The sequence below is a fragment of the Phyllobates terribilis genome, unplaced genomic scaffold (genome assembly GCF_046119375.1).
Source record: "Phyllobates terribilis strain yellow unplaced genomic scaffold, ASM4611937v1 Scaffold_576__1_contigs__length_1038135, whole genome shotgun sequence".
NCBI classification, from domain to species: Eukaryota; Metazoa; Chordata; class Amphibia; order Anura; family Dendrobatidae; genus Phyllobates; species Phyllobates terribilis.
Window position 1 is genome coordinate 263,356 of NW_027363336.1, and position 144,179 is coordinate 407,534.

Here is a 144,179-nt window from a genome sequence, read left to right on the forward strand (position 1 = left end):
AAACGACTAAATATCAAGGACTCATTGGTCGAATCGCTCTGGAACTAAAATCGTAAAGCTCACTGACATTTCCCTTATCTGAAAGTCTGATAAACGCCGGAAAAATGACTAAGTCCAAAATAAATAATTTTTCAACTTTTTTTAATTTTACCCCCGTGGGATATATATTCTACCCAAACACATTTGGAACTCCCCTGGGGTACCCTCACACATATTATTCCCTCATTTAGTGGATATTTTCACAAAAAAGTGAAATTTTAAAAAATCCAGAAAATTGGCTGAAAACGACTAAATATCAAGGACTCATTGGGCGAATCGCTCTGGAATTTAAATCGGAACGCTCACTGACATTTCCCTTATCTGAAAGTCTGATAAACGCCAGAAAAATGACTAAGTCCCAAAAAAAAAATTTTTCAACTTTTTTCAATTTTACCCCTGTGGGATATATATTCTACCCACACACATTTGGAACTCTCCTGGGGTACCCTCACACATATTATTCCCTCATTTAGTGAATAATTTCACAAAAAAGTGAAATTTTCAAAAATCCAGAAAATTGGCTGAAAACGACTAAATATCAAGGACTCATTGGACGAATCGCTCTGGAATTGAAATCGCAACGCTCACTAACATTTCCCTTATCTGAAAGTCTGATAAACGCCGGAAAAATGACTAAGTCCAAAAATAAAATGTTTTAAACATTTTTCAATTTTACCCCTGTGGGATATATATTCTACCCAAACACATTTGGAACTCTCCTGGGGTACCCTCACACATATTATTCCCTCATTTAGTGGATATTTTCACAAAAAAGTGAAATTTTCAAAAATCCAGAAAATTGGCTGAAAACGACAAAATATCCAGGACTCATTGGGCGAATCGCTCTGGAACTAAAATCGTAACGCTCACTGATATTTCCCTTATCTGAAAGTCTGATAAACGCCGGAAAAATGACTAAGTCCAAAAAAAAATTTTTTCAACTTTTTTCAATTTTACCCCTGTGGGATATATATTCTACCCACACACATTTGGAACTCTCCTGGGGTACCCTCACACATATTATTCCCTCATTTAGTGGATATTTTCACAAAAAAGTGAAATTTTCAAAAATCCAGAAAATTGGCTGAAAACGACAAAATATCCAGAACTCATTGGGCGAATCGCTCTGGAACTAAAATTGTAACGCTCACTGATACTTCCCTTATCTGAAAGTCTGATAAACGCTGGAAAAATGACTAAGTCCAAAAAAAAATTTTTTCAACTTTTTTCAATTTTACCCCTGTGGGATATATATTCTACCCACACACATTTGGAACTCTCCTGGGGTACCCTCACACATATTATTCCCTCATTTAGTGGATATTTTCACAAAAAAGTGAAATTTTCAAAAATCCAGAAAATTGGCTGAAAACGACTAAATATCCAGGACTCATTGGGCGAATCGCTCTGGAACTAAAATCGTAACGCTCATTGATATTTCCCTTATCTGAAAGTCTGATAAACGCCGGAAAAATGACTAAGTCCAAAAAAAAATTTTTTCAACTTTTTTCAATTTTACACCTTTGGGATATATATTCTACCCACACACATTTGGAACTCTCCTGGGGTACCCTCACACATATTATTCCCTCATTTAGTGGATATTTTCACAAAAAAGTGAAATTTTCAAAAATCCAGAAAATTGGCTGAAAACGACTAAATATCCAGGACTCATTGGGCGAATCGCTCTGGAACTAAAATCATAACGCTCACTGACATTTCCCTTATCTGAAAGTCTGATAAACGCCGGAAAAATGACTAAGTCAAAAAAAAAATTTTTTCAACTTTTTTCAATTTTACCCCTGTGGGATATATATTCTACCCACACACAGTTGGAACTCTCCTGGGGTACCCTCACACATATTATTCCCTCATTTAGTGGATAATTTCACAAAAAAGTGAAATTTTCAAAAATCCAGAAAATTGGCTGAAAACGACTAAATATCCAGGACTCATTGGGCGAATCGCTCTGGAACTAAAATCGTAACCCTCACTGACATTTCCCTTATCTGAAAGTCTGATAACGCCGGAAAAATGACTAAGTCCAAAATAAATAATTTTTCAACTTTTTTTAATTTTACCCCCGTGGGATATATATTCTACCTAAACACATTTGGAACTCTCCTGGGGTACCCTCACACATATTATTCCCTCATTTAGTGTATATTTTCACAAAAAAGTGAAATTTTCAAAAATCCAGAAAATTGGCTGAAAACGACTAAATATCAAGGACTCATTGGTCGAATCGCTCTGGAACTAAAATCGTAAAGCTCACTGACATTTCCCTTATCTGAAAGTCTGATAAACGCCGGAAAAATGACTAAGTCCAAAATAAATAATTTTTCAACTTTTTTTAATTTTACCCCCGTGGGATATATATTCTACCCAAACACATTTGGAACTCCCCTGGGGTACCCTCACACATATTATTCCCTCATTTAGTGGATATTTTCACAAAAAAGTGAAATTTTCAAAAATCCAGAAAATTGGCTGAAAACGACTAAATATCAAGGACTCATTGGGCGAATCGCTCTGGAATTTAAATCGGAACGCTCACTGACATTTCCCTTATCTGAAAGTCTGATAAACGCCAGAAAAATGACTAAGTCCCAAAAAAAAAATTTTTCAACTTTTTTCAATTTTACCCCTGTGGGATATATATTCTACCCACACACATTTTTAACTCTCCTGGGGTACCCTCACACATATTATTCCCTCATTTAGTGGATATTTTCACAAAAAAGTGAAATTTTCAAAAATCCAGAAAATTGGCTGAAAACAACTAAATATCCAGGACTCATTGGGCGAATCGCTCTGGAACTAAAATCGTAACGCTCACTGACATTTCCCTTATCTGAAAGTCTGATAAATGCCGGAAAAATGACTAAGTCCAAAAAAAAATTTTTTCAACTTTTTTCAATTTTACCCCTGTGGGATATATATTCTACCCACAAACATTTGGAACTCTCCTGGGGTACCCTCACACATATTATTCCCTCATTTAGTGGATATTTTCACAATAAAGTGAAATTTTCAAAAATCCAGAAAATTGGCTGAAAACGACTAAATATCAAGGACTCATTGGGCGAATCGCTCTGGAACTAAAATCGTAACGCTCACTGACATTTCCCTTATCTGAAAGTCTGATAAACGCCGGAAAAATGACTAAGTCCAAAAAAAAATTTTTTCAACTTTTTTCAATTTTACCCCTGTGGGATATATATTCTACCCACACACATTTGGAACTCTCCTGGGGTACCCTCACACATATTATTCCCTCATTTAGTGGATATTTTCACAAAAAAGTGAAATTTTCAAAAATCCAGAAAATTGGCTGAAAACGACTAAATATCCAGGACTCATTGGGCGAATCGCTCTGGAACTAAAATCGTAACGCTCACTGACATTTCCCTTATCTGAAAGTCTGATAAACGCCGGAAAAATGACTAAGTCCAAAATATATAATTTTTCAACTTTTTTTAATTTTACCCCCGTGGGATATATATTCTACCCAAACACATTTGGAACTCTCCTGGGGTACCCTCACACATATTATTCCCTCATTTAGTGGATATTTTCACAAAAAAGTGAAATTTTCAAAAATCCAGAAAATTGGCTGAAAACGACAAAATATCCAGGACTCATTGGGCGAATCGCTCTGGAACTAAAATCGTAACGCTCACTGATATTTCCCTTATCTGAAAGTCTGATAAACGCCGGAAAAATGACTAAGTCCAAAAAAAAATTTTTTCAACTTTTTTCAATTTTACCCCTGTGGGATATATATTCTACCCACAAACATTTGGAACTCTCCTGGGGTACCCTCACACATATTATTCCCTCATTTAGTGGATATTTTCACAATAAAGTGAAATTTTCAAAAATCCAGAAAATTGGCTAAAAACGACTAAATATCAAGGACTCATTGGGCGAATCGCTCTGGAACTAAAATCGTAACGCTCACTGACATTTCCCTTATCTGAAAATCTGATAAACGCCGGAAAAATGACTAAGTCCAAAAAAAAATTTTTTCAACTTTTTTCAATTTTACCCCTGTGGGATATATATTCTACCCACACACATTTGGAACTCTCCTGGGGTACCCTCACACATATTATTCCCTCATTTAGTGGATATTTTCACAAAAAAGTGAAATTTTCAAAAATCCAGAAAATTGGCTGAAAACGACTAAATATCCAGGAATCATTGGGCGAATCGCTCTGGAACTAAAATCGTAACGCTCACTGACATTTCCCTTATCTGAAAGTCTGATAAACGCCGGAAAAATGACTAAGTCCAAAAAAAAATTTTTTCAACTTTTTTCAATTTTACCCCTGTGGGATATATATTCTACCCACACACATTTGGAACTCTCCTGGGGTACCCTCACACATATTATTCCCTCATTTAGTGTACATTTTCACAAAAAAGTGAAATTTTCAAAAATCCAGAAAATTGGCTGAAAACGACTAAATATCCAGGACTCATTGGGCGAATCGCTCTGGAACTAAAATCGTAACGCTCACTGACATTTCCCTTATCTGAAAGTCTGATAAACGCCGGAAAAATGACTAAGTCCAAAATATATAATTTTTCAACTTTTTTTAATTTTACCCCCGTGGGATATATATTCTACCCAAACACATTTGGAACTCTCCTGGGGTACCCTCACACATATTATTCCCTCATTTAGTGGATATTTTCACAAAAAAGTGAAATTTTCAAAAATCCAGAAAATTGGCTGAAAACGACAAAATATCCAGGACTCATTGGGCGAATCGCTCTGGAACTAAAATCGTAACGCTCACTGATATTTCCCTTATCTGAAAGTCTGATAAACGCCGGAAAAATGATAAGTCCAAAAAAAAATTTTTTCAACTTTTTTCAATTTTACCCCTGTGGGATATATATTCTACCCACAAACATTTGGAACTCTCCTGGGGTACCCTCACACATATTATTCCCTCATTTAGTGGATATTTTCACAATAAAGTGAAATTTTCAAAAATCCAGAAAATTGGCTAAAAACGACTAAATATCAAGGACTCATTGGGCGAATCGCTCTGGAACTAAAATCGTAACGCTCACTGACATTTCCCTTATCTGAAAGTCTGATAAACGCCGGAAAAATGACTAAGTCCAAAAAAAAATTTTTTCAACTTTTTTCAATTTTACCCCTGTGGGATATATATTCTACCCACACACATTTGGAACTCTCCTGGGGTACCCTCACACATATTATTCCCTCATTTAGTGGATATTTTCACAAAAAAGTGAAATTTTCAAAAATCCAGAAAATTGGCTGAAAACGATTAAATATCCAGGAATCATTGGGCGAATCGCTCTGGAACTAAAATCGTAATGCTCACTGACATTTCCCTTATCTGAAAGTCTGATAAACGCCGGAAAAATGACTAAGTCCAAAATAAATAATTTTTCAACTTTTTTTAATTTTAACCCCGTGGGATATATATTCTACCCAAACACATTTGGAACTCCCCTGGGGTACCCTCACACATATTATTCCCTCATTTAGTGGATATTTTCACAAAAAAGTGAAATTTTCAAAAATCCAGAAAATTGGCTGAAAACGACTAAATATCAAGGACTCATTGGTCGAATCGCTCTGGAATTTAAATCGGAACACTCACTGACATTTCCCTTATCTGAAAGTCTGATAAACGCCGGAAAAATGACTAAGTCCCAAAAAAAAAAATTTTTCAACTTTTTTCAATTTTACCCCTGTGGGATATATATTCTACCCACACACATTTGGAACTCTCCTGGGGTACCCTCACACATATTATTCCCTCATTTAGTGGATATTTTCACAAAAAAGTGAAATTTTCAAAAATCCAGAAAATTGGCTGAAAACGACTAAATATCCAGGACTCATTGGGCGAATCGCTCTGGAACTAAAATCGTAACGCTCACTGATATTTCCCTTATCTGAAAGTCTGATAAACGCCGGAAAAATGACTAAGTCCAAAAAAAAATTTTTTCAACTTTTTTCAATTTTACACCTTTGGGATATATATTCTACCCACACACATTTGGAACTCTCCTGGGGTACCCTCACACATATTATTCCCTCATTTAGTGGATAATTTCACAAAAAAGTGAAATTTTTAAAAATCCAGAAAATTGGCTGAAAACGACTAAATATCAAGGACTCATTGGACGAATCGCTCTGGAATTGAAATCGGAACGCTCACTAACATTTCCCTTATCTGAAAGTCTGATAAACGCCGGAAAAATGACTAAGTCCAAAAATAAAATGTTTTAAACTTTTTTCAATTTTACCCCTGTGGGATATATATTCTACCCACACACATTTGGAACTCTCCTGGGGTACCCTCACACATATTATTCCCTCATTTAGTGGATATTTTCACAAAAAAGTGAAATTTTCAAAAATCCAGAAAATTGGCTGAAAACAACTAAATATCCAGGACTCATTGGGCGAATCGCTCTGGAACTAAAATCGTAACGCTCACTGACATTTCCCTTATCTGAAAGTCTGATAAATGCCGGAAAAATGACTAAGTCCAAAAAAAAATTTTTTCAACTTTTTTCAATTTTACCCCTGTGGGATATATATTCTACCCACAAACATTTGGAACTCTCCTGGGGTACCCTCACACATATTATTCCCTCATTTAGTGGATATTTTCACAATAAAGTGAAATTTTCAAAAATCCAGAAAATTGGCTAAAAATGACTAAATATCAAGGACTCATTGGGCGAATCGCTCTGGAACTAAAATCGTAACGCTCACTGACATTTCCCTTATCTGAAAGTCTGATAAACGCCGGAAAAATGACTAAGTCCAAAAAAAAATTTTTTCAACTTTTTTCAATTTTACCCCTGTGGGATATATATTCTACCCACACACATTTGGAACTCTCCTGGGGTACCCTCACACATATTATTCCCTCATTTAGTGGATAATTTCACAAAAAAGTGAAATTTTTAAAAATCCAGAAAATTGGCTGAAAACGACTAAATATCAAGGACTCATTGGACGAATCGCTCTGGAATTGAAATCGGAACGCTCACTAACATTTCCCTTATCTGAAAGTCTGATAAACGCCGGAAAAATGACTAAGTCCAAAAATAAAATGTTTTAAACTTTTTTCAATTTTACCCCTGTGGGATATATATTCTACCCACACACATTTGGAACGCTCCTGGGGTACCCTCACACATATTATTCCCTCATTTAGTGGATATTTTCACAAAAAAGTGAAATTTTCAAAAATCCAGAAAATTGGCTGAAAACGACTAAATATCAAGGACTCATTGGGCGAATCGCTCTGGAATTTAAATCGGAACACTCACTGACATTTCCCTTATCTGAAAGTCTGATAAACGCCGGAAAAATGACTAAGTCCAAAAAAAAATTTTTTCAACTTTTTTCAATTTTACCCCTGTGGGATATATATTCTACCCACACACATTTGGAACTCTCCTGGGGTACCCTCACACATATTATTCCCTCATTTAGTGTATATTTTTACAAAAAAGTGAAATTTTCAAAAATCCAGAAAATTGGCTGAAAACGACTAAATATCAAGGACTCATTGGACGAATCGCTCTGGAACTAAAATCGTAATGCTCACTGACATTTCCCTTATCTGAAAGTCTGATAAACGCCGGAAAAATGACTAAGTCCAAAATAAATAATTTTTCAACTTTTTTTAATTTTAACCCCGTGGGATATATATTCTACCCAAACACATTTGGAACTCCCCTGGGGTACCCTCACACATATTATTCCCTCATTTAGTGGATATTTTCACAAAAAAGTGAAATTTTCAAAAATCCAGAAAATTGGCTGAAAACGACTAAATATCAAGGACTCATTGGGCGAATCGCTCTGGAATTTAAATCGGAACACTCACTGACATTTCCCTTATCTGAAAGTCTGATAAACGCCGGAAAAATGACTAAGTCCCAAAAAAAAAAATTTTTCAACTTTTTTCAATTTTACCCCTGTGGGATATATATTCTACCCACACACATTTGGAACTCTCCTGGGGTACCCTCACACATATTATTCCCTCATTTAGTGGATAATTTCACAAAAAAGTGAAATTTTTAAAAATCCAGAAAATTGGCTGAAAACGACTAAATATCAAGGACTCATTGGACGAATCGCTCTGGAATTGAAATCGGAACGCTCACTAACATTTCCCTTATCTGAAAGTCTGATAAACGCCGGAAAAATGACTAAGTCCAAAAATAAAATGTTTTAAACTTTTTTCAATTTTACCCCTGTGGGATATATATTCTACCCACACACATTTGGAACTCTCCTGGGGTACCCTCACACATATTATTCCCTCATTTAGTGGATATTTTCACAAAAAAGTGAAATTTTCAAAAATCCAGAAAATTGGCTGAAAACGACTAAATATCAAGGACTCATTGGGCGAATCGCTCTGGAATTTAAATCGGAACACTCACTGACATTTCCCTTATCTGAAAGTCTGATAAACGCCGGAAAAATGACTAAGTCCAAAAAAAAATTTTTTCAACTTTTTTCAATTTTACCCCTGTGGGATATATATTCTACCCACACACATTTGGAACTCTCCTGGGGTACCCTCACACATATTATTCCCTCATTTAGTGTATATTTTTACAAAAAAGTGAAATTTTCAAAAATCCAGAAAATTGGCTGAAAACGACTAAATATCAAGGACTCATTGGACGAATCGCTCTGGAACTAAAATCGTAATGCTCACTGACATTTCCCTTATCTGAAAGTCTGATAAACGCCGGAAAAATGACTAAGTCCAAAATAAATAATTTTTCAACTTTTTTTAATTTTAACCCCGTGGGATATATATTCTACCCAAACACATTTGGAACTCCCCTGGGGTACCCTCACACATATTATTCCCTCATTTAGTGGATATTTTCACAAAAAAGTGAAATTTTCAAAAATCCAGAAAATTGGCTGAAAACGACAAAATATCCAGGACTCATTGGGCGAATCGCTCTGAAACTAAAATCGTAACGCTCACTGACATTTCCCTTATCTGAAAGTCTGATAAACGCCGGAAAAATGACTAAGTCCAAAAAAAAATTTTTTCAACTTTTTTCAATTTTACCCCTGTGGGATATATATTCTACCCACACACATTTGGAACTCTCCTGGGGTACCCTCACACATAATATTCCCTCATTTAGTGGATATTTTCACAAAAAAGTGAAATTTTCAAAAATCCAGAAAATTGGCTGAAAACGACAAAATATCCAGGACTCATTGGGCGAATCGCTCTGGAACTAAAATCGTAACGCTCACTGACATTTCCCTTATCTGAAAGTCTGATAAACGCCGGAAAAATGACTAAGTCCAAAAAAAAATTTTTTCAACTTTTTTCAATTTTACCCCTGTGGGATATATATTCTACCCACACACATTTGGAACTCTCCTGGGGTACCCTCACACATATTATTCCCTCATTTAGTGGATATTTTCACAAAAAAGTGAAATTTTCAAAAATCCAGAAAATTGGCTGAAAACGACAAAATATCCAGGACTCATTGAGCGAATCGCTCTGGAACTAAAATCGTAACGCTCACTGACATTTCCCTAATCTGAAAGTCTGATAAACGCCGGAAAAATGACTAAGTCCCAAAAAAAAAAATTTTTCAACTTTTTTCAATTTTACCCCTGTGGGATATATATTCTACCCACACACATTTGGAACTCTCCTGGGGTACCCTCACACATATTATTCCCTCATTTAGTGGATAATTTCACAAAAAAGTGAAACTTTTAAAAATCCAGAAAATTGGCTGAAAACGACTAAATATCAAGGACTCATTGGACGAATCGCTCTGGAATTGAAATCGGAACGCTCACTAACATTTCCCTTATCTGAAAGTCTGATAAACGCCGGAAAAATGACTAAGTCCCCAAAAAAAAATTTTTCAACTTTTTTCAATTTTACCCCTGTGGGATATATATTCTACCCACACACATTTGGAACTCTCCTGGGGTACCCTCACACATATTATTCCCTCATTTAGTGGATAATTTCACAAAAAAGTGAAATTTTTAAAAATCCAGAAAATTGGCTGAAAACGACTAAATATCAAGGACTCATTGGACGAATCGCTCTGGAATTGAAATCGGAACGCTCACTAACATTTCCCTTATCTGAAAGTCTGATAAACGCCGGAAAAATGACAAAGTCCAAAAATAAAATGTTTTAAACTTTTTTCAATTTTACCCCTGTGGGATATATATTCTACCCACACACATTTGGAACTCTCCTGGGGTACCCTCACACATATTATTCCCTCATTTAGTGGATATTTTCACAAAAAAGTGAAATTTTCAAAAATCCAGAAAATTGGCTGAAAACGACTAAATATCCAGGACTCATTGGGCGAATCGCTCTGGAACTAAAATCGTAACGCTCACTGACATTTCCCTTATCTGAAAGTCTGATAAACGCCGGAAAAATGACTAAGTCCAAAATATATAATTTTTCAACTTTTTTTAATTTTACCCCCGTGGGATATATATTCTACCCAAACACATTTGGAACTCTCCTGGGGTACCCTCACACATATTATTCCCTCATTTAGTGGATATTTTCACAAAAAAGTGAAATTTTCAAAAATCCAGAAAATTGGCTGAAAACGACAAAATATCCAGGACTCATTGGGCGAATCGCTCTGGAACTAAAATCGTAACGCTCACTGATATTTCCCTTATCTGAAAGTCTGATAAACGCCGGAAAAATGACTAAGTCCAAAAAAAAATTTTTTCAACTTTTTTCAATTTTACCCCTGTGGGATATATATTCTACCCACAAACATTTGGAACTCTCCTGGGGTACCCTCACACATATTATTCCCTCATTTAGTGGATATTTTCACAATAAAGTGAAATTTTCAAAAATCCAGAAAATTGGCTAAAAACGACTAAATATCAAGGACTCATTGGGCGAATCGCTCTGGAACTAAAATCGTAACGCTCACTGACATTTCCCTTATCTGAAAGTCTGATAAACGCCGGAAAAATGACTAAGTCCAAAAAAAAATTTTTTCAACTTTTTTCAATTTTACCCCTGTGGGATATATATTCTACCCACACACATTTGGAACTCTCCTGGGGTACCCTCACACATATTATTCCCTCATTTAGTGGATATTTTCACAAAAAAGTGAAATTTTCAAAAATCCAGAAAATTGGCTGAAAACGACTAAATATCCAGGAATCATTGGGCGAATCGCTCTGGAACTAAAATCGTAACGCTCACTGACATTTCCCTTATCTGAAAGTCTGATAAACGCCGGAAAAATGACTAAGTCCAAAAAAAAATTTTTTCAACTTTTTTCAATTTTACCCCTGTGGGATATATATTCTACCCACACACATTTGGAACTCTCCTGGGGTACCCTCACACATATTATTCCCTCATTTAGTGTATATTTTCACAAAAAAGTGAAATTTTCAAAAATCCAGAAAATTGGCTGAAAACGACTAAATATCAAGGACTCATTGGACGAATCGCTCTGGAACTAAAATCGTAATGCTCACTGACATTTCCCTTATCTGAAAGTCTGATAAACGCCGGAAAAATGACTAAGTCCAAAATAAATAATTTTTCAACTTTTTTTAATTTTAACCCCGTGGGATATATATTCTACCCAAACACATTTGGAACTCCCCTGGGGTACCCTCACACATATTATTCCCTCATTTAGTGGATATTTTCACAAAAAAGTGAAATTTTCAAAAATCCAGAAAATTGGCTGAAAACGACTAAATATCAAGGACTCATTGGTCGAATCGCTCTGGAATTTAAATCGGAACACTCACTGACATTTCCCTTATCTGAAAGTCTGATAAACGCCGGAAAAATGACTAAGTCCCAAAAAAAAAAATTTTTCAACTTTTTTCAATTTTACCCCTGTGGGATATATATTCTACCCACACACATTTGGAACTCTCCTGGGGTACCCTCACACATATTATTCCCTCATTTAGTGGATAATTTCACAAAAAAGTGAAATTTTTAAAAATCCAGAAAATTGGCTGAAAACGACTAAATATCAAGGACTCATTGGACGAATCGCTCTGGACTTGAAATCGGAACGCTCACTAACATTTCCCTTATCTGAAAGTCTGATAAACGCCGGAAAAATGACTAAGTCCCAAAAAAAAAATTTTTCAACTTTTTTCAATTTTACCCCTGTGGGATATATATTCTACCCACACACATTTGGAACTCTCCTGGGGTACCCTCACACATATTATTCCCTCATTTAGTGGATATTTTCACAAAAAAGTGAAATTTTCAAAAATCCAGAAAATTGGCTGAAAACAACTAAATATCCAGGACTCATTGGGCGAATCGCTCTGGAACTAAAATCGTAACGCTCACTGACATTTCCCTTATCTGAAAGTCTGATAAATGCCGGAAAAATGACTAAGTCCAAAAAAAAATTTTTTCAACTTTTTTCAATTTTACCCCTGTGGGATATATATTCTACCCACAAACATTTGGAACTCTCCTGGGGTACCCTCACACATATTATTCCCTCATTTAGTGGATATTTTCACAATAAAGTGAAATTTTCAAAAATCCAGAAAATTGGCTAAAAATGACTAAATATCAAGGACTCATTGGGCGAATCGCTCTGGAACTAAAATCGTAACGCTCACTGACATTTCCCTTATCTGAAAGTCTGATAAACGCCGGAAAAATGACTAAGTCCAAAAAAAAATTTTTTCAACTTTTTTCAATTTTACCCCTGTGGGATATATATTCTACCCACACACATTTGGAACTCTCCTGGGGTACCCTCACACATATTATTCCCTCATTTAGTGTATATTTTCACAAAAAAGTGAAATTTTCAAAAATCCAGAAAATTGGCTGAAAACGACTAAATATCAAGGACTCATTGGACGAATCGCTCTGGAACTAAAATCGTAATGCTCACTGACATTTCCCTTATCTGAAAGTCTGATAAACGCCGGAAAAATGACTAAGTCCAAAATAAATAATTTTTCAACTTTTTTTAATTTTAACCCCGTGGGATATATATTCTACCCAAACACATTTGGAACTCCCCTGGGGTACCCTCACACATATTATTCCCTCATTTAGTGGATATTTTCACAAAAAAGTGAAATTTTCAAAAATCCAGAAAATTGGCTGAAAACGACTAAATATCAAGGACTCATTGGGCGAATCGCTCTGGAATTTAAATCGGAACACTCACTGACATTTCCCTTATCTGAAAGTCTGATAAACGCCGGAAAAATGACTAAGTCCCAAAAAAAAAAATTTTTCAACTTTTTTCAATTTTACCCCTGTGGGATATATATTCTACCCACACACATTTGGAACTCTCCTGGGGTACCCTCACACATATTATTCCCTCATTTAGTGGATAATTTCACAAAAAAGTGAAATTTTTAAAAATCCAGAAAATTGGCTGAAAACGACTAAATATCAAGGACTCATTGGACGAATCGCTCTGGAATTGAAATCGGAACGCTCACTAACATTTCCCTTATCTGAAAGTCTGATAAACGCCGGAAAAATGACTAAGTCCAAAAATAAAATGTTTTAAACTTTTTTCAATTTTACCCCTGTGGGATATATATTCTACCCACACACATTTGGAACGCTCCTGGGGTACCCTCACACATATTATTCCCTCATTTAGTGGATATTTTCACAAAAAAGTGAAATTTTCAAAAATCCAGAAAATTGGCTGAAAACGACTAAATATCAAGGACTCATTGGGCGAATCGCTCTGGAATTTAAATCGGAACACTCACTGACATTTCCCTTATCTGAAAGTCTGATAAACGCCGGAAAAATGACTAAGTCCAAAAAAAAATTTTTTCAACTTTTTTCAATTTTACCCCTGTGGGATATATATTCTACCCACACACATTTGGAACTCTCCTGGGGTACCCTCACACATATTATTCCCTCATTTAGTGTATATTTTTACAAAAAAGTGAAATTTTCAAAAATCCAGAAAATTGGCTGAAAACGACTAAATATCAAGGACTCATTGGACGAATCGCTCTGGAACTAAAATCGTAATGCTCACTGACATTTCCCTTATCTGAAAGTCTGATAAACGCCGGAAAAATGACTAAGTCCAAAATAAATAATTTTTCAACTTTTTTTAATTTTAACCCCGTGGGATATATATTCTACCCAAACACATTTGGAACTCCCCTGGGGTACCCTCACACATATTATTCCCTCATTTAGTGGATATTTTCACAAAAAAGTGAAATTTTCAAAAATCCAGAAAATTGGCTGAAAACGACTAAATATCAAGGACTCATTGGGCAAATCGCTCTGGAATTTAAATCGGAACACTCACTGACATTTCCCTTATCTGAAAGTCTGATAAACGCCGGAAAAATGACTAAGTCCCAAAAAAAAAAATTTTTCAACTTTTTTCAATTTTACCCCTGTGGGATATATATTCTACCCACACACATTTGGAACTCTCCTGGGGTACCCTCACACATATTATTCCCTCATTTAGTGGATAATTTCACAAAAAAGTGAAATTTTTAAAAATCCAGAAAATTGGCTGAAAACGACTAAATATCAAGGACTCATTGGACGAATCGCTCTGGAATTGAAATCGGAACGCTCACTAACATTTCCCTTATCTGAAAGTCTGATAAACGCCGGAAAAATGACTAAGTCCCAAAAAAAAAATTTTTCAACTTTTTTCAATTTTACCCCTGTGGGATATATATTCTACCCACACACATTTGGAACTCTCCTGGGGTACCCTCACACATATTATTCCCTCATTTAGTGGATAATTTCACAAAAAAGTGAAATTTTTAAAAATCCAGAAAATTGGCTGAAAACGACTAAATATCAAGGACTCATTGGACGAATCGCTCTGGAATTGAAATCGGAACGCTCACTAACATTTCCCTTATCTGAAAGTCTGATAAACGCCGGAAAAATGACTAAGTCCAAAAATAAAATGTTTTAAACTTTTTTCAATTTTACCCCTGTGGGATATATATTCTACCCACACACATTTGGAACTCTCCTGGGGTACCCTCACACATATTATTCCCTCATTTAGTGGATATTTTCACAAAAAAGTGAAATTTTCAAAAATCCAGAAAATTGGCTGAAAACGACTAAATATCAAGGACTCATTGGGCGAATCGCTCTGGAATTTAAATCGGAACACTCACTGACATTTCCCTTATCTGAAAGTCTGATAAACGCCGGAAAAATGACTAAGTCCAAAAAAAAATTTTTTCAACTTTTTTTAATTTTAACCCCGTGGGATATATATTCTACCCAAACACATTTGGAACTCTCCTGGGGTACCCTCACACATATTATTCCCTCATTTAGTGTATATTTTCACAAAAAAGTGAAATTTTCAAAAATCCAGAAAATTGGCTGAAAACGACTAAATATCAAGGACTCATTGGACGAATCGCTCTGGAACTAAAATCGTAATGCTCACTGACATTTCCCTTATCTGAAAGTCTGATAAACGCCGGAAAAATGACTAAGTCCAAAATAAATAATTTTTCAACTTTTTTTAATTTTAACGTCGTGGGATATATATTCTACCCAAACACATTTGGAACTCCCCTGGGGTACCCTCACACATATTATTCCCTCATTTAGTGGATATTTTCACAAAAAAGTGAAATTTTCAAAAATCCAGAAAATTGGCTGAAAACGACTAAATATCAAGGACTCATTGGGCGAATCGCTCTGGAATTTAAATCGGAACACTCACTGACATTTCCCTTATCTGAAAGTCTGATAAACGCCGGAAAAATGACTAAGTCCAAAAATAAAATGTTTTAAACTTTTTTCAATTTTACCCCTGTGGGATATATATTCTACCCACACACATTTGGAACTCTCCTGGGGTACCCTCACACATATTATTCCCTCATTTAGTGGATATTTTCACAAAAAAGTGAAATTTTCAAAAATCCAGAAAATTGGCTGAAAACGACTAAATATCAAGGACTCATTGGGCGAATCGCTCTGGAATTTAAATCGGAACACTCACTGACATTTCCCTTATCTGAAAGTCTGATAAACGCCGGAAAAATGACTAAGTCCCAAAAAAAAAAATTTTTCAACTTTTTTCAATTTTACCCCTGTGGGATATATATTCTACCCACACACATTTGGAACTCTCCTGGGGTACCCTCACACATATTATTCCCTCATTTAGTGGATAATTTCACAAAAAAGTGAAATTTTTAAAAATCCAGAAAATTGGCTGAAAACGACTAAATATCAAGGACTCATTGGACGAATCGCTCTGGAATTGAAATCGGAACGCTCACTAACATTTCCCTTATCTGAAAGTCTGATAAACGCCGGAAAAATGACTAAGTCCCAAAAAAAAAATTTTTCAACTTTTTTCAATTTTACCCCTGTGGGATATATATTCTACCCACACACATTTGGAACTCTCCTGGGGTACCCTCACACATATTATTCCCTCATTTAGTGGATAATTTCACAAAAAAGTGAAATTTTTAAAAATCCAGAAAATTGGCTGAAAACGACTAAATATCAAGGACTCATTGGACGAATCGCTCTGGAATTGAAATCGGAACGCTCACTAACATTTCCCTTATCTGAAAGTCTGATAAACGCCGGAAAAATGACTAAGTCCAAAAATAAAATGTTTTAAACTTTTTTCAATTTTACCCCTGTGGGATATATATTCTACCCACACACATTTGGAACTCTCCTGGGGTACCCTCACACATATTATTCCCTCATTTAGTGGATATTTTCACAAAAAAGTGAAATTTTCAAAAATCCAGAAAATTGGCTGAAAACGACTAAATATCAAGGACTCATTGGGCGAATCGCTCTGGAATTTAAATCGGAACACTCACTGACATTTCCCTTATCTGAAAGTCTGATAAACGCCGGAAAAATGACTAAGTCCAAAAAAAAATTTTTTCAACTTTTTTCAATTTTACCCCTGTGGGATATATATTCTACCCACAAACATTTGGAACTCTCCTGGGGTACCCTCACACATATTATTCCCTCATTTAGTGGATATTTTCACAATAAAGTGAAATTTTCAAAAATCCAGAAAATTGGCTGAAAACGACTAAATATCAACTACTCATTGGGCGAATCGCTCTGGAACTAAAATCGTAACGCTCACTGACATTTCCCTTATCTGAAAGTCTGATAAACGCCGGAAAAATGACTAAGTCCAAAAAAAAATTTTTTCAACTTTTTTCAATTTTACCCCTGTGGGATATATATTCTACCCACACACATTTGGAACTCTCCTGGGGTACCCTCACACATATTATTCCCTCATTTAGTGGATATTTTCACAAAAAAGTGAAATTTTCAAAAATCCAGAAAATTGGCTGAAAACGACAAAATATCCAGGACTCATTGGGCGAATCGCTCTGGAACTAAAATCGTAACGCTCACTGACATTTCCCTTATCTGAAAGTCTGATAAACGCCGGAAAAATGACTAAGTCCAAAATAAATAATTTTTCAACTTTTTTTAATTTTAACCCCGTGGGATATATATTCTACCCAAACACATTTGGAACTCCCCTGGGGTACCCTCACACATATTATTCCCTCATTTAGTGGATATTTTCACAAAAAAGTGAAATTTTCAAAAATCCAGAAAATTGGCTGAAAACGACTAAATATCAAGGACTCATTGGGCGAATCGCTCTGGAATTTAAATCGGAACACTCACTGACATTTCCCTTATCTGAAAGTCTGATAAACGCCGGAAAAATGACTAAGTCCCAAAAAAAAAAATTTTTCAACTTTTTTCAATTTTACCCCTGTGGGATATATATTCTACCCACACACATTTGGAACTCTCCTGGGGTACCCTCACACATATTATTCCCTCATTTAGTGGATAATTTCACAAAAAAGTGAAATTTTTAAAAATCCAGAAAATTGGCTGAAAACGACTAAATATCAAGGACTCATTGGACGAATCGCTCTGGAATTGAAATCGGAACGCTCACTAACATTTCCCTTATCTGAAAGTCTGATAAACGCCGGAAAAATGACTAAGTCCAAAAATAAAATGTTTTAAACTTTTTTCAATTTTACCCCTGTGGGATATATATTCTACCCACACACATTTGGAACGCTCCTGGGGTACCCTCACACATATTATTCCCTCATTTAGTGGATATTTTCACAAAAAAGTGAAATTTTCAAAAATCCAGAAAATTGGCTGAAAACGACTAAATATCAAGGACTCATGGGGCGAATCGCTCTGGAATTTAAATCGGAACACTCACTGACATTTCCCTTATCTGAAAGTCTGATAAACGCCGGAAAAATGACTAAGTCCAAAAAAAAATTTTTTCAACTTTTTTCAATTTTACCCCTGTGGGATATATATTCTACCCACACACATTTGGAACTCTCCTGGGGTACCCTCACACATATTATTCCCTCATTTAGTGTATATTTTTACAAAAAAGTGAAATTTTCAAAAATCCAGAAAATTGGCTGAAAACGACTAAATATCAAGGACTCATTGGACGAATCGCTCTGGAACTAAAATCGTAATGCTCACTGACATTTCCCTTATCTGAAAGTCTGATAAACGCCGGAAAAATGACTAAGTCCAAAATAAATAATTTTTCAACTTTTTTTAATTTTAACCCCGTGGGATATATATTCTACCCAAACACATTTGGAACTCCCCTGGGGTACCCTCACACATATTATTCCCTCATTTAGTGGATATTTTCACAAAAAAGTGAAATTTTCAAAAATCCAGAAAATTGGCTGAAAACGACTAAATATCAAGGACTCATTGGGCGAATCGCTCTGGAATTTAAATCGGAACACTCACTGACATTTCCCTTATCTGAAAGTCTGATAAACGCCGGAAAAATGACTAAGTCCCAAAAAAAAAAATTTTTCAACTTTTTTCAATTTTACCCCTGTGGGATATATATTCTACCCACACACATTTGGAACTCTCCTGGGGTACCCTCACACATATTATTCCCTCATTTAGTGGATAATTTCACAAAAAAGTGAAATTTTTAAAAATCCAGAAAATTGGCTGAAAACGACTAAATATCAAGGACTCATTGGACGAATCGCTCTGGAATTGAAATCGGAACGCTCACTAACATTTCCCTTATCTGAAAGTCTGATAAACGCCGGAAAAATGACTAAGTCCCAAAAAAAAAATTTTTCAACTTTTTTCAATTTTACCCCTGTGGGATATATATTCTACCCACACACATTTGGAACTCTCCTGGGGTACCCTCACACATATTATTCCCTCATTTAGTGGATAATTTCACAAAAAAGTGAAATTTTTAAAAATCCAGAAAATTGGCTGAAAACGACTAAATATCAAGGACTCATTGGACGAATCGCTCTGGAATTGAAATCGGAACGCTCACTAACATTTCCCTTATCTGAAAGTCTGATAAACGCCGGAAAAATGACTAAGTCCAAAAATAAAATGTTTTAAACTTTTTTCAATTTTACCCCTGTGGGATATATATTCTACCCACACACATTTGGAACTCTCCTGGGGTACCCTCACACATATTATTCCCTCATTTAGTGGATATTTTCACAAAAAAGTGAAATTTTCAAAAATCCAGAAAATTGGCTGAAAACGACTAAATATCAAGGACTCATTGGGCGAATCGCTCTGGAATTTAAATCGGAACACTCACTGACATTTCCCTTATCTGAAAGTCTGATAAACGCCGGAAAAATGACTAAGTCCAAAAAAAAATTTTTTCAACTTTTTTTAATTTTAACCCCGTGGGATATATATTCTACCCAAACACATTTGGAACTCTCCTGGGGTACCCTCACACATATTATTCCCTCATTTAGTGTATATTTTCACAAAAAAGTGAAATTTTCAAAAATCCAGAAAATTGGCTGAAAACGACTAAATATCAAGGACTCATTGGACGAATCGCTCTGGAACTAAAATCGTAATGCTCACTGACATTTCCCTTATCTGAAAGTCTGATAAACGCCGGAAAAATGACTAAGTCCAAAATAAATAATTTTTCAACTTTTTTTAATTTTAACGTCGTGGGATATATATTCTACCCAAACACATTTGGAACTCCCCTGGGGTACCCTCACACATATTATTCCCTCATTTAGTGGATATTTTCACAAAAAAGTGAAATTTTCAAAAATCCAGAAAATTGGCTGAAAACGACTAAATATCAAGGACTCATTGGGCGAATCGCTCTGGAATTTAAATCGGAACACTCACTGACATTTCCCTTATCTGAAAGTCTGATAAACGCCGGAAAAATGACTAAGTCCCAAAAAAAAAAATTTTTCAACTTTTTTCAATTTTACCCCTGTGGGATATATATTCTACCCACACACATTTGGAACTCTCCTGGGGTACCCTCACACATATTATTCCCTCATTTAGTGGATAATTTCACAAAAAAGTGAAATTTTTAAAAATCCAGAAAATTGGCTGAAAACGACTAAATATCAAGGACTCATTGGACGAATCGCTCTGGAATTGAAATCGGAACGCTCACTAACATTTCCCTTATCTGAAAGTCTGATAAACGCCGGAAAAATGACTAAGTCCAAAAATAAAATGTTTTAAACTTTTTTCAATTTTACCCCTGTGGGATATATATTCTACCCACACACATTTGGAACTCTCCTGGGGTACCCTCACACATATTATTCCCTCATTTAGTGGATATTTTCACAAAAAAGTGAAATTTTCAAAAATCCAGAAAATTGGCTGAAAACGACTAAATATCAAGGACTCATTGGGCGAATCGCTCTGGAATTTAAATCGGAACACTCACTGACATTTCCCTTATCTGAAAGTCTGATAAACGCCGGAAAAATGACTAAGTCCAAAAAAAAATTTTTTCAACTTTTTTCAATTTTACCCCTGTGGGATATATATTCTACCCACAAACATTTGGAACTCTCCTGGGGTACCCTCACACATATTATTCCCTCATTTAGTGGATATTTTCACAATAAAGTGAAATTTTCAAAAATCCAGAAAATTGGCTGAAAACGACTAAATATCAACTACTCATTGGGCGAATCGCTCTGGAACTAAAATCGTAACGCTCACTGACATTTCCCTTATCTGAAAGTCTGATAAACGCCGGAAAAATGACTAAGTCCAAAAAAAAATTTTTTCAACTTTTTTCAATTTTACCCCTGTGGGATATATATTCTACCCACACACATTTGGAACTCTCCTGGGGTACCCTCACACATATTATTCCCTCATTTAGTGGATATTTTCACAAAAAAGTGAAATTTTCAAAAATCCAGAAAATTGGCTGAAAACGACAAAATATCCAGGACTCATTGGGCGAATCGCTCTGGAACTAAAATCGTAACGCTCACTGACATTTCCCTTATCTGAAAGTCTGATAAACGCCGGAAAAATGACTAAGTCCAAAATAAATAATTTTTCAACTTTTTTTAATTTTAACCCCGTGGGATATATATTCTACCCAAACACATTTGGAACTCCCCTGGGGTACCCTCACACATATTATTCCCTCATTTAGTGGATATTTTCACAAAAAAGTGAAATTTTCAAAAATCCAGAAAATTGGCTGAAAACGACTAAATATCAAGGACTCATTGGGCGAATCGCTCTGGAATTTAAATCGGAACACTCACTGACATTTCCCTTATCTGAAAGTCTGATAAACGCCGGAAAAATGACTAAGTCCCAAAAAAAAAAATTTTTCAACTTTTTTCAATTTTACCCCTGTGGGATATATATTCTACCCACACACATTTGGAACTCTCCTGGGGTACCCTCACACATATTATTCCCTCATTTAGTGGATAATTTCACAAAAAAGTGAAATTTTTAAAAATCCAGAAAATTGGCTGAAAACGACTAAATATCAAGGACTCATTGGACGAATCGCTCTGGAATTGAAATCGGAACGCTCACTAACATTTCCCTTATCTGAAAGTCTGATAAACGCCGGAAAAATGACTAAGTCCAAAAATAAAATGTTTTAAACTTTTTTCAATTTTACCCCTGTGGGATATATATTCTACCCACACACATTTGGAACGCTCCTGGGGTACCCTCACACATATTATTCCCTCATTTAGTGGATATTTTCACAAAAAAGTGAAATTTTCAAAAATCCAGAAAATTGGCTGAAAACGACTAAATATCAAGGACTCATGGGGCGAATCGCTCTGGAATTTAAATCGGAACACTCACTGACATTTCCCTTATCTGAAAGTCTGATAAACGCCGGAAAAATGACTAAGTCCAAAAAAAAATTTTTTCAACTTTTTTTAATTTTAACCCCGTGGGATATATATTCTACCCAAACACATTTGGAACTCTCCTGGGGTACCCTCACACATATTATTCCCTCATTTAGTGTATATTTTCACAAAAAAGTGAAATTTTCAAAAATCCAGAAAATTGGCTGAAAACGACTAAATATCAAGGACTCATTGGACGAATCGCTCTGGAACTAAAATCGTAATGCTCACTGACATTTCCCTTATCTGAAAGTCTGATAAACGCCGGAAAAATGACTAAGTCCAAAATAAATAATTTTTCAACTTTTTTTAATTTTAACGTCGTGGGATATATATTCTACCCAAACACATTTGGAACTCCCCTGGGGTACCCTCACACATATTATTCCCTCATTTAGTGGATATTTTCACAAAAAAGTGAAATTTTCAAAAATCCAGAAAATTGGCTGAAAACGACTAAATATCAAGGACTCATTGGGCGAATCGCTCTGGAATTTAAATCGGAACACTCACTGACATTTCCCTTATCTGAAAGTCTGATAAACGCCGGAAAAATGACTAAGTCCAAAAATAAAATGTTTTAAACTTTTTTCAATTTTACCCCTGTGGGATATATATTCTACCCACACACATTTGGAACTCTCCTGGGGTACCCTCACACATATTATTCCCTCATTTAGTGGATATTTTCACAAAAAAGTGAAATTTTCAAAAATCCAGAAAATTGGCTGAAAACGACTAAATATCAAGGACTCATTGGGCGAATCGCTCTGGAATTTAAATCGGAACACTCACTGACATTTCCCTTATCTGAAAGTCTGATAAACGCCGGAAAAATGACTAAGTCCCAAAAAAAAAAATTTTTCAACTTTTTTCAATTTTACCCCTGTGGGATATATATTCTACCCACACACATTTGGAACTCTCCTGGGGTACCCTCACACATATTATTCCCTCATTTAGTGGATAATTTCACAAAAAAGTGAAATTTTTAAAAATCCAGAAAATTGGCTGAAAACGACTAAATATCAAGGACTCATTGGACGAATCGCTCTGGAATTGAAATCGGAACGCTCACTAACATTTCCCTTATCTGAAAGTCTGATAAACGCCGGAAAAATGACTAAGTCCCAAAAAAAAAATTTTTCAACTTTTTTCAATTTTACCCCTGTGGGATATATATTCTACCCACACACATTTGGAACTCTCCTGGGGTACCCTCACACATATTATTCCCTCATTTAGTGGATAATTTCACAAAAAAGTGAAATTTTTAAAAATCCAGAAAATTGGCTGAAAACGACTAAATATCAAGGACTCATTGGACGAATCGCTCTGGAATTGAAATCGGAACGCTCACTAACATTTCCCTTATCTGAAAGTCTGATAAACGCCGGAAAAATGACTAAGTCCAAAAATAAAATGTTTTAAACTTTTTTCAATTTTACCCCTGTGGGATATATATTCTACCCACACACATTTGGAACTCTCCTGGGGTACCCTCACACATATTATTCCCTCATTTAGTGGATATTTTCACAAAAAAGTGAAATTTTCAAAAATCCAGAAAATTGGCTGAAAACGACTAAATATCAAGGACTCATTGGGCGAATCGCTCTGGAATTTAAATCGGAACACTCACTGACATTTCCCTTATCTGAAAGTCTGATAAACGCCGGAAAAATGACTAAGTCCAAAAAAAAATTTTTTCAACTTTTTTCAATTTTACCCCTGTGGGATATATATTCTACCCACAAACATTTGGAACTCTCCTGGGGTACCCTCACACATATTATTCCCTCATTTAGTGGATATTTTCACAATAAAGTGAAATTTTCAAAAATCCAGAAAATTGGCTGAAAACGACTAAATATCAACTACTCATTGGGCGAATCGCTCTGGAACTAAAATCGTAACGCTCACTGACATTTCCCTTATCTGAAAGTCTGATAAACGCCGGAAAAATGACTAAGTCCAAAAAAAAATTTTTTCAACTTTTTTCAATTTTACCCCTGTGGGATATATATTCTACCCACACACATTTGGAACTCTCCTGGGGTACCCTCACACATATTATTCCCTCATTTAGTGGATATTTTCACAAAAAAGTGAAATTTTCAAAAATCCAGAAAATTGGCTGAAAACGACAAAATATCCAGGACTCATTGGGCGAATCGCTCTGGAACTAAAATCGTAACGCTCACTGACATTTCCCTTATCTGAAAGTCTGATAAACGCCGGAAAAATGACTAAGTCCAAAATAAATAATTTTTCAACTTTTTTTAATTTTAACCCCGTGGGATATATATTCTACCCAAACACATTTGGAACTCCCCTGGGGTACCCTCACACATATTATTCCCTCATTTAGTGGATATTTTCACAAAAAAGTGAAATTTTCAAAAATCCAGAAAATTGGCTGAAAACGACTAAATATCAAGGACTCATTGGGCGAATCGCTCTGGAATTTAAATCGGAACACTCACTGACATTTCCCTTATCTGAAAGTCTGATAAACGCCGGAAAAATGACTAAGTCCCAAAAAAAAAAATTTTTCAACTTTTTTCAATTTTACCCCTGTGGGATATATATTCTACCCACACACATTTGGAACTCTCCTGGGGTACCCTCACACATATTATTCCCTCATTTAGTGGATAATTTCACAAAAAAGTGAAATTTTTAAAAATCCAGAAAATTGGCTGAAAACGACTAAATATCAAGGACTCATTGGACGAATCGCTCTGGAATTGAAATCGGAACGCTCACTAACATTTCCCTTATCTGAAAGTCTGATAAACGCCGGAAAAATGACTAAGTCCAAAAATAAAATGTTTTAAACTTTTTTCAATTTTACCCCTGTGGGATATATATTCTACCCACACACATTTGGAACGCTCCTGGGGTACCCTCACACATATTATTCCCTCATTTAGTGGATATTTTCACAAAAAAGTGAAATTTTCAAAAATCCAGAAAATTGGCTGAAAACGACTAAATATCAAGGACTCATGGGGCGAATCGCTCTGGAATTTAAATCGGAACACTCACTGACATTTCCCTTATCTGAAAGTCTGATAAACGCCGGAAAAATGACTAAGTCCAAAAAAAAATTTTTTCAACTTTTTTCAATTTTACCCCTGTGGGATATATATTCTACCCACACACATTTGGAACTCTCCTGGGGTACCCTCACACATATTATTCCCTCATTTAGTGTATATTTTTACAAAAAAGTGAAATTTTCAAAAATCCAGAAAATTGGCTGAAAACGACTAAATATCAAGGACTCATTGGACGAATCGCTCTGGAACTAAAATCGTAATGCTCACTGACATTTCCCTTATCTGAAAGTCTGATAAACGCCGGAAAAATGACTAAGTCCAAAATAAATAATTTTTCAACTTTTTTTAATTTTAACCCCGTGGGATATATATTCTACCCAAACACATTTGGAACTCCCCTGGGGTACCCTCACACATATTATTCCCTCATTTAGTGGATATTTTCACAAAAAAGTGAAATTTTCAAAAATCCAGAAAATTGGCTGAAAACGACTAAATATCAAGGACTCATTGGGCGAATCGCTCTGGAATTTAAATCGGAACACTCACTGACATTTCCCTTATCTGAAAGTCTGATAAACGCCGGAAAAATGACTAAGTCCCAAAAAAAAAAATTTTTCAACTTTTTTCAATTTTACCCCTGTGGGATATATATTCTACCCACACACATTTGGAACTCTCCTGGGGTACCCTCACACATATTATTCCCTCATTTAGTGGATAATTTCACAAAAAAGTGAAATTTTTAAAAATCCAGAAAATTGGCTGAAAACGACTAAATATCAAGGACTCATTGGACGAATCACTCTGGAATTGAAATCGGAACGCTCACTAACATTTCCCTTATCTGAAAGTCTGATAAACGCCGGAAAAATGACTAAGTCCCAAAAAAAAAATTTTTCAACTTTTTTCAATTTTACCCCTGTGGGATATATATTCTACCCACACACATTTGGAACTCTCCTGGGGTACCCTCACACATATTATTCCCTCATTTAGTGGATAATTTCACAAAAAAGTGAAATTTTTAAAAATCCAGAAAATTGGCTGAAAACGACTAAATATCAAGGACTCATTGGACGAATCGCTCTGGAATTGAAATCGGAACGCTCACTAACATTTCCCTTATCTGAAAGTCTGATAAACGCCGGAAAAATGACTAAGTCCAAAAATAAAATGTTTTAAACTTTTTTCAATTTTACCCCTGTGGGATATATATTCTACCCACACACATTTGGAACTCTCCTGGGGTACCCTCACACATATTATTCCCTCATTTAGTGGATATTTTCACAAAAAAGTGAAATTTTCAAAAATCCAGAAAATTGGCTGAAAACGACTAAATATCAAGGACTCATTGGGCGAATCGCTCTGGAATTTAAATCGGAACACTCACTGACATTTCCCTTATCTGAAAGTCTGATAAACGCCGGAAAAATGACTAAGTCCAAAAAAAAATTTTTTCAACTTTTTTCAATTTTACCCCTGTGGGATATATATTCTACCCACAAACATTTGGAACTCTCCTGGGGTACCCTCACACATATTATTCCCTCATTTAGTGGATATTTTCACAATAAAGTGAAATTTTCAAAAATCCAGAAAATTGGCTGAAAACGACTAAATATCAACTACTCATTGGGCGAATCGCTCTGGAACTAAAATCGTAACGCTCACTGACATTTCCCTTATCTGAAAGTCTGATAAACGCCGGAAAAATGACTAAGTCCAAAAAAAAATTTTTTCAACTTTTTTTAATTTTAACCCCGTGGGATATATATTCTACCCAAACACATTTGGAACTCTCCTGGGGTACCCTCACACATATTATTCCCTCATTTAGTGTATATTTTCACAAAAAAGTGAAATTTTCAAAAATCCAGAAAATTGGCTGAAAACGACTAAATATCAAGGACTCATTGGACGAATCGCTCTGGAACTAAAATCGTAATGCTCACTGACATTTCCCTTATCTGAAAGTCTGATAAACGCCGGAAAAATGACTAAGTCCAAAATAAATAATTTTTCAACTTTTTTTAATTTTAACGTCGTGGGATATATATTCTACCCAAACACATTTGGAACTCCCCTGGGGTACCCTCACACATATTATTCCCTCATTTAGTGGATATTTTCACAAAAAAGTGAAATTTTCAAAAATCCAGAAAATTGGCTGAAAACGACTAAATATCAAGGACTCATTGGGCGAATCGCTCTGGAATTTAAATCGGAACACTCACTGACATTTCCCTTATCTGAAAGTCTGATAAACGCCGGAAAAATGACTAAGTCCCAAAAAAAAAAATTTTTCAACTTTTTTCAATTTTACCCCTGTGGGATATATATTCTACCCACACACATTTGGAACTCTCCTGGGGTACCCTCACACATATTATTCCCTCATTTAGTGGATAATTTCACAAAAAAGTGAAATTTTTAAAAATCCAGAAAATTGGCTGAAAACGACTAAATATCAAGGACTCATTGGACGAATCGCTCTGGAATTGAAATCGGAATGCTCACTAACATTTCCCTTATCTGAAAGTCTGATAAACGCCGGAAAAATGACTAAGTCCCAAAAAAAAAATTTTTCAACTTTTTTCAATTTTACCCCTGTGGGATATATATTCTACCCACACACATTTGGAACTCTCCTGGGTACCCTCACACATATTATTCCCTCATTTAGTGGATAATTTCACAAAAAAGTGAAATTTTTAAAAATCCAGAAAATTGGCTGAAAACGACTAAATATCAAGGACTCATTGGACGAATCGCTCTGGAATTGAAATCGGAACGCTCACTAACATTTCCCTTATCTGAAAGTCTGATAAACGCCGGAAAAATGACTAAGTCCAAAAATAAAATGTTTTAAACTTTTTTCAATTTTACCCCTGTGGGATATATATTCTACCCACACACATTTGGAACTCTCCTGGGGTACCCTCACACATATTATTCCCTCATTTAGTGGATATTTTCACAAAAAAGTGAAATTTTCAAAAATCCAGAAAATTGGCTGAAAACGACTAAATATCAAGGACTCATTGGGCGAATCGCTCTGGAATTTAAATCGGAACACTCACTGACATTTCCCTTATCTGAAAGTCTGATAAACGCCGGAAAAATGACTAAGTCCCAAAAAAAAAAATTTTTCAACTTTTTTCAATTTTACCCCTGTGGGATATATATTCTACCCACACACATTTGGAACTCTCCTGGGGTACCCTCACACATATTATTCCCTCATTTAGTGGATAATTTCACAAAAAAGTGAAATTTTTAAAAATCCAGAAAATTGGCTGAAAACGACTAAATATCAAGGACTCATTGGACGAATCGCTCTGGAATTGAAATCGGAACGCTCACTAACATTTCCCTTATCTGAAAGTCTGATAAACGCCGGAAAAATGACTAAGTCCCAAAAAAAAATTTTTTCAACTTTTTTCAATTTTACCCCTGTGGGATATATATTCTACCCACACACATTTGGAACTCTCCTGGGGTACCCTCACACATATTATTCCCTCATTTAGTGGATAATTTCACAAAAAAGTGAAATTTTTAAAAATCCAGAAAATTGGCTGAAAACGACTAAATATCAAGGACTCATTGGACGAATCGCTCTGGAATTGAAATCGGAACGCTCACTAACATTTCCCTTATCTGAAAGTCTGATAAACGCCGGAAAAATGACTAAGTCCAAAAATAAAATGTTTTAAACTTTTTTCAATTTTACCCCTGTGGGATATATATTCTACCCACACACATTTGGAACTCTCCTGGGGTACCCTCACACATATTATTCCCTCATTTAGTGGATATTTTCACAAAAAAGTGAAATTTTCAAAAATCCAGAAAATTGGCTGAAAACGACTAAATATCAAGGACTCATTGGGCGAATCGCTCTGGAATTTAAATCGGAACACTCACTGACATTTCCCTTATCTGAAAGTCTGATAAACGCCGGAAAAATGACTAAGTCCCAAAAAAAAAAATTTTTCAACTTTTTTCAATTTTACCCCTGTGGGATATATATTCTACCCACACACATTTGGAACTCTCCTGGGGTACCCTCACACATATTATTCCCTCATTTAGTGGATAATTTCACAAAAAAGTGAAATTTTTAAAAATCCAGAAAATTGGCTGAAAACGACTAAATATCAAGGACTCATTGGACGAATCGCTCTGGAATTGAAATCGGAACGCTCACTAACATTTCCCTTATCTGAAAGTCTGATAAACGCCGGAAAAATGACTAAGTCCCAAAAAAAAAATTTTTCAACTTTTTTCAATTTTACCCCTGTGGGATATATATTCTACCCACACACATTTGGAACTCTCCTGGGGTACCCTCACACATATTATTCCCTCATTTAGTGGATAATTTCACAAAAAAGTGAAATTTTTAAAAATCCAGAAAATTGGCTGAAAACGACTAAATATCAAGGACTCATTGGACGAATCGCTCTGGAATTGAAATCGGAACGCTCACTAACATTTCCCTTATCTGAAAGTCTGATAAACGCCGGAAAAATGACTAAGTCCAAAAATAAAATGTTTTAAACTTTTTTCAATTTTACCCCTGTGGGATATATATTCTACCCACACACATTTGGAACTCTCCTGGGGTACCCTCACACATATTATTCCCTCATTTAGTGGATATTTTCACAAAAAAGTGAAATTTTCAAAAATCCAGAAAATTGGCTGAAAACGACTAAATATCAAGGACTCATTGGGCGAATCGCTCTGGAATTTAAATCGGAACACTCACTGACATTTCCCTTATCTGAAAGTCTGATAAACGCCGGAAAAATGACTAAGTCCAAAAAAAAATTTTTTCAACTTTTTTCAATTTTACCCCTGTGGGATATATATTCTACCCACAAACATTTGGAACTCTCCTGGGGTACCCTCACACATATTATTCCCTCATTTAGTGGATATTTTCACAATAAAGTGAAATTTTCAAAAATCCAGAAAATTGGCTGAAAACGACTAAATATCAACTACTCATTGGGCGAATCGCTCTGGAACTAAAATCGTAACGCTCACTGACATTTCCCTTATCTGAAAGTCTGATAAACGCCGGAAAAATGACTAAGTCCAAAAAAAAATTTTTTCAACTTTTTTCAATTTTACCCCTGTGGGATATATATTCTACCCACACACATTTGGAACTCTCCTGGGGTACCCTCACACATATTATTCCCTCATTTAGTGGATATTTTCACAAAAAAGTGAAATTTTCAAAAATCCAGAAAATTGGCTGAAAACGACAAAATATCCAGGACTCATTGGGCGAATCGCTCTGGAACTAAAATCGTAACGCTCACTGACATTTCCCTTATCTGAAAGTCTGATAAACGCCGGAAAAATGACTAAGTCCAAAATAAATAATTTTTCAACTTTTTTTAATTTTAACCCCGTGGGATATATATTCTACCCAAACACATTTGGAACTCCCCTGGGGTACCCTCACACATATTATTCCCTCATTTAGTGGATATTTTCACAAAAAAGTGAAATTTTCAAAAATCCAGAAAATTGGCTGAAAACGACTAAATATCAAGGACTTATTGGGCGAATCGCTCTGGAATTTAAATCGGAACACTCACTGACATTTCCCTTATCTGAAAGTCTGATAAACGCCGGAAAAATGACTAAGTCCCAAAAAAAAAAATTTTTCAACTTTTTTCAATTTTACCCCTGTGGGATATATATTCTACCCACACACATTTGGAACTCTCCTGGGGTACCCTCACACATATTATTCCCTCATTTAGTGGATAATTTCACAAAAAAGTGAAATTTTTAAAAATCCAGAAAATTGGCTGAAAACGACTAAATATCAAGGACTCATTGGACGAATCGCTCTGGAATTGAAATCGGAACGCTCACTAACATTTCCCTTATCTGAAAGTCTGATAAACGCCGGAAAAATGACTAAGTCCAAAAATAAAATGTTTTAAACTTTTTTCAATTTTACCCCTGTGGGATATATATTCTACCCACACACATTTGGAACTCTCCTGGGGTACCCTCACACATATTATTCCCTCATTTAGTGGATATTTTCACAAAAAAGTGAAATTTTCAAAAATCCAGAAAATTGGCTGAAAACGACTAAATATCAAGGACTCATTGGGCGAATCGCTCTGGAATTTAAATCGGAACACTCACTGACATTTCCCTTATCTGAAAGTCTGATAAACGCCGGAAAAATGACTAAGTCCAAAAAAAAATTTTTTCAACTTTTTTCAATTTTACCCCTGTGGGATATATATTCTACCCACAAACATTTGGAACTCTCCTGGGGTACCCTCACACATATTATTCCCTCATTTAGTGGATATTTTCACAATAAAGTGAAATTTTCAAAAATCCAGAAAATTGGCTGAAAACGACTAAATATCAACTACTCATTGGGCGAATCGCTCTGGAACTAAAATCGTAACGCTCACTGACATTTCCCTTATCTGAAAGTCTGATAAACGCCGGAAAAATGACTAAGTCCAAAAAAAAATTTTTTCAACTTTTTTCAATTTTACCCCTGTGGGATATATATTCTACCCACACACATTTGGAACTCTCCTGGGGTACCCTCACACATATTATTCCCTCATTTAGTGGATATTTTCACAAAAAAGTGAAATTTTCAAAAATCCAGAAAATTGGCTGAAAACGACAAAATATCCAGGACTCATTGGGCGAATCGCTCTGGAACTAAAATCGTAACGCTCACTGACATTTCCCTTATCTGAAAGTCTGATAAACGCCGGAAAAATGACTAAGTCCAAAAAAAAATTTTTTCAACTTTTTTCAATTTTACCCCTGTGGGATATATATTCTACCCACACACATTTGGAACTCTCCTGGGGTACCCTCACACATAATATTCCTTCATTTAGTGGATATTTTCACAAAAAAGTGAAATTTTCAAAAATCCAGAAAATTGGCTGAAAACGACTAAATATCAAGGACTCATTGGACGAATCGCTCTGGAACTAAAATCGTAATGCTCACTGACATTTCCCTTATCTGAAAGTCTGATAAACGCCGGAAAAATGACTAAGTCCAAAATAAATAATTTTTCAACTTTTTTTAATTTTAACCCCGTGGGATATATATTCTACCCAAACACATTTGGAACTCCCCTGGGGTACCCTCACACATATTATTCCCTCATTTAGTGGATATTTTCACAAAAAAGTGAAATTTTCAAAAATCCAGAAAATTGGCTGAAAACGACTAAATATCAAGGACTCATTGGGCGAATCGCTCTGGAATTTAAATCGGAACACTCACTGACATTTCCCTTATCTGAAAGTCTGATAAACGCCGGAAAAATGACTAAGTCCCAAAAAAAAAAATTTTTCAACTTTTTTCAATTTTACCCCTGTGGGATATATATTCTACCCACACACATTTGGAACTCTCCTGGGGTACCCTCACACATATTATTCCCTCATTTAGTGGATAATTTCACAAAAAAGTGAAATTTTTAAAAATCCAGAAAATTGGCTGAAAACGACTAAATATCAAGGACTCATTGGACGAATCGCTCTGGAATTGAAATCGGAACGCTCACTAACATTTCCCTTATCTGAAAGTCTGATAAACGCCGGAAAAATGACTAAGTCCCAAAAAAAAAATTTTTCAACTTTTTTCAATTTTACCCCTGTGGGATATATATTCTACCCACACACATTTGGAACTCTCCTGGGGTACCCTCACACATATTATTCCCTCATTTAGTGGATAATTTCACAAAAAAGTGAAATTTTTAAAAATCCAGAAAATTGGCTGAAAACGACTAAATATCAAGGACTCATTGGACGAATCGCTCTGGAATTGAAATCGGAACGCTCACTAACATTTCCCTTATCTGAAAGTCTGATAAACGCCGGAAAAATGACTAAGTCCAAAAATAAAATGTTTTAAACTTTTTTCAATTTTACCCCTGTGGGATATATATTCTACCCACACACATTTGGAACTCTCCTGGGGTACCCTCACACATATTATTCCCTCATTTAGTGGATATTTTCACAAAAAAGTGAAATTTTCAAAAATCCAGAAAATTGGCTGAAAACGACTAAATATCAAGGACTCATTGGGCGAATCGCTCTGGAATTTAAATCGGAACACTCACTGACATTTCCCTTATCTGAAAGTCTGATAAACGCCGGAAAAATGACTAAGTCCAAAAAAAAATTTTTTCAACTTTTTTCAATTTTACCCCTGTGGGATATATATTCTACCCACAAACATTTGGAACTCTCCTGGGGTACCCTCACACATATTATTCCCTCATTTAGTGGATATTTTCACAATAAAGTGAAATTTTCAAAAATCCAGAAAATTGGCTGAAAACGACTAAATATCAACTACTCATTGGGCGAATCGCTCTGGAACTAAAATCGTAACGCTCACTGACATTTCCCTTATCTGAAAGTCTGATAAACGCCGGAAAAATGACTAAGTCCAAAAAAAAATTTTTTCAACTTTTTTCAATTTTACCCCTGTGGGATATATATTCTACCCACACACATTTGGAACTCTCCTGGGGTACCCTCACACATATTATTCCCTCATTTAGTGGATATTTTCACAAAAAAGTGAAATTTTCAAAAATCCAGAAAATTGGCTGAAAACGACAAAATATCCAGGACTCATTGGGCGAATCGCTCTGGAACTAAAATCGTAACGCTCACTGACATTTCCCTTATCTGAAAGTCTGATAAACGCCGGAAAAATGACTAAGTCCAAAATAAATAATTTTTCAACTTTTTTTAATTTTAACCCCGTGGGATATATATTCTACCCAAACACATTTGGAACTCCCCTGGGGTACCCTCACACATATTATTCCCTCATTTAATGGATATTTTCACAAAAAAGTGAAATTTTCAAAAATCCAGAAAATTGGCTGAAAACGACTAAATATCAAGGACTTATTGGGCGAATCGCTCTGGAATTTAAATCGGAACACTCACTGACATTTCCCTTATCTGAAAGTCTGATAAACGCCGGAAAAATGACTAAGTCCCAAAAAAAAAAATTTTTCAACTTTTTTCAATTTTACCCCTGTGGGATATATATTCTACCCACACACATTTGGAACTCTCCTGGGGTACCCTCACACATATTATTCCCTCATTTAGTGGATAATTTCACAAAAAAGTGAAATTTTTAAAAATCCAGAAAATTGGCTGAAAACGACTAAATATCAAGGACTCATTGGACGAATCGCTCTGGAATTGAAATCGGAACGCTCACTAACATTTCCCTTATCTGAAAGTCTGATAAACGCCGGAAAAATGACTAAGTCCAAAAATAAAATGTTTTAAACTTTTTTCAATTTTACCCCTGTGGGATATATATTCTACCCACACACATTTGGAACTCTCCTGGGGTACCCTCACACATATTATTCCCTCATTTAGTGGATATTTTCACAATAAAGTGAAATTTTCAAAAATCCAGAAAATTGGCTGAAAACGACTAAATATCAACTACTCATTGGGCGAATCGCTCTGGAACTAAAATCGTAACGCTCACTGACATTTCCCTTATCTGAAAGTCTGATAAACGCCGGAAAAATGACTAAGTCCAAAAAAAAATTTTTTCAACTTTTTTCAATTTTACCCCTGTGGGATATATATTCTACCCACACACATTTGGAACTCTCCTGGGGTACCCTCACACATATTATTCCCTCATTTAGTGGATATTTTCACAAAAAAGTGAAATTTTCAAAAATCCAGAAAATTGGCTGAAAACGACAAAATATCCAGGACTCATTGGGCGAATCGCTCTGGAACTAAAATCGTAACGCTCACTGACATTTCCCTTATCTGAAAGTCTGATAAACGCCGGAAAAATGACTAAGTCCAAAAAAAAATTTTTTCAACTTTTTTCAATTTTACCCCTGTGGGATATATATTCTACCCACACACATTTGGAACTCTCCTGGGGTACCCTCACACATAATATTCCTTCATTTAGTGGATATTTTCACAAAAAAGTGAAATTTTCAAAAATCCAGAAAATTGGCTGAAAACGACTAAATATCAAGGACTCATTGGGCGAATCGCTCTGGAATTTAAATCGGAACACTCACTGACATTTCCCTTATCTGAAAGTCTGATAAACGCCGGAAAAATGACTAAGTCCAAAAAAAAATTTTTTCAACTTTTTTCAATTTTACCCCTGTGGGATATATATTCTACCCACACACATTTGGAACTCTCCTGGGGTACCCTCACACATATTATTCCCTCATTTAGTGTATATTTTTACAAAAAAGTGAAATTTTCAAAAATCCAGAAAATTGGCTGAAAACGACTAAATATCAAGGACTCATTGGACGAATCGCTCTGGAACTAAAATCGTAATGCTCACTGACATTTCCCTTATCTGAAAGTCTGATAAACGCCGGAAAAATGACTAAGTCCAAAATAAATAATTTTTTAACTTTTTTTAATTTTAACCCCGTGGGATATATATTCTACCCAAACACATTTGGAACTCCCCTGGGGTACCCTCACACATATTATTCCCTCATTTAGTGGATATTTTCACAAAAAAGTGAAATTTTCAAAAATCCAGAAAATTGGCTGAAAACGACTAAATATCAAGGACTCATTGGGCGAATCGCTCTGGAATTTAAATCGGAACACTCACTGACATTTCCCTTATCTGAAAGTCTGATAAACGCCGGAAAAATGACTAAGTCCCAAAAAAAAAAATTTTTCAACTTTTTTCAATTTTACCCCTGTGGGATATATATTCTACCCACACACATTTGGAACTCTCCTGGGGTACCCTCACACATATTATTCCCTCATTTAGTGGATAATTTCACAAAAAAGTGAAATTTTTAAAAATCCAGAAAATTGGCTGAAAACGACTAAATATCAAGGACTCATTGGACGAATCGCTCTGGAATTGAAATCGGAACGCTCACTAACATTTCCCTTATCTGAAAGTCTGATAAACGCCGGAAAAATGACTAAGTCCCAAAAAAAAATTTTTTCAACTTTTTTCAATTTTACCCCTGTGGGATATATATTCTACCCACACACATTTGGAACTCTCCTGGGGTACCCTCACACATATTATTCCCTCATTTAGTGGATAATTTCACAAAAAAGTGAAATTTTTAAAAATCCAGAAAATTGGCTGAAAACGACTAAATATCAAGGACTCATTGGACGAATCGCTCTGGAATTGAAATCGGAACGCTCACTAACATTTCCCTTATCTGAAAGTCTGATAAACGCCGGAAAAATGACTAAGTCCAAAAATAAAATGTTTTAAACTTTTTTCAATTTTACCCCTGTGGGATATATATTCTACCCACACACATTTGGAACTCTCCTGGGGTACCCTCACACATATTATTCCCTCATTTAGTGGATATTTTCACAAAAAAGTGAAATTTTCAAAAATCCAGAAAATTGGCTGAAAACGACTAAGTATCAAGGACTCATTGGGCGAATCGCTCTGGAATTTAAATCGGAACACTCACTGACATTTCCCTTATCTGAAAGTCTGATAAACGCCGGAAAAATGACTAAGTCCAAAAAAAAATTTTTTCAACTTTTTTCAATTTTACCCCTGTGGGATATATATTCTACCCACAAACATTTGGAACTCTCCTGGGGTACCCTCACACATATTATTCCCTCATTTAGTGGATATTTTCACAATAAAGTGAAATTTTCAAAAATCCAGAAAATTGGCTGAAAACGACTAAATATCAACTACTCATTGGGCGAATCGCTCTGGAACTAAAATCGTAACGCTCACTGACATTTCCCTTATCTGAAAGTCTGATAAACGCCGGAAAAATGACTAAGTCCAAAAAAAAATTTTTTCAACTTTTTTCAATTTTACCCCTGTGGGATATATATTCTACCCACACACATTTGGAACTCTCCTGGGGTACCCTCACACATATTATTCCCTCATTTAGTGGATATTTTCACAAAAAAGTGAAATTTTCAAAAATCCAGAAAATTGGCTGAAAACGACAAAATATCCAGGACTCATTGGGCGAATCGCTCTGGAACTAAAATCGTAACGCTCACTGACATTTCCCTTATCTGAAAGTCTGATAAACGCCGGAAAAATGACTAAGTCCAAAAAAAAATTTTTTCAACTTTTTTCAATTTTACCCCTGTGGGATATATATTCTACCCACACACATTTGGAACTCTCCTGGGGTACCCTCACACATAATATTCCCTCATTTAGTGGATATTTTCACAAAAAAGTGAAATTTTCAAAAATCCAGAAAATTGGCTGAAAACGACAAAATATCCAGGACTCATTGGGCGAATCGCTCTGGAACTAAAATCGTAACGCTCACTGACATTTCCCTTATCTGAAAGTCTGATAAACGCCGGAAAAATGACTAAGTCCAAAAAAAAATTTTTTCAACTTTTTTCAATTTTACCCCTGTGGGATATATATTCTACCCACACACATTTGGAACTCTCCTGGGGTACCCTCACACATATTATTCCCTCATTTAGTGGATATTTTCACAAAAAAGTGAAATTTTCAAAAATCCAGAAAATTGGCTGAAAACGACAAAATATCCAGGACTCATTGAGCGAATCGCTCTGGAACTAAAATCGTAACGCTCACTGACATTTCCCTAATCTGAAAGTCTGATAAACGCCGGAAAAATGACTAAGTCCAAAAAAAAATTTTTTAAACTTTTTTCAATTTTACCCCTGTGGGATATATATTCTACCCACACACATTTGGAACTCTCCTGGGGTACCCTCACACATATTATTCCCTCATTTAGTGGATATTTTCACAAAAAAGTGAAATTTTCAAAAATCCAGAAAATTGGCTGAAAACGACTAAATATCAAGGATTCATTGGGCGAATCGCTCTGGAATTTAAATCGGAACACTCACTGACATTTCCCTTATCTGAAAGTCTGATAAACGCCGGAAAAATGACTAAGTCCCAAAAAAAAAATTTTTCAACTTTTTTCAATTTTACCCCTGTGGGATATATATTCTACCCACACACATTTGGAACTCTCCTGGGGTACCCTCACACATATTATTCCCTCATTTAGTGGATAATTTCACAAAAAAGTGAAATTTTTAAAAATCCAGAAAATTGGCTGAAAACGACTAAATATCAAGGACTCATTGGACGAATCGCTCTGGAATTGAAATCGGAACGCTCACTAACATTTCCCTTATCTGAAAGTCTGATAAACGCCGGAAAAATGACTAAGTCCCAAAAAAAAAATTTTTCAACTTTTTTCAATTTTACCCCTGTGGGATATATATTCTACCCACACACATTTGGAACTCTCCTGGGGTACCCTCACACATATTATTCCCTCATTTAGTGGATAATTTCACAAAAAAGTGAAATTTTTAAAAATCCAGAAAATTGGCTGAAAACGACTAAATATCAAGGACTCATTGGACGAATCGCTCTGGAATTGAAATCGGAACGCTCACTAACATTTCCCTTATCTGAAAGTCTGATAAACGCCGGAAAAATGACAAAGTCCAAAAATAAAATGTTTTAAACTTTTTTCAATTTTACCCCTGTGGGATATATATTCTACCCACACACATTTGGAACTCTCCTGGGGTACCCTCACACATATTATTCCCTCATTTAGTGGATATTTTCACAAAAAAGTGAAATTTTCAAAAATCCAGAAAATTGGCTGAAAACGACTAAATATCCAGGACTCATTGGGCGAATCGCTCTGGAACTAAAATCGTAACGCTCACTGACATTTCCCTTATCTGAAAGTCTGATAAACGCCGGAAAAATGACTAAGTCCAAAAAAAAATTTTTTCAACTTTTTTCAATTTTACCCCTGTGGGATATATATTCTACCCACAAACATTTGGAACTCTCCTGGGGTACCCTCACACATATTATTCCCTCATTTAGTGGATATTTTCACAATAAAGTGAAATTTTCAAAAATCCAGAAAATTGGCTGAAAACGACTAAATATCAAGGACTCATTGGTCGAATCGCTCTGGAACTAAAATCTTAACGCTCACTGACATTTCCCTTATCTGAAAGTCTGATAAACGCCGGAAAAATGACTAAGTCCAAAAAAAAATTTTTTCAACTTTTTTCAATTTTACCCCTGTGGGATATATATTCTACCCACAAACATTTGGAACTCTCCTGGGGTACCCTCACACATATTATTCCCTCATTTAGTGGATATTTTCACAATAAAGTGACATTTTCAAAAATCCAGAAAATTGGCTGAAAACGACTAAATATCAACTACTCATTGGGCGAATCGCTCTGGAACTAAAATCGTAACGCTCACTGACATTTCCCTTATCTGAAAGTCTGATAAACGCCGGAAAAATGACTAAGTCCAAAAAAAAATTTTTTCAACTTTTTTCAATTTTACCCCTGTGGGATATATATTCTACCCACACACATTTGGAACTCTCCTGGGGTACCCTCACACATATTATTCCCTCATTTAGTGGATATTTTCACAAAAAAGTGAAATTTTCAAAAATCCAGAAAATTGGCTGAAAACGACAAAATATCCAGGACTCATTGGGCGAATCGCTCTGGAACTAAAATCGTAACGCTCACTGATATTTCCCTTATCTGAAAGTCTGATAAACGCCGGAAAAATGACTAAGTCCAAAAAAAAATTTTTTCAACTTTTTTCAATTTTACCCCTGTGGGATATATATTCTACCCACAAACATTTGGAACTCTCCTGGGGTACCCTCACACATATTATTCCCTCATTTAGTGGATATTTTCACAATAAAGTGAAATTTTCAAAAATCCAGAAAATTGGCTGAAAACGACTAAATATCAACTACTCATTGGGCGAATCGCTCTGGAACTAAAATCGTAACGCTCACTGACATTTCCCTTATCTGAAAGTCTGATAAACGCCGGAAAAATGACTAAGTCCAAAAAAAAATTTTTTCAACTTTTTTCAATTTTACCCCTGTGGGATATATATTCTACCCACAAACATTTGGAACTCTCCTGGGGTACCCTCACACATATTATTCCCTCATTTAGTGGATATTTTCACAATAAAGTGAAATTTTCAAAAATCCAGAAAATTGGCTGAAAACGACTAAATATCAACTACTCATTGGGCGAATCGCTCTGGAACTAAAATCGTAACGCTCACTGACATTTCCCTTATCTGAAAGTCTGATAAACGCCGGAAAAATGACTAAGTCCAAAAAAAAATTTTTTCAACTTTTTTCAATTTTACCCCTGTGGGATATATATTCTACCCACAAACATTTGGAACTCTCCTGGGGTACCCTCACACATATTATTCCCTCATTTAGTGGATATTTTCACAATAAAGTGAAATTTTCAAAAATCCAGAAAATTGGCTGAAAACGACTAAATATCAACTACTCATTGGGCGAATCGCTCTGGAACTAAAATCGTAACGCTCACTGACATTTCCCTTATCTGAAAGTCTGATAAACGCCGGAAAAATGACTAAGTCCAAAAAAAAATTTTTTCAACTTTTTTCAATTTTACCCCTGTGGGATATATATTCTACCCACACACATTTGGAACTCTCCTGGGGTACCCTCACACATATTATTCCCTCATTTAGTGGATATTTTCACAAAAAAGTGAAATTTTCAAAAATCCAGAAAATTGGCTGAAAACGACAAAATATCCAGGACTCATTGGGCGAATCGCTCTGGAACTAAAATCGTAACGCTCACTGACATTTCCCTTATCTGAAAGTCTGATAAACGCCGGAAAAATGACTAAGTCCAAAAAAAAATTTTTTCAACTTTTTTCAATTTTACCCCTGTGGGATATATATTCTACCCACACACATTTGGAACTCTCCTGGGGTACCCTCACACATAATATTCCCTCATTTAGTGGATATTTTCACAAAAAAGTGAAATTTTCAAAAATCCAGAAAATTGGCTGAAAACGACAAAATATCCAGGACTCATTGGGCGAATCGCTCTGGAACTAAAATCGTAACGCTCACTGACATTTCCCTTATCTGAAAGTCTGATAAACGCCGGAAAAATGACTAAGTCCAAAAAAAAATTTTTTCAACTTTTTTCAATTTTACCCCTGTGGGATATATATTCTACCCACACACATTTGGAACTCTCCTGGGGTACCCTCACACATATTATTCCCTCATTTAGTGGATATTTTCACAAAAAAGTGAAATTTTCAAAAATCCAGAAAATTGGCTGAAAACGACAAAATATCCAGGACTCATTGAGCGAATCGCTCTGGAACTAAAATCGTAACGCTCACTGACATTTCCCTAATCTGAAAGTCTGATAAACGCCGGAAAAATGACTAAGTCCAAAAAAAAATTTTTTAAACTTTTTTCAATTTTACCCCTGTGGGATATATATTCTACCCACACACATTTGGAACTCTCCTGGGGTACCCTCACACATATTATTCCCTCATTTAGTGGATATTTTCACAAAAAAGTGAAATTTTCAAAAATCCAGAAAATTGGCTGAAAACGACTAAATATCAAGGATTCATTGGGCGAATCGCTCTGGAATTTAAATCGGAACACTCACTGACATTTCCCTTATCTGAAAGTCTGATAAACGCCGGAAAAATGACTAAGTCCCAAAAAAAAAAATTTTTCAACTTTTTTCAATTTTACCCCTGTGGGATATATATTCTACCCACACACATTTGGAACTCTCCTGGGGTACCCTCACACATATTATTCCCTCATTTAGTGGATAATTTCACAAAAAAGTGAAATTTTTAAAAATCCAGAAAATTGGCTGAAAACGACTAAATATCAAGGACTCATTGGACGAATCGCTCTGGAATTGAAATCGGAACGCTCACTAACATTTCCCTTATCTGAAAGTCTGATAAACGCCGGAAAAATGACTAAGTCCCAAAAAAAAAAATTTTTCAACTTTTTTCAATTTTACCCCTGTGGGATATATATTCTACCCACACACATTTGGAACTCTCCTGGGGTACCCTCACACATATTATTCCCTCATTTAGTGGATAATTTCACAAAAAAGTGAAATTTTTAAAAATCCAGAAAATTGGCTGAAAACGACTAAATATCAAGGACTCATTGGACGAATCGCTCTGGAATTGAAATCGGAACGCTCACTAACATTTCCCTTATCTGAAAGTCTGATAAACGCCGGAAAAATGACAAAGTCCAAAAATAAAATGTTTTAAACTTTTTTCAATTTTACCCCTGTGGGATATATATTCTACCCACACACATTTGGAACTCTCCTGGGGTACCCTCACACATATTATTCCCTCATTTAGTGGATATTTTCACAAAAAAGTGAAATTTTCAAAAATCCAGAAAATTGGCTGAAAACGACTAAATATCAACTACTCATTGGGCGAATCGCTCTGGAACTAAAATCGTAACGCTCACTGACATTTCCCTTATCTGAAAGTCTGATAAACGCCGGAAAAATGACTAAGTCCAAAAAAAAATTTTTTCAACTTTTTTCAATTTTACCCCTGTGGGATATATATTCTACCCACACACATTTGGAACTCTCCTGGGGTACCCTCACACATATTATTCCCTCATTTAGTGGATATTTTCACAAAAAAGTGAAATTTTCAAAAATCCAGAAAATTGGCTGAAAACGACAAAATATCCAGGACTCATTGAGCGAATCGCTCTGGAACTAAAATCGTAACGCTCACTGACATTTCCCTAATCTGAAAGTCTGATAAACGCCGGAAAAATGACTAAGTCCAAAAAAAAATTTTTTAAACTTTTTTCAATTTTACCCCTGTGGGATATATATTCTACCCACACACATTTGGAACTCTCCTGGGGTACCCTCACACATATTATTCCCTCATTTAGTGGATATTTTCACAAAAAAGTGAAATTTTCAAAAATCCAGAAAATTGGCTGAAAACGACTAAATATCAAGGATTCATTGGGCGAATCGCTCTGGAATTTAAATCGGAACACTCACTGACATTTCCCTTATCTGAAAGTCTGATAAACGCCGGAAAAATGACTAAGTCCCAAAAAAAAAAATTTTTCAACTTTTTTCAATTTTACCCCTGTGGGATATATATTCTACCCACACACATTTGGAACTCTCCTGGGGTACCCTCACACATATTATTCCCTCATTTAGTGGATAATTTCACAAAAAAGTGAAATTTTTAAAAATCCAGAAAATTGGCTGAAAACGACTAAATATCAAGGACTCATTGGACGAATCGCTCTGGAATTGAAATCGGAACGCTCACTAACATTTCCCTTATCTGAAAGTCTGATAAACGCCGGAAAAATGACTAAGTCCCAAAAAAAAAATTTTTCAACTTTTTTCAATTTTACCCCTGTGGGATATATATTCTACCCACACACATTTGGAACTCTCCTGGGGTACCCTCACACATATTATTCCCTCATTTAGTGGATAATTTCACAAAAAAGTGAAATTTTTAAAAATCCAGAAAATTGGCTGAAAACGACTAAATATCAAGGACTCATTGGACGAATCGCTCTGGAATTGAAATCGGAACGCTCACTAACATTTCCCTTATCTGAAAGTCTGATAAACGCCGGAAAAATGACAAAGTCCAAAAATAAAATGTTTTAAACTTTTTTCAATTTTACCCCTGTGGGATATATATTCTACCCACACACATTTGGAACTCTCCTGGGGTACCCTCACACATATTATTCCCTCATTTAGTGGATATTTTCACAAAAAAGTGAAATTTTCAAAAATCCAGAAAATTGGCTGAAAACGACTAAATATCAACTACTCATTGGGCGAATCGCTCTGGAACTAAAATCGTAACGCTCACTGACATTTCCCTTATCTGAAAGTCTGATAAACGCCGGAAAAATGACTAAGTCCAAAAAAAAATTTTTTCAACTTTTTTCAATTTTACCCCTGTGGGATATATATTCTACCCACACACATTTGGAACTCTCCTGGGGTACCCTCACACATATTATTCCCTCATTTAGTGGATATTTTCACAAAAAAGTGAAATTTTCAAAAATCCAGAAAATTGGCTGAAAACGACAAAATATCCAGGACTCATTGGGCGAATCGCTCTGGAACTAAAATCGTAACGCTCACTGACATTTCCCTTATCTGAAAGTCTGATAAACGCCGGAAAAATGACTAAGTCCAAAAAAAAATTTTTTCAACTTTTTTCAATTTTACCCCTGTGGGATATATATTCTACCCACACACATTTGGAACTCTCCTGGGGTACCCTCACACATAATATTCCCTCATTTAGTGGATATTTTCACAAAAAAGTGAAATTTTCAAAAATCCAGAAAATTGGCTGAAAACGACAAAATATCCAGGACTCATTGGGCGAATCGCTCTGGAACTAAAATCGTAACGCTCACTGACATTTCCCTTATCTGAAAGTCTGATAAACGCCGGAAAAATGACTAAGTCCAAAAAAAAATTTTTTCAACTTTTTTCAATTTTACCCCTGTGGGATATATATTCTACCCACACACATTTGGAACTCTCCTGGGGTACCCTCACACATATTATTCCCTCATTTAGTGGATATTTTCACAAAAAAGTGAAATTTTCAAAAATCCAGAAAATTGGCTGAAAACGACAAAATATCCAGGACTCATTGAGCGAATCGCTCTGGAACTAAAATCGTAACGCTCACTGACATTTCCCTAATCTGAAAGTCTGATAAACGCCGGAAAAATGACTAAGTCCAAAAAAAAATTTTTTAAACTTTTTTCAATTTTACCCCTGTGGGATATATATTCTACCCACACACATTTGGAACTCTCCTGGGGTACCCTCACACATATTATTCCCTCATTTAGTGGATATTTTCACAAAAAAGTGAAATTTTCAAAAATCCAGAAAATTGGCTGAAAACGACTAAATATCAAGGATTCATTGGGCGAATCGCTCTGGAATTTAAATCGGAACACTCACTGACATTTCCCTTATCTGAAAGTCTGATAAACGCCGGAAAAATGACTAAGTCCCAAAAAAAAAAATTTTTCAACTTTTTTCAATTTTACCCCTGTGGGATATATATTCTACCCACACACATTTGGAACTCTCCTGGGGTACCCTCACACATATTATTCCCTCATTTAGTGGATAATTTCACAAAAAAGTGAAATTTTTAAAAATCCAGAAAATTGGCTGAAAACGACTAAATATCAAGGACTCATTGGACGAATCGCTCTGGAATTGAAATCGGAACGCTCACTAACATTTCCCTTATCTGAAAGTCTGATAAACGCCGGAAAAATGACTAAGTCCCAAAAAAAAATTTTTTCAACTTTTTTCAATTTTACCCCTGTGGGATATATATTCTACCCACACACATTTGGAACTCTCCTGGGGTACCCTCACACATATTATTCCCTCATTTAGTGGATAATTTCACAAAAAAGTGAAATTTTTAAAAATCCAGAAAATTGGCTGAAAACGACTAAATATCAAGGACTCATTGGACGAATCGCTCTGGAATTGAAATCGGAACGCTCACTAACATTTCCCTTATCTGAAAGTCTGATAAACGCCGGAAAAATGACAAAGTCCAAAAATAAAATGTTTTAAACTTTTTTCAATTTTACCCCTGTGGGATATATATTCTACCCACACACATTTGGAACTCTCCTGGGGTACCCTCACACATATTATTCCCTCATTTAGTGGATATTTTCACAAAAAAGTGAAATTTTCAAAAATCCAGAAAATTGGCTGAAAACGACTAAATATCCAGGACTCATTGGGCGAATCGCTCTGGAACTAAAATCGTAACGCTCACTGACATTTCCCTTATCTGAAAGTCTGATAAACGCCGGAAAAATGACTAAGTCCAAAAAAAAATTTTTTCAACTTTTTTCAATTTTACCCCTGTGGGATATATATTCTACCCACAAACATTTGGAACTCTCCTGGGGTACCCTCACACATATTATTCCCTCATTTAGTGGATATTTTCACAATAAAGTGAAATTTTCAAAAATCCAGAAAATTGGCTGAAAACGACTAAATATCAAGGACTCATTGGTCGAATCGCTCTGGAACTAAAATCTTAACGCTCACTGACATTTCCCTTATCTGAAAGTCTGATAAACGCCGGAAAAATGACTAAGTCCAAAAAAAAATTTTTTCAACTTTTTTCAATTTTACCCCTGTGGGATATATATTCTACCCACAAACATTTGGAACTCTCCTGGGGTACCCTCACACATATTATTCCCTCATTTAGTGGATATTTTCACAATAAAGTGACATTTTCAAAAATCCAGAAAATTGGCTGAAAACGACTAAATATCAACTACTCATTGGGCGAATCGCTCTGGAACTAAAATCGTAACGCTCACTGACATTTCCCTTATCTGAAAGTCTGATAAACGCCGGAAAAATGACTAAGTCCAAAAAAAAATTTTTTCAACTTTTTTCAATTTTACCCCTGTGGGATATATATTCTACCCACACACATTTGGAACTCTCCTGGGGTACCCTCACACATATTATTCCCTCATTTAGTGGATATTTTCACAAAAAAGTGAAATTTTCAAAAATCCAGAAAATTGGCTGAAAACGACAAAATATCCAGGACTCATTGGGCGAATCGCTCTGGAACTAAAATCGTAACGCTCACTGATATTTCCCTTATCTGAAAGTCTGATAAACGCTGGAAAAATGACTAAGTCCAAAAAAAAATTTTTTCAACTTTTTTCAATTTTACCCCTGTGGGATATATATTCTACCCACACACATTTGGAACTCTCCTGGGGTACCCTCACACATATTATTCCCTCATTTAGTGGATATTTTCACAAAAAAGTGAAATTTTCAAAAATCCAGAAAATTGGCTGAAAACGACTAAATATCCAGGACTCATTGGGCGAATCGCTCTGGAACTAAAATCGTAACGCTCACTGACATTTCCCTTATCTGAAAGTCTGATAAACGCCGGAAAAATGACTAAGTCCAAAAAAAAATTTTTTCAACTTTTTTCAATTTTACCCCTGTGGGATATATATTCTACCCACACACATTTGGAACTCTCCTGGGGTACCCTCACACATATTATTCCCTCATTTAGTGGATATTTTCACAAAAAAGTGAAATTTTCAAAAATCCAGAAAATTGGCTGAAAACGACAAAATATCCAGGACTCATTGGGCGAATCGCTCTGGAACTAAAATCGTAACGCTCACTGATATTTCCCTTATCTGAAAGTCTGATAAACGCTGGAAAAATGACTAAGTCCAAAAAAAAATTTTTTCAACTTTTTTCAATTTTACCCCTGTGGGATATATATTCTACCCACACACATTTGGAACTCTCCTGGGGTACCCTCACACATATTATTCCCTCATTTAGTGGATATTTTCACAAAAAAGTGAAATTTTCAAAAATCCAGAAAATTGGCTGAAAACGACTAAATATCCAGGACTCATTGGGCGAATCACTCTGGAACTAAAATCGTAACGCTCACTGACATTTCCCTTATCTGAAAGTCTGATAAACGCCGGAAAAATGACTAAGTCCAAAAAAAAAATTTTTAAACTTTTTTCAATTTTACCCCTGTGGGATATATATTCTACCCACACACATTTGGAACTCTCCTGGGGTACCCTCACACATATTATTCCCTCATTTAGTGTATATTTTCACAAAAAAGTGAAATTTTCAAAAATCCAGAAAATTGGCTGAAAACGACTAAATATCAAGGACTCATTGGGCGAATCGCTCTGGAACTCAAATCGTAACCCTCTCTGACATTTCCCTTATCTGAAAGTCTGATAAACGCCGGAAAAATGACTAAGTCCAAAAAAAATTTTTTTCAACTTTTTTCAATTTTACCCCTGTGGGATATATATTCTACCCACACACATTTGGAACTCTCCTGGGGTACCCTCACACATATTATTCCCTCATTTAGTGGATATTTTCACAAAAAAGTGAAATTTTCAAAAATCCAGAAAATTGGCTGAAAACGACAAAATATCCAGGACTCATTGGGCGAATCGCTCTGGAACTAAAATCGTAACGCTCACTGATATTTCCCTTATCTGAAAGTCTGATAAACGCTGGAAAAATGACTAAGTCCAAAAAAAAATTTTTTCAACTTTTTTCAATTTTACCCCTGTGGGATATATATTCTACCCACACACATTTGGAACTCTCCTGGGGTACCCTCACACATATTATTCCCTCATTTAGTGGATATTTTCACAAAAAAGTGAAATTTTCAAAAATCCAGAAAATTGGCTGAAAACGACTAAATATCCAGGACTCATTGGGCGAATCGCTCTGGAACTAAAATCGTAACGCTCACTGACATTTCCCTTATCTGAAAGTCTGATAAACGCCGGAAAAATGACTAAGTCCAAAAAAAAATTTTTTCAACTTTTTTCAATTTTACCCCTGTGGGATATATATTCTACCCACACACATTTGGAACTCTCCTGGGGTACCCTCACACATATTATTCCCTCATTTAGTGGATATTTTCACAAAAAAGTGAAATTTTCAAAAATCCAGAAAATTGGCTGAAAACGACAAAATATCCAGGACTCATTGGGCGAATCGCTCTGGAACTAAAATCGTAACGCTCACTGATATTTCCCTTATCTGAAAGTCTGATAAACGCTGGAAAAATGACTAAGTCCAAAAAAAAATTTTTTCAACTTTTTTCAATTTTACCCCTGTGGGATATATATTCTACCCACACACATTTGGAACTCTCCTGGGGTACCCTCACACATATTATTCCCTCATTTAGTGGATATTTTCACAAAAAAGTGAAATTTTCAAAAATCCAGAAAATTGGCTGAAAACGACTAAATATCCAGGACTCATTGGGCGAATCACTCTGGAACTAAAATCGTAACGCTCACTGACATTTCCCTTATCTGAAAGTCTGATAAACGCCGGAAAAATGACTAAGTCCAAAAAAAAATTTTTTCAACTTTTTTCAATTTTACCCCTGTGGGATATATATTCTACCCACACACATTTGGAACTCTCCTGGGGTACCCTCACACATATTATTCCCTCATTTAGTGGATATTTTCACAAAAAAGTGAAATTTTCAAAAATCCAGAAAATTGGCTGAAAACGACAAAATATCCAGGACTCATTGGGCGAATCGCTCTGGAACTAAAATCGTAACGCTCACTGATATTTCCCTTATCTGAAAGTCTGATAAACGCTGGAAAAATGACTAAGTCCAAAAAAAAATTTTTTCAACTTTTTTCAATTTTACCCCTGTGGGATATATATTCTACCCACACACATTTGGAACTCTCCTGGGGTACCCTCACACATATTATTCCCTCATTTAGTGGATATTTTCACAAAAAAGTGAAATTTTCAAAAATCCAGAAAATTGGCTGAAAACGACTAAATATCCAGGACTCATTGGGCGAATCACTCTGGAACTAAAATCGTAACGCTCACTGACATTTCCCTTATCTGAAAGTCTGATAAACGCCGGAAAAATGACTAAGTCCAAAAAAAAAATTTTTAAACTTTTTTCAATTTTACCCCTGTGGGATATATATTCTACCCACACACATTTGGAACTCTCCTGGGGTACCCTCACACATATTATTCCCTCATTTAGTGTATATTTTCACAAAAAAGTGAAATTTTCAAAAATCCAGAAAATTGGCTGAAAACGACTAAATATCAAGGACTCATTGGGCGAATCGCTCTGGAACTCAAATCGTAACCCTCTCTGACATTTCCCTTATCTGAAAGTCTGATAAACACCGGATAAATGACTAAGTCCAAAAAAAAAATGTTTTAACCTTTTTTCAATTTTACCCCTGTGGGATATATATTCTACTCACACACATTTGGAACTCTCCTGGGGTACCCTCACACATATTGTTCCCTCATTTAGTGGATATTTTCACAAAAAAGTGAAATTTTCAAAAATCCAGAAAATTGGCTGAAAACGACTAAATATCCAGGACTCATTGGACGAATCGCTCTGGAACTAAAATCGTAATGCTCACTGACATTTCCCTTATCTGAAAGTCTGATAAACGCCGGAAAAATGACTAAGTCCAAAATAAATAATTTTTCAACTTTTTTTAATTTTACCCCCGTGGGATATATATTCTACCCAAACACATTTGGAACTCCCCTGGGGTACCCTCACACATATTATTCCCTCATTTAGTGGATATTTTCACAAAAAAGTGAAATTTTCAAAAATCCAGAAAATTGGCTGAAAACGACTAAATATCAAGGACTCATTGGCGAATCGCTCTGGAATTTAAAACGAACACTCACTGACATTTCCCTTATCTGAAAGTCTGATAAACGCCGGAAAAATGACTAAGTCCAAAAATAAAATGTTTTAAACTTTTTTCAATTTTACCCCTGTGGGATATATATTCTACCCACAAACATTTGGAACTCTCCTGGGGTACCCTCACACATATTATTCCCTCATTTAGTGGATATTTTCACAATAAAGTGAAATTTTCAAAAATCCAGAAAATTGGCTGAAAACGACTAAATATCAAGGACTCATTGGGCGAATCGCTCTGGAACTAAAATCGTAACGCTCACTGACATTTCCCTTATCTGAAAGTCTGATAAACGCCGGAAAAATGACTAAGTCCCAAAAAAAAAATTTTTCAACTTTTTTCAATTTTACCCCTGTGGGATATATATTCTACCCACACACATTTGGAACTCTCCTGGGGTACCCTCACACATATTATTCCCTCATTTAGTGGATATTTTCACAAAAAAGTGAAATTTTCAAAAATCCAGAAAATTGTCTGAAAACGACAAAATATCCAGGACTCATTGGGCGAATCGCTCTGGAACTAAAATCGTAATGCTCACTGATATTTCCCTTATCTGAAAGTCTGATAAACGCTGGAAAAATGACTAAGTCCAAAAAAAAATTTTTTAAACTTTTTTCAATTTTACCCCTGTGGGATATATATTCTACCCAAACACATTTGGAACTCCCCTGGGGTACCCTCACACATATTATTCCCTCATTTAGTGGATATTTTCACAAAAAAGTGAAATTTTCAAAAATCCAGAAAATTGGCTGAAAACGACTAAATATCAAGGACTCATTGGGCGAATCGCTCTGGAATTTAAATCGGAACACTCACTGACATTTCCCTTATCTGAAAGTCTGATAAACGCCGGAAAAATGACTAAGTCCAAAAAAAAAATTTTTTCAACTTTTTTCAATTTTACCCCTGTGGGATATATATTCTACCCACACACATTTGGAACTCCCCTGGGGTACCCTCACACATATTATTCCCTCATTTAGTGGATATTTTCACAAAAAAGTGAAATTTTCAAAAATCCAGAAAATTGGCTGAAAACGACTAAATATCAAGGACTCATTGGGCGAATCGCTCTGGAACTAAAATCGTAACGCTCACTGACATTTCCCTTATCTGAAAGTCTGATAAACGCCGGAAAAATGACTAAGTCCCAAAAAAAAAATTTTTCAACTTTTTTCAATTTTACCCCTGTGGGATATATATTCTACCCACACACATTTGGAACTCTCCTGGGGTACCCTCACACATATTATTCCCTCATTTAGTGGATATTTTCACAAAAAAGTGAAATTTTCAAAAATCCAGAAAATTGTCTGAAAACGACAAAATATCCAGGACTCATTGGGCGAATCGCTCTGGAACTAAAATCGTAATGCTCACTGATATTTCCCTTATCTGAAAGTCTGATAAACGCTGGAAAAATGACTAAGTCCAAAAAAAAATTTTTTAAACTTTTTTCAATTTTACCCCTGTGGGATATATATTCTACCCAAACACATTTGGAACTCCCCTGGGGTACCCTCACACATATTATTCCCTCATTTAGTGGATATTTTCACAAAAAAGTGAAATTTTCAAAAATCCAGAAAATTGGCTGAAAACGACAAAATATCCAGGACTCATTGGGCGAATCGCTCTGGAACTAAAATCGTAACGCTCACTGATATTTCCCTTATCTGAAAGTCTGATAAACGCTGGAAAAATGACTAAGTCCAAAAAAAAATTTTTTCAACTTTTTTCAATTTTACCCCTGTGGGATATATATTCTACCCACACACATTTGGAACTCTCCTGGGGTACCCTCACACATATTATTCCCTCATTTAGTGGATATTTTCACAAAAAAGTGAAATTTTCAAAAATCCAGAAAATTGGCTGAAAACGACTAAATATCCAGGACTCATTGGGCGAATCACTCTGGAACTAAAATCGTAACGCTCACTGACATTTCCCTTATCTGAAAGTCTGATAAACGCCGGAAAAATGACTAAGTCCAAAAAAAAAATTTTTAAACTTTTTTCAATTTTACCCCTGTGGGATATATATTCTACCCACACACATTTGGAACTCTCCTGGGGTACCCTCACACATATTATTCCCTCATTTAGTGTATATTTTCACAAAAAAGTGAAATTTTCAAAAATCCAGAAAATTGGCTGAAAACGACTAAATATCAAGGACTCATTGGGCGAATCGCTCTGGAACTCAAATCGTAACCCTCTCTGACATTTCCCTTATCTGAAAGTCTGATAAACGCCGGAAAAATGACTAAGTCCAAAAAAAATTTTTTTCAACTTTTTTCAATTTTACCCCTGTGGGATATATATTCTACCCACACACATTTGGAACTCTCCTGGGGTACCCTCACACATATTATTCCCTCATTTAGTGGATATTTTCACAAAAAAGTGAAATTTTCAAAAATCCAGAAAATTGGCTGAAAACGACAAAATATCCAGGACTCATTGGGCGAATCGCTCTGGAACTAAAATCGTAACGCTCACTGATATTTCCCTTATCTGAAAGTCTGATAAACGCTGGAAAAATGACTAAGTCCAAAAAAAAATTTTTTCAACTTTTTTCAATTTTACCCCTGTGGGATATATATTCTACCCACACACATTTGGAACTCTCCTGGGGTACCCTCACACATATTATTCCCTCATTTAGTGGATATTTTCACAAAAAAGTGAAATTTTCAAAAATCCAGAAAATTGGCTGAAAACGACTAAATATCCAGGACTCATTGGGCGAATCGCTCTGGAACTAAAATCGTAACGCTCACTGACATTTCCCTTATCTGAAAGTCTGATAAACGCCGGAAAAATGACTAAGTCCAAAAAAAAATTTTTTCAACTTTTTTCAATTTTACCCCTGTGGGATATATATTCTACCCACACACATTTGGAACTCTCCTGGGGTACCCTCACACATATTATTCCCTCATTTAGTGGATATTTTCACAAAAAAGTGAAATTTTCAAAAATCCAGAAAATTGGCTGAAAACGACAAAATATCCAGGACTCATTGGGCGAATCGCTCTGGAACTAAAATCGTAACGCTCACTGATATTTCCCTTATCTGAAAGTCTGATAAACGCTGGAAAAATGACTAAGTCCAAAAAAAAATTTTTTCAACTTTTTTCAATTTTACCCCTGTGGGATATATATTCTACCCACACACATTTGGAACTCTCCTGGGGTACCCTCACACATATTATTCCCTCATTTAGTGGATATTTTCACAAAAAAGTGAAATTTTCAAAAATCCAGAAAATTGGCTGAAAACGACTAAATATCCAGGACTCATTGGGCGAATCACTCTGGAACTAAAATCGTAACGCTCACTGACATTTCCCTTATCTGAAAGTCTGATAAACGCCGGAAAAATGACTAAGTCCAAAAAAAAATTTTTTCAACTTTTTTCAATTTTACCCCTGTGGGATATATATTCTACCCACACACATTTGGAACTCTCCTGGGGTACCCTCACACATATTATTCCCTCATTTAGTGGATATTTTCACAAAAAAGTGAAATTTTCAAAAATCCAGAAAATTGGCTGAAAACGACAAAATATCCAGGACTCATTGGGCGAATCGCTCTGGAACTAAAATCGTAACGCTCACTGATATTTCCCTTATCTGAAAGTCTGATAAACGCTGGAAAAATGACTAAGTCCAAAAAAAAATTTTTTCAACTTTTTTCAATTTTACCCCTGTGGGATATATATTCTACCCACACACATTTGGAACTCTCCTGGGGTACCCTCACACATATTATTCCCTCATTTAGTGGATATTTTCACAAAAAAGTGAAATTTTCAAAAATCCAGAAAATTGGCTGAAAACGACTAAATATCCAGGACTCATTGGGCGAATCACTCTGGAACTAAAATCGTAACGCTCACTGACATTTCCCTTATCTGAAAGTCTGATAAACGCCGGAAAAATGACTAAGTCCAAAAAAAAAATTTTTAAACTTTTTTCAATTTTACCCCTGTGGGATATATATTCTACCCACACACATTTGGAACTCTCCTGGGGTACCCTCACACATATTATTCCCTCATTTAGTGTATATTTTCACAAAAAAGTGAAATTTTCAAAAATCCAGAAAATTGGCTGAAAACGACTAAATATCAAGGACTCATTGGGCGAATCGCTCTGGAACTCAAATCGTAACCCTCTCTGACATTTCCCTTATCTGAAAGTCTGATAAACACCGGATAAATGACTAAGTCCAAAAAAAAAATGTTTTAACCTTTTTTCAATTTTACCCCTGTGGGATATATATTCTACTCACACACATTTGGAACTCTCCTGGGGTACCCTCACACATATTGTTCCCTCATTTAGTGGATATTTTCACAAAAAAGTGAAATTTTCAAAAATCCAGAAAATTGGCTGAAAACGACTAAATATCCAGGACTCATTGGACGAATCGCTCTGGAACTAAAATCGTAATGCTCACTGACATTTCCCTTATCTGAAAGTCTGATAAACGCCGGAAAAATGACTAAGTCCAAAATAAATAATTTTTCAACTTTTTTTAATTTTACCCCCGTGGGATATATATTCTACCCAAACACATTTGGAACTCCCCTGGGGTACCCTCACACATATTATTCCCTCATTTAGTGGATATTTTCACAAAAAAGTGAAATTTTCAAAAATCCAGAAAATTGGCTGAAAACGACTAAATATCAAGGACTCATTGGCGAATCGCTCTGGAATTTAAAACGAACACTCACTGACATTTCCCTTATCTGAAAGTCTGATAAACGCCGGAAAAATGACTAAGTCCAAAAATAAAATGTTTTAAACTTTTTTCAATTTTACCCCTGTGGGATATATATTCTACCCACAAACATTTGGAACTCTCCTGGGGTACCCTCACACATATTATTCCCTCATTTAGTGGATATTTTCACAATAAAGTGAAATTTTCAAAAATCCAGAAAATTGGCTGAAAACGACTAAATATCAAGGACTCATTGGGCGAATCGCTCTGGAACTAAAATCGTAACGCTCACTGACATTTCCCTTATCTGAAAGTCTGATAAACGCCGGAAAAATGACTAAGTCCCAAAAAAAAAATTTTTCAACTTTTTTCAATTTTACCCCTGTGGGATATATATTCTACCCACACACATTTGGAACTCTCCTGGGGTACCCTCACACATATTATTCCCTCATTTAGTGGATATTTTCACAAAAAAGTGAAATTTTCAAAAATCCAGAAAATTGTCTGAAAACGACAAAATATCCAGGACTCATTGGGCGAATCGCTCTGGAACTAAAATCGTAATGCTCACTGATATTTCCCTTATCTGAAAGTCTGATAAACGCTGGAAAAATGACTAAGTCCAAAAAAAAATTTTTTAAACTTTTTTCAATTTTACCCCTGTGGGATATATATTCTACCCAAACACATTTGGAACTCCCCTGGGGTACCCTCACACATATTATTCCCTCATTTAGTGGATATTTTCACAAAAAAGTGAAATTTTCAAAAATCCAGAAAATTGGCTGAAAACGACTAAATATCAAGGACTCATTGGGCGAATCGCTCTGGAATTTAAATCGGAACACTCACTGACATTTCCCTTATCTGAAAGTCTGATAAACGCCGGAAAAATGACTAAGTCCAAAAAAAAAATTTTTTCAACTTTTTTCAATTTTACCCCTGTGGGATATATATTCTACCCACACACATTTGGAACTCCCCTGGGGTACCCTCACACATATTATTCCCTCATTTAGTGGATATTTTCACAAAAAAGTGAAATTTTCAAAAATCCAGAAAATTGGCTGAAAACGACTAAATATCAAGGACTCATTGGACGAATCGCTCTGGAATTGAAATCGGAACGCTCACTAACATTTCCCTTATCTGAAAGTCTGATAAACGCCGGAAAAATGACTAAGTCCAAAAATAAAATGTTTTAAACTTTTTTCAATTTTACCCCTGTGGGATATATATTCTACCCACACACATTTGGAACTCTCCTGGGGTACCCTCACACATATTATTCCCTCATTTAGTGGATATTTTCACAAAAAAGTGAAATTTTCAAAAATCCAGAAAATTGGCTGAAAACGACAAAATATCCAGGACTCATTGGGCGAATCGCTCTGGAACTAAAATCGTAACGCTCACTGACATTTCCCTTATCTGAAAGTCTGATAAACGCCGGAAAAATGACTAAGTCCAAAAAAAAATTTTTTTAACTTTTTTCAATTTTACCCCTGTGGGATATATATTCTACCCACACACATTTGGAACTCTCCTGGGGTACCCTCACACATATTATTCCCTCATTTAGTGGATATTTTCACAAAAAAGTGAAATTTTCAAAAATCCAGAAAATTGGCTGAAAACGACTAAATATCAAGGACTCATTGGACGAATCGCTCTGGAATTGAAATCGGAATGATCACTAACATTTCCCTTATCTGAAAGTCTGATAAACGCCGGAAAAATGACTAAGTCCAAAAAAAAAATGTTTTAAATTTTTTCAATTTTACCCCTGTGGGATATATATTCTACCCACACACATTTGGAACTCTCCTGGGGTACCCTCACACATATTGTTCCCTCATTTAGTGGATATTTTCACAAAAAAGTGAAATTTTCAAAAATCCAGAAAATTGGCTGAAAACGACTAAATATCAAGGACTCATTGGACGAATCGCTCTGGAACTAAAATCGTAACGCTCACTGACATTTCCCTTATCTGAAAGTCTGATAAACGCCGGAAAAATGACTAAGTCCAAAATAAATAATTTTTCAACTTTTTTTAATTTTACCCCCGTGGGATATATATTCTACCCAAACACATTCGGAACTCTCCTGGGGTACCCTCACACATATTATTCCCTCATTTAGTGGATATTTTCACAAAAAAGTGAAATTTTCAAAAATCCAAAAAATTGGCTGAAAACGACAAAATATCCAGGACTCATTGGGCGAATCGCTCTGGAACTAAAATCGTTACGCTCACTGACATTTCCCTTATCTGAAAGTCTGATAAACGCCGGAAAAATGACTAAGTCCAAAAAAAAATTTTTTAAACTTTTTTCAATTTTACCCCTGTGGGATATATATTCTACCCACACACATTTGGAACTCTCCTGGGGTACCCTCACACATATTATTCCCTCATTTAGTGGATATTTTCACAAAAAAGTGAAATTTTCAAAAATCCAGAAAATTGGCTGAAAACGACTAAATATCAAGGACTCATTGGACGAATCGCTCTGGAATTGAAATCGGAATGCTCACTAACATTTCCCTTATCTGAAAGTCTGATAAACGCCGGAAAAATGACTAAGTCCCAAAAAAAAAATTTTTCAACTTTTTTCAATTTTACCCCTGTGGGATATATATTCTACCCACACACATTTGGAACTCTCCTGGGGTACCCTCACACATATTATTCCCTCATTTAGTGGATAATTTCACAAAAAAGTGAAATTTTTAAAAATCCAGAAAATTGGCTGAAAACGACTAAATATCAAGGACTCATTGCACGAATCGCTCTGGAATTGAAATCGGAACGCTCACTAACATTTCCCTTATCTGAAAGTCTGATAAACGCCGGAAAAATGACTAAGTCCAAAAATAAAATGTTTTAAACTTTTTTCAATTTTACCCCTGTGGGATATATATTCTACCCACACACATTTGGAACTCTCCTGGGGTACCCTCACACATATTATTCCCTCATTTAGTGGATATTTTCACAAAAAAGTGAAATTTTCAAAAATCCAGAAAATTGGCTGAAAACGACTAAATATCCAGGACTCATTGGGCGAATCGCTCTGGAACTAAAATCGTAACGCTCACTGACATTTCCCTTATCTGAAAGTCTGATAAACGCCGGAAAAATGACTAAGTCCAAAAAAAAAATTTTTTCAACTTTTTTCAATTTTACCCCTGTGGGATATATATTCTACCCACACACATTTGGAACTCCCCTGGGGTACCCTCACACATATTATTCCCTCATTTAGTGGATATTTTCACAAAAAAGTGAAATTTTCAAAAATCCAGAAAATTGGCTGAAAACGACTAAATATCAAGGACTCATTGGACGAATCGCTCTGGAATTGAAATCGGAACGCTCACTAACATTTCCCTTATCTGAAAGTCTGATAAACGCCGGAAAAATGACTAAGTCCAAAAATAAAATGTTTTAAACTTTTTTCAATTTTACCCCTGTGGGATATATATTCTACCCACACACATTTGGAACTCTCCTGGGGTACCCTCACACATATTATTCCCTCAATTAGTGGATATTTTCACAAAAAAGTGAAATTTTCAAAAATCCAGAAAATTGGCTGAAAACGACTAAATATCCAGGACTCATTGGGCGAATCGCTCTGGAACTAAAATCGTAACGCTCACTGACATTTCCCTTATCTGAAAGTCTGATAAACGCCGGAAAAATGACTAAGTCCAAAAAAAAAATTTTTTCAACTTTTTTCAATTTTACCCCTGTGGGATATATATTCTACCCACACACATTTGGAACTCCCCTGGGGTACCCTCACACATATTATTCCCTCATTTAGTGGATATTTTCACAAAAAAGTGAAATTTTCAAAAATCCAGAAAATTGGCTGAAAACGACTAAATATCAAGGACTCATTGGGCGAATCGCTCTGGAATTTAAATCGGAACACTCACTGACATTTCCCTTATCTGAAAGTCTGATAAACGCCGGAAAAATGACTAAGTCCCAAAAAAAAAATTTTTCAACTTTTTTCAATTTTACCCCTGTGGGATATATATTCTACCCACACACATTTGGAACTCTCCTGGGGTACCCTCACACATATTATTCCCTCATTTAGTGGATATTTTCACAAAAAAGTGAAATTTTCAAAAATCCAGAAAATTGGCTGAAAACGACTAAATATCCAGGACTCATTGGGCGAATCGCTCTGGAACTAAAATCGTAACGCTCACTGACATTTCCCTTATCTGAAAGTCTGATAAACGCCGGAAAAATGACTAAGTCCAAAAAAAAAATTTTTTCAACTTTTTTCAATTTTACCCCTGTGGGATATATATTCTACCCACACACATTTGGAACTCCCCTGGGGTACCCTCACACATATTATTCCCTCATTTAGTGGATATTTTCACAAAAAAGTGAAATTTTCAAAAATCCAGAAAATTGGCTGAAAACGACTAAATATCAAGGACTCATTGGACGAATCGCTCTGGAATTGAAATCGGAACGCTCACTAACATTTCCCTTATCTGAAAGTCTGATAAACGCCGGAAAAATGACTAAGTCCAAAAATAAAATGTTTTAAACTTTTTTCAATTTTACCCCTGTGGGATATATATTCTACCCACACACATTTGGAACTCTCCTGGGGTACCCTCACACATATTATTCCCTCAATTAGTGGATATTTTCACAAAAAAGTGAAATTTTCAAAAATCCAGAAAATTGGCTGAAAACGACTAAATATCCAGGACTCATTGGGCGAATCGCTCTGGAACTAAAATCGTAACGCTCACTGACATTTCCCTTATCTGAAAGTCTGATAAACGCCGGAAAAATGACTAAGTCCAAAAAAAAAATTTTTTCAACTTTTTTCAATTTTACCCCTGTGGGATATATATTCTACCCACACACATTTGGAACTCCCCTGGGGTACCCTCACACATATTATTCCCTCATTTAGTGGATATTTTCACAAAAAAGTGAAATTTTCAAAAATCCAGAAAATTGGCTGAAAACGACTAAATATCAAGGACTCATTGGGCGAATCGCTCTGGAATTTAAATCGGAACACTCACTGACATTTCCCTTATCTGAAAGTCTGATAAACGCCGGAAAAATGACTAAGTCCCAAAAAAAAAATTTTTCAACTTTTTTCAATTTTACCCCTGTGGGATATATATTCTACCCACACACATTTGGAACTCTCCTGGGGTACCCTCACACATATTATTCCCTCATTTAGTGGATATTTTCACAAAAAAGTGAAATTTTCAAAAATCCAGAAAATTGGCTGAAAACGACTAAATATCCAGGACTCATTGGGCGAATCGCTCTGGAACTAAAATCGTAACGCTCACTGACATTTCCCTTATCTGAAAGTCTGATAAACGCCGGAAAAATGACTAAGTCCAAAAAAAAATTTTTTAAACTTTTTTCAATTTTACCCCTGTGGGATATATATTCTACTCACACACATTTGGAACTCTCCTGGGGTACCCTCACACATATTATTCCCTCATTTAGTGGATATTTTCACAAAAAAGTGAAATTTTCAAAAATCCAGAAAATTGGCTGAAAACGACTAAATATCAAGGACTCATTGGACGAATCGCTCTGGAATTGAAATCGGAATGCTCACTAACATTTCCCTTATCTGAAAGTCTGATAAACGCCGGAAAAATGACTAAGTCCAAAAAAAAAATGTTTTAAACTTTTTTCAATTTTACCCCTGTGGGATATATATTCTACCCACACACATTTGGAACTCTCCTGGGGTACCCTCACACATATTGTTCCCTCATTTAGTGGATATTTTCACAAAAAAGTGAAATTTTCAAAAATCCAGAAAATTGGCTGAAAACGACTAAATAAAAAGAACTCATTGGACGAATCGCTCTGGAACTAAAATCGTAATGCTCACTGACATTTCCCTTATCTGAAAGTCTGATAAACGCCGGAAAAATGACTAAGTCCAAAAAAAAAATGTTTTAAACTTTTTTCAATTTTACCCCTGTGGGATATATATTCTACCCACACACATTTGGAACTCTCCTGGGGTACCCTCACACATATTGTTCCCTCATTTAGTGGATATTTTCACAAAAAAGTGAAATTTTCAAAAATCCAGAAAATTGGCTGAAAACGACTAAATATCAAGAACTCATTGGACGAATCGCTCTGGAACTAAAATCGTAATGCTCACTGACATTTCCCTTATCTGAAAGTCTGATAAACGCCGGAAAAATGACTAAGTCCCAAAAAAAAAATTTTTCAACTTTTTTTAATTTTACCCCCGTGGGATATATATTCTACCCAAACACATTCGGAACTCTCCTGGGGTACCCTCACACATATTATTCCCTCATTTAGTGGATATTTTCACAAAAAAGTGAAATTTTCAAAAATCCAAAAAATTGGCTGAAAACGACAAAATATCCAGGACTCATTGGGCGAATCGCTCTGGAACTAAAATCGTAACGCTCACTGACATTTCCCTTATCTGAAAGTCTGATAAACGCCGGAAAAATGACTAAGTCCAAAAAAAAATTTTTTAAACTTTTTTCAATTTTACCCCTGTGGGATATATATTCTACCCACACACATTTGGAACTCTCCTGGGGTACCCTCACACATATTATTCCCTCATTTAGTGGATATTTTCACAAAAAAGTGAAATTTTCAAAAATCCAGAAAATTGGCTGAAAACGACTAAATATCAAGGACTCATTGGACGAATCGCTCTGGAATTGAAATCGGAATGCTCACTAACATTTCCCTTATCTGAAAGTCTGATAAACGCCGGAAAAATGACTAAGTCCCAAAAAAAAAATTTTTCAACTTTTTTCAATTTTACCCCTGTGGGATATATATTCTACCCACACACATTTGGAACTCTCCTGGGGTACCCTCACACATATTATTCCCTCATTTAGTGGATAATTTCACAAAAAAGTGAAATTTTTAAAAATCCAGAAAATTGGCTGAAAACGACTAAATATCAAGGACTCATTGCACGAATCGCTCTGGAATTGAAATCGGAACGCTCACTAACATTTCCCTTATCTGAAAGTCTGATAAACGCCGGAAAAATGACTAAGTCCAAAAATAAAATGTTTTAAACTTTTTTCAATTTTACCCCTGTGGGATATATATTCTACCCACACACATTTGGAACTCTCCTGGGGTACCCTCACACATATTATTCCCTCATTTAGTGGATATTTTCACAAAAAAGTGAAATTTTCAAAAATCCAGAAAATTGGCTGAAAACGACTAAATATCCAGGACTCATTGGGCGAATCGCTCTGGAACTAAAATCGTAACGCTCACTGACATTTCCCTTATCTGAAAGTCTGATAAACGCCGGAAAAATGACTAAGTCCAAAAAAAAAATTTTTTCAACTTTTTTCAATTTTACCCCTGTGGGATATATATTCTACCCACACACATTTGGAACTCCCCTGGGGTACCCTCACACATATTATTCCCTCATTTAGTGGATATTTTCACAAAAAAGTGAAATTTTCAAAAATCCAGAAAATTGGCTGAAAACGACTAAATATCAAGGACTCATTGGACGAATCGCTCTGGAATTGAAATCGGAACGCTCACTAACATTTCCCTTATCTGAAAGTCTGATAAACGCCGGAAAAATGACTAAGTCCAAAAATAAAATGTTTTAAACTTTTTTCAATTTTACCCCTGTGGGATATATATTCTACCCACACACATTTGGAACTCTCCTGGGGTACCCTCACACATATTATTCCCTCAATTAGTGGATATTTTCACAAAAAAGTGAAATTTTCAAAAATCCAGAAAATTGGCTGAAAACGACTAAATATCCAGGACTCATTGGGCGAATCGCTCTGGAACTAAAATCGTAACGCTCACTGACATTTCCCTTATCTGAAAGTCTGATAAACGCCGGAAAAATGACTAAGTCCAAAAAAAAAATTTTTTCAACTTTTTTCAATTTTACCCCTGTGGGATATATATTCTACCCACACACATTTGGAACTCCCCTGGGGTACCCTCACACATATTATTCCCTCATTTAGTGGATATTTTCACAAAAAAGTGACATTTTCAAAAATCCAGAAAATTGGCTGAAAACGACTAAATATCAAGGACTCATTGGGCGAATCGCTCTGGAATTTAAATCGGAACACTCACTGACATTTCCCTTATCTGAAAGTCTGATAAACGCCGGAAAAATGACTAAGTCCCAAAAAAAAAATTTTTCAACTTTTTTCAATTTTACCCCTGTGGGATATATATTCTACCCACACACATTTGGAACTCTCCTGGGGTACCCTCACACATATTATTCCCTCATTTAGTGGATATTTTCACAAAAAAGTGAAATTTTCAAAAATCCAGAAAATTGGCTGAAAACGACTAAATATCCAGGACTCATTGGGCGAATCGCTCTGGAACTAAAATCGTAACGCTCACTGACATTTCCCTTATCTGAAAGTCTGATAAACGCCGGAAAAATGACTAAGTCCAAAAAAAAATTTTTTAAACTTTTTTCAATTTTACCCCTGTGGGATATATATTCTACTCACACACATTTGGAACTCTCCTGGGGTACCCTCACACATATTATTCCCTCATTTAGTGGATATTTTCACAAAAAAGTGAAATTTTCAAAAATCCAGAAAATTGGCTGAAAACGACTAAATATCAAGGACTCATTGGACGAATCGCTCTGGAATTGAAATCGGAATGCTCACTAACATTTCCCTTATCTGAAAGTCTGATAAACGCCGGAAAAATGACTAAGTCCAAAAAAAAAATGTTTTAAACTTTTTTCAATTTTACCCCTGTGGGATATATATTCTACCCACACACATTTGGAACTCTCCTGGGGTACCCTCACACATATTGTTCCCTCATTTAGTGGATATTTTCACAAAAAAGTGAAATTTTCAAAAATCCAGAAAATTGGCTGAAAACGACTAAATAAAAAGAACTCATTGGACGAATCGCTCTGGAACTAAAATCGTAATGCTCACTGACATTTCCCTTATCTGAAAGTCTGATAAACGCCGGAAAAATGACTAAGTCCAAAAAAAAAATGTTTTAAACTTTTTTCAATTTTACCCCTGTGGGATATATATTCTACCCACACACATTTGGAACTCTCCTGGGGTACCCTCACACATATTGTTCCCTCATTTAGTGGATATTTTCACAAAAAAGTGAAATTTTCAAAAATCCAGAAAATTGGCTGAAAACGACTAAATATCAAGAACTCATTGGACGAATCGCTCTGGAACTAAAATCGTAATGCTCACTGACATTTCCCTTATCTGAAAGTCTGATAAACGCCGGAAAAATGACTAAGTCCAAAAAAAAAATGTTTTAAACTTTTTTCAATTTTACCCCTGTGGGATATATATTCTACCCACACACATTTGGAACTCTCCTGGGGTACCCTCACACATATTGTTCCCTCATTTAGTGGATATTTTCACAAAAAAGTGAAATTTTCAAAAATCCAGAAAATTGGCTGAAAACGACAAAATATCCAGGACTCATTGGGCGAATCGCTCTGGAACTAAAATCGTAACGCTCACTGACATTTCCCTTATCTGAAAGTCTGATAAACGCCGGAAAAATGACTAAGTCCAAAAAAAAATTTTTTTAACTTTTTTCAATTTTACCCCTGTGGGATATATATTCTACCCACACACATTTGGAACTCTCCTGGGGTACCCTCACACATATTATTCCCTCATTTAGTGGATATTTTCACAAAAAAGTGAAATTTTCAAAAATCCAGAAAATTGGCTGAAAACGACTAAATATCAAGGACTCATTGGACGAATCGCTCTGGAATTGAAATCGGAATGCTCACTAACATTTCCCTTATCTGAAAGTCTGATAAACGCCGGAAAAATGACTAAGTCCAAAAAAAAAATGTTTTAAACTTTTTTCAATTTTACCCCTGTGGGATATATATTCTACCCACACACATTTGGAATTCTCCTGGGGTACCCTCACACATATTGTTCCCTCATTTAGTGGATATTTTCACAAAAAAGTTAAATTTTCAAAAATCCAGAAAATTGGCTGAAAACGACTAAATATCAAGAACTCATTGGACGAATCGCTCTGGAACTAAAATCGTAATGCTCACTGACATTTCCCTTATCTGAAAGTCTGATAAACGCCGGAAAAATGACTAAGTCCAAAATAAATAATTTTTCAACTTTTTTTAATTTTACCCCCGTGGGATATATATTCTACCCAAACACATTTGGAACTCTCCTGGGGTACCCTCACACATATTATTCCCTCATTTAGTGGATATTTTCACAAAAAAGTGAAATTTTCAAAAATCCAGAAAATTGGCTGAAAACGACAAAATATCCAGGACTCATTGGGCGAATCGCTCTGGAACTAAAATCGTAACGCTCACTGATATTTCCCTTATCTGAAAGTCTGATAAACGCTAGAAAAATGACTAAGTCCAAAAAAAAATTTTTTCAACTTTTTTCAATTTTACCCCTGTGGGATATATATTCTACCCACACACATTTGGAACTCTCCTGGGGTACCCTCACACATATTATTCCCTCATTTAGTGTATATTTTCTCAAAAAAGTGAAATTTTCAAAAATCCAGAAAATTGGCTGAAAATGACTAAATATCAAGGACTCATTGGACGAATCGCTCTGGAACTAAAATTGTAATGCTCACTGACATTTCCCTTATCTGAAAGTCTGATAAACGCCGGAAAAATGACTAAGTCCAAAATAAATAATTTTTCAACTTTTTTTAATTTTACCCCCGAGGGATATATATTCTACCCAAACACATTTGGAACTCTCCTGGGGTACCCTCACACATATTATTCCCTCATTTAGTGGATATTTTCACAAAAAAGTGAAATTTTCAAAAATCCAGAAAATTGGCTGAAAACGACAAAATATCCAGGACTCATTGGGCGAATCGCTCTGGAACTAAAATCGTAACGCTCACTGATATTTCCCTTATCTGAAAGTCTGATAAACGCCGGAAAAATGACTAAGTCCCAAAAAAAAAATTTTTCAACTTTTTTCAATTTTACCCCTGTGGGATATATATTCTACCCACACACATTTGGAACTCTCCTGGGGTACCCTCACACATATTATTCCCTCATTTAGTGGATAATTTCACAAAAAAGTGAAATTTTTAAAAATCCAGAAAATTGGCTGAATACGACTAAATATCAAGGACTCATTGGACGAATCGCTCTGGAATTGAAATCGGAACGCTCACTAACATTTCCCTTATCTGAAAGTCTGATAAACGCCGGAAAAATGACTAAGTCCAAAAATAAAATGTTTTAAACTGTTTTCAATTTTACCCCTGTGGGATATATATTCTACCCACACACATTTGGAACTCTCCTGGGGTACCCTCACACATATTATTCCCTCATTTAGTGGATATTTTCACAAAAAAGTGAAATTTTCAAAAATCCAGAAAATTGGCTGAAAACGACTAAATATCAAGGACTCATTGGACGAATCGCTCTGGAATTGAAATCGGAATGCTCACTAACATTTCCCTTATCTGAAAGTCTGATAAACGCCGGAAAAATGACTAAGTCCAAAAAAAAAATGTTTTAAATTTTTTCAATTTTACCCCTGTGGGATATATATTCTACCCACACACATTTGGAACTCTCCTGGGGTACCCTCACACATATTGTTCCCTCATTTAGTGGATATTTTCACAAAAAAGTTAAATTTTCAAAAATCCAGAAAATTGGCTGAAAACGACTAAATATCAAGAACTCATTGGACGAATCGCTCTGGAACTAAAATCGTAATGCTCACTGACATTTCCCTTATCTGAAAGTCTGATAAACGCCGGAAAAATGACTAAGTCCAAAATAAATAATTTTTCAACTTTTTTTAATTTTACCCCCGTGGGATATATATTCTACCCAAACACATTTGGAACTCTCCTGGGGTACCCTCACACATATTATTCCCTCATTTAGTGGATATTTTCACAAAAAAGTGAAATTTTCAAAAATCCAAAAAATTGGCTGAAAACGACAAAATATCCAGGACTCATTGGGCGAATCGCTCTGGAACTAAAATCGTAACGCTCACTGACATTTCCCTTATCTGAAAGTCTGATAAACGCCGGAAAAATGACTAAGTCCAAAAAAAAATTTTTTAAACTTTTTTCAATTTTACCCCTGTGGGATATATATTCTACCCACACACATTTGGAACTCTCCTGGGGTACCCTCACACATATTATTCCCTCATTTAGTGGATATTTTCACAAAAAAGTGAAATTTTCAAAAATCCAGAAAATTGGCTGAAAACGACTAAATATCAAGGACTCATTGGACGAATCGCTCTGGAATTGAAATCGGAATGCTCACTAACATTTCCCTTATCTGAAAGTCTGATAAACGCCGGAAAAATGACTAAGTCCCAAAAAAAAAATTTTTCAACTTTTTTCAATTTTACCCCTGTGGGATATATATTCTACCCACACACATTTGGAACTCTCCTGGGGTACCCTCACACATATTATTCCCTCATTTAGTGGATAATTTCACAAAAAAGTGAAATTTTTAAAAATCCAGAAAATTGGCTGAAAACGACTAAATATCAAGGACTCATTGCACGAATCGCTCTGGAATTGAAATCGGAACGCTCACTAACATTTCCCTTATCTGAAAGTCTGATAAACGCCGGAAAAATGACTAAGTCCAAAAATAAAATGTTTTAAACTTTTTTCAATTTTACCCCTGTGGGATATATATTCTACCCACACACATTTGGAACTCTCCTGGGGTACCCTCACACATATTATTCCCTCATTTAGTGGATATTTTCACAAAAAAGTGAAATTTTCAAAAATCCAGAAAATTGGCTGAAAACGACTAAATATCCAGGACTCATTGGGCGAATCGCTCTGGAACTAAAATCGTAACGCTCACTGACATTTCCCTTATCTGAAAGTCTGATAAACGCCGGAAAAATGACTAAGTCCAAAAAAAAAATTTTTTCAACTTTTTTCAATTTTACCCCTGTGGGATATATATTCTACCCACACACATTTGGAACTCCCCTGGGGTACCCTCACACATATTATTCCCTCATTTAGTGGATATTTTCACAAAAAAGTGAAATTTTCAAAAATCCAGAAAATTGGCTGAAAACGACTAAATATCAAGGACTCATTGGACGAATCGCTCTGGAATTGAAATCGGAACGCTCACTAACATTTCCCTTATCTGAAAGTCTGATAAACGCCGGAAAAATGACTAAGTCCAAAAATAAAATGTTTTAAACATTTTTCAATTTTACCCCTGTGGGATATATATTCTACCCACACACATTTGGAACTCTCCTGGGGTACCCTCACACATATTATTCCCTCAATTAGTGGATATTTTCACAAAAAAGTGAAATTTTCAAAAATCCAGAAAATTGGCTGAAAACGACTAAATATCCAGGACTCATTGGGCGAATCGCTCTGGAACTAAAATCGTAACGCTCACTGACATTTCCCTTATCTGAAAGTCTGATAAACGCCGGAAAAATGACTAAGTCCAAAAAAAAAATTTTTTCAACTTTTTTCAATTTTACCCCTGTGGGATATATATTCTACCCACACACATTTGGAACTCCCCTGGGGTACCCTCACACATATTATTCCCTCATTTAGTGGATATTTTCACAAAAAAGTGAAATTTTCAAAAATCCAGAAAATTGGCTGAAAACGACTAAATATCAAGGACTCATTGGGCGAATCGCTCTGGAATTTAAATCGGAACACTCACTGACATTTCCCTTATCTGAAAGTCTGATAAACGCCGGAAAAATGACTAAGTCCCAAAAAAAAAATTTTTCAACTTTTTTCAATTTTACCCCTGTGGGATATATATTCTACCCACACACATTTGGAACTCTCCTGGGGTACCCTCACACATATTATTCCCTCATTTAGTGGATATTTTCACAAAAAAGTGAAATTTTCAAAAATCCAGAAAATTGGCTGAAAACGACTAAATATCCAGGACTCATTGGGCGAATCGCTCTGGAACTAAAATCGTAACGCTCACTGACATTTCCCTTATCTGAAAGTCTGATAAACGCCGGAAAAATGACTAAGTCCAAAAAAAAATTTTTTAAACTTTTTTCAATTTTACCCCTGTGGGATATATATTCTACTCACACACATTTGGAACTCTCCTGGGGTACCCTCACACATATTATTCCCTCATTTAGTGGATATTTTCACAAAAAAGTGAAATTTTCAAAAATCCAGAAAATTGGCTGAAAACGACTAAATATCAAGGACTCATTGGACGAATCGCTCTGGAATTGAAATCGGAATGCTCACTAACATTTCCCTTATCTGAAAGTCTGATAAACGCCGGAAAAATGACTAAGTCCAAAAAAAAAATGTTTTAAACTTTTTTCAATTTTACCCCTGTGGGATATATATTCTACCCACACACATTTGGAACTCTCCTGGGGTACCCTCACACATATTGTTCCCTCATTTAGTGGATATTTTCACAAAAAAGTGAAATTTTCAAAAATCCAGAAAATTGGCTGAAAACGACTAAATAAAAAGAACTCATTGGACGAATCGCTCTGGAACTAAAATCGTAATGCTCACTGACATTTCCCTTATCTGAAAGTCTGATAAACGCCGGAAAAATGACTAAGTCCAAAAAAAAAATGTTTTAAACTTTTTTCAATTTTACCCCTGTGGGATATATATTCTACCCACACACATTTGGAACTCTCCTGGGGTACCCTCACACATATTGTTCCCTCATTTAGTGGATATTTTCACAAAAAAGTGAAATTTTCAAAAATCCAGAAAATTGGCTGAAAACGACTAAATATCAAGAACTCATTGGACGAATCGCTCTGGAACTAAAATCGTAATGCTCACTGACATTTCCCTTATCTGAAAGTCTGATAAACGCCAGAAAAATGACTAAGTCCAAAAAAAAAATGTTTTAAACTTTTTTCAATTTTACCCCTGTGGGATATATATTCTACCCACACACATTTGGAACTCTCCTGGGGTACCCTCACACATATTGTTCCCTCATTTAGTGGATATTTTCACAAAAAAGTGAAATTTTCAAAAATCCAGAAAATTGGCTGAAAACGACAAAATATCCAGGACTCATTGGGCGAATCGCTCTGGAACTAAAATCGTAACGCTCACTGACATTTCCCTTATCTGAAAGTCTGATAAACGCCGGAAAAATGACTAAGTCCAAAAAAAAATTTTTTTAACTTTTTTCAATTTTACCCCTGTGGGATATATATTCTACCCACACACATTTGGAACTCTCCTGGGGTACCCTCACACATATTATTCCCTCATTTAGTGGATATTTTCACAAAAAAGTGAAATTTTCAAAAATCCAGAAAATTGGCTGAAAACGACTAAATATCAAGGACTCATTGGACGAATCGCTCTGGAATTGAAATCGGAATGCTCACTAACATTTCCCTTATCTGAAAGTCTGATAAACGCCGGAAAAATGACTAAGTCCAAAAAAAAAATGTTTTAAACTTTTTTCAATTTTACCCCTGTGGGATATATATTCTACCCACACACATTTGGAATTCTCCTGGGGTACCCTCACACATATTGTTCCCTCATTTAGTGGATATTTTCACAAAAAAGTTAAATTTTCAAAAATCCAGAAAATTGGCTGAAAACGACTAAATATCAAGAACTCATTGGACGAATCGCTCTGGAACTAAAATCGTAATGCTCACTGACATTTCCCTTATCTGAAAGTCTGATAAACGCCGGAAAAATGACTAAGTCCAAAATAAATAATTTTTCAACTTTTTTTAATTTTACCCCCGTGGGATATATATTCTACCCAAACACATTTGGAACTCTCCTGGGGTACCCTCACACATATTATTCCCTCATTTAGTGGATATTTTCACAAAAAAGTGAAATTTTCAAAAATCCAGAAAATTGGCTGAAAACGACAAAATATCCAGGACTCATTGGGCGAATCGCTCTGGAACTAAAATCGTAACGCTCACTGATATTTCCCTTATCTGAAAGTCTGATAAACGCTAGAAAAATGACTAAGTCCAAAAAAAAATTTTTTCAACTTTTTTCAATTTTACCCCTGTGGGATATATATTCTACCCACACACATTTGGAACTCTCCTGGGGTACCCTCACACATATTATTCCCTCATTTAGTGTATATTTTCTCAAAAAAGTGAAATTTTCAAAAATCCAGAAAATTGGCTGAAAATGACTAAATATCAAGGACTCATTGGACGAATCGCTCTGGAACTAAAATTGTAATGCTCACTGACATTTCCCTTATCTGAAAGTCCGATAAACGCCGGAAAAATGACTAAGTCCAAAATAAATAATTTTTCAACTTTTTTTAATTTTACCCCCGAGGGATATATATTCTACCCAAACACATTTGGAACTCTCCTGGGGTACCCTCACACATATTATTCCCTCATTTAGTGGATATTTTCACAAAAAAGTGAAATTTTCAAAAATCCAGAAAATTGGCTGAAAACGACAAAATATCCAGGACTCATTGGGCGAATCGCTCTGGAACTAAAATCGTAACGCTCACTGATATTTCCCTTATCTGAAAGTCTGATAAACGCCGGAAAAATGACTAAGTCCCAAAAAAAAAATTTTTCAACTTTTTTCAATTTTACCCCTGTGGGATATATATTCTACCCACACACATTTGGAACTCTCCTGGGGTACCCTCACACATATTATTCCCTCATTTAGTGGATAATTTCACAAAAAAGTGAAATTTTTAAAAATCCAGAAAATTGGCTGAATACGACTAAATATCAAGGACTCATTGGACGAATCGCTCTGGAATTGAAATCGGAACGCTCACTAACATTTCCCTTATCTGAAAGTCTGATAAACGCCGGAAAAATGACTAAGTCCAAAAATAAAATGTTTTAAACTGTTTTCAATTTTACCCCTGTGGGATATATATTCTACCCACACACATTTGGAACTCTCCTGGGGTACCCTCACACATATTATTCCCTCATTTAGTGGATATTTTCACAAAAAAGTGAAATTTTCAAAAATCCAGAAAATTGGCTGAAAACGACTAAATATCAAGGACTCATTGGACGAATCGCTCTGGAATTGAAATCGGAATGCTCACTAACATTTCCCTTATCTGAAAGTCTGATAAACGCCGGAAAAATGACTAAGTCCAAAAAAAAAATGTTTTAAATTTTTTCAATTTTACCCCTGTGGGATATATATTCTACCCACACACATTTGGAACTCTCCTGGGGTACCCTCACACATATTGTTCCCTCATTTAGTGGATATTTTCACAAAAAAGTTAAATTTTCAAAAATCCAGAAAATTGGCTGAAAACGACTAAATATCAAGAACTCATTGGACGAATCGCTCTGGAACTAAAATCGTAATGCTCACTGACATTTCCCTTATCTGAAAGTCTGATAAACGCCGGAAAAATGACTAAGTCCAAAATAAATAATTTTTCAACTTTTTTTAATTTTACCCCCGTGGGATATATATTCTACCCAAACACATTTGGAACTCTCCTGGGGTACCCTCACACATATTATTCCCTCATTTAGTGGATATTTTCACAAAAAAGTGAAATTTTCAAAAATCCAGAAAATTGGCTGAAAACGACAAAATATCCAGGACTCATTGGGCGAATCGCTCTGGAACTAAAATCGTAACGCTCACTGATATTTCCCTTATCTGAAAGTCTGATAAACGCTAGAAAAATGACTAAGTCCAAAAAAAAATTTTTTCAACTTTTTTCAATTTTACCCCTGTGGGATATATATTCTACCCACACACATTTGGAACTCTCCTGGGGTACCCTCACACATATTATTCCCTCATTTAGTGTATATTTTCTCAAAAAAGTGAAATTTTCAAAAATCCAGAAAATTGGCTGAAAATGACTAAATATCAAGGACTCATTGGACGAATCGCTCTGGAACTAAAATTGTAATGCTCACTGACATTTCCCTTATCTGAAAGTCTGATAAACGCCGGAAAAATGACTAAGTCCAAAATAAATAATTTTTCAACTTTTTTTAATTTTACCCCCGAGGGATATATATTCTACCCAAACACATTTGGAACTCTCCTGGGGTACCCTCACACATATTATTCCCTCATTTAGTGGATATTTTCACAAAAAAGTGAAATTTTCAAAAATCCAGAAAATTGGCTGAAAATGACTAAATATCAAGGACTCATTGGACGAATCGCTCTGGAATTGAAATCGGAACGCTCACTAACATTTCCCTTCTCTGAAAGTCTGATAAACGCCGGAAAAATGACTAAGTCCAAAAATAAAATGTTTTAAACTGTTTTCAATTTTACCCCTGTGGGATATATATTCTACCCACACACATTTGGAACTCTCCTGGGGTACCCTCACACATATTATTCCCTCATTTAGTGGATATTTTCACAAAAAAGTGAAATTTTCAAAAATCCAGAAAATTGGCTGAAAACGACTAAATATCAAGGACTCATTGGACGAATCGCTCTGGAATTGAAATCGGAATGCTCACTAACATTTCCCTTATCTGAAAGTCTGATAAACGCCGGAAAAATGACTAAGTCCAAAAAAAAAATGTTTTAAATTTTTTCAATTTTACCCCTGTGGGATATATATTCTACCCACACACATTTGGAACTCTCCTGGGGTACCCTCACACATATTATTCCCTCATTTAGTGGATATTTTCACAAAAAAGTGAAATTTTCAAAAATCCAGAAAATTGGCTGAAAACGACTAAATATCAAGGACTCATTGGACGAATCGCTCTGGAATTGAAATCGGAACGCTCACTAACATTTCCCTTATCTGAAAGTCTGATAAACGCCGGAAAAATGACTAAGTCCAAAAATAAAATGTTTTAAACTGTTTTCAATTTTACCCCTGTGGGATATATATTCTACCCACACACATTTGGAACTCTCCTGGGGTACCCTCACACATATTATTCCCTCATTTAGTGGATATTTTCACAAAAAAGTGAAATTTTCAAAAATCCAGAAAATTGGCTGAAAACGACTAAATATCAAGGACTCATTGGACGAATCGCTCTGGAATTGAAATCGGAATGCTCACTAACATTTCCCTTATCTGAAAGTCTGATAAACGCCGGAAAAATGACTAAGTCCAAAAAAAAAATGTTTTAAATTTTTTCAATTTTACCCCTGTGGGATATATATTCTACCCACACATATTTGGAACTCTCCTGGGGTACCCTCACACATATTATTCCCTCATTTAGTGGATATTTTCACAAAAAAGTGAAATTTTCAAAAATCCAGAAAATTGGCTGAAAACGACTAAATATCAAGGACTCATTGGACGAATCGCTCTGGAATTGAAATCGGAATGCTCACTAACATTTCCCTTATCTGAAAGTCTGATAAACGCCGGAAAAATGACTAAGTCCAAAAAAAAATGTTTTAAATTTTTTCAATTTTACCCCTGTGGGATATATATTCTACCCACACACATTTGGAACTCTCCTGGGGTACCCTCACACATATTGTTCCCTCATTTAGTGGATATTTTCACAAAAAAGTGAAATTTTCAAAAATCCAAAAAATTGGCTGAAAACGACTAAATATCAAGGACTCATTGGACGAATCGCTCTGGAACTAAAATCGTAACGCTCACTGACATTTCCCTTATCTGAAAGTCTGATAAACGCCGGAAAAATGACTAAGTCCAAAATAAATAATTTTTCAACTTTTTTTAATTTTACCCTCGTGGGATATATATTCTACCCAAACACATTCGGAACTCTCCTGGGGTACCCTCACACATATTATTCCCTCATTTAGTGGATATTTTCACAAAAAAGTGAAATTTTCAAAAATCCAGAAAATTGGCTGAAAACGACAAAATATCCAGGACTCATTGGGCGAATCGCTCTGGAACTAAAATCGTAACGCTCACTGACATTTCCCTTATCTGAAAGTCTGATAAACGCCGGAAAAATGACTAAGTCCAAAAAAAAATTTTTTAAACTTTTTTCAATTTTACCCCTGTGGGATATATATTCTACCCACACACATTTGGAACTCTCCTGGGGTACCCTCACACATATTATTCCCTCATTTAGTGGATATTTTCACAAAAAAGTGAAATTTTCAAAAATCCAGAAAATTGGCTGAAAACGACTAAATATCAAGGACTCATTGGACGAATCGCTCTGGAATTGAAATCGGAATGCTCACTAACATTTCCCTTATCTGAAAGTCTGATAAACGCCGGAAAAATGACTAAGTCCAAAAAAAAAATGTTTTAAATTTTTTCAATTTTACCCCTGTGGGATATATATTCTACCCACACACATTTGGAACTCTCCTGGGGTACCCTCACACATATTGTTCCCTCATTTAGTGGATATTTTCACAAAAAAGTGAAATTTTCAAAAATCCAGAAAATTGGCTGAAAACGACTAAATATCAAGGACTCATTGGACGAATCGCTCTGGAACTAAAATCGTAACGCTCACTGACATTTCCCTTATCTGAAAGTCTGATAAACGCCGGAAAAATGACTAAGTCCAAAATAAATAATTTTTCAACTTTTTTTAATTTTACCCCCGTGGGATATATATTCTACCCAAACACATTCGGAACTCTCCTGGGGTACCCTCACACATATTATTCCCTCATTTAGTGGATATTTTCACAAAAAAGTGAAATTTTCAAAAATCCAGAAAATTGGCTGAAAACGACTAAATATCAAGGACTCATTGGACGAATCGCTCTGGAATTGAAATCGGAATGCTCACTAACATTTCCCTTATCTGAAAGTCTGATAAACGCCGGAAAAATGACTAAGTCCAAAAAAAAAATGTTTTAAACTTTTTTCAATTTTACCCCTGTGGGATATATATTCTACCCACACACATTTGGAACTCTCCTGGGGTACCCTCACACATATTGTTCCCTCATTTAGTGGATATTTTCACAAAAAAGTGAAATTTTCAAAAATCCAGAAAATTGGCTGAAAACGACTAAATATCAAGAACTCATTGGACGAATCGATCTGGAACTAAAATCGTAATGCTCACTGACATTTCCCTTATCTGAAAGTCTGATAAACGCCGGAAAAATGACTAAGTCCAAAATAAATAATTTTTCAACTTTTTTTAATTTTACCCCCGTGGGATATATATTCTACCCAAACACATTTGGAACTCTCCTGGGGTACCCTCACACATATTATTCCCTCATTTAGTGGATATTTTCACAAAAAAGTGAAATTTTCAAAAATCCAGAAAATTGGCTGAAAATGACAAAATATCCAGGACTCATTGGGCGAATCGCTCTGGAACTAAAATCGTAACGCTCACTGATATTTCCCTTATCTGAAAGTCTGATAAACGCTAGAAAAATGACTAAGTCCAAAAAAAAATTTTTTCAACTTTTTTCAATTTTACCCCTGTGGGATATATATTCTACCCACACACATTTGGAACTCTCCTGGGGTACCCTCACACATATTATTCCCTCATTTATTGTATATTTTCTCAAAAAAGTGAAATTTTCAAAAATCCAGAAAATTGGCTGAAAATGACTAAATATCAAGGACTCATTGGACGAATCGCTCTGGAACTAAAATTGTAATGCTCACTGACATTTCCCTTATCTGAAAGTCTGATAAACGCCGGAAAAATGACTAAGTCCAAAATAAATAATTTTTCAACTTTTTTTAATTTTACCCCCGTGGGATATATATTCTACCCAAACACATTTGGATCTCTCCTGGGGTACCCTCACACATATTATTCCCTCATTTAGTGGATATTTTCACAAAAAAGTGAAATTTTCAAAAATCCAGAAAATTGGCTGAAAACGACAAAATATCCAGGACTCATTGGGCGAATCGCTCTGGAACTAAAATCGTAACGCTCACTGATATTTCCCTTATCTGAAAGTCTGATAAACGCCGGAAAAATGACTAAGTCCCAAAAAAAAAATTTTTCAACTTTTTTCAATTTTACCCCTGTGGGATATATATTCTACCCACACACATTTGGAACTCTCCTGGGGTACCCTCACACATATTATTCCCTCATTTAGTGGATAATTTCACAAAAAAGTGAAATTTTTAAAAATCCAGAAAATTGGCTGAAAACGACTAAATATCAAGGACTCATTGGACGAATCGCTCTGGAATTGAAATCGGAACGCTCACTAACATTTCCCTTATCTGAAAGTCTGATAAACGCCGGAAAAATGACTAAGTCCAAAAATAAAATGTTTTAAACTGTTTTCAATTTTACCCCTGTGGGATATATATTCTACCCACACACATTTGGAACTCTCCTGGGGTACCCTCACACATATTATTCCCTCATTTAGTGGATATTTTCACAAAAAAGTGAAATTTTCAAAAATCCAGAAAATTGGCTGAAAACGAATAAATATCAAGGACTCATTGGACGAATCGCTCTGGAATTGAAATCGGAATGCTCACTAACATTTCCCTTATCTGAAAGTCTGATAAACGCCGGAAAAATGACTAAGTCCAAAAAAAAAATGTTTTAAATTTTTTTCAATTTTACCCCTGTGGGATATATATTCTACCCACACACATTTGGAACTCTCCTGGGGTACCCTCACACATATTATTCCCTCATTTAGTGGATATTTTCACAAAAAAGTGAAATTTTCAAAAATCCAGAAAATTGGCTGAAAACGACAAAATATCCAGGACTCATTGGGCGAATCGCTCTGGAACTAAAATCGTAACGCTCACTGACATTTCCCTTATCTGAAAGTCTGATAAACGCCGGAAAAATGACTAAGTCCAAAAAAAAATTTTTTAAACTTTTTTCAATTTTACCCCTGTGGGATATATATTCTACCCACACACATTTGGAACTCTCCTGGTGTACCCTCACACATATTATTCCCTCATTTAGTGGATATTTTCACAAAAAAGTGAAATTTTCAAAAATCCAGAAAATTGGCTGAAAACGACTAAATATCAAGGACTCATTGGACGAATCGCTCTGGAATTGAAATCGGAATGCTCACTAACATTTCCCTTATCTGAAAGTCTGATAAACGCCGGAAAAATGACTAAGTCCAAAAAAAAATTTTTTAAACTTTTTTCAATTTTACCCCTGTGGGATATATATTCTACCCACACACATTTGGAACTCTCCTGGGGTACCCTCACACATATTATTCCCTCATTTAGTGGATATTTTCACAAAAAAGTGAAATTTTCAAAAATCCAGAAAATTGGCTGAAAACGACTAAATATCAAGGACTCATTGGACGAATCGCTCTGGAATTGAAATCGGAATGCTCACTAACATTTCCCTTATCTGAAAGTCTGATAAACGCCGGAAAAATGACTAAGTCCAAAAAAAAAATGTTTTAAATTTTTTCAATTTTACCCCTGTGGGATATATATTCTACCCACACACATTTGGAACTCTCCTGGGGTACCCTCACACATATTGTTCCCTCATTTAGTGGATATTTTCACAAAAAAGTGAAATTTTCAAAAATCCAGAAAATTGGCTGAAAACGACTAAATATCAAGGACTCATTGGACGAATCGCTCTGGAACTAAAATCGTAACGCTCACTGACATTTCCCTTATCTGAAAGTCTGATAAACGCCGGCAAAATGACTAAGTCCAAAAAAAAAATTTTTAAACTTTTTTCAATTTTACCCCTGTGGGATATATATTCTACCCACACACATTTGGAACTCTCCTGGGGTACCCTCACACATATTATTCCCTCATTTAGTGGATATTTTCACAAAAAAGTGAAATTTTCAAAAATCCAGAAAATTGGCTGAAAACGACTAAATATCAAGGACTCATTGGACGAATCGCTCTGGAATTGAAATCGGAATGCTCACTAACATTTCCCTTATCTGAAAGTCTGATAAACGCCGGAAAAATGACTAAGTCCAAAAAAAAAATGTTTTAAACTTTTTTCAATTTTACCCCTGTGGGATATATATTCTACCCACACACATTTGGAACTCTCCTGGGGTACCCTCACACATATTGTTCCCTCATTTAGTGGATATTTTCACAAAAAAGTGAAATTTTCAAAAATCCAGAAAATTGGCTGAAAACGACAAAATATCCAGGACTCATTGGGCGAATCGCTCTGGAACTAAAATCGTAACGCTCACTGATATTTCCCTTATCTGAAAGTCTGATAAACGCCGGAAAAATGACTAAGTCCCAAAAAAAAAATTTTTCAACTTTTTTCAATTTTACCCCTGTGGGATATATATTCTACCCACACACATTTGGAACTCTCCTGGGGTACCCTCACACATATTATTCCCTCATTTAGTGGATATTTTCACAAAAAAGTGAAATTTTCAAAAATCCAGAAAATTGGCTGAAAACGACTAAATATCAAGGACTCATTGGACGAATCGCTCTGGAATTGAAATCGGAATGCTCACTAACATTTCCCTTATCTGAAAGTCTGATAAACGCCGGAAAAATGACTAAGTCCAAAAAAAAAATGTTTTAAATTTTTTCAATTTTACCCCTGTGGGATATATATTCTACCCACACACATTTGGAACTCTCCTGGGGTACCCTCACACATATTGTTCCCTCATTTAGTGGATATTTTCACAAAAAAGTGAAATTTTCAAAAATCCAGAAAATTGGCTGAAAACGACTAAATATCAAGGACTCATTGGACGAATCGCTCTGGAACTAAAATCGTAACGCTCACTGACATTTCCCTTATCTGAAAGTCTGATAAACGCCGGCAAAATGACTAAGTCCAAAAAAAAAATTTTTAAACTTTTTTCAATTTTACCCCTGTGGGATATATATTCTACCCACACACATTTGGAACTCTCCTGGGGTACCCTCACACATATTATTCCCTCATTTAGTGGATATTTTCACAAAAAAGTGAAATTTTCAAAAATCCAGAAAATTGGCTGAAAACGACTAAATATCAAGGACTCATTGGACGAATCGCTCTGGAATTGAAATCGGAATGCTCACTAACATTTCCCTTATCTGAAAGTCTGATAAACGCTGGAAAAATGACTAAGTCCAAAAAAAAAATGTTTTAAATTTTTTCAATTTTACCCCTGTGGGATATATATTCTACCCACACACATTTGGAACTCTCCTGGGGTACCCTCACACATATTATTCCCTCATTTAGTGGATATTTTCACAAAAAAGTGAAATTTTCAAAAATCCAGAAAATTGGCTGAAAACGACTAAATATCAAGGACTCATTGGACGAATCGCTCTGGAATTGAAATCGGAATGCTCACTAACATTTCCCTTATCTGAAAGTCTGATAAACGCCGGAAAAATGACTAAGTCCAAAAAAAAAATGTTTTAAATTTTTTCAATTTTACCCCTGTGGGATATATATTCTACCCACACACATTTGGAACTCTCCTGGGGTACCCTCACACATATTGTTCCCTCATTTAGTGGATATTTTCACAAAAAAGTGAAATTTTCAAAAATCCAGAAAATTGGCTGAAAACGACAAAATATCCAGGACTCATTGGGCGAATCGCTCCGGAACTAAAATCGTAACGCTCACTGACATTTCCCTTATCTGAAAGTCTGATAAACGCCGGAAAAATGACTAAGTCCAAAAAAAAATTTTTTAAACTTTTTTCAATTTTACCCCTGTGGGATATATATTCTACCCACACACATTTGGAACTCTCCTGGGGTACCCTCGCACATATTATTCCCTCATTTAGTGGATATTTTCACAAAAAAGTGAAATTTTCAAAAATCCAGAAAATTGGCTGAAAACGACTAAATATCAAGGACTCATTGGACGAATCGCTCTGGAATTGAAATCGGAATGCTCACTAACATTTCCCTTATCTGAAAGTCTGATAAACGCCGGAAAAATGACTAAGTCCAAAAAAAAAATGTTTTAAACTTTTTTCAATTTTACCCCTGTGGGATATATATTCTACCCACACACATTTGGAACTCTCCTGGGGTACCCTCACACATATTGTTCCCTCATTTAGTGGATATTTTCACAAAAAAGTGAAATTTTCAAAAATCCAGAAAATTGGCTGAAAACGACTAAATATCAAGAACTCATTGGACGAATCGCTCTGGAACTAAAATCGTAATGCTCACTGACATTTCCCTTATCTGAAAGTCTGATAAACGCCGGAAAAATGACTAAGTCCAAAATAAATAATTTTTCAACTTTTTTTAATTTTACCCCCGTGGGATATATATTCTACCCAAACACATTTGGAACTCTCCTGGGGTACCCTCACACATATTATTCCCTCATTTAGTGGATATTTTCACAAAAAAGTGAAATTTTCAAAAATCCAGAAAATTGGCTGAAAACGACAAAATATCCAGGACTCATTGGGTGAATCGCTCTGGAACTAAAATCGTAACGCTCACTGAAAGTCTGAAAGTCTGATAAACGCCGGAAAAATGACTAAGTCCCAAAAAAAATTTTTTCAACTTTTTTAAATTTTACCCCTGTGGGATATATATTCTACCCACAAACATTTGGAACTCTCCTGGGGTAACCTCACACATATTATTCCCTCATTTAGTGGATATTTTCACAAAAAAGTGAAATTTTCAAAAATCCAGAAAATTGGCTGAAAACGACTAAATATCCAGGACTCATTGGGCGAATCGCTCTGGAACTAAAATCGTAACGCTCACTGACATTTCCCTTATCTGAAAGTCTGATAAACGCCGGAAAAATGACTAAGTCCAAAAAAAAATTTTTTCAACTTTTATCAATTTTACCCCTGTGGGATATATATTCTACCCACAAACATTTGGAACTCTCCTGGGGTACCCTCACACATATTATTCCCTCATCTAGTGGATATTTTCACAAAAAAGTGAAATTTTCAAAAATCCAGAAAATTGGCTGAAAACGACTAAATATCAAGGACTCATTGGACGAATCGCTCTGGAATTGAAATCGGAATGCTCACTAACATTTCCCTTATCTGAAAGTCTGATAAACGCCGGAAAAATGACTAAGTCCAAAAAAAAATTTTTTCAACTTTTTTCAATTTTACCCCTGTGGGATATATATTCTACCCACACACATTTGGAACTCTCCTGGGGTACCCTCACACATATTATTCCCTCATTTAGTGGATATTTTCACAAAAAAGTGAAATTTTCAAAAATCCAGAAAATTGGCTGAAAACGACAAAATATCCAGGACTCATTGGGCGAATCGCTCTGGAACTAAAATCGTAACGCTCACTGACATTTCCCTTATCTGAAAGTCTGATAAACGCCGGAAAAATGACTAAGTCCAAAAAAAAATTTTTTAAACTTTTTTCAATTTTACCCCTGTGGGATATATATTCTACCCACACACATTTGGAACTCTCCTGGGGTACCCTCACACATATTATTCCCTCATTTAGTGGATATTTTCACAAAAAAGTGAAATTTTCAAAAATCCAGAAAATTGGCTGAAAACGACTAAATATCAAGGACTCATTGGACGAATCGCTCTGGAATTGAAATCGGAATGCTCACTAACATTTCCCTTATCTGAAAGTATGATAAACGCCGGAAAAATGACTAAGTCCAAAAAAAAATTTTTTCAACTTTTTTCAATTTTACCCCTGTGGGATATATATTCTACCCACACACATTTGGAACTCTCCTGGGGTACCCTCACACATATTATTCCCTCATTTAGTGGATATTTTCACAAAAAAGTGAAATTTTCAAAAATCCAGAAAATTGGCTGAAAACGACAAAATATCCAGGACTCATTGGGCGAATCGCTCTGGAACTAAAATCGTAACGCTCACTGACATTTCCCTTATCTGAAAGTCTGATAAACGCCGGAAAAATGACTAAGTCCAAAAAAAAATTTTTTAAACTTTTTTCAATTTTACCCCTGTGGGATATATATTCTACCCACACACATTTGGAACTCTCCTGGGGTACCCTCACACATATTATTCCCTCATTTAGTGGATATTTTCACAAAAAAGTGAAATTTTCAAAAATCCAGAAAATTGGCTGAAAACGACTAAATATCAAGGACTCATTGGACAAATCGCTCTGGAATTGAAATCGGAATGCTCACTAACATTTCCCTTATCCGAAAGTCTGATAAACGCCGGAAAAATGACTAAGTCCAAAAAAAAAATGTTTTAAACTTTTTTCAATTTTACCTCTGTGGGATATATATTCTACCCACACACATTTGGAACTCTCCTGGGGTACCCTCACACATATTGTTCCCTCATTTAGTGGATATTTTCACAAAAAAGTGAAATTTTCAAAAATCCAGAAAATTGGCTGAAAACGACTAAATATCAAGAACTCATTGGACGAATCGCTCTGGAACTAAAATCGTAATGCTCACTGACATTTCCCTTATCTGAAAGTCTGATAAACGCCGGAAAAATGACTAAGTCCCAAAAAAAAAATTTTTCAACTTTTTTCAATTTTACCCCTGTGGGATATATATTCTACCCACACACATTTGGAACTCTCCTGGGGTACCCTCACACATATTATTCCCTCATTTAGTGGATAATTTCACAAAAAAGTGAAATTTTTAAAAATCCAGAAAATTGGCTGAAAACGACTAAATATCAAGGACTCATTGGACGAATCGCTCTGGAATTGAAATCGGAACGCTCACTAACATTTCCCTTATCTGAAAGTCTAATAAACGCCGGAAAAATGACTAAGTCCAAAAATAAAATGTTTTAAACTTTTTTCAATTTTACCCCTGTGGGATATATATTCTACCCACACACATTTGGAACTCTCCTGGGGTACCCTCACACATATTATTCCCTCATTTAGTGGATATTTTCACAAAAAAGTGAAATTTTCAAAAATCCAGAAAATTGGCTGAAAACGACTATATATCCAGGACTCATTGGGCGAATCGCTCTGGAACTAAAATCGTAATGCTCACTGACATTTCCCTTATCTGAAAGTCTGATAAACGCCGGAAAAATGACTAAGTCCAAAAAAAAAATTTTTTCAACTTTTTTCAATTTTACCCCTGTGGGATATATATTCTACCCACACACATTTGGAACTCTCCTGGGGTACCCTCACACATATTATTCCCTCATTTAGTGGATATTTTCACAAAAAAGTGAAATTTTCAAAAATCCAGAAAATTGGCTGAAAACGACAAAATATCCAGGACTCATTGGGCGAATCGCTTTGGAATTGAAATCGGAATGCTCACTAACATTTCCCTTATCTGAAAGTCTGATAAACGCCGGAAAAATGACTAAGTCCAAAAAAAAAATGTTTTAAATTTTTTCAATTTTACCCCTGTGGGATATATATTCTACCCACACACATTTGGAACTCTCCTGGGGTACCCTCACACATATTGTTCCCTCATTTAGTGGATATTTTCACAAAAAAGTGAAATTTTCAAAAATCCAGAAACTTGGCTGAAAACGACTAAATATCAAGGACTCATTGGACGAATCGCTCTGGAACTAAAATCGTAACGCTCACTGACATTTCCCTTATCTGAAAGTCTGATAAACGCCAGAAAAATGACTAAGTCCAAAATAAATAATTTTTCAACTTTTTTTAATTTTACCCCCGTGGGATATATATTCTACCCAAACACATTCGGAACTCTCCTGGGGTACCCTCACACATATTATTCCCTCATTTAGTGGATATTTTCACAAAAAAGTGAAATTTTCAAAAATCCAGAAAATTGGCTGAAAACGACAAAATATCCAGGACTCATTGGGTGAATCGCTCTGGAACTAAAATCGTAACGCTCACTGATATTTCCCTTATCTGAAAGTCTGATAAACGCCGGAAAAATGACTAAGTCCAAAAAAAAATTTTTTCAACTTTTTTCAATTTTACCCCTGTGGGATATATATTCTACCCACACACATTTGGAACTCTCCTGGGGTACCCTCACACATATTATTCCCTCATTTAGTGGATATTTTCACAAAAAAGTGAAATTTTCAAAAATCCAGAAAATTGGCTGAAAACGACAAAATATCCAGGACTCATTGGGCGAATCGCTCTGGAACTAAAATCGTAACGCTCACTGACATTTCCCTTATCTGAAAGTCTGATAAACGCCGGAAAAATGACTAAGTCCAAAAAAAAATTTTTTAAACTTTTTTCAATTTTACCCCTGTGGGATATATATTCTACCCACACACATTTGGAACTCTCCTGGGGTACCCTCACACATATTATTCCCTCATTTAGTGGATATTTTCACAAAAAAGTGAAATTTTCAAAAATCCAGAAAATTGGCTGAAAACGACTAAATATCAAGGACTCATTGGACGAATCGCTCTGGAATTGAAATCGGAATGCTCACTAACATTTCCCTTATCCGAAAGTCTGATAAACGCCGGAAAAATGACTAAGTCCAAAAAAAAAATGTTTTAAACTTTTTTCAATTTTACCCCTGTGGGATATATATTCTACCCACACACATTTGGAACTCTCCTGGGGTACCCTCACACATATTGTTCCCTCATTTAGTGGATATTTTCACAAAAAAGTGAAATTTTCAAAAATCCAGAAAATTGGCTGAAAACGACTAAATATCAAGAACTCATTGGACGAATCGCTCTGGAACTAAAATCGTAATGCTCACTGACATTTCCCTTATCTGAAAGTCTGATAAACGCCGGAAAAATGACTAAGTCCCAAAAAAAAAATTTTTCAACTTTTTTCAATTTTACCCCTGTGGGATATATATTCTACCCACACACATTTGGAACTCTCCTGGGGTACCCTCACACATATTATTCCCTCATTTAGTGGATAATTTCACAAAAAAGTGAAATTTTTAAAAATCCAGAAAATTGGCTGAAAACGACTAAATATCAAGGACTCATTGGACGAATCGCTCTGGAATTGAAATCGGAACGCTCACTAACATTTCCCTTATCTGAAAGTCTGATAAACGCCGGAAAAATGACTAAGTCCAAAAATAAAATGTTTTAAACTTTTTTTAATTTTACCCCTGTGGGATATATATTCTACCCACACACATTTGGAACTCTCCTGGGGTACCCTCACACATATTATTCCCTCATTTAGTGGATATTTTCACAAAAAAGTGAAATTTTCAAAAATCCAGAAAATTGGCTGAAAACGACTAAATATCCAGGACTCATTGGGCGAATCGCTCTGGAACTAAAATCGTAACGCTCACTGACATTTCCCTTATCTGAAAGTCTGATAAACGCCGGAAAAATGACTAAGTCCAAAAAAAAAATTTTTTCAACTTTTTTCAATTTTACCCCTGTGGGATATATATTCTACCCACACACATTTGGAACTCTCCTGGGGTACCCTCACACATATTATTCCCTCATTTAGTGGATATTTTCACAAAAAAGTGAAATTTTCAAAAATCCAGAAAATTGGCTGAAAACGACAAAATATCCAGGACTCATTGGGCGAATCGCTCTGGAATTGAAATCGGAATGCTCACTAACATTTCCCTTATCTGAAAGTCTGATAAACGCCGGAAAAATTACTAAGTCCAAAAAAAAAATGTTTTAAATTTTTTAAATTTTACCCCTGTGGGATATATATTCTACCCACACACATTTGGAACTCTCCTGGGGTACCCTCACACATATTATTCCCTCATTTAGTGGATATTTTCACAAAAAAGTGAAATTTTCAAAAATCCAGAAAATTGGCTGAAAACGACTAAATATCAAGGACTCATTGGACGAATCGCTCTGGAATTGAAATCGGAATGCTCACTAACATTTCCCTTATCCGAAAGTCTGATAAACGCCGGAAAAATGACTAAGTCCAAAAAAAAAATGTTTTAAACTTTTTTCAATTTTACCCCTGTGGGATATATATTCTACCCACACACATTTGGAACTCTCCTGGGGTACCCTCACACATATTGTTCCCTCATTTAGTGGATATTTTCACAAAAAAGTGAAATTTTCAAAAATCCAGAAAATTGGCTGAAAACGACTAAATATCAAGAACTCATTGGACGAATCGCTCTGGAACTAAAATCGTAATGCTCACTGACATTTCCCTTATCTGAAAGTCTGATAAACGCCGGAAAAATGACTAAGTCCCAAAAAAAAATTTTTTCAACTTTTTTCAATTTTACCCCTGTGGGATATATATTCTACCCACACACATTTGGAACTCTCCTGGGGTACCCTCACACATATTATTCCCTCATTTAGTGGATAATTTCACAAAAAAGTGAAATTTTTAAAAATCCAGAAAATTGGCTGAAAACGACTAAATATCAAGGACTCATTGGACGAATCGCTCTGGAATTGAAATCGGAACGCTCACTAACATTTCCCTTATCTGAAAGTCTGATAAACGCCGGAAAAATGACTAAGTCCAAAAATAAAATGTTTTAAACTTTTTTCAATTTTACCCCTGTGGGATATATATTCTACCCACACACATTTGGAACTCTCCTGGGGTACCCTCACACATATTATTCCCTCATTTAGTGGATATTTTCACAAAAAAGTGAAATTTTCAAAAATCCAGAAAATTGGCTGAAAACGACTAAATATCCAGGACTCATTGGGAGAATCGCTCTGGAATTGAAATGGGAACGCTCACTAACATTTCCCTTATCTGAAAGTCTGATAAACGCCGTAAAAATGATTAAGTCCAAAAAAAAAATGTTTTAAACTTTTTTCAATTTTACCCCTGTGGGATAAATATTCTACCCACACACATTTGGAACTCTCCTGGGGTACCCTCACACATATTATTCCCTCATTTAGTGGATATTTTCAGAAAAAAGTGAAATTTTCAAAAATCCAGAAAATTGGCTGAAAACGATAAAAATATCAAGGACTCATTGGACGAATCGCTCTGGAATTGAAATCGGAACGCTCACTAACATTTCCCTTATCTGAAAGTCTGATAAACGCCGGAAAAATGACTAAGTCCAAAAAAAAAATTTTTTAAACTTTTTTCAATTTTACCCCTGTGGGATATATATTCTACCCACACACATTTGGAACTCTCCTGGGGTACCCTCACACATATTGTTCCCTCATTTAGTGGATATTTTCACAAAAAAGTGAAATTTTCAAAAATCCAGAAAATTGGCTGAAAACGACTAAATATCAAGGACTCATTGGGCGAATCGCTCTGGAACTAAAATCGTAACCCTCACTGACATTTCCCATATCTGAAAGTCTGATAAACGCCGGAAAAATGACTAAGTCCAAAAAAAATAATTTTTCAACTTTTTTCAATTTTACCCCTGTGGGATATATATTCTACCCACACACATTTGGAACTCTCCTGGGGTACCCTCACACATATTATTCCCTCATTTAGTGGATATTTTCACAAAAAAGTGAAATTTTCAAAAATCCAGAAAATTGGCTGAAAACGACTAAATATCAAGGACTCATTGGGCGAATCGCTCTGGAACTAAAATCGTAATGCTCACTGACATTTCCCTTATCTGAAAGTCTGATAAACGCCGGAAAATTGACTAAGTCCAAAATAAATAATTTTTCAACTTTTTTCAATTTTACCCCCGTGGGATATATATTCTACCCACACATATTTGGAACTCTCCTGGGGTACCCTCACACATATTATTCCCTCATTTAGTGGATATTTTCACAAAAAAGTGAAATTTTCAAAAATCCAGAAAATTGTCTGAAAACGACTAAATATCAAGGACTCATTGGACGAATCGCTCTGGAATTGAAATCGGAACGCTCACTAACATTTCCCTTATCTGAAAGTCTGATAAACGCCGGAAAAATGACTAAGTCCAAAAAAAAAATGTTTTAAACTTTTTTCAATTTTACCCCTGTGGGATATATATTCTACCCACACACATTTGGAACTCTCATGGGGTACCCTCACACATATTGTTCCCTCATTTAGTGGATATTTTCACAAAAAAGTGAAATTTTCATAAATCCAGAAAATTGGCTGAAAACGACTAAATATCAAGGACTCATTGGACGAATCGCTCTGGAACTAAAATCGTAACGCTCACTGACATTTCCCTTATCTGAAAGTCTGATAAACGCCGGAAAAATGACTAAGTCCAAAATAAATAATTTTTCAACTTTTTTCAATTTTACCCCCGTGGGATATATATTCTACCCACACACATTTGGAACTCTCCTGGGGTACCCTCACACATATTATTCCCTCATTTAGTGGATATTTTCACAAAAAAGTGAAATTTTCAAAAATCCAGAAAATTGGCTGAAAACGACAAAATATCCAGGACTCATTGGGCGAATCGCTCTGGAACTAAAATCGTAATGCTCACTGACATTTCCCTTATCTGAAAGTCTGATAAACGCCGGAAAAATGACCAAGTCCAAAAAAAAATTTTTTCAACTATTTTAAATTTTACCCCTGTGAGATATATATTCTACGCACACACATTTGGAACTCTCCTGGGGTACCCTCACACATATTATTCCCTCATTTAGTGGATATTTTCACAAAAAAGTGAAATTTTCAAAAATACAGAAAATTGGCTGAAAACGACTAAATATCAAGGACTCATTGGACGAATCGCTCTGGAATTGAAATCGGAACGCTCACTAACATTTCCCTTATCTGAAAGTCTGATAAACGCCGTAAAAATGATTAAGTCCAAAAAAAAAATGTTTTAAACTTTTTTCAATTTTACCCCTGTGGGATATATATTCTACCCACACACATTTGGAACTCTCCTGGGGTACCCTCACACATATTATTCCCTCATTTAGTGGATATTTTCACAAAAAAGTGAAATTTTCAAAAATCCAGAAAATTGGCTGAAAACGACTAAATATCAAGGACTCATTGGACGAATCGCTCTGGAACTAAAATCGTAACACTCACTGACATTTCCCTTATCTGAAAGTCTGATAAACGCCGGAAAAATGACTAAGTCCAAAATAAATAATTTTTCAACTTTTTTCAATTTTACCCCCGTGGGATATATATTCTACCCACACACATTTGGAACTCTCCTGGGGTACCCTCACACATATTATTCCCTCATTTAGTGGATATTTTCACAAAAAAGTGAAATTTTCAAAAATCCAGAAAATTGGCTGAAAACGACAAAATATCCAGGACTCATTGGGCGAATCGCTCTGGAACTAAAATCGTAATGCTCACTGACATTTCCCTTATCTGAAAGTCTGATAAACGCCGGAAAAATGACTAAGTCCAAAAAAAATAATTTTTCAACTTTTTTCAATTTTACCCCTGTGGGATATATATTCTACCCACACACATTTGGAACTCTCCTGGGGTACCCTCACACATATTGTTCCCTCATTTAGTGGATATTTTCACAAAAAAGTGAAATTTTCAAAAATCCAGAAAATTGGCTGAAAACGACTAAATATCAAGGACTCATTGGACGAATCGCTCTGGAACTAAAATCGTAACGCTCACTGACATTTCCCTTATCTGAAAGTCTGATAAACGCCGGAAAAATGACTAAGTCCAAAATAAATAATTTTTCAACTTTTTTCAATTTTACCCCCGTGGGATATATATTCTACCCACACACATTTGGAACTCTCCTGGGGTACCCTCACACATATTATTCCCTCATTTAGTGGATATTTTCACAAAAAAGTGAAATTTTCAAAAATCCAGAAAATTGGCTGAAAACGACAAAATATCCAGGACTCATTGGGCGAATCGCTCTGGAACTAAAATCGTAATGCTCACTGACATTTCCCTTATCTGAAAGTCTGATAAACGCCGGAAAAATGACCAAGTCCAAAAAAAAATTTTTTCAACTTTTTTCAATTTTACCCCTGTGAGATATATTTTCTACCCACACACATTTGGAACTCTCCTGGGGTACCCTCACACATATTATTCCCTCATTTAGTGGATATTTTCACAAAAAAGTGAAATTTTCAAAAATACAGAAAATTGGCTGAAAACGACTAAATATCAAGGACTCATTGGACGAATCGCTCTGGAATTGAAATCGGAACGCTCACTAACATTTCCCTTATCTGAAAGTCTGATAAACGCCGTAAAAATGATTAAGTCCAAAAAAAAAATGTTTTAAACTTTTTTCAATTTTACCCCTGTGGGATATATATTCTACCCACACACATTTGGAACTCTCCTGGGGTACCCTCACACATATTGTTCCCTCATTTAGTGGATATTTTCACAAAAAAGTGAAATTTTCAAAAATCCAGAAAATTGGCTGAAAACGACTAAATATCAAGGACTCATTGGGCGAATCGCTCTGGAACTAAAATCGTAACGCTCACTGACATTTCCCTTATCTGAAAGTCTGATAAACGCTGGAAAAATGACTAAGTCCAAAATAAATAATTTTTCAACTTTTTTCAATTTTACCCCCGTGGGATATATATTCTACCCACACACATTTGGAACTCTCCTGGGGTACCCTCACACATATTATTCCCTCATTTAATGGATATTTTCACAAAAAAGTGAAATTTTCAAAAATCCAGAAAATTGGCTGAAAACGACTAAATATCCAGGACTCATTGGGTGAATCGCTCTGGAACTAAAATTGTAACGCTCACTGACATTTCCCTTATCTGAAAGTCTGATAAACGCCGGAAAAATGACTAAGTCCAAAAAAAAATTTTTCAACTTTTTTCAATTTTACCCCTGTGGGATATATATTCTACCCACACACATTTGGAACTCTCCTGGGGTACCCTCACACATATTGTTCCCTCATTTAGTGGATATTTTCACAAAAAAGTGAAATTTTCAAAAATCCAGAAAATTGGCTGAAAACGACTAAATATCCAGGACTCATTGGGCGAATCGCTCTGGAACTAAAATCGTAACGCTCACTGACATTTTCCTTATCTGAAAGTGTGATAAACGCCGGAAAAATGACTAAGTCCAAAAAAAAATTTTTTCAACTTTTTTCAATTTTACCCCCGTGGGATATATATTCTACCCACACACATTTGGAACTCTCCAGGGGTACCCTCACACATATTGTTCCCTCATTTAGTGGATATTTTCACAAAAAAGTGAAATTTTCAAAAATCCAGAAAATTGGCTGAAAACGACTAAATATCCAGGACTCATTGGGCGAATCGCTCTGGAACTAAAATCGTAATGCTCACTGACACTTCCCTTATCTGAAAGTCTGATAAACGCCGGAAAAATGACTAAGTCCAAAAAAAAAATGTTTTAAACTTTTTTCAATTTTACCCCTGTGGGATATATATTCTACCCACACACATTTGGAACTCTCCTGGGGTACCCTCACACATATTGTTCCCTCATTTAGTGGATATTTTCACAAAAAAGTGAAATTTTCAAAAATCCAGAAAATTGGCTGAAAACGACTAAATATCAAGGACTCTTTGGACGAATCGCTCTGGAACTAAAATCGTAACACTCACTGACATTTCCCTTATCTGAAAGTCTGATAAACGCTGGAAAAATGACTAAGTCCAAAATAAATAATTTTTCAACTTTTTTCAATTTTACCCCCGTGGGATATATATTCTACCCACACACATTTGGAACTCTCCTGGGGTACCCTCACACATATTATTCCCTCATTTAGTGGATATTTTCACAAAAAAGTGAAATTTTCAAAAATCCAGAAAATTGGCTGAAAACGACTAAATATCCAGGACTCATTGGGTGAATCGCTCTGGAACTAAAATCGTAACGCTCACTGACATTTCCCTTATCTGAAAGTCTGATAAACGCCGGAAATATGACTAAGTCCAAAAAAAAAATGTTTCAACTTTTTTCAATTTTACCCCTGTGGGATATATATTCTACCCACACACATTTGGAACTCTCCTGGGGTACCCTCACACATATTATTCCCTCATTTAGTGGATATTTTCACAAAAAAGTGAAATTTTCAAAAATCCAGAAAATTGGCTGAAAATGACTAAATATCAAGGACTCATTGGACAAATCGCTCTGGAACTGAAATCGGAACGCTCACTGACATTTCCCCTATCTGAAAGTCTGATAAAAGCCAGAAAAATTACTAAGTCCAAAAAAAAAAATGTTTCAACTTTTTTCAATTTTACCCCTGTGGGATATATATTCTACCCACATACATTTGGAACTCTCCTGGGGTACCCTCACACATATTATTCCCTCATTTAGTGGATATTTTCACAAAAAAGTGAAATTTTCAAAAATCCAGAAAATTGGCTGAAAACGACTAAATATCAAGGACTCATTGGGCGAATCGCTCTGGAACTGAAATCGTAACGCTCACTGACATTTCCCTTATCTGAAAGTCTGATAAACGCCGGAAAAATGACTAAGTCCAAAAAAAAAATTTTTCAACTTTTTTCAATTTTACCCCTGTGGGATATATATTCTACCCACACACATTTGGAACTCTTCTGGGGTACCCTCACACATATTATTCCCTCATTTAGTGGATATTTTCACAAAAAAGTGAAATTTTCAAAAATCCAGAAAATTGGCTGAAAACGACTAAATATCCAGGACTCATTGGGCGAATCGCTCTGGAACTAAAATCGTAACGCTCACTGACACTTCCCTTATCTGAAAGTCTGATAAACGCCGGAAAAATGACTAAGTCCAAAAAAAAAAATTTTCAACTTTTTTCAATTTTACCCCTGTGGGATATATATTCTACCCACACACATTTGGAACTCTCCTGGGGTACCCTCACACATATTGTTCCCTCATTTAGTGGATATTTTCACAAAAAAGTGAAATTTTCAAAAATCCAGAAAATTGGCTGAAAACGACTAAATATCCAGGACTCATTGGGTGAATCGCTCTGGAACTAAAATCGTAACGCTCACTGACATTTCCCTTATCTGAAAGTCTGATAAACGCCGGAAAAATGACTAAGTCCAAAAAAAAATTTTTCAACTTTTTTCAATTTTACCCCTGTGGGATATATATTCTACCCACACACATTTGGAACTCTCCTGGGGTACCCTCACACATATTGTTCCCTCATTTAGTGGATATTTTCACAAAAAAGTGAAATTTTCAAAAATCCAGAAAATTGGCTGAAAACGACTAAATATCCAGGACTCATTGGGCGAATCGCTCTGGAACTAAAATCGTAACGCTCACTGACATATCCCTTATCTGAAAGTGTGATAAACGCCGGAAAAATGACTAAGTCCAAAAAAAAATTTTTTCAACTTTTTTCAATTTTACCCCCGTGGGATATATATTCTACCCACACACATTTGGAACTCTCCTGGGGTACCCTCACACATATTATTCCTTCATTTAGTGGATATTTTCACAAAAAAGTGAAATTTTCAAAAATCCAGAAAATTGGCTGAAAACGACTAAATATCCAGGACTCATTGGGTGAATCGCTCTGGAACTAAAATCGTAACGCTCACTGACATTTCCCTTATCTGAAAGTCTGATAAACGCCGGAAATATGACTAAGTCCAAAAAAAAAATTTTTCAACTTTTTTCAATTTTACCCCTGTGGGATATATATTCTACCCACACACATTTGGAACTCTCCTGGGGTACCCTCACACATATTATTCCCTCATTTAGTGGATATTTTCACAAAAAAGTGAAATTTTCAAAAATCCAGAAAATTGGCTGAAAATGACTAAATATCAAGGACTCATTGGACAAATCGCTCTGGAACTGAAATCGGAACGCTCACTGACATTTCCCCTATCTGAAAGTCTGATAAAAGCCAGAAAAATTACTAAGTCCAAAAAAAGAAATGTTTCAACTTTTTTCAATTTTACCCCTGTGGGATATATATTCTACGCACATACATTTGGAACTCTCCTGGGGTACCCTCACACATATTATTCCCTCATTTAGTGGATATTTTCACAAAAAAGTGAAATTTTCAAAAATCCAGAAAATTGGCTGAAAACGCCTAAATATCAACGACTCATTGGACGAATCGCTTTGGAATTGAAATCGGAACGCTCACTAACATTTCCCTTATCTGAAAGTCTGATAAACGCCGGAAAAATGACTAAGTCCAAAAAAATAATTTTTTAAACTTTTTTCAATTTTACCCCTGTGGGATATATATTCTACCCACACACATTTGGAACTCTCCTGGGGTACCCTCACACATATTATTCCCTCATTTAGTGGATATTTTCACAAAAAAGTGAAATTTTCAAAAATCCAGAAAATTGGCTGGAAACGATAAAAATATCAAGGACTCATTGGACGAATCGCTCTGGAATTGAAATCGGAACGCTCACTAACATTTCCCTTATCTGAAAGTCTGATAAACGCCGGAAAAATGACTAAGTCCAAAAAAAAAATTTTTTAAACTTTTTTCAATTTTACCCCTGTGGGATATATATTCTACCCACACACATTTGGAACTCTCCTGGGGTACCCTCACACATATTGTTCCCTCATTTAGTGGATATTTTCACAAAAAAGTGAAATTTTCAAAAATCCAGAAAATTGGCTGAAAACGACTAAATATCAAGGACTCATTGGACGAATCGCTCTGGAACTAAAATCGGAACGCTCACTGACATTTCCCTTATCTGAAAGTCTGATAAACGCCGGAAAAATGACTAAGTCCAAAAAAAAAATGTTTTAAACTTTTTTCAATTTTACCCCTGTGGGGTATATATTCTACCCACACACATTTGGAACTCTCCTGGGGTACCCTCACACATATTGTTCCCTCATTTAGTGGATATTTTCACAAAAAAGTGAAATTTTCAAAAATCCAGAAAATTGGCTGAAAACGACTAAATATCAAGGACTCTTTGGACGAATCGCTCTGGAACTAAAATCGTAACACTCACTGACATTTCCCTTATCTGAAAGTCTGATAAACGCTGGAAAAATGACTAAGTCCAAAATAAATAATTTTTCAACTTTTTTCAATTTTACCCCCGTGGGATATATATTCTACCCACACACATTTGGAACTCTCCTGGGGTACCCTCACACATATTATTCCCTCATTTAGTGGATATTTTCACAAAAAAGTGAAATTTTCAAAAATCCAGAAAATTGGCTGAAAACGACTAAATATCAAGGACTCATTGGGCGAATCGCTCTGGAACTGAAATCGTAACGCTCACTGACATTTCCCTTATCTGAAAGTCTGATAAACGCCGGAAAAATGACTAAGTCCAAAAAAAAAATTTTTCAACTTTTTTCAATTTTACCCCTGTGGGATATATATTCTACCCACACACATTTGGAACTCTCCTGGGGTACCCTCACACATATTATTCCCTCATTTAGTGGATATTTTCACAAAAAAGTGAAATTTTCAAAAATCCAGAAAATTGGCTGAAAACGCCTAAATATCAAGGACTCATTGGACGAATCGCTTTGGAATTGAAATCGGAACGCTCACTAACATTTCCCTTATCTGAAAGTCTGATAAACGCCGGAAAAATGACTAAGTCCAAAAAAATAATTTTTTAAACTTTTTTCAATTTTACCCCTGTGGGATATATATTCTACCCACACACATTTGGAACTCTCCTGGGGTACCCTCACACATATTGTTCCCTCATTTAGTGGATATTTTCACAAAAAAGTGAAATTTTCAAAAATCCAGAAAATTGGCTGAAAATGACTAAATATCAAGGACTCATTGGACAAATCGCTCTGGAACTGAAATCGGAACGCTCACTGACATTTCCCCTATCTGAAAGTCTGATAAAAGCCAGAAAAATGACTAAGTCCAAAAAAAAAAATGTTTCAACTTTTTTCAATTTTACCCCTGTGGGATATATATTCTACCCACACACATTTGGAACTCTCCTGGGGTACCCTCACACATATTGTTCCCTCATTTAGTGGATATTTTCACAAAAAAGTGAAATTTTCAAAAATCCAGAAAATTGGCTGAAAACGACTAAATATCCAGGACTCATTGGGCGAATCGCTCTGGAACTAAAATCGTAACGCTCACTGACACTTCCCTTATCTGAAAGTCTGATAAACGCCGGAAAAATGACTAAGTCCAAAAAAAAAAATTTTCAACTTTTTTCAATTTTACCCCTGTGGGATATATATTCTACCCACACACATTTGGAACTTTCCTGGGGTACCCTCACACATATTGTTCCCTCATTTAGTGGATATTTTCACAAAAAAGTGAAATTTTCAAAAATCCAGAAAATTGGCTGAAAACGACTAAATATCAAGGACTCATTGGGCGAATCGCTCTGGAACTAAAATCGTAACGCTCACTGACATTTCCCTTATCTGAAAGTCTGATAAACGCCGGAAAAATGACTAAGTCCAAAAAAAAAATGTTTTAAACTTTTTTCAATTTTACCCCTGTGGGATATATATTCTACCCACACACATTTGGAACTCTCCTGGGGTACCCTCACACATATTGTTCCCTCATTTAGTGGATATTTTCACAAAAAAGTGAAATTTTCAAAAATCCAGAAAATTGGCTGAAAACGACTAAATATCAAGGACTCTTTGGACGAATCGCTCTGGAACTAAAATCGTAACACTCACTGACATTTCCCCTATCTGAAAGTCTGATAAAAGCCAGAAAAATTACTAAGTCCAAAAAAAGAAATGTTTCAACTTTTTTCAATTTTACCCCTGTGGGATATATATTCTACGCACATACATTTGGAACTCTCCTGGGGTACCCTCACACATATTATTCCCTCATTTAGTGGATATTTTCACAAAAAAGTGAAATTTTCAAAAATCCAGAAAATTGGCTGAAAACGACTAAATATCAAGGACTCATTGGACAAATCGCTCTGGAACTGAAATCGGAACGCTCACTGACATTTCCCCTATCTGAAAGTCTGATAAAAGCCAGAAAAATGACTAAGTCCAAAAAAAAAATTTTTTTCACTTTTTTCAATTTTACCCCTGTGGGATATATATTCTACCCACACACATTTGGAACTCTCCTGGGGTACCCTCACACATATTATTCCCTCACTTAGTGGATATTTTCACAAAAAAGTGAAATTTTCAAAAATCCAGAAAATTGGCTGAAAACGACTAAATATCCAGGACTCATTGGGCGAATCGCTCTGGAACTAAAATCGTAACGCTCGCTGACATTTCCCTTATCTGAAAGTTTGATAAACGCCGGAAAAATGACTAAGTCCAAAAAAAAAAATTTTCAACTTTTTTCAATTTTACCCCTGTGGGATATATATTCTACCCACACACATTTGGAACTCTCCTGGGGTACCCTCACACATATTATTCCCTCATTTAGTGGATATTTTCACAAAAAAGTGAAATTGTCAAAAATCCAGAAAATTGGCTGAAAACGACTAAATATCAAGGACTCATTGGGCGAATCGCTCTGGAACTAAAATCGTAACCCTCACTGACATTTCCCTTATCTGAAAGTCTGATAAACGCCGGAAAAATGACTAAGTCCAAAAAAAAAAATTTTCAACTTTTTTCAATTTTACCCCTGTGGGATATATATTCTACCCACACACATTTGGAACTCTCCTGGGGTACCCTCACACATATTGTTCCCTCATTTAGTGGATATTTTCACAAAAAAGTGAAATTTTCAAAAATCCAGAAAATTGGCTGAAAACGACTAAATATCCAGGACTCATTGGGCGAATCGCTCTGGAACTAAAATCGTAACGCTCACTGACATATCCCTTATCTGAAAGTGTGATAAACGCCGGAAAAATGACTAAGTCCAAAAAAAAATTTTTTCAACTTTTTTCAATTTTACCCCCGTGGGATATATATTCTACCCACACACATTTGGAACTCTCCTGGGGTACCCTCACACATATTATTCCCTCATTTAGTGGATATTTTCACAAAAAAGTGAAATTTTCAAAAATCCAGAAAATTGGCTGAAAACGACTAAATATCCAGGACTCATTGGGTGAATCGCTCTGGAACTAAAATCGTAACGCTCACTGACATTTCCCTTATCTGAAAGTCTGATAAACGCCGGAAATATGACTAAGTCCAAAAAAAAAATTTTTCAACTTTTTTCAATTTTACCCCTGTGGGATATATATTCTACCCACACACATTTGGAACTCTCCTGGGGTACCCTCACACATATTATTCCCTCATTTAGTGGATATTTTCACAAAAAAGTGAAATTTTCAAAAATCCAGAAAATTGGCTGAAAATGACTAAATATCAAGGACTCATTGGACAAATCGCTCTGGAACTGAAATCGGAACGCTCACTAACATTTCCCCTATCTGAAAGTCTGATAAAAGCCAGAAAAATTACTAAGTCCAAAAAAAAAAATGTTTCAACTTTTTTCAATTTTACCCCTGTGGGATATATATTCTACGCACATACATTTGGAACTCTCCTGGGGTACCCTCACACATATTATTCCCTCATTTAGTGGATATTTTCACAAAAAAGTGAAATTTTCAAAAATCCAGAAAATTGGCTGAAAACGCCTAAATATCAAGGACTCATTGGACGAATCGCTTTGGAATTGAAATCGGAACGCTCACTAACATTTCCCTTATCTGAAAGTCTGATAAACGCCGGAAAAATGACTAAGTAAAAAAAAAAAATTTTTTTCACTTTTTTCAATTTTACCCCTGTGGGATATATATTCTACCCACACACATTTGGAACTCTCATGGGGTACCCTCACACATATTGTTCCCTCATTTAGTGGATATTTTCACAAAAAAGTGAAATTTTCAAAAATCCAGAAAATTGGCTGAAAATGACTAAATATCCAGGACTCATTGGGCGAATCGCTCTGGAACTAAAATCGTAACGCTCACTGACATTTCCCTTATCTGAAAGTCTGATAAACGCCGGAAAAATGACTAAGTACAAAAAAAAAAAATTTTCAACTTTTTTCAATTTTACCCCTGTGGGATATATATTCTACCCACACACATTTGGAACTCTCCTGGGGTACCCTCACACATATTATTCCCTCATTTAGTGGATATTTTCACAAAAAAGTGAAATTTTCAAAAATCCAGAAAATTGGCTGAAAACGACTAAATATCCAGGACTCATTGGGCGAATCGCTCTGGAACTAAAATCGTAACGCTCACTGACATTTCCCTTATCTGAAAGTCTGATAAACGCCGGAAAAATGACTAAGTCCAAAAAAAAAAATTTTCAACTTTTTTCAATTTTACCCCTGTGGGATATATATTCTACCCACACACATTTGGAACTCTCCTGGGGTACCCTCACACATATTATTCCCTCATTTAGTGGATATTTTCACAAAAAAGTGAAATTGTCAAAAATCCAGAAAATTGGCTGAAAACGACTAAATATCAAGGACTCATTGGGCGAATCGCTCTGGAACTAAAATCGTAACCCTCACTGACATTTCCCTTATCTGAAAGTCTGATAAACGCCGGAAAAATGACTAAGTCCAAAAAAAAAATTTTTCAACTTTTTTCAATTTTACCCCTGTGGGATATATATTCTACCCACACACATTTGGAACTCTCCTGGGGTACCCTCACACATATTATTCCCTCATTTAGTGGATATTTTCACAAAAAAGTGAAATTGTCAAAAATCCAGAAAATTGGCTGAAAACGACTAAATATCAAGGACTCATTGGGCGAATCGCTCTGAAACTAAAATCGTAACCCTCACTGACATTTCCCTTATCTGAAAGTCTGATAAACGCCGGAAAAATGACTAAGTCCAAAAAAAAAAATTTTCAACTTTTTTCAATTTTACCCCTGTGGGATATATATTCTACCCACACACATTTGGAACTCTCCTGGGGTACCCTCACACATATTGTTCCCTCATTTAGTGGATATTTTCACAAAAAAGTGAAATTTTCAAAAATCCAGAAAATTGGCTGAAAACGACTAAATATCAAGGACTCATTGGGCGAATCGCTCTGGAACTAAAATCGTAACGCTCACTGACATTTCCCTTATCTGAAAGTCTGATAAACGCCGGAAAAATGACTAAGTCCAAAAAAAAAATGTTTTAAACTTTTTTCAATTTTACCCCTGTGGGATATATATTCTACCCACACACATTTGGAACTCTCCTGGGGTACCCTCACACATATTGTTCCCTCATTTAGTGGATATTTTCACAAAAAAGTGAAATTTTCAAAAATCCAGAAAATTGGCTGAAAACGACTAAATATCAAGGACTCTTTGGACGAATCGCTCTGGAACTAAAATCGTAACACTCACTGACATTTCCCTTATCTGAAAGTCTGATAAACGCTGGAAAAATGACTAAGTCCAAAATAAATAATTTTTCAACTTTTTTCAATTTTACCCCCGTGGGATATATATTCTACCCACACACATTTGGAACTCTCCTGGGGTACCCTCACACATATTATTCCCTCATTTAGTGGATATTTTCACAAAAAAGTGAAATTTTCAAAAATCCAGAAAATTGGCTGAAAATGACTAAATATCCAGGACTCATTGGGTGAATCGCTCTGGAACTAAAATCGTAACGCTCACTGACATTTCCCTTATCTGAAAGTCTGATAAACGCCGGAAATATGACTAAGTCCAAAAAAAAAATTTTTCAACTTTTTTCAATTTTACCCCTGTGGGATATATATTCTACCCACACACATTTGGAACTCTCCTGGGGTACCCTCACACATATTATTCCCTCATTTAGTGGATATTTTCACAAAAAAGTGAAATTTTCAAAAATCCAAAAAATTGGCTGAAAACGACTAAATATCAAGGACTCATTGGACAAATCGCTCTGGAACTGAAATCGGAACGCTCACTGACATTTCCCCTATCTGAAAGTCTGATAAAAGCCAGAAAAATTACTAAGTCCAAAAAAAAAAATGTTTCAACTTTTTTCAATTTTACCCCTGTGGGATATATATTCTACCCACATACATTTGGAACTCTCCTGGGGTACCCTCACACATATTATTCCCTCATTTAGTGGATATTTTCACAAAAAAGTGAAATTTTCAAAAATCCAGAAAATTGGCTGAAAACGACTAAATATCAAGGACTCATTGGGCGAATCGCTCTGGAACTGAAATCGTAACGCTCACTGACATTTCCCTTATCTGAAAGTCTGATAAACGCCGGAAAAATGACTAAGTCCAAAAAAAAAATTTTTCAACTTTTTTCAATTTTACCCCTGTGGGATATATATTCTACCCACACACATTTGGAACTCTCCTGGGGTACCCTCACACATATTATTCCCTCATTTAGTGGATATTTTCACAAAAAAGTGAAATTTTCAAAAATCCAGAAAATTGGCTGAAAACGCCTAAATATCAAGGACTCATTGGACGAATCGCTTTGGAATTGAAATCGGAATGCTCACTAACATTTCCCTTATCTGAAAGTCTGATAAACGCCGGAAAAATGACTATGTCCAAAAAAATAATTTTTTAAACTTTTTTCAATTTTACCCCTGTGGGATATATATTCTACCCACACACATTTGGAACTCTCATGGGGTACCCTCACACATATTGTTCCCTCATTTAGTGGATATTTTCACAAAAAAGTGAAATTTTCAAAAATCCAGAAAATTGGCTGAAAATGACTAAATATCAAGGACTCATTGGACAAATCGCTCTGGAACTGAAATCGGAACGCTCACTGACATTTCCCCTATCTGAAAGTCTGATAAACGCCGGAAAAATGACTAAGTCCAAAAAAAAAATTTTTTTCACTTTTTTCAATTTTACCCCTGTGGGATATATATTCTACCCACACACATTTGGAACTCTCATGGGGTACCCTCACACATATTGTTCCCTCATTTAGTGGATATTTTCACAAAAAAGTGAAATTTTCAAAAATCCAGAAAATTGGCTGAAAATGACTAAATATCCAGGACTCATTGGGCGAATCGCTCTGGAACTAAAATCGTAACGCTCACTGACATTTCCCTTATCTGAAAGTCTGATAAACGCCGGAAAAATGACTAAGTACAAAAAAAAAAAATTTTCAACTTTTTTCAATTTTACCCCTGTGGGATATATATTCTACCCACACACATTTGGAACTCTCCTGGGGTACCCTCACACATATTATTCCCTCATTTAGTGGATATTTTCACAAAAAAGTGAAATTTTCAAAAATCCAGAAAATTGGCTGAAAACGACTAAATATCCAGGACTCATTGGGCGAATCGCTCTGGAACTAAAATCGTAACGCTCACTGACATTTCCCTTATCTGAAAGTCTGATAAACGCCGGAAAAATGACTAAGTCCAAAAAAAAAATGTTTTAAACTTTTTTCAATTTTACCCCTGTGGGATATATATTCTACCCACACACATTTGGAACTCTCCTGGGGTACCCTCACACATATTGTTCCCTCATTTAGTGGATATTTTCACAAAAAAGTGAAATTTTCAAAAATCCAGAAAATTGGCTGAAAACGACTAAATATCAAGGACTCTTTGGACGAATCGCTCTGGAACTAAAATCGTAACACTCACTGACATTTCCCTTATCTGAAAGTCTGATAAACGCTGGAAAAATGACTAAGTCCAAAATAAATAATTTTTCAACTTTTTTCAATTTTACCCCCGTGGGATATATATTCTACCCACACACATTTGGAACTCTCCTGGGGTACCCTCACACATATTATTCCCTCATTTAGTGGATATTTTCACAAAAAAGTGAAATTTTCAAAAATCCAGAAAATTGGCTGAAAATGACTAAATATCCAGGACTCATTGGGTGAATCGCTCTGGAACTAAAATCGTAACGCTCACTGACATTTCCCTTATCTGAAAGTCTGATAAACGCCGGAAATATGACTAAGTCCAAAAAAAAAATTTTTCAACTTTTTTCAATTTTACCCCTGTGGGATATATATTCTACCCACACACATTTGGAACTCTCCTGGGGTACCCTCACACATATTATTCCCTCATTTAGTGGATATTTTCACAAAAAAGTGAAATTTTCAAAAATCCAGAAAATTGGCTGAAAACGACTAAATATCAAGGACTCATTGGGCGAATCGCTCTGGAACTGAAATCGTAACGCTCACTGACATTTCCCTTATCTGAAAGTCTGATAAACGCCGGAAAAATGACTAAGTCCAAAAAAAAAATTTTTCAACTTTTTTCAATTTTACCCCTGTGGGATATATATTCTACCCACACACATTTGGAACTCTCCTGGGGTACCCTCACACATATTATTCCCTCATTTAGTGGATATTTTCACAAAAAAGTGAAATTTTCAAAAATCCAGAAAATTGGCTGAAAACGCCTAAATATCAAGGACTCATTGGACGAATCGCTTTGGAATTGAAATCGGAATGCTCACTAACATTTCCCTTATCTGAAAGTCTGATAAACGCCGGAAAAATGACTATGTCCAAAAAAATAATTTTTTAAACTTTTTTCAATTTTACCCCTGTGGGATATATATTCTACCCACACACATTTGGAACTCTCCTGGGGTACCCTCACACATATTGTTCCCTCATTTAGTGGATATTTTCACAAAAAAGTGAAATTTTCAAAAATCCAGAAAATTGGCTGAAAATGACTAAATATCAAGGACTCATTGGACAAATCGCTCTGGAACTGAAATCGGAACGCTCACTGACATTTCCCCTATCTGAAAGTCTGATAAAAGCCAGAAAAATGACTAAGTCCAAAAAAAAAAATGTTTCAACTTTTTTCAATTTTACCCCTGTGGGATATATATTCTACCCACACACATTTGGAACTCTCCTGGGGTACCCTCACACATATTATTCCCTCATTTAGTGGATATTTTCACAAAAAAGTGAAATTTTCAAAAATCCAGAAAATTGGCTGAAAACGACTAAATATCAAGGACTCATTGGGCGAATCGCTCTGGAACTGAAATCGTAACGCTCACTGACATTTCCCTTTCTGAAAGTCTGATAAACGCCGGAAAAATGACTAAGTCCAAAAAAAAAATTTTTTTCACTTTTTTCAATTTTACCCCTGTGGGATATATATTCTACCCACACACATTTGGAACTCTCATGGGGTACCCTCACACATATTGTTCCCTCATTTAGTGGATATTTTCACAAAAAAGTGAAATTTTCAAAAATCCAGAAAATTGGCTGAAAATGACTAAATATCCAGGACTCATTGGGCGAATCGCTCTGGAACTAAAATCGTAACGCTCACTGACATTTCCCTTATCTGAAAGTCTGATAAACGCCGGAAAAATGACTAAGTACAAAAAAAAAAATTTTCAACTTTTTTCAATTTTACCCCTGTGGGATATATATTCTACCCACACACATTTGGAACTCTCCTGGGGTACCCTCACACATATTATTCCCTCATTTAGTGGATATTTTCACAAAAAAGTGAAATTTTCAAAAATCCAGAAAATTGGCTGAAAACGACTAAATATCAAGGACTCATTGGACAAATCGCTCTGGAACTGAAATCGGAACGCTCACTGACATTTCCCCTATCTGAAAGTCTGATAAAAGCCAGAAAAATGACTAAGTCAAAAAAAAAAAAATGTTTCAACTTTTTTCAATTTTACCCCTGTGGGATATATATTCTACCCACACACATTTGGAACTCTCCTGGGGTACCCTCACACATATTATTCCCTCATTTAGTGGATATTTTCACAAAAAAGTGAAATTTTCAAAAATCCAGAAAATTGGCTGAAAACGACTAAATATCAAGGACTCATTGGGCGAATCGCTCTGGAACTGAAATCGTAACGCTCACTGACATTTCCCTTTCTGAAAGTCTGATAAACGCCGGAAAAATGACTAAGTCCAAAAAAAAAATTTTTTTCACTTTTTTCAATTTTACCCCTGTGGGATATATATTCTACCCACACACATTTGGAACTCTCATGGGGTACCCTCACACATATTGTTCCCTCATTTAGTGGATATTTTCACAAAAAAGTGAAATTTTCAAAAATCCAGAAAATTGGCTGAAAATGACTAAATATCCAGGACTCATTGGGCGAATCGCTCTGGAACTAAAATCGTAACGCTCACTGACATTTCCCTTATCTGAAAGTCTGATAAACGCCGGAAAAATGACTAAGTACAAAAAAAAAAATTTTCAACTTTTTTCAATTTTACCCCTGTGGGATATATATTCTACCCACACACATTTGGAACTCTCCTGGGGTACCCTCACACATATTATTCCCTCATTTAGTGGATATTTTCACAAAAAAGTGAAATTGTCAAAAATCCAGAAAATTGGCTGAAAACGACTAAATATCAAGGACTCATTGGGCGAATCGCTCTGGAACTAAAATCGTAACCCTCACTGACATTTCCCTTATCTGAAAGTCTGATAAACGCCGGAAAAATGACTAAGTCCAAAAAAAAAATTTTTCAACTTTTTTCAATTTTACCCCTGTGGGATATATATTCTACCCACACACATTTGGAACTCTCCTGGGGTACCCTCACACATATTATTCCCTCATTTAGTGGATATTTTCACAAAAAAGTGAAATTGTCAAAAATCCAGAAAATTGGCTGAAAACGACTAAATATCAAGGACTCATTGGGCGAATCGCTCTGGAACTAAAATCGTAACCCTCACTGACATTTCCCTTATCTGAAAGTCTGATAAACGCCGGAAAAATGACTAAGTCCAAAAAAAAAAATTTTCAACTTTTTTCAATTTTACCCCTGTGGGATATATATTCTACCCACACACATTTGGAACTCTCCTGGGGTACCCTCACACATATTGTTCCCTCATTTAGTGGATATTTTCACAAAAAAGTGAAATTTTCAAAAATCCAGAAAATTGGCTGAAAACGACTAAATATCAAGGACTCATTAGGCGAATCGCTCTGGAACTAAAATCGTAACGCTCACTGACATTTCCCTTATCTGAAAGTCTGATAAACGCCGGAAAAATGACTAAGTCCAAAAAAAAAATGTTTTAAACTTTTTTCAATTTTACCCCTGTGGGATATATATTCTACCCACACACATTTGGAACTCTCCTGGGGTACCCTCACACATATTGTTCCCTCATTTAGTGGATATTTTCACAAAAAAGTAAAATTTTCAAAAATCCAGAAAATTGGCTGAAAACGACTAAATATCAAGGACTCTTTGGACGAATCGCTCTGGAACTAAAATCGTAACGCTCACTGACATTTCCCTTATCTGAAAGTCTGATAAACGCTGGAAAAATGACTAAGTCCAAAATAAATAATTTTTCAACTTTTTTCAATTTTACCCCCGTGGGATATATATTCTACCCACACACATTTGGAACTCTCCTGGGGTACCCTCACACATATTATTCCCTCATTTAGTGGATATTTTCACAAAAAAGTGAAATTTTCAAAAATCCAGAAAATTGGCTGAAAATGACTAAATATCCAGGACTCATTGGGTGAATCACTCTGGAACTAAAATCGTAACGCTCACTGACATTTCCCTTATCTGAAAGTCTGATAAACGCCGGAAATATGACTAAGTCCAAAAAAAAAATTTTTCAACTTTTTTCAATTTTACCCCTGTGGGATATATATTCTACCCACACACATTTGGAACTCTCCTGGGGTACCCTCACACATATTATTCCCTCATTTAGTGGATATTTTCACAAAAAAGTGAAATTTTCAAAAATCCAAAAAATTGGCTGAAAACGACTAAATATCAAGGACTCATTGGACAAATCGCTCTGGAACTGAAATCGGAACGCTCACTGACATTTCCCCTATCTGAAAGTCTGATAAAAGCCAGAAAAATTACTAAGTCCAAAAAAAAAAATGTTTCAACTTTTTTCAATTTTACCCCTGTGGGATATATATTCTACCCACATACATTTGGAACTCTCCTGGGGTACCCTCACACATATTATTCCCTCATTTAGTGGATATTTTCACAAAAAAGTGAAATTTTCAAAAATCCAGAAAATTGGCTGAAAACGACTAAATATCAAGGACTCATTGGACGAATCGCTTTGGAATTGAAATCGGAATGCTCACTAACATTTCCCTTATCTGAAAGTCTGATAAACGCCGGAAAAATGACTATGTCCAAAAAAATAATTTTTTAAACTTTTTTCAATTTTACCCCTGTGGGATATATATTCTACCCACACACATTTGGAACTCGCCTGGGGTACCCTCACACATATTGTTCCCTCATTTAGTGGATATTTTCACAAAAAAGTGAAATTTTCAAAAATCCAGAAAATTGGCTGAAAATGACTAAATATCAAGGACTCATTGGACAAATCGCTCTGGAACTGAAATCGGAACGCTCACTGACATTTCCCCTATCTGAAAGTCTGATAAAAGCCAGAAAAATGACTAAGTCCAAAAAAAAAAATGTTTCAACTTTTTTCAATTTTACCCCTGTGGGATATATATTCTACCCACACACATTTGGAACTCTCCTGGGGTACCCTCACACATATTATTCCCTCATTTAGTGGATATTTTCACAAAAAAGTGAAATTTTCAAAAATCCAGAAAATTGGCTGAAAACGACTAAATATCAAGGACTCATTGGGCGAATCGCTCTGGAACTGAAATCGTAACGCTCACTGACATTTCCCTTTCTGAAAGTCTGATAAACGCCGGAAAAATGACTAAGTCCAAAAAAAAAATTTTTTTCACTTTTTTCAATTTTACCCCTGTGGGATATATATTCTACCCACACACATTTGGAACTCTCATGGGGTACCCTCACACATATTGTTCCCTCATTTAGTGGATATTTTCACAAAAAAGTGAAATTTTCAAAAATCCAGAAAATTGGCTGAAAATGACTAAATATCCAGGACTCATTGGGCGAATCGCTCTGGAACTAAAATCGTAACGCTCACTGACATTTCCCTTATCTGAAAGTCTGATAAACGCCGGAAAAATGACTAAGTACAAAAAAAAAAATTTTCAACTTTTTTCAATTTTACCCCTGTGGGATATATATTCTACCCACACACATTTGGAACTCTCCTGGGGTACCCTCACACATATTATTCCCTCATTTAGTGGATATTTTCACAAAAAAGTGAAATTTTCAAAAATCCAGAAAATTGGCTGAAAACGACTAAATATCCAGGACTCATTGGGCGAATCGCTCTGGAACTAAAATCGTAACGCTCACTGACATTTCCCTTATCTGAAAGTCTGATAAACGCCGGAAAAATGACTAAGTCCAAAAAAAAAAATTTTCAACTTTTTTCAATTTTACCCCTGTGGGATATATATTCTACCCACACACATTTGGAACTCTCCTGGGGTACCCTCACACATATTATTCCCTCATTTAGTGGATATTTTCACAAAAAAGTGAAATTGTCAAAAATCCAGAAAATTGGCTGAAAACGACTAAATATCAAGGACTCATTGGGCGAATCGCTCTGGAACCAAAATCGTAATGCTCACTGACATTTCCCTTATCTGAAAGTCTGATAAACGCCGGAAAATTGACTAAGTCCAAAATAAATAATTTTTCAACTTTTTTCAATTTTACCCCCGTGGGATATATATTCTACCCACACATATTTGGAACTCTCCTGGGGTACCCTCACACATATTATTCCCTCATTTAGTGGATATTTTCACAAAAAAGTGAAATTTTCAAAAATCCAGAAAATTGGCTGAAAATGCCTAAATATCAAGGACTCATTGGACGAATCGCTCTGGAACTGAAATCGGAACGCTCACTGACATTTCCCTTATCTGAAAGTCTTATAAACGCCGGAAAAATGACTAAATCCAAAAAAAAAATTTTTTTTACTTTTTTCAATTTTACCCCTGTGGGATATATATTCTACCCACACACATTTGGAACTCTCCTGGGGTACCCTCACACATATTGTTCCCTCATTTAGTGGATATTTTCCCAAAAAAGTGAAATTTTCAAAAATCCAGAAAATTGGCTGAAAACGACTAAATATCCAGGACTCATTGGGCGAATCGCTCTGGAACTAAAATCGTAACGCTCACTGACATTTCCCTTATCTCAAAGTCTGATAAACGCCGGAAAAATGACTAAGTCCAAAAAAAAAATTTTCAACTTTTTTCAATTTTACCCCTGTGGGATATATATTCTACCCACACACATTTGGAACTCTCCTGGGGTACCCTCACACATATTATTCCCTCATTTAGTGGATATTTTCAAAAAAAGTGAAATTTTCAAAAATCCAGAAAATTGGCTGAAAACGACTAAATATCAAGGACTCATTGGACGAATCACTCTGGAATTGAAATCAGAACGCTCACTAACATTTTCCTTATCTGAAAGTCTGATAAACGCCGGAAAAATGACTAAGTCCAAAAAAAAAATGTTTTAAACTTTTTTCAATTTTACCCCTGTGGGATATATATTCTACCCACGCACATTTGGAACTCTCCTGGGGTACCCTCACACATATTATTCCCTCATTTAGTGGATATTTTCACAAAAAAGTGAAATTTTCAAAAATCCAGAAAATTGGCTGAAAATGACTAAATATCCAGGACTCATTGGGTGAATCGCTCTGGAACTAAAATCGTAACGCTCACTGACATTTCCCTTATCTGAAAGTCTGATAAACGCCGGAAATATGACTAAGTCCAAAAAAAAAATTTTTCAACTTTTTTCAATTTTACCCCTGTGGGAAATATATTCTACCCACACACATTTGGAACTCTCCTGGGGTACCCTCACACATATTATTCCCTCATTTAGTGGATATTTTCACAAAAAAGTGAAATTTTCAAAAATCCAAAAAATTGGCTGAAAACGACTAAATATCAAGGACTCATTGGACAAATCGCTCTGGAACTGAAATCGGAACGCTCACTGACATTTCCCCTATCTGAAAGTCTGATAAAAGCCAGAAAAATTACTAAGTCCAAAAAAAAAAATGTTTCAACTTTTTTCAATTTTACCCCTGTGGGATATATATTCTACCCACACACATTTGGAACTCTCCTGGGGTACCCTCACACATATTATTCCCTCATTTAGTGGATATTTTCACAAAAAAGTGAAATTTTCAAAAATCCAGAAAATTGGCTGAAAACGACTAAATATCCAGGACTCATTGGGCGAATCGCTCTGGAACTAAAATCGTAACGCTCACTGACATTTCCCTTATCTGAAAGTCTGATAAACGCCGGAAAAATGACTAAGTCCAAAAAAAAAAATTTTCAACTTTTTTCAATTTTACCCCTGTGGGATATATATTCTACCCACACACATTTGGAACTCTCCTGGGGTACCCTCACACATATTATTCCCTCATTTAGTGGATATTTTCACAAAAAAGTGAAATTGTCAAAAATCCAGAAAATTGGCTGAAAACGACTAAATATCAAGGACTCATTGGGCGAATCGCTCTGGAACTAAAATCGTAACCCTCACTGACATTTCCCTTATCTGAAAGTCTGATAAACGCCGGAAAAATGACTAAGTCCAAAAAAAAAATTTTTCAACTTTTTTCAATTTTACCCCTGTGGGATATATATTCTACCCACACACATTTGGAACTCTCCTGGGGTACCCTCACACATATTATTCCCTCATTTAGTGGATATTTTCACAAAAAAGTGAAATTTTCAAAAATCCAGAAAATTGGCTGAAAACGACTAAATATCAAGGACTCATTGGGCGAATCGCTCTGGAACTAAAATCGTAATGCTCACTGACATTTCCCTTATCTGAAAGTCTGATAAACGCCGGAAAATTGACTAAGTCCAAAATAAATAATTTTTCAACTTTTTTCAATTTTACCCCCGTGGGATATATATTCTACCCACACACATTTGGAACTCTCCTGGGGTACCCTCACACATATTATTCCCTCATTTAGTGGATATTTTCATAAAAAAGTGAAATTTTCAAAAATCCAGAAAATTGGCTGAAAACGACTAAATATCCAGGACTCATTGGGCGAATCGCTCTGGAACAAAAATCGTAACGCTCACTGACATTTCCCTTATCTGAAAGTCTGATAAACGCCGGAAAAATGACTAAGTCCAAAAAAAAAAATTTTCAACTTTTTTCAATTTTACCCCTGTGGGATATATATTCTACCCACACACATTTGGAACTCTCCTGGGGTACCCTCACACATATTATTCCCTCATTTAGTGGATATTTTCACAAAAAAGTGAAATTGTCAAAAATCCAGAAAATTGGCTGAAAACGACTAAATATCAAGGACTCATTGGGCGAATCGCTCTGGAACTAAAATCGTAACCCTCACTGACATTTCCCTTATCTGAAAGTCTGATAAACGCCGGAAAAATGACTAAGTCCAAAAAAAAAATTTTTCAACTTTTTTCAATTTTACCCCTGTGGGATATATATTCTACCCACACACATTTGGAACTCTCCTGGGGTACCCTCACACATATTATTCCCTCATTTAGTGGATATTTTCACAAAAAAGTGAAATTTTCAAAAATCCAGAAAATTGGCTGAAAACGACTAAATATCAAGGACTCATTGGGCGAATCGCTCTGGAACCAAAATCGTAATGCTCACTGACATTTCCCTTATCTGAAAGTCTGATAAACGCCGGAAAAATGAGTAAATCCAAAAAAAAAATTTTTTTTACTTTTTTCAATTTTACCCCTGTGGGATATATATTCTACCCACACACATTTGGAACTCTCCTGGGGTACCCTCACACATATTGTTCCCTCATTTAGTGGATATTTTCCCAAAAAAGTGAAATTTTCAAAAATCCAGAAAATTGGCTGAAAACGACTAAATATCCAGGACTCATTGGGCGAATCGCTCTGGAACTAAAATCGTAACGCTCACTGACATTTCCCTTATCTCAAAGTCTGATAAACGCCGGAAAAATGACTAAGTCCAAAAAAAAAATTTTCAACTTTTTTCAATTTTACCCCTGTGGGATATATATTCTACCCACACACATTTGGAACTCTCCTGGGGTACCCTCACACATATTATTCCCTCATTTAGTGGATATTTTCAAAAAAAGTGAAATTTTCAAAAATCCAGAAAATTGGCTGAAAACGACTAAATATCAAGGACTCATTGGACGAATCACTCTGGAATTGAAATCAGAACGCTCACTAACATTTTCCTTATCTGAAAGTCTGATAAAGGCCGGAAAAATGACTAAGTCCAAAAAAAAAATGTTTTAAACTTTTTTCAATTTTACCCCTGTGGGATATATATTCTACCCACGCACATTTGGAACTCTCCTGGGGTACCCTCACACATATTATTCCCTCATTTAGTGGATATTTTCACAAAAAAGTGAAATTTTCAAAAATCCAGAAAATTGGCTGAAAACGACAAGATATCCAGGACTCATTGGGCGAATCGCTCTGGAACTAAAATCGTAACGCTCATTGACATTTCCCTTATCTGAAAGTCTGATAAACGCCGGAAAAATGACTAAGTCCAAAAAAACTAATTTTTCAACTTTTTTCAATTTTACCCCTGTGGGATATATATTCTACCCACACACATTTGGAACTCTCCTGGGGTACCCTCACACATATTATTCCCTCATTTAGTGGATATTTTCACAAAAAAGTGAAATTTTCAAAAATCCAGAAAATTGGCTGAAAACGACTAAATATCAAGGACTCATTGGACGAATCACTCTGGAATTGAAATCGGAACGCTCACTAACATTTCCCTTATGTGAAAGTCTGATAAACGCCGGAAAAATGACTAAGTACAAAAAAAAAATTTTTTAAACTTTTTTCAATTTTACCCCTGTGGGATATATATTCTAACCACACACATTTGGAACTCTCCTGGGGTACCCTCACACATATTGTTCCCTCATTTAGTGGATATTTTCACAAAAAAGTGAAATTTTCAAAAATCCAGAAAATTGGCTGAAAACGACTAAATATCAAGGACTCATTGGGCGAATCGCTCTGGAACTAAAATCGTAACCCTCACTGACATTTCCCTTATCTGAAAGTCTGATAAACGCCGGAAAAAAGACTAAGTCCAAAAAAAATTATTTTTCCAACTTTTTTCAATTTTACCACTGTGGGATATATATTCTACCCACACACATTTGGAACTCTCCTGGGGTACCCTCACACATATTATTCCCTCATTTAGTGGATATTTTCACAAAAAAGTGAAATTTTCAAAAATCCAGAAAATTGGCAGAAAATGACTAAATATCAAGGACTCATTGGACAAATCGCTCTGGAATTGAAATCGGAACGCTCACTAACATTTCCCTTATCTGAAAGTCTGATAAACGCCGGAAAAATGACTAAGTCCAAAAAAAAAATGTTTTAAACTTTTTTCAATTTTACCCCTGTGGGATATATATTCTACCCACGCACATTTGGAACTCTCCTGGGGTACCCTCACACATATTATTCCCTCATTTAGTGGATATTTTCACAAAAAAGTGAAATTTTCAAAAATCCAGAAAATTGGCTGAAAACGACTAAATATCCAGGACTCATTGGGCGAATCGCTCTGGAACTAAAATCGTAACGCTCACTGACATTTCCCTTATCTGAAAGTCTGATAAACGCCGGAAAAATGACTAAGTCCAAAAAAAAAATTTTTCAACTTTTTTCAATTTTACCCCTGTGGGATATATATTCTACCCACACACATTTGGAACTCTCCTGGGGTACCCTCACACATATTATTCCCTCATTCAGTGGATATTTTCACAAAAAAGTGAAATTTTCAAAAATCCAGAAAATTGGCTGAAAACGACAAAATATCCAGGACTCATTGGGCGAATCGCTCTGGAACTAAAATCGTAACGCTCATTGACATTTCCCTTATCTGAAAGTCTGATAAACGCCGGAAAAATGACTAAGTCCAAAAAAAATTTTTTTCAACTTTTTTCAATTTTCCCCTGTGGGATATATATTCTACCCACACACATTTGGAACTCTCCTGGGGTACCCTCACACATATTATTCCCTCATTTAGTGGATATTTTCACAAAAAAGTGAAATTTTCAAAAATCCAGAAAATTGGCTGAAAACGACTAAATATCAAGGACTCATTGGACGAATCGCTCTGGAATTGAAATCGGAACGCTCACTAACATTTCCCAAATCTGAAAGTCTGATAAACGCCAGAAAAATGACTAAGTCCAAAAAAAATAATTTTTCAACTTTTTTCAATTTTACCCCTGTGGGATATATATTCTACCCACACACATTTGGAACTCTCCTGGGGTACCCTCACACATATTATTCCCTCATTTAGTGGATATTTTCACAAAAAAGTGAAATTTTCAAAAATCCAGAAAATTGGCTGAAAACGACTAAATATCAAGGACTAATTGGGCGAATCGCTCTGGAACTGAAATCGGAACGCTCACTGTCATTTCCCCTTTCTGAAAGTCTGCTAAAAGCCAGAAAAATGACTAAGTCCAAAAAAAAAAATTTTTCAACTTTTTTCAATTTTACCCCTGTGGGATATATATTCTACCCACACACATTTGGAACTCTCCTGGGGTACCCTCACACATATTATTCCCTCATTTAGTGGATATTTTCACAAAAAAGTGAAATTTTCAAAAATCCAGAAAATTGGCTGAAAACGCCTAAATATCAAGGACTCATTGGGCGAATCGCTCTGGAACGCTCACTGACATTTCCCCTTTCTGAAAGTCTGATAAAAGCCAGAAAAATGACTAAGTCCAAAAAAAAAAATTTTTCAACTTTTTTCAATTTTACCCCTGTGGGATATATATTCTACCCAAACACATTTGGAACTCTCCTGGGGTACCCTCACACATATTATTTCATCATTTAGTGGATATTTTCACAAAAAAGTGAAATTTTCAAAAATCGAGAAAATTGGCTGACAACTACTAAATATCAAGGACTCATTGGGCGAATCGCTCTGGAATTGAAATCGGAACGCTCACTGACATTTCCCCTATCTGAAAGTCTGATAAACGCCGGAAAAATGACTAAGTCCAAAAAAAATAAATTTTCAACTTTTTTCAATTTTACCCCCGTGGGATATATATTCTACCCACACACATTTGGAACTCTCCTGGGGTACCCTCACACATATTATTCCCTCATTTAGTGGATATTTTCACAAAAAAAGTGAAATTTTCAAAAATCCAGAAAATTGGCTGAAAACGACTCAATATCAAGGACTCATTGGGCGAATCGCTCTGGAATTGAAATCGGAACGCTCACTGACATTTCCCCTATCTGAAAGTCTGATAAACGCCGGAAAAATGACTAAATCCAAAAATAAAAATTTTTCAACTTTTTTCAATTTTACCCCGTGGGATATATATTCTACCCACACACATTTGGAACTCTCCTGGGGTACCCTCACTCATATTATTCCCTCATTTAGTGGATATTTTCACAAAAAAGTGAAATTTTCAAAAATCCAGAAAATTGGCTGAAAACGACTAAATATCAAGGACTTATTGGACGAATCGCTCTGGAACTAAAATCGTAACGCTCACTGACATTTCCCTTATTTGAAAGTCTGATAAACGCCGGAAAAATGACTAAGTCCAAAAAAAAAATTTATTTCAACTTTTTTCAATTTTACCCGCGTGGGATATATATTCTACCCACACACATTTGGAATTCTCCTGGGGTACCCTCACACATATTATTTCCTCATTTAGTGGATATGTTCACAAAAAAGTGAAATTTTTAAAAATCCAGAAAATTGGCTGAAAATGACTAAATATCAAGGACTCATTGAGCGAATCGCTCTGGAATTGAAATCGGAACGCTCACTGACATTTCCCCTATCTGAAAGTCTGATAAATGCCGGAAAAATGACTAAATCCAAAAATAAAAAATTTTCAACTTTTTTCAATTTTACCCCCGTGGGATATATATTCTACCCACACACATTTGGAACTCTCCTGGGGTACCCTCACACGTATTATTCCCTCATTTAGTGGATATGTTCACAAAAAAGTGAAATTTTCAAAAATCCAGAAAATTGGCTGAAAATGACTAAATATCAAGGACTCATTGGGCAAATCGCTCTGGAACTGAAATCGGAATGCTAACTGACATTTCGCCTATCTGAAAGTCTGATAAACGCCGGAAAAATGACTAAGTCCAAAAAAAAATTTTTTTTTTACTTTTTTCAATTTTACCCCTGTGGGATATATATTCTACCCACACACATTTGGAATTCACCTGGGGTACCCTCACACATATTATTCCCTCATTTAGTGGATATTTTCACAAAAAAAGTGAAATTTTCAAAAATCCAGAAAATTGGCTGAAAACGACTAAATATCAAGGACTCATTGGGCGAATTGCTCTGGAATTGAAATCAGAACGCTCACTGACATTTCCCCTACCTGAAAGTCTGATAAACGCCGGAAAAATGACTAAATCCAAAAATAAAAATTTTTCAACTTTTTTCAATTTTACCCCCGTGGGATACATATTCTACCCACACACATTTGGAACTCTCCTGGGGTACCCTCACACATATTATTCCCTCATTTAGTGGATATTTTCACAAAAAAAGTGAAATTTTCAAAAATCCAGAAAATTGGCTGAAAACGACTAAATATCCAGGACTCATTTAGTGAATCGCTCTGGAATTGAAATCGGAACGCTCACTGACATTTCCCCTATCTGAAAGTCTGATAAACGCCGGAAAAATGACTAAATCCAGAAATAAAAATTTTTCAATTTTTTTCAATTTTACCCCCGTGGGATATATATTCTACCCACACACATTTGGAACTCTCCTGGGGTACCCTCACACATATTATTCCCTCATTTAGTGGATATTTTCACAAAAAAGTGAAATTTTCAAAAATCCAGAAAATTGGCTGAAAACTACTAAATATCAAGGACTCATTGGGCGAATCGCTCTGGAATTGAAATCTGAACGCTCACTGACATTTCGCCTATCTAAAAGTCTGATAAACGCCGGAAAAATGACTAAGTCCAAAAAAAAAAATTTTTTCAACTTTTTTCAATTTTACCCCCGTGGGATATATATTCTACCCACACACATTTGGAATTCTCCTGGGGTACCCTCACACATATTATTTCCTCATTTAGTGGATATTTTCACAAAAAAGAAAAAAATTTTCAAAAATCCAGAAAATTCGCTGAAAACGACTAAATATCAAGGACTCATTGGGCGAATCTCTTTGGAATTGAAATCGGAACGCTCACTGACATTTCCCCTATCTGAAAGTCTGATAAATGCCGGAAAAATGACTAAATCCAAAAATAAAAATTTTTCAACTTTTTTCAATTTTACCCCCGTGGAATATATATTCTACCCACACACATTTGGATCTCTCCTGGGGTACCCTCACTCATATTATTCCCTCATTTAGTGGATATTTTCACAAAAAAGTGAAATTTTCAAAAATCCAGAAAATTGGCTGAAAACGACTAAATATCAAGGACTCATTGGGCGAATTGCTCTGGAATTGAAATTGGAACGCTCACTGACATTTCCCCTACCTGAAAGTCTGATAAACGCCGGAAAAATGACTAAATCCAAAAATAAAAATTTTTCAACTATTTTCAATTTTACCCCCGTGGGATATATATTCTACCCACACACATTTGGAACTCTCCTGGTGTACCCTTACACGTATTATTCCCTCATTTAGTGGATATGTTCACAAAAAAGTGAAATTTTCAAAAATCCAGAAAATTGGCTGAAAACGACTAAATATCCAGGACTCATTTAGTGAATCGCTCTGGAATTGAAATCGGAACGCTCACTGACATTTCCCCTATCTGAAAGTCTGATAAACGCCGGAAAAATGACTAAATCCAAAAATAAAAATTTTTCAACTTTTTTCAATTTTACCCCCGTGGGATATATATTCTACCCACACACATTTGGAACTCTCCTGGGGTACCCTCACACGTATTATTCCCTGATTTAGTGGATATGTTCACAAAAAAGTGAAATTTTCAAAAATCCAGAAAATTGGCTGAAAATGACTAAATATCAAGGACTCATTGGGCGAATCTCTCTGGAACTGAAATCGGAATGCTAACTGCCTTTTCGCCTATCTGAAAGTCTGATAAACGCCGGAAAAATGACTAAGTCCAAAAAAAAAATTTTTTTTAACTTTTTTCAATTTTACCCCCGTGGGATATATATTCTACCCACACACATTTGGAACTCTCCTGGGGTACCCTCACACATATTATTCCCTCATTTAGTGGATATTTTCACAAAAAAGTGAAATTTTTAAAAATCCAGAAAATTGGCTGAAAATGAATAAATATCAAGGACTCATTGGGCGAATCGCTCTGGAATTGAAATCGGAATGCTCACTGACATTTCCCCTATCTGAAAGTCTGATAAATGCCGGAAAAATGACTAAATCCAAAATAAATAATTTTTCAACTTTTTTCAATTTTACCCCCGAAGGATATATATTCTACCCATACACATTTGGAACTCTCCTGGGGTACCCTCACACATATTATTCCCTCATTTAGTGGATATTTTCACAAAAAAGTGACATTTTCAAAAATCCAGAAAATTGGCTGAAAACGACTAAATATCAAGTACTCATTGGGCGAATCGCTGTGGAATTGAAATCGGAACGCTCACTGACATTTCCCCTATCTGAAAGTCTGATAAATGCCGGAAAAATGACTAAATCCAAAAATAAAAATTTTTCAACTTTTTTCAATTTTACCCCCGTGGGATATATATTCTACCCACACACATTTGGAACTCTCCTGGGGTACCCTCACACATATTATTCCCTCATTTAGTGGATATTTTCACAAAAAAGTGAAATTTTCAAAAATCCAGAAAATTGGCTGAAAACGAATAAATATTAAGGACTCATCTGGTGAATCGCTCTGGAACTGAAATCAGAATGCTCACTAACATTTCCACTATCTGAAAGTCTGATAAACGCCGGAAAAATGACTAATTCCAAAAAAAAAATATTTTCAACTTTTTTCAATTTTACCCCCGTGGAATATATATTCTACCCACACACATTTGGATCTCTCCTGGGGTACCCTCACTCATATTATTCCCTCATTTAGTGGATATTTTCACAAAAAAGTGAAATTTTCAAAAATCCAGAAAATTGGCTGAAAACGACTAAATATCAAGGACTCATTGGGCGAATCGCTCTGGAACTGAAATTGGAATGCTAACTGACATTTCGCCTATCTGAAAGTCTGATAAACGCTGGAAAAATGACTATGTCCAAAAAAAAAATTTTTTTTAACTTTTTTCAATTTTACCCCCGTGGGATATATATTCTACCCACACACATTTGGAACTCTCCTGTTGTGCCCTCACACATATTATTCCCTCATTTAGTGGATATTTTCACAAAAAAAGTAAAATTTTCAAAAATCCAGAAAATTGGCTGAAAACGCCTAAATATCAAGGACTCATTGGGCGAATCGCTCTGGAATTGAAATCGGAACGCTCACTGACATTTCCCTTATCTGAAAGTCTGATAAACGCCGGAAAAATGACTAAATCCAAAAATAAAAATTTTTCAACTTTTTTCAATTTTACCCCCGTGGGATATATATTCTACCCACACACATTTGGAACTCTCCTGGGGTACCCTCACACATATTATTCCCTCATTTAGTGGATATTTTCACAAAAAAGTGAAATTTTCAAAAATCCAGAAAATTGGCTGAAAACGAATAAATATTAAGGACTGATCTGGTGAATCGCTCTGGAACTGAAATCAGAATGCTCACTAACATTTCCACTATCTAAAAGTCTGATAAACGCCGGAAAAATGACTAATTCCAAAAAAAAAATATTTTCAACTTTTTTCAATTTTACCCCCGTGGGATATATATTCTACCCACACACATTTGGAACTCTCCTGGGGTACCCTCACACATATTATTCCTTCATTTAGTGGATATTTTCACAAAAAAGTGAAATTTTCAAAAATCCAGAAAATTGGCTGAAAACGACTAAATATCAAGGACTCATTGGGCGAATCGCTCTGGAACTGAAATCGGAATGCTCACTGACATTTCGCCTATCTGAAGGTCTGCTAAACGCCGGAAAAATGACTAAATCCAAAAATAAAAATTTTTCAACTTTTTTCAATTTTACCCCCGTGGGATATATATTCTACCCACACACATTTGGAACTCTCCTGTTGTACCCTCACACATATTATTCCCTCATTTAGTGGATATTTTCACAAAAAAGTGAAATTTTCAAAAATCCAGAAAATTAGCTGAAAACGACTAAATATCAAGGACTCATCCGGCGAATCGCTCTGGAATTGAAATCGGAACGCTCACCGACATTTCCCCTATCTGAAAGTCTGATAAATGCCGGAAAAATTACTAAATCCAAAAATAAAAATTTTTCAACTTTTTTCAATTTTACCCCCGTGGGATATATATTCTACCCACACACATTTGGAATTCTCCTGGGTACCCTCACACATATTATTTCCTCATTTAGTGGATATTTTCACAAAAAAGTGAAATTTTCAAAAATCCAGAAAATTGGCTGAAAACTAATAAATATTAAGGACTCATCTGGTGAATCGCTCTGGAACTGAAATCAGAATGCTCACTAACATTTCCACTATCTGAAAGTCTGATAAACGCCGGAAAAATGACTAAATCCAAAAATAAAAATTTTTCAACTTTATTCAATTTTACCCCCGTGGGATATATATTCTACCCACACACATTTGGAACTCTCCTGTTGTACCCTCACACGAATTATTGAATCATTTATTGGATAATTTCACAAAAAAGTGACATTTTCAAAAATCCAGAAAATTGGCTGAAAACGACTAAATATCTAGGACTCATTGGGAGAATCGCTCTGGAACTGAAATCGGAATGCTCACTGACATTTCGCCTATCTGAAGGTCTGATAAACGCCCGAAAAATGACTAAGTCCAAAAAAAAAATTTTTTTTTAACTTTTTTCAATTTTACCCCCGTGGGATATATATTCTACCCACACACATTTGGAACTCTCCTGGGGTACCCTCACACATATTATTCCCTCATTTAGTGGATATTTTCTCAAAAAAGTGAAATTTTCAAAAATCCAGAAAATTGGCTGAAAAAGAATAAATATTAAGGACTCATCTGGTGAATGGCTCTGGAACTGAAATCGGAATGCTCACTGACATGTCGCCTATCTGAAAGTCTGATAAACGCCGGAAAAATGACTAAGTCCAAAAAAAAATTTTTTTTTTACTTTTTTCAATTTTACCCCTGTGGGATATATATTCTACCCACACACATTTGGAATTCACCTGGGGTACCCTCACACATATTATTCCCTCATTTAGTGGATATTTTCACAAAAAAGTGAAATTTTCAAAAATCCAGAAAATTGGCTGAAAGCAACTAAATATCAAGGACTCATTGGGCGAATCGCTCTGGAATTGAAATTGGAACACTCACTGACATTTCCCTCATTTGAAAGTCTGATAAACGCCGGAAAAATGACTAAGTCCAAAAAAAAAACATTTTCAACTTTTTTCAATTTTACCCCCGTGGGATATATATTCTACCCACACACATTTGGAATTCTCCTGGGGTACCCTCACACATATTATTCCCTCATTTTGTGGATATTTTCACAAAAAAGTGAAATTTTCAAAAATCCAGAAAATTGGATGAAAACGACTACATATCAAGGACTCATTGGGCGAATCGCTCTGGAATTGAAATCCGTACGCTCAGTGACATTTCGCCTATCTAAAAGTCTGATAAACGCCGGAAAAATGACTATGTCCAAAAAAAAATATTTTTCAACTTTTTTCAATTTTACCCCCGTGGGATATATATTCTACCCACACACATTTGGAACTCTCCTGGGGTACCCTCACACTCATTATTCCCTCAATTAGTGGATATTTTCACAAAAAAGTGAAATTTTCAAAAATCCAGAAAATTGACTGAAAACGACTAAATATCAAGGACTCATTGGGCGAATCGCTCTGGAACTGAAATCGGAACGCTCACTGACATTTCCCCTATCTGAAAGTCTGATAAACGCCGGAAAAATGACTAAATCCAAAAATAAAAATTTTTCAACTTTTTTCAATTTTACCCTCGTGGGATATATATTCTACCCACACACATGTGGAACTCTCCTGTTGTACCCTCACACATATTATTCCCTTATTTAGTGGATATTTTCACAAAAAAGTGAAATTTTCAAAAATCCAGAAAATTAGCTGAAAACGACTAAATATCAAGGACTCATCCGGCGAATCGCTCTGGAACTGAAATCGGAATGCTCACTGACATTTCCCCTCTCTGAAAGTCTGATAAACGCCGGAAAAATGACTATGTCCAAAAAAAATAATTTTTCAACTTTTTTCAATTTTACGCCCGTGGGATATATATTCTACCCACACACATTTGGAACTCTCCTGGGGTACCCTCACACATATTATTCCCTCATTTAGTGGATATTTTCACAAAAAAGTGAAATTTTCAAAAATCCAGAAAATTGCCTGAAAACGACTAAATATCAAGGACTCATTGGGCGAATCGCTCTGGAACTGAAATCGGAATGCTCACTGACATTTCGGCTATCTGAAAGTCTGATAAACGCCGTAAAAATGACAGTCCAAAAAAAAATTTTTTTTCAACTTTTTTCAATTTTACCCCCGTGGGATATATATTCTACCCACACACATTTGGAACTCTCCTGGGGTACCCTCACACATATTATTCCCTCATTTAGTGGATATTTTCACAAAAAAGTGAAATTTTCAAAAATCCAGAATATTGGCTGAAAACGACTAAATATCAAGGACTCATTGGCCGAATCGCTCTGGAACTGAAATCTGAATGCTCACTGACATTTCGCCTATCTGAAAGTCTGATAAACGCCGGAAAAATGACTAAATCCAAAAATAAAAATTTTTCAACTTTATTCAATTTTACCCCCGTGGGATATATATTCTACCCACACACATTTGGAACTCTCCTGTTGTACCCTCACACGAATTATTGAATCATTTATTGGATAATTTCACAAAAAAGTGAAATTTTCAAAAATCCAGAAAATTAGCTGAAAACGACTAAATATCAAGGACTCATCCGGCGAATCGCTCTGGAATTGAAATCGGAACGCTCACCGACATTTCCCCTATCTGAAAGTCTGATAAATGCCGGAAAAATTACTAAATCCAAAAATAAAAATTTTTCAACTTTTTTCAATTTTACCCCCGTGGGATATATATTCTACCCACACACATTTGGAATTCTCCTGGGTACCCTCACACATATTATTTCCTCATTTAGTGGATATTTTCACAAAAAAGTGAAATTTTCAAAAATCCAGAAAATTGGCTGAAAACTAATAAATATTAAGGACTCATCTGGTGAATCGCTCTGGAACTGAAATCAGAATGCTCACTAACATTTCCACTATCTGAAAGTCTGATAAACGCCGGAAAAATGACTAAATCCAAAAATAAAAATTTTTCAACTTTATTCAATTTTACCCCCGTGGGATATATATTCTACCCACACACATTTGGAACTCTCCTGTTGTACCCTCACACGAATTATTGAATCATTTATTGGATAATTTCACAAAAAAGTGACATTTTCAAAAATCCAGAAAATTGGCTGAAAACGACTAAATATCAAGGACTCATTGGGAGAATCGCTCTGGAACTGAAATCGGAATGCTCACTGACATTTCGCCTATCTGAAGGTCTGATAAACGCCCGAAAAATGACTAAGTCCAAAAAAAAAATTTTTTTTTAACTTTTTTCAATTTTACCCCCGTGGGATATATATTCTACCCACACACATTTGGAACTCTCCTGGGGTACCCTCACACATATTATTCCCTCATTTAGTGGATATTTTCTCAAAAAAGTGAAATTTTCAAAAATCCAGAAAATTGGCTGAAAACGAATAAATATTAAGGACTCATCTGGTGAATGGCTCTGGAACTGAAATCGGAATGCTCACTGACATGTCGCCTATCTGAAAGTCTGATAAACGCCGGAAAAATGACTAAGTCCAAAAAAAATTTTTTTTTTACTTTTTTCAATTTTACCCCTGTGGGATATATATTCTACCCACACACATTTGGAATTCACCTGGGGTACCCTCACACATATTATTCCCTCATTTAGTGGATATTTTCACAAAAAAGTGAAATTTTCAAAAATCCAGAAAATTGGCTGAAAGCAACTAAATATCAAGGACTCATTGGGCGAATCGCTCTGGAATTGAAATTGGAACACTCACTGACATTTCCCTCATTTGAAAGTCTGATAAACGCCGGAAAAATGACTAAGTCCAAAAAAAAAACATTTTCAACTTTTTTCAATTTTACCCCCGTGGGATATATATTCTACCCACACACATTTGGAATTCTCCTGGGGTACCCTCACACATATTATTCCCTCATTTTGTGGATATTTTCACAAAAAAGTGAAATTTTCAAAAATCCAGAAAATTGGCTGAAAAAGACTAAATATCAAGGACTCATTGGTCGAATCGCTCTGGAACTGAAATCGGAATGCTCACTGACATTTTGCCTATCTGAAAGTCTGATAAACGCCGTAAAAATGACTAAGTCCAAAAAAAATTTTTTTTTAAATTTTACCCCCGTGGGATATATATTCTACCCACACACATTTGGAACTCTCCTGGGGTACCCTCACACATATTATTCCCTCATTTAGTGGATATTTTCACAAAAAAAGTGACATTTTCAAAAATCCAGAAAATTGGATGAAAACGACTACATATCAAGGACTCATTGGGCGAATCGCTCTGGAATTGAAATCCGTACGCTCAGTGACATTTCGCCTATCTAAAAGTCTGATAAACGCCGGAAAAATGACTATGTCCAAAAAAAAATATTTTTCAACTTTTTTCAATTTTACCCCCGTGGGATATATATTCTACCCACACACATTTGGAACTCTCCTGGGGTACCCTCACACTCATTATTCCCTCAATTAGTGGATATTTTCACAAAAAAGTGAAATTTTCAAAAATCCAGAAAATTGACTGAAAACGACTAAATATCAAGGACTCATTGGGCGAATCGCTCTGGAACTGAAATCGGAACGCTCACTGACATTTCCCCTATCTGAAAGTCTGATAAACGCCGGAAAAATGACTAAATCCAAAAATAAAAATTTTTCAACTTTTTTCAATTTTACCCTCGTGGGATATATATTCTACCCACACACATGTGGAACTCTCCTGTTGTACCCTCACACATATTATTCCCTTATTTAGTGGATATTTTCACAAAAAAGTGAAATTTTCAAAAATCCAGAAAATTAGCTGAAAACGACTAAATATCAAGGACTCATCCGGCGAATCGCTCTGGAACTGAAATCGGAATGCTCACTGACATTTCCCCTCTCTGAAAGTCTGATAAACGCCGGAAAAATGACTATGTCCAAAAAAAATAATTTTTCAACTTTTTTCAATTTTACGCCCGTGGGATATATATTCTACCCACACACATTTGGAACTCTCCTGGGGTACCCTCACACATATTATTCCCTCATTTAGTGGATATTTTCACAAAAAAGTGAAATTTTCAAAAATCCAGAAAATTGCCTGAAAACGACTAAATATCAAGGACTCATTGGGCGAATCGCTCTGGAACTGAAATCGGAATGCTCACTGACATTTCGGCTATCTGAAAGTCTGATAAACGCCGTAAAAATGACAGTCCAAAAAAAAATTTTTTTTCAACTTTTTTCAATTTTACCCCCGTGGGATATATATTCTACCCACACACATTTGGAACTCTCCTGGGGTACCCTCACACATATTATTCCCTCATTTAGTGGATATTTTCACAAAAAAGTGAAATTTTCAAAAATCCAGAATATTGGCTGAAAACGACTAAATATCAAGGACTCATTGGCCGAATCGCTCTGGAACTGAAATCTGAATGCTCACTGACATTTCGCCTATCTGAAAGTCTGATAAACGCCGGAAAAATGACTAAATCCAAAAATAAAAATTTTTCAACTTTATTCAATTTTACCCCCGTGGGATATATATTCTACCCACACACATTTGGAACTCTCCTGTTGTACCCTCACACGAATTATTGAATCATTTATTGGATAATTTCACAAAAAAGTGAAATTTTCAAAAATCCAGAAAATTAGCTGAAAACGACTAAATATCAAGGACTCATCCGGCGAATCGCTCTGGAATTGAAATCGGAACGCTCACCGACATTTCCCCTATCTGAAAGTCTGATAAATGCCGGAAAAATTACTAAATCCAAAAATAAAAATTTTTCAACTTTTTTCAATTTTACCCCCGTGGGATATATATTCTACCCACACACATTTGGAATTCTCCTGGGTACCCTCACACATATTATTTCCTCATTTAGTGGATATTTTCACAAAAAAGTGAAATTTTCAAAAATCCAGAAAATTGGCTGAAAACTAATAAATATTAAGGACTCATCTGGTGAATCGCTCTGGAACTGAAATCAGAATGCTCACTAACATTTCCACTATCTGAAAGTCTGATAAACGCCGGAAAAATGACTAAATCCAAAAATAAAAATTTTTCAACTTTATTCAATTTTACCCCCGTGGGATATATATTCTACCCACACACATTTGGAACTCTCCTGTTGTACCCTCACACGAATTATTGAATCATTTATTGGATAATTTCACAAAAAAGTGACATTTTCAAAAATCCAGAAAATTGGCTGAAAACGACTAAATATCAAGGACTCATTGGGAGAATCGCTCTGGAACTGAAATCGGAATGCTCACTGACATTTCGCCTATCTGAAGGTCTGATAAACGCCCGAAAAATGACTAAGTCCAAAAAAAAAATTTTTTTTTAACTTTTTTCAATTTTACCCCCGTGGGATATATATTCTACCCACACACATTTGGAACTCTCCTGGGGTACCCTCACACATATTATTCCCTCATTTAGTGGATATTTTCTCAAAAAAGTGAAATTTTCAAAAATCCAGAAAATTGGCTGAAAACGAATAAATATTAAGGACTCATCTGGTGAATGGCTCTGGAACTGAAATCGGAATGCTCACTGACATGTCGCCTATCTGAAAGTCTGATAAACGCCGGAAAAATGACTAAGTCCAAAAAAAAATTTTTTTTTTACTTTTTTCAATTTTACCCCTGTGGGATATATATTCTACCCACACACATTTGGAATTCACCTGGGGTACCCTCACACATATTATTCCCTCATTTAGTGGATATTTTCACAAAAAAGTGAAATTTTCAAAAATCCAGAAAATTGGCTGAAAGCAACTAAATATCAAGGACTCATTGGGCGAATCGCTCTGGAATTGAAATTGGAACACTCACTGACATTTCCCTCATTTGAAAGTCTGATAAACGCCGGAAAAATGACTAAGTCCAAAAAAAAAACATTTTCAACTTTTTTCAATTTTACCCCCGTGGGATATATATTCTACCCACACACATTTGGAATTCTCCTGGGGTACCCTCACACATATTATTCCCTCATTTTGTGGATATTTTCACAAAAAAGTGAAATTTTCAAAAATCCAGAAAATTGGCTGAAAAAGACTAAATATCAAGGACTCATTGGTCGAATCGCTCTGGAACTGAAATCGGAATGCTCACTGACATTTTGCCTATCTGAAAGTCTGATAAACGCCGTAAAAATGACTAAGTCCAAAAAAAATTTTTTTTTAAATTTTACCCCCGTGGGATATATATTCTACCCACACACATTTGGAACTCTCCTGGGGTACCCTCACACATATTATTCCCTCATTTAGTGGATATTTTCACAAAAAAAGTGACATTTTCAAAAATCCAGAAAATTGGATGAAAACGACTACATATCAAGGACTCATTGGGCGAATCGCTCTGGAATTGAAATCCGTACGCTCAGTGACATTTCGCCTATCTAAAAGTCTGATAAACGCCGGAAAAATGACTATGTCCAAAAAAAAATATTTTTCAACTTTTTTCAATTTTACCCCCGTGGGATATATATTCTACCCACACACATTTGGAACTCTCCTGGGGTACCCTCACACTCATTATTCCCTCAATTAGTGGATATTTTCACAAAAAAGTGAAATTTTCAAAAATCCAGAAAATTGACTGAAAACGACTAAATATCAAGGACTCATTGGGCGAATCGCTCTGGAACTGAAATCGGAACGCTCACTGACATTTCCCCTATCTGAAAGTCTGATAAACGCCGGAAAAATGACTAAATCCAAAAATAAAAATTTTTCAACTTTTTTCAATTTTACCCTCGTGGGATATATATTCTACCCACACACATGTGGAACTCTCCTGTTGTACCCTCACACATATTATTCCCTTATTTAGTGGATATTTTCACAAAAAAGTGAAATTTTCAAAAATCCAGAAAATTAGCTGAAAACGACTAAATATCAAGGACTCATCCGGCGAATCGCTCTGGAACTGAAATCGGAATGCTCACTGACATTTCCCCTCTCTGAAAGTCTGATAAACGCCGGAAAAATGACTATGTCCAAAAAAAATAATTTTTCAACTTTTTTCAATTTTACGCCCGTGGGATATATATTCTACCCACACACATTTGGAACTCTCCTGGGATACCCTCACACATATTATTCCCTCATTTAGTGGATATTTTCACAAAAAAGTGAAATTTTCAAAAATCCAGAAAATTGCCTGAAAACGACTAAATATCAAGGACTCATTGGGCGAATCGCTCTGGAACTGAAATCGGAATGCTCACTGACATTTCGGCTATCTGAAAGTCTGATAAACGCCGTAAAAATGACAGTCCAAAAAAAAATTTTTTTTCAACTTTTTTCAATTTTACCCCCGTGGGATATATATTCTACCCACACACATTTGGAACTCTCCTGGGGTACCCTCACACATATTATTCCCTCATTTAGTGGATATTTTCACAAAAAAGTGAAATTTTCAAAAATCCAGAATATTGGCTGAAAACGACTAAATATCAAGGACTCATTGGCCGAATCGCTCTGGAACTGAAATCTGAATGCTCACTGACATTTCGCCTATCTGAAAGTCTGATAAACGCCGGAAAAATGACTAAATCCAAAAATAAAAATTTTTCAACTTTATTCAATTTTACCCCCGTGGGATATATATTCTACCCACACACATTTGGAACTCTCCTGTTGTACCCTCACACGAATTATTGAATCATTTATTGGATAATTTCACAAAAAAGTGAAATTTTCAAAAATCCAGAAAATTGGCTGAAAACGCCTAAATATCAAGGACTCATTGGGCGAATCGCTCTGGAACTGAAACTGGAACGCTCACTGACATTTCCCCTATCTGAAAGTCTGTCAAAAGCCAGAAAAATGACTAAGTCAAAAAAAAAAATTTTTCAACTTTTTTCAATTTTACCCCTGTGGGATATATATTCTAACCACACACATTTGGAACTCTCCTGGGGTACCCTCACACATATTATTCCCTCATTTAGTGGATATTTTCACAAAAAAGTAAAATTTTCAAAAATCCAGAAAATTGGCTGAAAACGCCTAAATATCAAGGATTCATTGGGCGAATCGCTCTGCAACTGAAATCGGAACGCTCACTGACATTTCCCCTATCTGAAAGTCTGATAAACGCCGGAAAAATGACTAAATCCAAAAATAAAAACTTTTCAACTTTTTTCAATTTTACCCCTGTGGGATATATATTCTACCCACACACATTTGGAACTCTCCTGGGGTACCCTCACACATATTATTCCCTCATTTAGTGGATATTTTCACAAAAAAGTGAAATTTTCAAAAATCCAGAAAATTGGCTGAAAACGACTAAATATCAAGGACTCATTGGGCGAATCGCTCTGGAATTGAAATCGGAATGCTCACTGACATTTGGCCTATCTAAAAGTCTGATAAATGCCAGAAAAATGACTAAGTCCAAAAAAAAAAATTTTTTCAACTTTTTTCAATTTTACCCCCGTGGGATATATATTCTACCCACACACATTTGGAACTCTCCTGGGGTACCCTCACACATATTATTCCCTCATTTAGTGGATACTTTCACAAAAAAGTGAAATTTTCAAAAATCCAGAAAATTGGCTGAAAACGCCTAAATATCAAGGATTCATTGGGCGAATCGCTCTGCAACTGAAATCGGAACGCTCACTGACATTTCCCGTATCTGAAAGTCTGATAAACGCCGGAAAAATGACTAAATCCAAAAATAAAAACTTTTCAACTTTTTTCAATTTTACACCCGTGGGATATATATTCAACCCACACACATTTGGAACTCTCCTGGGGTACCCTCACACATGTTATTCTCTCATTTAGTGGATATTTTCACAAAAAAGTGACATTTTCAAAAATCCAGAAAATTGGCTGAAAACGACTAAATATCAAGGACTCATTGGGCGAATCGCTCTGGAACTGAAATCGGAATGCTCACTGAAATTTCGCCTATCTGAAGGTCTGATAAACGCCCGAAAAATGACTAAGTCCAAAAAAAAAATTTTTTTTAACTTTTTTCAATTTTACCCCCGTGGGATATATATTCTACCCACACACATTTGGAACTCTCCTGGGGTACCCTCACACATATTATTTCCTCATTTAGTGGATATTTTCACAAAAAAGTGAAATTTTCAAAAATCCAGAAAATTGGCTGAAAACGACTAAATGTCAAGGACTCATTGGGCGAATCACTCTGGAATTGAAATCGGAACGCTCACTGACATTTCCCCTATCTGAAAGTCTGATAAACGCAGGAAAAATGACTAAATCCAAAAATAAAAATTTTTCAACTTTTTTCAATTTTACCCCCGTGGGGTATATATTCTACCCACACACATTTGGAACTCTCCTGGGGTACCCTCACACATATTATTCCCTCATTTAGTGGATATTTTCACAAAAAAGTGAAATTTTCAAAAATCCAGAAAATTGGCTGAAAGCAACTAAATATCAAGGACTCATTGGGCGAATCGCTCTGGAATTGAAATTGGAACACTCACTGACATTTCCCTCATTTGAAAGTCTCATAAACGCCGGAAAAATGACTAAGTCCAAAAAAAAAACATTTTCAACTTTTTTCAATTTTACCCCCGTGGGATATATATTCTACCCACACACATTTGGAATTCTCCTGGGGTACCCTCACACATATTATTCCCTCATTTTGTGGATATTTTCACAAAAAAGTGAAATTTTCAAAAATCCAGAAAATTGGCTGAAAACGAATAAATATTAAGGACTGATCTGGTGAATCGCTCTGGAACTGAAATCAGAATGCTCACTAACATTTCCACTATCTAAAAGTCTGATAAACGCCGGAAAAATGACTAATTCCAAAAAAAAAATATTTTCAACTTTTTTCAATTTTACCCCCGTGGGATATATATTCTACCCACACACATTTGGAACTCTCCTGGGGTACCCTCACACATATTATTCCTTCATTTAGTGGATATTTTCACAAAAAAGTGAAATTTTCAAAAATCCAGAAAATTGGCTGAAAACGACTAAATATCAAGGACTCATTGGGCGAATCGCTCTGGAACTGAAATCGGAATGCTCACTGACATTTCGCCTATCTGAAGGTCTGCTAAACGCCGGAAAAATGACTAAATCCAAAAATAAAAATTTTTCAACTTTTTTCAATTTTACCCCCGTGGGATATGTATTCTACCCACACACATTTGGAACTCTCCTGTTGTACCCTCACACATATTATTCCCTCATTTAGTGGATATTTTCACAAAAAAGTGAAATTTTCAAAAATCCAGAAAATTAGCTGAAAACGACTAAATATCAAGGACTCATCCGGCGAATCGCTCTGGAATTGAAATCGGAACGCTCACCGACATTTCCCCTATCTGAAAGTCTGATAAATGCCGGAAAAATTACTAAATCCAAAAATAAAAATTTTTCAACTTTTTTCAATTTTACCCCCGTGGGATATATATTCTACCCACACACATTTGGAATTCTCCTGGGTACCCTCACACATATTATTTCCTCATTTAGTGGATATTTTCACAAAAAAGTGAAATTTTCAAAAATCCAGAAAATTGGCTGAAAACTAATAAATATTAAGGACTCATCTGGTGAATCGCTCTGGAACTGAAATCAGAATGCTCACTAACATTTCCACTATCTGAAAGTCTGATAAACGCCGGAAAAATGACTAAATCCAAAAATAAAAATTTTTCAACTTTATTCAATTTTACCCCCGTGGGATATATATTCTACCCACACACATTTGGAACTCTCCTGTTGTACCCTCACACGAATTATTGAATCATTTATTGGATAATTTCACAAAAAAGTGACATTTTCAAAAATCCAGAAAATTGGCTGAAAACGACTAAATATCAAGGACTCATTGGGAGAATCGCTCTGGAACTGAAATCGGAATGCTCACTGACATTTCGCCTATCTGAAGGTCTGATAAACGCCCGAAAAATGACTAAGTCCAAAAAAAAAATTTTTTTTTAACTTTTTTCAATTTTACCCCCGTGGGATATATATTCTACCCACACACATTTGGAACTCTCCTGGGGTACCCTCACACATATTATTCCCTCATTTAGTGGATATTTTCTCAAAAAAGTGAAATTTTCAAAAATCCAGAAAATTGGCTGAAAACGAATAAATATTAAGGACTCATCTGGTGAATGGCTCTGGAACTGAAATCGGAATGCTCACTGACATGTCGCCTATCTGAAAGTCTGATAAACGCCGGAAAAATGACTAAGTCCAAAAAAAAATTTTTTTTTTACTTTTTTCAATTTTACCCCTGTGGGATATATATTCTACCCACACACATTTGGAATTCACCTGGGGTACCCTCACACATATTATTCCCTCATTTAGTGGATATTTTCACAAAAAAGTGAAATTTTCAAAAATCCAGAAAATTGGCTGAAAGCAACTAAATATCAAGGACTCATTGGGCGAATCGCTCTGGAATTGAAATTGGAACACTCACTGACATTTCCCTCATTTGAAAGTCTGATAAACGCCGGAAAAATGACTAAGTCCAAAAAAAAAACATTTTCAACTTTTTTCAATTTTACCCCCGTGGGATATATATTCTACCCACACACATTTGGAATTCTCCTGGGGTACCCTCACACATATTATTCCCTCATTTTGTGGATATTTTCACAAAAAAGTGAAATTTTCAAAAATCCAGAAAATTGGCTGAAAAAGACTAAATATCAAGGACTCATTGGTCGAATCGCTCTGGAACTGAAATCGGAATGCTCACTGACATTTTGCCTATCTGAAAGTCTGATAAACGCCGTAAAAATGACTAAGTCCAAAAAAAAATTTTTTTTAAATTTTACCCCCGTGGGATATATATTCTACCCACACACATTTGGAACTCTCCTGGGGTACCCTCACACATATTATTCCCTCATTTAGTGGATATTTTCACAAAAAAAGTGACATTTTCAAAAATCCAGAAAATTGGATGAAAACGACTACATATCAAGGACTCATTGGGCGAATCGCTCTGGAATTGAAATCCGTACGCTCAGTGACATTTCGCCTATCTAAAAGTCTGATAAACGCCGGAAAAATGACTATGTCCAAAAAAAAATATTTTTCAACTTTTTTCAATTTTACCCCCGTGGGATATATATTCTACCCACACACATTTGGAACTCTCCTGGGGTACCCTCACACTCATTATTCCCTCAATTAGTGGATATTTTCACAAAAAAGTGAAATTTTCAAAAATCCAGAAAATTGACTGAAAACGACTAAATATCAAGGACTCATTGGGCGAATCGCTCTGGAACTGAAATCGGAACGCTCACTGACATTTCCCCTATCTGAAAGTCTGATAAACGCCGGAAAAATGACTAAATCCAAAAATAAAAATTTTTCAACTTTTTTCAATTTTACCCTCGTGGGATATATATTCTACCCACACACATGTGGAACTCTCCTGTTGTACCCTCACACATATTATTCCCTTATTTAGTGGATATTTTCACAAAAAAGTGAAATTTTCAAAAATCCAGAAAATTAGCTGAAAACGACTAAATATCAAGGACTCATCCGGCGAATCGCTCTGGAACTGAAATCGGAATGCTCACTGACATTTCCCCTCTCTGAAAGTCTGATAAACGCCGGAAAAATGACTATGTCCAAAAAAAATAATTTTTCAACTTTTTTCAATTTTACGCCCGTGGGATATATATTCTACCCACACACATTTGGAACTCTCCTGGGGTACCCTCACACATATTATTCCCTCATTTAGTGGATATTTTCACAAAAAAGTGAAATTTTCAAAAATCCAGAAAATTGCCTGAAAACGACTAAATATCAAGGACTCATTGGGCGAATCGCTCTGGAACTGAAATCGGAATGCTCACTGACATTTCGGCTATCTGAAAGTCTGATAAACGCCGTAAAAATGACAGTCCAAAAAAAAATTTTTTTTCAACTTTTTTCAATTTTACCCCCGTGGGATATATATTCTACCCACACACATTTGGAACTCTCCTGGGGTACCCTCACACATATTATTCCCTCATTTAGTGGATATTTTCACAAAAAAGTGAAATTTTCAAAAATCCAGAATATTGGCTGAAAACGACTAAATATCAAGGACTCATTGGCCGAATCGCTCTGGAACTGAAATCTGAATGCTCACTGACATTTCGCCTATCTGAAAGTCTGATAAACGCCGGAAAAATGACTAAATCCAAAAATAAAAATTTTTCAACTTTATTCAATTTTACCCCCGTGGGATATATATTCTACCCACACACATTTGGAACTCTCCTGTTGTACCCTCACACGAATTATTGAATCATTTATTGGATAATTTCACAAAAAAGTGAAATTTTCAAAAATCCAGAAAATTAGCTGAAAACGACTTAATATCAAGGACTCATCCGGCGAATCGCTCTGGAATTGAAATCGGAACGCTCACCGACATTTCCCCTATCTGAAAGTCTGATAAATGCCGGAAAAATTACTAAATCCAAAAATAAAAATTTTTCAACTTTTTTCAATTTTACCCCCGTGGGATATATATTCTACCCACACACATTTGGAATTCTCCTGGGTACCCTCACACATATTATTTCCTCATTTAGTGGATATTTTCACAAAAAAGTGAAATTTTCAAAAATCCAGAAAATTGGCTGAAAACTAATAAATATTAAGGACTCATCTGGTGAATCGCTCTGGAACTGAAATCAGAATGCTCACTAACATTTCCACTATCTGAAAGTCTGATAAACGCCGGAAAAATGACTAAATCCAAAAATAAAAATTTTTCAACTTTATTCAATTTTACCCCCGTGGGATATATATTCTACCCACACACATTTGGAACTCTCCTGTTGTACCCTCACACGAATTATTGAATCATTTATTGGATAATTTCACAAAAAAGTGACATTTTCAAAAATCCAGAAAATTGGCTGAAAACGACTAAATATCAAGGACTCATTGGGAGAATCGCTCTGGAACTGAAATCGGAATGCTCACTGACATTTCGCCTATCTGAAGGTCTGATAAACGCCCGAAAAATGACTAAGTCCAAAAAAAAAATTTTTTTTTAACTTTTTTCAATTTTACCCCCGTGGGATATATATTCTACCCACACACATTTGGAACTCTCCTGGGGTACCCTCACACATATTATTCCCTCATTTAGTGGATATTTTCTCAAAAAAGTGAAATTTTCAAAAATCCAGAAAATTGGCTGAAAACGAAAAAATATTAAGGACTCATCTGGTGAATGGCTCTGGAACTGAAATCGGAATGCTCACTGACATGTCGCCTATCTGAAAGTCTGATAAACGCCGGAAAAATGACTAAGTCCAAAAAAAAATTTTTTTTTTACTTTTTTCAATTTTACCCCTGTGGGATATATATTCTACCCACACACATTTGGAATTCACCTGGGGTACCCTCACACATATTATTCCCTCATTTAGTGGATATTTTCACAAAAAAGTGAAATTTTCAAAAATCCAGAAAATTGGCTGAAAGCAACTAAATATCAAGGACTCATTGGGCGAATCGCTCTGGAATTGAAATTGGAACACTCACTGACATTTCCCTCATTTGAAAGTCTGATAAACGCCGGAAAAATGACTAAGTCCAAAAAAAAAACATTTTCAACTTTTTTCAATTTTACCCCCGTGGGATATATATTCTACCCACACACATTTGGAATTCTCCTGGGGTACCCTCACACATATTATTCCCTCATTTTGTGGATATTTTCACAAAAAAGTGAAATTTTCAAAAATCCAGAAAATTGGCTGAAAAAGACTAAATATCAAGGACTCATTGGTCGAATCGCTCTGGAACTGAAATCGGAATGCTCACTGACATTTTGCCTATCTGAAAGTCTGATAAACGCCGTAAAAATGACTAAGTCCAAAAAAAAATTTTTTTTAAATTTTACCCCCGTGGGATATATATTCTACCCACACACATTTGGAACTCTCCTGGGGTACCCTCACACATATTATTCCCTCATTTAGTGGATATTTTCACAAAAAAAGTGACATTTTCAAAAATCCAGAAAATTGGATGAAAACGACTACATATCAAGGACTCATTGGGCGAATCGCTCTGGAATTGAAATCCGTACGCTCAGTGACATTTCGCCTATCTAAAAGTCTGATAAACGCCGGAAAAATGACTATGTCCAAAAAAAAATATTTTTCAACTTTTTTCAATTTTACCCCCGTGGGATATATATTCTACCCACACACATTTGGAACTCTCCTGGGGTACCCTCACACTCATTATTCCCTCAATTAGTGGATATTTTCACAAAAAAGTGAAATTTTCAAAAATCCAGAAAATTGACTGAAAACGACTAAATATCAAGGACTCATTGGGCGAATCGCTCTGGAACTGAAATCGGAACGCTCACTGACATTTCCCCTATCTGAAAGTCTGATAAACGCCGGAAAAATGACTAAATCCAAAAATAAAAATTTTTCAACTTTTTTCAATTTTACCCTCGTGGGATATATATTCTACCCACACACATGTGGAACTCTCCTGTTGTACCCTCACACATATTATTCCCTTATTTAGTGGATATTTTCACAAAAAAGTGAAATTTTCAAAAATCCAGAAAATTAGCTGAAAACGACTAAATATCAAGGACTCATCCGGCGAATCGCTCTGGAACTGAAATCGGAATGCTCACTGACATTTCCCCTCTCTGAAAGTCTGATAAACGCCGGAAAAATGACTATGTCCAAAAAAAATAATTTTTCAACTTTTTTCAATTTTACGCCCGTGGGATATATATTCTACCCACACACATTTGGAACTCTCCTGGGGTACCCTCACACATATTATTCCCTCATTTAGTGGATATTTTCACAAAAAAGTGAAATTTTCAAAAATCCAGAAAATTGCCTGAAAACGACTAAATATCAAGGACTCATTGGGCGAATCGCTCTGGAACTGAAATCGGAATGCTCACTGACATTTCGGCTATCTGAAAGTCTGATAAACGCCGTAAAAATGACAGTCCAAAAAAAAATTTTTTTTCAACTTTTTTCAATTTTACCCCCGTGGGATATATATTCTACCCACACACATTTGGAACTCTCCTGGGGTACCCTCACACATATTATTCCCTCATTTAGTGGATATTTTCACAAAAAAGTGAAATTTTCAAAAATCCAGAATATTGGCTGAAAACGACTAAATATCAAGGACTCATTGGCCGAATCGCTCTGGAACTGAAATCTGAATGCTCACTGACATTTCGCCTATCTGAAAGTCTGATAAACGCCGGAAAAATGACTAAATCCAAAAATAAAAATTTTTCAACTTTATTCAATTTTACCCCCGTGGGATATATATTCTACCCACACACATTTGGAACTCTCCTGTTGTACCCTCACACGAATTATTGAATCATTTATTGGATAATTTCACAAAAAAGTGAAATTTTCAAAAATCCAGAAAATTGGCTGAAAACGCCTAAATATCAAGGACTCATTGGGCGAATCGCTCTGGAACTGAAACTGGAACGCTCACTGACATTTCCCCTATCTGAAAGTCTGTCAAAAGCCAGAAAAATGACTAAGTCAAAAAAAAAATTTTTTCAACTTTTTTCAATTTTACCCCTGTGGGATATATATTCTAACCACACACATTTGTAACTCTCCTGGGGTACCCTCACACATATTATTCCCTCATTTAGTGGATATTTTCACAAAAAAGTAAAATTTTCAAAAATCCAGAAAATTGGCTGAAAACGCCTAAATATCAAGGATTCATTGGGCGAATCGCTCTGTAACTGAAATCGGAACGCTCACTGACATTTCCCCTATCTGAAAGTCTGATAAACGCCGGAAAAATGACTAAATCCAAAAATAAAAACTTTTCAACTTTTTTCAATTTTACACCCGTGGGATATATATTCTACCCACACACATTTGAAACTCTCCTGGGGTACCCTCACACATATTATTCCCTCATTTAGTGGATATTTTCACAAAAATGTGAAATTTTCAAAAATCCAGAAAATTGTCTGAAAACGACTAAATATCTAGGACTCATTGGGCGAATAGTTCTGGAACTAAAATCGTAACGCTTACTGACAGTTCCCTTATCTGAAAGTCTGATAAATGCCGGAAAAATGACTAAGTCCAAAAAAAAAAATGTTTCAACTTTTTTCAATTTTACCCCTGTGGGATATATATTCTACCCACACACATTTGGAACTCTCCTGGGGTACCCTCACACATATTATTCCCTCATTTAGTGGATATTTTCACAAAAAAGTGAAATTTTCAAAAATCCAGAAAATTGGCTGAAAACGACTAAATATCAAGGACTCATTGGGCGAATCGCTCTGGAATTGAAATCGGAATGCTCACTGACATTTGGCCTATCTAAAAGTCTGATAAATGCCAGAAAAATGACTAAGTCCAAAAAAAAAAATTTTTTCAACTTTTTTCAATTTTACCCCCGTGGGATATATATTCTACCCACACACATTTGGAACTCTCCTGGGGTACCCTCACACATATTATTCCCTCATTTAGTGGATACTTTCACAAAAAAGTGAAATTTTCAAAAATCCAGAAAATTGGCTGAAAACGCCTAAATATCAAGGATTCATTGGGCGAATCGCTCTGCAACTGAAATCGGAACGCTCACTGACATTTCCCGTATCTGAAAGTCTGATAAACGCCGGAAAAATGACTAAATCCAAAAATAAAAACTTTTCAACTTTTTTCAATTTTACACCCGTGGGATATATATTCAACCCACACACATTTGGAACTCTCCTGGGGTACCCTCACACATGTTATTCTCTCATTTAGTGGATATTTTCACAAAAAAGTGACATTTTCAAAAATCCAGAAAATTGGCTGAAAACGACTAAATATCAAGAACTCATTGGGCGAATCGCTCTGGAACTGAAATCGGAATGCTCACTGAAATTTCGCCTATCTGAAGGTCTGATAAACGCCCGAAAAATGACTAAGTCCAAAAAAAAAATTTTTTTTAACTTTTTTCAATTTTACCCCCGTGGGATATATATTCTACCCACACACATTTGGAACTCTCCTGGGGTACCCTCACACATATTATTTCCTCATTTAGTGGATATTTTCACAAAAAAGTGAAATTTTCAAAAATCCAGAAAATTGGCTGAAAACGACTAAATGTCAAGGACTCATTGGGCGAATCACTCTGGAATTGAAATCGGAACGCTCACTGACATTTCCCCTATCTGAAAGTCTGATAAACGCAGGAAAAATGACTAAATCCAAAAATAAAAATTTTTCAACTTTTTTCAATTTTACCCCCGTGGGGTATATATTCTACCCACACACATTTGGAACTCTCCTGGGGTACCCTCACACATATTATTCCCTCATTTAGTGGATATTTTCACAAAAAAGTGAAATTTTCAAAAATCCAGAAAATTGGCTGAAAGCAACTAAATATCAAGGACTCATTGGGCGAATCGCTCTGGAATTGAAATTGGAACACTCACTGACATTTCCCTCATTTGAAAGTCTCATAAACGCCGGAAAAATGACTAAGTCCAAAAAAAAACATTTTCAACTTTTTTCAATTTTACCCCCGTGGGATATATATTCTACCCACACACATTTGGAATTCTCCTGGGGTACCCTCACACATATTATTCCCTCATTTTGTGGATATTTTCACAAAAAAGTGAAATTTTCAAAAATCCAGAAAATTGGCTGAAAAAGACTAAATATCAAGGACTCATTGGTCGAATCGCTCTGGAACTGAAATCGGAATGCTCACTGACATTTTGCCTATCTGAAAGTCTGATAAACGCCGTAAAAATGACTAAGTCCAAAAAAAATTTTTTTTAAATTTTACCCCCGTGGGATATATATTCTACCCACACACATTTGGAACTCTCCTGGGGTACCCTCACACATATTATTCCCTCATTTAGTGGATATTTTCACAAAAAAGTGAAATTTTCAAAAATCCAGAAAATTGGCTGAAAACGACTAAATATCAAGGACTCATTAGGCAAATCGCTCTGGAACTGAAATCGGAATGCTCACTGACATTTCGGCTATCTGAAAGTCTGATAAACGCCGTAAAAATGACAGTCCAAAAAAAAATTTTTTTTCAACTTTTTTCAATTTTACCCCCGTGGGATATATATTCTACCCACACACATTTGGAACTCTCCTGGGGTACCCTCACACATATTATTCCCTCATTTAGTGGATATTTTCACAAAAAAAGTGAAATTTTCAAAAATCCTGAAAATTGGCTGAAAACGACTAAATATCAAGGACTCATTGGGCGAATCGCTCTCGAATTGAAATCGGAACGCTCACTGACATTTCGCCTATCTAAAAGTTTGATAAACGCCGGAAAAATGACTAAGTCCAAAAAAAAAAATGTTTCAACTTTTTTCAATTTTACCCCTGTGGGATATATATTCTACCCACACATATTTGAAACTCTCCTGGGGTACCCTCACACATATTATTCCCTCATTTAGTGGATATTTTCACAAAAATGTGAAATTTTCAAAAATCCAGAAAATTGTCTGAAAACGACTAAATATCCAGGACTCATTGGGCGAATAGTTCTGGAACTAAAATCGTAACGCTTACTGACAGTTCCCTTATCTGAAAGTCTGATAAATGCCGGAAAAATGACTAAGTCCAAAAAAATAAATGTTTCAACTTTTTTCAATTTTACCCCTGTGGGATATATATTCTACCCACACACATTTGGAACTCTCCTGGGGTACCCTCACACATATTATTCCCTCATTTAGTGGATATTTTCACAAAAAAGTGAAATTTTCAAAAATCCAGAAAATTGGCTGAAAACGACTAAATATCAAGGACTCATTGGGCGAATCGCTCTGGAATTGAAATCGGAATGCTCACTGACATTTCGCCTATCTAAAAGTCTGATAAATGCCAGAAAAATGACTAAGTCCAAAAAAAAAAATTTTTTCAACTTTTTTCAATTTTACCCCCGTGGGATATATATTCTACCCACACACATTTGGAACTCTCCTGGGGTACCCTCACACATATTATTCCCTCATTTAGTGGATATTTTCACAAAAAAGTGAAATTTTCAAAAATCCAGAAAATTGGCTGAAAATGACTAAATATCAAGGACTCATTGGGCGAATCGCTTTGGAATTGAAATCGGAACGCTCACTGACATTTCCCTTATCTGAAAGTCTGATAAACGCCGGAAAAATAACTAAGTCCAAAAAAAATAATTTTTCAACTTTTTTCAATTTTACGCCCGTGGGATATATATTCTACCCACATACATTGGGAACTCTCCTGGGGTACCCTCACACATATTATTCCCTCATTTAGTGGATATTTTCACAAAAAAGTGAAATTTTCAAAAATCCAGAAAATTGGCTGAAAACGACTAAATATCAAGGACTCATTGGGCGAATCGCTCTCGAATTGAAATCGGAACGCTCACTTTACATTTCCCCTATCTGAAAGTCTGATAAATGCCGGAAAAATGACTAAATCCAAAAATAAAAATTTTTCAACTTTTTTCAATTTTACCCGCGTGGGATATATATTCTACCCACACACATTTGGACCTCTCCTGGGGTACCCTCACACATATTATTCCCTCATTTAGTGGATATTTTCACAAAAAAGTGAAATTTTCAAAAATCCAAAAAATTGGCTGAAAACGACTAAATATCAAGGACTCATTGGGCGAATCGCTCTGGAACTAAAATCGTAACGCTCACTGACATTTCCCTTATCTGAAAGTCTGATAAACGCCGGAAAAATGACTAAGTCCAAAAAAAAAAATGTTTCAACTTTTTTCAATTTTACCCCTGTGGGATATATATTCTACCCACACACATTTGGAACTCTCCTGGGGTACCCTCACACATATTATTCCCTCATTTAGTGGATATTTTCACAAAAATGTGAAATTTTCAAAAATCCATAAAATTGTCTGAAAACGACTAAATATCCAGGACTCATTGGGCGAATAGCTCTGGAACTAAAATCGTAACGCTTACTGACAGTTCCCTTATCTGAAAGTCTGATAAACGCCAGAAAAATGACTAAGTCCAAAAAAAAACTTTTTTTCAACTTTTATCAATTTTACCCCTGTGGGATATATATTCTACCCACACACATTTGGAACTCTCCTGAGGTACCCTCACACATATTATTCCCTCATTTAGTGGATATTTTCACAAAAAAGTGAAATTTTCAAAAATCCATAAAATTGGCTGAA